Source organism: Microchirus variegatus, assembly GCF_963457635.1.
Source record: "Microchirus variegatus genome assembly, chromosome: 23".
Taxonomy (NCBI): domain Eukaryota; kingdom Metazoa; phylum Chordata; class Actinopteri; order Pleuronectiformes; family Soleidae; genus Microchirus; species Microchirus variegatus.
Window position 1 is genome coordinate 3,200,685 of NC_139824.1, and position 144,179 is coordinate 3,344,863.

Below are 144,179 nucleotides of genomic sequence, written 5' to 3' on the forward strand. Positions count from 1 at the left end.
CAGAAAAGGAATTTTCTCACAGCTGCATGTGCTGTAACAAGACAGTCAAGCAATCCTGCCTGCGTTGACAAATACACCCAATGTTTTTTTTTTCATTTGAAGAGAAACCAATGATCATCTAAAGGACCGTCAGAAACTTCTCCTCAAGCAGTTTACAGTGTTTACACTTTTCTTACTGCAAATGGCTTCATTTTGATCGCTATTCTTCACAACCTTGAAGCAATAACAACTCACCTTACCTGAGAGCACAGATGTGAGTATGACTGACACTGATTTGTCACTTTCTCCGGCTTTGAGTTATTTCATATATATTTGCATTACATGTAAATATCCTGTTTTATTTCAAAGTGTGTGTGCATGTGTGTTTGTACTTGTATTTTCTGGCATAAACACTGATCTTGTCATAACCAGTGGTCCTCATATGGAGACCAAAACCAGGTCCTAATGAGACAGAACCTAATTTAGAGCTATGTGGTTATGGTTTATGTTTGTTTAGGCTTTCCAAAATTAAGGGAAGTCCATGCAAATCCCTTAAGAGGATAGCTGCAGGAACCTGTGTGTGTGTGTGTGTGTGTGTGTGTGTGTGCGTGTGTGTGTGTGTGTGTGTGTGTGTGTGTGTGTGTGTGTGTGTGTGTGTGTGTGTGTGTGTGTGTGTGTGTGTGCAGCAGAAACCACCACAGACGTAGTTGTTGAGACTCGGACAGGTGTTTATAGAAATACTTGGTGACAGCTTTTGTCAGTACAAGTTTGGGCTGTGGGCTGTGGCCTAGTGGTTAGGGCTTCGAGCTTGCAACAGCAAGGTAGCCGGTTCAATCCCCGACCAGTCCGCGGCTGAAGTGCCCCTGACTCTCCCTGAGCAAGGCACCTAACTCCCTCACTGCTCCCCGAGCGCCGCTGAATGCAGGCAGCTGTGTGCTGTCTGTGTGTTCACTAATTCACGGTTGCAGTAATTGGAATTTCCCCACTGCGGGACTAATAAGAGAATCTTAATCAATTAGTTAATCAAAATACAAACTAACACCTAACAGCTGAGATCAAAATGAAGGCTGATATTTCAAAATTTTGTGTGTGGTCCAAGCCATGACAACTCACAACACATCACGTAAATGTTGATATACATGCAGCAACAGTTAAAGAAGTAATCGTATATATTTAATAATTACAAGTACTCAGGCCTCAGTAAAGTAAGGCCCGTCTCTTTGTCAATAATGTCAAAGCAGTGGTGATACTGTCACTGCCACTGTGAGGGAAAAATAATAATACATACACATACACAAAAAATACCATGAGTTACCAGACCAGGGGTCCGTTTCACAAAGCAGGTTCAACAAACTCTGAGTCTAACCCTGAACTCTGAGTTGATCTACTCTGAGAAAGGAAACTGAGTTTTCAGTTCCACAACAGCTGATTTGAGTTAGTTTGTTCAACTCAGAGAAGTTTCACCTCGAGTTAAGCGCGTGCACCACAAGTATAAAAAGACAGCATGAATGGAGCCCCGTTTCGACGAGTCACCATGACAACGGGGAAGCGGAGGGTGACGTTCTGAACCCACTGGATTTGAAAATATTAATGCGCTCATACGGTGAGTTTGAGCATGTTTTAGAAGTAAGTGTAACACCGCTGTAAAAGAGAGGGAGACGGTGTCGGAGAACATTGCTGCTCGGGTCAATGCGGAAGTTTAAATGTCGTCCTTTGCACAATCACAATAATATTACAGGGGGAAACTGCTTGAGTTGTAGACTATTAATTTATTTATTTAGGTGTAATCCCGCGGGGGAGAAGCGCACTTGGCAGCAGTTTAAGATGAAACATAAAAACATTGTTCAAACAGGTAAAACCTCGGTATAATCTCATGGGATTAACCTCATTTTGATCATGTTTTACATAAAGTAAATATGAAGTGGCTGTTTGACTGTACAGTTGTTTTATCCCCAACATAATGATGTTTTCACACATAAATGACTTCTCATTCTTTATATCACGTTCAAGTGCTCTGCATCTATGACGTTGTATAAAAGAAAAATGTGTAAATTTGTAAATAAAGAAAATAATTTAAAAAAAAACGCATCGCAACACACAGTTTCTGCTGTGATGTGAGAGCGTGACTCCGGTTGTTAATGTTGAAATGTAAGGACGGATTAGGTTGTGAATGTAAATGATGAACTGTGACGTGAAACAGTTCCGCTCTAAAAGAGAAGAGTCTGGAAATATAACAACATCTATGAGGTCTGATAATCATCTCCCAACGAATATTTAATTCTCTGCACAGTAATGCTGCACCTTCATCCACGGGATCACTGTCAAAAGGACATAGTAGTGAAAATAGTCTCCACCTAATATAACTTCTAATGTAGATGCAGAACAGACTTCAAAACTCTGCTGACTGAATGAATGAGGAAATCAAACACCGTGTGTGTCTGAAAGAGGGCGGAGACAGAGAGAAACTCAAGGTTTGTTGAGAAAAACCATTAGGTTCATAGAGCATGTTACCATGGTAACTGACCGAGAGGTTAAGTTACCTCTCTCTGTGAAACAGGCTAGAGTTACTCCTCTTTCTCTGGTTTGACTTACCTCCCTTTGTGAAACGGAAAACTCAGAGTTTCCCTCATTTCAGGGTTAACAGACTCAGAGTTTTCACTAAACCTGCTTTGTGAAACAGGCCCCAGCAGAACAATAACCTACAAAAACCTACTTTATGAGTGTTTATTAATGAAAATGATAGTCAACTCCACTTTTTATTTGCAAAAACATATTTCACAATTTCTATCAATGTGCATTTTTGTGTAGTTATATGGGAATACCTGCACGTAGACTACACAAGGCTTATACAAAGGCTACGAAAAACAAACCATTTATTTTAAAGCCATTATACACCTATACAAACATAAATGTGGGTAATATTATATTTACTTCTGCCAATAAACTTTAGTAAATCCTTGACACTGGTCCTCAAAATTCTATGTAGTGGAATAAAAGTAAGAATAAAGTAGAAAATAAAGTTATTCTTCCTCTGTTTTTGCAAAATAAAGCTTTCCTTGTTTAGAACACATGTATTATATCATCATACACTGTAATACATTGCTGTAATCAATACTACTCATCTGAATGAAATCATCATCTCTGAAGTCACATAACTTCATACATTTAGAAGTTAACAGATGAATGAATTAAGTCTACATAGAAAGCCGAAGAAGACGATGACGCTGTCAGCACCAAAGTAGTTTGAGAATTGCCACCTGCCGCTTTTTTTCCTTAAACATGCAGTGATTCATCTTGCAACTACTGAACAAGGTAATTTTAATCAAACTTACTCAGTTATTAAGTTTGCATGTCATTTATATTATAGTCTTGTTTTTTTTTTGTTGTTTTTTTTACCAAAACGACATGAGCCTAAAAGAGTACAAAGTAGATTACTTAATGTTTCATGTTGTTTGCCACATGTTTTCGGCTAACGGTAACATAGTTCACTTTAGCTGCTAAAAGGACAACATTTTCAAGTCTGTTATTACTTTTGCTGTGAAGGCCTGGAAACTATGTTAAGATGATAACTTGCAACATATCTACTAAGAATTTAAGCAAACATTTGCATAACTGTTACTAGAAATGATTCAGCCTTCAGGTCACACATTTGTCTCAAACTCTGTGTTTTAGCGTTTGAAAGGCACTTTGTTGGTCTTAACTGTGACAGGGGAAGGTGGTATCCAAGAAAAAGGGGGGAAACTGATCCAGAAAAAGACAGCAGCAAGCTGTTCATGTTGTTTTAAGGTAATAAGTCTTGTCGTGTTCTAGTTGCTGTGAGTGTGATGGGTTGATTGTCTCTGTATGTGGCCCTGAGATTGACTGACCACCTGTACAGGGCCTGTCTTTCACCCTGAATCAGCTGGGATTGTTGCAGTTGAGAATGAATGAATGTATGTAGCCACTGTGTGCAGGCTACAGCCATTTGCCATAGTTTGGAGGAGTACATAGGACAACAACACATTTTGTGTTTTATATGTACACATATGTAATATATTGACTTTAATAAAATCATTCCTTTGTGAAGCCATATTTTGTCTAAGCCTTATCAACGCTAGCTAGCAGTTGGAACATTAAATAACAGTATGATGGAAGCTAAATTGCTCAAAGTATTATTCTGTAAAGTTTATATTCTGTTCAGCACAATACTGTAATATTGTTTACAGTAATAAACTGTTGCTTGTGATTAAAGTAGTGACACTTAAGAAAAACAGCAAAATGCTGGCAACTGTAGCTACCAGCATTTAACTGTAATTTAAATGAGGATTTTTTTTTTTTCGGTGTACATGTATATGCCTGAGAGTACAGTTCGTTTCATAGATGATGCTCCAAAGAAAATCTGTGACGTGTGACGTTAATTCTCCTCCGAGCATCTGTCAGCTATAAGTACGGAAGCAGTGCATTAAACCCCTTCAAAGCAATATGCACCAGTCCTCCTCCTCTCCACCCATCTACTCTCTCTATCTCTTTCATTCTTTACTTATCTCTCATCTGTTCAAACTGTTTTTCGCAGTGCTTTATATAATCTCTCCGGCTAATGTTGTCAGCTGATCTCCTGCTGTCATCTTATGTGGTCCTTTGTTCTGTGGTGGGGCATCTATGACCTCTAACCTCAAACCATCTTTGGAGAGGTGTTTCTGAATTATAGCATGACATATGAAGAACACCCTCACATGTTTTCCTTAATGTGTTGTGATATTTGCCTGACCTCTCAGGACCACTGTAGGGAACCAGACAGTTGTGGCAACCACAATGAGGCAGTCAATCAAAATGGGTACGAGATGTGATCAAATCCAATCACTCGGAAAGGTGGTCAGACACTCAGCTGTTCAGATTTAAAGAGCTCCTGGATTACAGGACCTGAAAAGCATAATCCTACCATACAATTTAATGTGTAATGATTCAGTTAGAGCCACACTGCTCTCTGGTGGCTGGGATGTGTATAGCATGAAGTTGTACTCCCCTGTCAAAATTGTGCAATTAGATGTACATTAATTATGATGTTTCATTTGAAATCAATTCAGGGACCTAAAATGTTCATCACTTCCCTCCTCCAAGCATTAAGGAAACTATGATGGCCTTCATATTCCAGAAAGGATGTGTACACTTTTTCTGAGCTGCCTTGGCGGAGGTCTGTGCTCTCCGAGTGCTTTTCTAGTTATTATTTTTATTTTAAAGCAATTATACATTCATACAAACATCATATGTTTGTAATATTATTGACTTATAAATTATATAACTGAATACGACTCTTAAGTATATTATACTTAAGAGTCGTATTCAGTTATATAATTATTTACTCTCATATTATATGTATGTCCTATATTTTAACTTTACACCATAATGATGTATGACCCTACAGTGACAATAAAGGAATTCAAAACACATAAACAAATAAAAAAGCACAAAAATAATTAAAAAAAACATTATGTTGCACTGGCCCTTTAAACCTACACAGAAAAACATTTACTATTATGTAATAATCGCTCACTATCAAGCATAGTTTAGTGCAGCATCTGCAGCCATCTTGAAAGGAAATGTATTTAACTTATTTTGTATAAAGCTTTCCAAATCATTCAAGTGAAGCCATAAGTGTTACCACGGTCTGTAGAATTCAACTCTCAGCAACACAGATGACTTGATATAATAATGTCAGTCCATCTGGACCAGAGTGGTGGACCAACCCAACCACTGTGATCACTATGGAGCCATGCCATGTCATGATAAAAGATACATTATGAATTCTACATCTGCAGTGTCTCAGCTCTGCTCCACCTCAATTATTGAGTCTTGCTCTGTGCTCTGCATGTGTCTTCAGTGCCTTCACAGACCAAAGGCAGGGGGAAGTGTTGTTGGATATCATGTGATTTACGGGGTGACTTTGGGACGTTCACTTCTCGACTACTTTTCCATTGGATATGAGCTCTTAAACTTTTCCCTGGCACCGTTAGGAACCCCAATTCTTCTTCTACCAGTCCGTCAAACACTGCTCCCAGACTCTGTCGTATTCTCACACAGAAGTGTGGGCAGCTGAAGGCATACAGGACGGGGTTCAACACGGGATTCAGGAATGCAATGGTTGTAGCGAGGGGGAGCCCCACCTCCACTAACTTGAGAATGTTCCGCTGGTAATGAGCTGCCACTTCGATCACGCAGAAGATATGATAGGGAGCCCAGCATAATGCAAATGCTGTGATCACAAATGTCACCATTCTGATGAAGCTCTGGGAGAACATGCCTTGACTGGTGTGATTAGAGGTTGCAAGTGACATGATAGTTGGTGTCACGGTTTGAGAAGGTCTGGAGGACTTTAGGAAGATATTAGCAGGCATGTTTGTGGTTCTAGCTGTTCTGTCTTTGTTTGATGTGATCAGAGCATCACTCAGCCTGGTGGTGCTCTGCTTCCTCCTCTGGCTTCTGTTCTTAAGCAAGAGACCTATTTGGATATAGCTCCCTGCAATCACTACCAAGGGAAAAAGGAATGCCAATAGCAACTTGGAGATGGCTGTCGCTGCTTGTCTGACTTCACAGTCTTTCTCCAGTGATGTTTGAGACGATAAAATTAAAGCAAAGTTGTGATAACACAAATTCCCCCCATCTTGTTTCTTAGTGACTGAGCGGAACACAGTGTAAGGTATTGTATTAATCGCAGCCCACAGCCAACCCAGAGCACACACCTTCCATGCGCCTGCCACTGACCGATGATTCTGACTCCACACTGGCTTCTCCACCAGAAGCAGGCGGTCGAGTGAAATGGCTGCAAGCAGGAAGGCCGACATAAACATGTTGATGAAGAAGATAGAAGCCTGTGTCTTGCAGAGGGGGTTGCCAAGCTCCCAGCTGTGAGAGTGGTAAAGGTAGGACGTGAAGAAGGGGAGTGTCAGTGTGGCTAGGAAGTCAGACATGGCCAGGTTGAGCACCCACACAGAGGATACGGTGCGGCGCTGTAGGCGGAATCCAACCACCCAGAGGATAAGGGCGTTTTCCAAAATCCCCAGGCAGGAAACCAAACCGTGGATGACAACCACAACCAAATTAACCTCTTTGTTATTGTTGACGTTGTGCCCTTGCATGTCCTGCAGTATGGGGCAGAGAAGCACTCCTTTGGTTGCGTTTGACATCAGGGTTCTAAAAGAAAGAAAAAAAGACAAAACGTGTCAAAGAGACTGAACTGATAACAATCTGAGGCTCCAGTGTTTGCAAGCCTCTTCACGCTTTACCTCTTTTATCTCCTGCAGTAAATCTTTATTTCATGTTGGCAAAGTTTGACGTCAACAGACTGCTGGCCACTGATTAGTCAGAGAGTGTTGTCAGTGCATGTCCAAGTAAAGGTGCCTTTTATCACATGAGAGGAGACGACAATAATGTTAACAACAGTTCAATATCCACAAACAGCAGGGGGAGACAGAGAGCACTGGCTAACCTGGACTTAAAGGGACACTGTGTAGTATTTGTGGGTTTATATAACCCAGAATCCACTTTTTTAAACATATTATGTGCTCCTGCATTGTCTAATCGCTGTATAATAGGTTTTGTTTCATTTTCGTAGTGTTTCAAAAAGTCATGTTTTTACATGGTCGCGGGCCGCTACTGCATAGCCACTGTTAGCTGCGAGACGCCATGTTTCTACGGGAGCCTGTAAGGACAAACGCGAGAGAACAAATCAAGCGTCGCTTTACTTGTAGCGGAAGTCCCGCCTCCTCTCTCTCCGCTTCGTCTGCTACGGCCGCGGTAGCTCGCCCTCTCCCTCGCCTCACGAACCTCATCTGCTGACACGGAGAAAGACGACGAGGACGACATTTGACCAGCTGAGGATACCGTAGCGCTCAGGGAAGGGAGGGGGTGAGCAGAGGAGCAGGTCTTTGTTGTAAATGTCAGCCTCTCCTCTAGATGGCACTATAAACTACTTACTTCCCCTTTAACTAAACTGTTTTGCTTCCATGAGCAGGAGAAAATGAGAAAACTACACAGGCATCTGTCGTCTTCTTCCTCTCTGCTTTCAAACATCTATTTCTTAATGTATCTACGCTGCAGACCCTTGACTTTTTTCTCTCTGGTCGAGTTTTTTTGAGAGGTGTAATGCAGTGACGTGCGGTGAGCTGTAGGGTATGCAGGCAGTTACAGACCCAAGACGTACACACACTAAATTAGTATCTCATACGTTGCAGATAGTGCACCATGCAATCTGAGAATATCAAGATTGTAGTACTGTATTATAACAGAAAATTAAACGGTGTGTGTGTGTGTGTTAAAGAGAGGGAGTGCACTTGCTTTAGTGATGGGATCGGCAGTTCATTTGAGTGTACTGAATCACACTCATTAAAATGATTTGTTCAAAAGATTTGTTCACCGAATCATTCAGTGCTTCGCAGGAGCCCAGTGCCCTGCTACGTGACTCACGTCCTCCCTGAGTGCAGTACGTTTGTGCCGCGGGTCATAGAGTGAGTGACAGTGCGAACGAGATTCATGTCCTCAGCCACAGTTCACCAGCTCTCTGTGTGTCAGTTCGTTCTCGAATCATGACTGAGTCGGTGACTGACAGCCCAAACGAATCACAGCAACACGGCAGACACAGTTCTTCTTATAGTCACTCCCTCCCCGCTCGGCGCACGTTGGCTGGCGTCGTTTGCCGAAGATTCACGAGTAAGTGACGGCGTTGGCGAACGACTTCACGAGTGATTCACAGAACGTGGCAGTTCCAATCCCGGCCGCCACGATCGCTGCTGAGCTCAACTGAACTAAGAAAGGAACAAATCAGTTCATGTAGTGATCCCAGTCAGTTCGTTCACTCAAATGATTCATACTTTCGAACGAATCATTCATGACCGACACAACACTAACTTGCTCATTTGAAGATGAAGTCCATGCGCCGTTCCTTCTTCACAAAGTTGTCGATGACAGTGTTATAAAAGTCTCTTGACTTGGCCTGCAGTCTACAGAGTTTACAGTTGCTCTGTCCTTTTTCTTATACCACTCCTTTTGAAAAGTACGTATAATTTTCTGTCCCTTCCTTTGGCGAAGGTCCTGTAGCTCAGGTGTGGGTCTCCCGCTAATAAAAGCAATGGGAACGTAAATGCAGCACAAACATAGTACAGTAACGTCAATAGGCAGCGTAGCTTTTTGACGTACATCTAAACTATACGGGAAACTGACTGCGCATTCGCAAACAGTCACATACACGCTGATGAGACAGAAAGGCAGAGGAGGTCTGTGTCTTTGCTCTGTAATAGAACGCTATGGCGAACGGTTGTGCAGCCGCTGCCTGACCGGACATCACTGGTGTAATGAGACTTTTACATTTGGTAACGCTCAGTATTTACAACACATAGTCGCTGTGATTGAGTAACCCGCTGTGGCACAACAAACTAAAACAACAGACTAAGACATGAACAGGTTTTGTGGCCATAAATGAACATTTTAATTGTGAGTGAGTTGGTTACACCATCAGTTTTCTTAATCTCTGATGACTGATACATCATTTATTATACATTTTTAATGACATTTTGAAGCCCAACTGTAGTACCCTTGCTGCTGCTTAGAATTTGGAAATCCATCCATCCATTTTCTACCACTTTATGCTCCACAGGAGGGTCGCTGTGCAAATCTCAGCTGATGTAGGTGGGGTACACCCTGGACAGTTTGCCAGTCTAGAGAGACAAACAACCGTTCACGCTCACACCTACGGTCGATTAAGAGTGACTAATTTACCTAATGCCCATAGTGCACGTTTTTGTGGGAGGACGCCAGAGAACCTGGAGAAAATCCACACACACACACCATCTCCATGCAGAAAGGCCCTGGTTCCTACTGGGAACCTGGGTCTTCTTGCTGCAAAGGCAAGAACGCTAACCACTACACCAACTGTGTGGCTGTTTGGAAATCATTAATCATAATTAGTGATTAGTGATGATATAACCGCCTGATACATCATCACCACTTCCTCTCTTCAAAGCATGTCTAAAAGGAATAAGCCCCGTAATGACAGATCAACTTTGTTGCCAAGGAGACTGTAAACAAAACTTGATTTGATCCCTTTATGTGATAATCTTGTGAATAAGCACAGTGAGTGGATTATACGTGATGAAAGCTTTTGAATAGTTCTATTATTAGCAGTGGATTCTTTTTTTCTGCTCATATCATATTGATCACAGTAATCACTTTTGTTGTCATGTTGTCACTTTTGTCATGTTGCATAATGTGACGTCAACATGACTCTTCAATGCACTGGAGGATTTTGACAATAAACTGAGGCACAGTGTCTGGCTTTCAAAACTAACTCAGGGTTTATATTTTTTCTTTCTTTTCTTTATTTTGTTATTTTCTCAAAAAATGTCATAACATTTAAGACTAACGCGTCAAAGCTTGCTGCTTACCACATACCAGCATATTGAGCAATGACACATCCTTAGTTAAGCAATACAGTCTTGGAATGCATGGCTTACAAACCAGCATGGCATTTCAGTTTTTATCTATGGTAAGTTTTTTTTGTTTTTTTGATCGATCAATCTTTTTATTTCACTGAGATAACATTCAGTAAAATCCACGTCATACCAGGATATTCTTTCATGTGACAACTGCCTTTTGTAGTTTCTATCATATGCAGTCAATGATTTTGTGAAATAAGTGACAATACTGCATTTCAAAAAGTCTTGTGTTCTAATGGCAGTTAAAGAAGTTTGCTTTAGTGTATGAGTTAGAATCAGGCATGAGACGCATGTCTTTTCAACAATTATCTCTAAAATGATTCTTCCATACAGCTCTGGACACTTACTTAGTCACATCATATTACACAGAGTGTGTAGGTGATGTAAACACAGCATCATGTATGCACACGAATGCAGACATGAGTAAATATATCCATGATGACACAACATTGACATGACTGCTTCTGTCTCACTGGACAGTTTTGATTACGACATAAGAGAGCGGCGAAAAGCTGCCTTTAAATTACTAAGATATTGAATAATCATAATAAAGTAAGGAGTAATTCTCTATTTTCCTCACTATTTTCTTTTTAGGATTCATTTGTGCTGACTTTATATAGCCAAATGCACATGTTTACATCTGTGGCAGTGCAGAATGTTATATAACATTGATTTTGCCCAGTGTTCTTAATTGACAACTGAGTTCAAACACAATGAAAATATGATGTAAAATCTGCTTTCTCACATAACTTTCTGCCAGAATCCCTTATGTTGAAAGCAAAATACTAATGTACGGTATCATGGAAGCCAGTAACAGCAATACTTGTCCATGCCATGTGTGTCTACATTAAACACAAACTAACAAAATTGTACCTGGTACCTCCTTGAATTTTTGAATGAGGGTTAGGGTTAAATGAAACAGAGTTAAATCCAATAATGATAAACATACCTGTGAGAGAATTAGGGTAAAAAGCAAGCATTCTCAATATTATAATTTGTTTATGATGTGTTAGTAACAACCTTCACAGTTCATGCTATAGTCATATTGAGTTTGCTTAATATAGTATTAATTAATATAGTATAAAGGTCAATAACTAGATTCTACTGAATTTGCTTTGGAAAAAACTTAGATTTAATGAGATCCAGCTGTTATGATGATGTCACTTCACCAGTTCACATTTACCTGAATAGAAATATATGAATATGAATATCATTTACATTTTTGTGGCATGGATGCAAAACACTGCTATAGTGTGATCATAAGTTGTCAAAGCTGAGAAGATCAAAACAGTCAGTCAGGAAGATCCTGGAAAAGCGGATTAACATTAACAAGTTTAGGTCGGACTCACCTCAATGTTAGTTCACAGTCACAGAGAGAAAAGTAAATCTTTGAAATGTTGAAATGTTTTAGCTGCTGTTCTGTCTTATCGCTGCAGACACTCATCCCTTCTCTCTCTCTCTCACTCTCTCACTCTCTCTCCTCTTATGGAAACACCCACCAAATATTCCTGCCACACCCACATATAGAAATGCTTGCATACAAACATATTGTACCTCCTTTTACTCCATCCTATATAAATGCATATATATATACAACTACATAATCAAATCACACATGTCGAGGAAATAGAGATACAGAGGGAAATATGTCCTGAAAAACAGTCACAGAGACTCATATGATCTGTTGGATGATCGACTTTATCCTACATCCACATGCCAGAGACTGGACTTGTGTGAACTTGTCGTTCCTCTAACACTTCAGACTGTGCTGTAATTTCCATGATGACGCAGTTCATCAACAGAGTGGATACAGACACACATGCTCAGTGTCAGTAACAAGTAATGACCTTTCACCCATGTTAATATAACATTTTAACCACTTCTTCCCTGACCCTCTTTTTGGAGTCCCTGCTCGAAAATGACATGCCCAAACTAAATAGAGTAAATCTCTGCAGTTACGAGCTCTATGTGGATTATCTTGGTATTAAATTGAGGAGATAACACTTGTGAGATTCCACCAGAGGTGTAAGTTTCACTGTAGATGCCACTGTGTCAGAGTAAATGTACATGGAACACAGCATAACTGAAGGATTTTTTTCTCTCGCCTAAACAATTATTGCATTTTAAAGCATATATCACCTTTAAAATATACAGTAGGAGCTTAAAAACACATGGAGGTCATGTAACAACATGTGGACATGAGCTGTGCAAAGTCTGATGCTGATGAAATGAAGCAGAGTGAAATTACAGAGGTTTTATTAAAGTGGTGTCTGGGCGTTCTCACTATTGGCACAGTTTGGCACCATCTGTGCCATTTGAGACACGTGTTTTTTTGTTTACATAATCACGCTGTCGCTCCGGTGCCGCTTATCAATGAGTGCGCTGTGACGGTTTGCAAAGTGGTATGCAAAAATAAATCATTGGTTGTTTGAATAAGAAATTTCAGTTAAATATATCATATAGGAGACAAACACAGTGATAGTTGAGAAGTGAAATAAAGTGTATATGATTTACAGAAAGTGGGCAAGAATTATTTAAACAAAATGAGATATGTGCATAAGTTTAGGCACCACAAAAGAAAAATGTTGTGCATCCTAAACTCCATAAAACAGGAAACAAGGAAAACCAGAAACAAATAGAAAATAGAAAGGAACAATAAAATGTCCAAACAAAATAAATGTCCAAATAAAAGTGTGGAATAATCCAGGGCTCATGACATAAGAAAAGCATAGCAGTAATAACATACTGTGTGTTTAACCAATATAATTAATTTGACTTTTTCTCCCTTGTAGATTGATCATGACTTCAGTGCTGGGGTTTGCCCTGATGGCTTTGGCTCTGATAGCAGGGCCTTGTGTGGCCTTTATCTCCAACGGAGGTGGATCTTCCAGTCATGTCAGCATCACAGCAACAGCCCTGCTGAAGAAAGTGAAGGAGATGTGTCAGGAAGTGGCTGATGAAGGCGGTTATGAGTTCAAACTCACGGTAAGATGTAAAACAACAACTACAAAAGTTAAAAAACATAAAATAAAACTCAGAACACTTGAACTCTTGAATGTTTTTTACACATCACCTGGGCAGAACTTTTTTCTTGTTTGGTGTCTGACACCTATTGTGTGATTGGCCAGAAATTTGAAGTGGGCGTGGTTAATGCAGAAATGTTGTCATTTCCTATGAGTACTTCCCAAGAGTTCTGCACTTCAGTTTCTCATGAAGTATGCAGTGTCATGGTTATAACTAACTGTGTTCTTGTTCTTGCCACCTTTGGAAAAAACATTACAGGCCTTTAGTCTCCACGGTTACCTCCCTTACTTTATTCATTTCTGTCTGCAGGGTTCTTCTCCTGAGGAACTGGTCCAGGGCTGCCTCGGCTCCACAGCAACAGGACTCGTCTCAGGCGCCAAATTTCACACAGCTCTTCAAGAAATCTACGCACAGAATGGACTGTTAGATCGAGACTTTGCCAACAGGTGGGAGAAAAAAATCAAACACATTTTTTTTTTTTTTTTTGAACAAAAAGCAAAATATGGTTTGCTTGTCGAATTATTGTCACATTAAGTGCATTTGTTTGATTTATTCATTTAAGCTTCAAGTGCCTTATAGATGAAAATAAATACAGACTAAATATTTTTTTTAATAATAAATAATAAACAAATTAAAATGAGGAAGTGATAAGCAGGTCAAGCTGGAGGGTGGGGGTGTGGCCTTGACTGGCTTGCAGCTATTAAGAACATCAATTAGATTATTTCTTTATTTTCTTTACTGTCAATAGAGAATTGGAAGGGTTTGATGGAGTACTACCTGTGTATCGAAGGACCAGTGTCAGAGGACAAAAATAAAAAATAAACAATTTTATAGCCAATGGAGCCAAATTTATAATGCCCTCTAGAGCATGTCCTTAGAACCCTTTCTTTTTTTCTTCTTTTTTTTTGTTGTGTGTGTGGGCCCATGTGTGCGTGTCCGGTCTTGAATGCGGACTAGCATTGAGATAGAGGAGTCTTGTGCACTAGGTGTTTTCAGTTCTATCCGGTGTGGTTATTAGTATTGAGGGAACTATTGAATAAAAAAGATCACGAGCCAAATTACCTGGGCAGGCACAGCAGAAAAGGGGAGGTAATCTTTCCCCTTATGATGACATAAAGGGAAAGATTCCAGATTGGTCCATTGGAGCTTTCATTTTCTCAGAGGTGGAGGATGATACCCAGCACTTGCTTTACAAATATCGCCATTTCTAGCTACTTTGGGATCAAGAGAGGGGAACTCATCTCAATGTTAAAAAACTTCTGAAAGTGAAATGTACATGCCATGGGACCTTTAAAGGCGCCATCTGTAACAATGTGGCCAAAAACGGTTACTACACTCAAAATCAAAACAGTGCGGCGAGTCGTGCCTGCCTCCCACTCCCCCCCTCCCCTCCAAAGTCGAGGTTGCCAGAGCAGCGTGTCCTTTGCCTCGAACTTTATCTTGAGATTTCTGCGATTCATACCGAGATCTTTTCGGTTTCGTTGCCTCCGCCATTGTAGCTCAGACGTAACTGGCAACCCGGGGTTGCTTGGCAGCTCAGGCTCTACTAACTTCAATGATTGGTAGACGGCAGTAGGTGGCGCCTCATACCAAAACATAATTTCAAAACATAAACAAACTTTCCGGTGCGGAATTTTTTTTTTAATGCAAATTTTTTTTTTTACTAGTTTTGTTGGTGAGTTCCGTTTGTTATATGAACATTATTCCTGGTCTTCAGTGACATATTAGGAGGATTTTATGGCCAGTTGCTCTAAATGTATTACATAATGCACCTTTAAGAACAAAATTAAGAGCAAATCGAGCTCTAATGAGCTGAGACATTTGGACAATGTAAATAAAATAATGTGCAAATATATGAGAAAAAAATCCTTTGATAATGATTCAAAATCATTAAAGTGAGACCAAAATTTGGAAATAAATAAATATTTTGGATTATTCATGGATAACAATACAATGTGTTTAAAAGAATTATGAAAAGTGACACAAAAATACAATAAAATGGTGCAGTGGAGACAGCTTATAGATTTACTTACATGTGAAGAATTATTTCAGTGCTCCGCACCATTTCAACTCAGAGACTTTCAATGAGGGCCGTGGCCTAATCCTGGAGGGCATGGGAGCCATTAAGACTAACATTCGCTCGGAGAACTTCAAGGCTGCCAGAGAAGCACTGGGCAGAGTCCTTCATACACTCCAGGTGAGGGAGCAACTCAAAGTTCATTAATGTGTACATTTTTGTATAAATGCAGCGATGCTTTAAAGTAAAAATGGTTAAGTTTTCAAAGTTTATACAGTGGTAGCTTTACAATGGCCACCAGAAAGAAAACATTAATTTTTGAATGAAACATGAATTCACTTTTGCATCAGCACTGACAATTAAAGGTGCCAGTGTCCACACGTGTTCTGATGAGTGTTTCTATGTATTTTCAGGACTTTTATAGCCACAGTAACTGGGTGGAGCTGCAAAACACAGATCCATATATCAACCTCTTACGCCCAGATCTGCCACTGGACAACCTGGCAGGTTTGTCACAATCAAAATCTCAAAACATAAATCATAAGATGGAACATTTTTGTTTTGTTATTTGGATTTTGCACATATTTTATAAATATAATGACAAGGTGGAAACAAATCAAGGAAAAATAAACAAGGAAATTAATCAATGGTGATGTTCCTCAGTTTGGACTTAATTCAATTTAATTCAATTTTATTTGTGTAGTGTCAAATCATAACATGCATCATCTGTCTAGATGTGAACACTCCCACCTGCAGTGACTGCGAAAGTGGATTCTGCCCCAATTCCATCCTTCCCAACATCCTGAATGAAAATAAGCTTACATCAGGCTACATGGGAATCTACTATTCTTCCAAGCCCAAAGGTAACAGGAGTATGGTTTGCATGAAAACTGTGCTGTACATTTGAACCAAATTCTCAAAGATAATGCAAAAGAAACTGCTGTAAAGTAAAATTAGGAGTTGGACACAAACATCTGCATCACCACAGAAACCTACCTTTATCAATATGCCAATTGTTCTACTCCCCTAAAGTGTAAACATTTTAACGCTATCATTTTTTCAAGTCATTTAAATATTTTTTGTGAATCTATTCAGGTATTTTTTATCCACAAATGTGATGGCTGATGGAAACACACCTAGTAACAAACCACATGACCACAGATGCACAATCCAATCCAATCCAAATGTATTTGTAAAGCACATTTAAAAAGAACAAAGTTGACCAAAGTGCTGTACAGTTAGACATAAAAGCAACACAAGAAAACACTGAGAAAACCGTAAAAAACCAACAGGACATTAAAATAATAAAAAGCGTTAAGACCAATAAGAAAGGAACAATGGATGAAAATAGGCAACGTGCATGCTGAGCCAAAAGCCAAGGAATAAAAATGCATTTTGAGGTTTGATTTAAAAACAGGCAGTGTGGGGGACAGCCGAACATGTGGCGGCAGAGTGTTCCAAAGTGTTTGCGATTCATTTATTATGATCTGTAATGAATCTAATTAATCTAATTTTTAATCTTATCTAAAATTGCAGAGAAAAGCCCTCAACGTAAGGTATTTTCATTTAAATTCATTATTACATTATTGTGGCAGATCAAAAGATTGATATATAACAAAATAGTGGCTTTATAAAGTAATTAATTGGTTTGACAAAACCATTTATATTCTGCTGTGTTATTGTCACACTCTAAATTATTCCTCAAAAATCCCTCATTATTTACTGGCTTTTAAAGATCCAGTATTTAGCTCCAATATTAGCTTTGCTAATTTGTTTTTTTTTCAACTTTACCACAGTTTTGAATTTGGCGATTTTCATTGTCTAATAAAAGCGACTCAACAGCGCTGTTTTCTGGTCAAGCAGCCGCTGCACAAACCATTCATTGTGTTCTATTACAGAGCAAAGGCACAGACCTCCTCTGCCTTTCTGTCCCATCGGCGTGAATGGCTATTGACGTTACTGTACTATGTTTGTGCTGCATTTACGTTCACATCGCTTTCGTGAATTGTCAACACACCGTCACACCCTCTCGCTGTTTTACGTCCAGCAATTTAACGCACACACACGCACGTACACACACTGTTTAATTTTCTGTTATAGTACAGTACTACAATCTCGATATTCTCAGATTGCATGGTGCACTGTCTGCGACTTTGTCCAGGAAACTTTGGAGCTGTGTTGTGAAAGGACTTGAATTGATCTCTGTTGGCAGAGAATGCATTTTCAATCACGGATAGTTACAAATTGAATTAAAGAAGTTCTACCAAGCTCTTCAGTCTACCCATAAAAGCACACTTGAGTGTAGGACAGACACAAGTCCACTGCTCTGACCCGTCCCTTCTGCACCAGGTAAATGTAGCCATGGAGGTGAAGGTGACTTGACAAGCACAATTGTTCCTCGTGGTGGCATCAGCAAAGACGAGCGTCGCTTTGACAACATAGCTGCCCACAATGCTGCTGTGAATTTAGCCACAAGTGCAAGTTCCCAGCTCCTGGAGGACATCATCTTGGCTGTCGGGAACAAGGAATTTCTGAAGTATGTTGGTCACATATGAAGGACATCTACTTGTGTGTAATGGAAAATTGATATACTTTTTTTTCTCACACAGAATGATGGGGATTGCCCGCTCAGCAGTTGTGTGTTTTGTCATTGACACCACTGGCAGTATGTCTGATGACATCGCTGAAGCAAGGAAAGTTGTTTATGAAATGATTGACAGCAAAAAAGGAACACAGGACGAACCCTCTGAGTACATCTTGGTGCCCTTCAATGACCCGAGTATGAACCCTGAATATCTACTGGCCGTGTTTAGTAATCCTTTAGTCCTGGCCAGTGTTGGCCAAGTTATTCAGGAACTGGCTTATCTTACTCAAATGTTAATCAAAAAGTAATCATAATCATTAAGATATATTACTCTTGTAAATAATCATAAACTGACAGGACAAGAGATGACAGTGTAGTAACACTAACTTAGCATTACAGAGTAATTGTAATATTCTTGCTGTTTTGTAAATTGTAATTCTCTCTCTAATTCTTCATTCTTCTGTGTAGAATTTGGACCCATGTTCAGAACACAAGACCCTGATAAGATGAAGAAAGCCATCTCAGATCTCAAACCCAGAGGGGGAGGTGACATCCCTGAGATGTGTCTGTCGGCACTTCAGGTACTTAAGCGATGATACTGTTGTGCGGTACCTAAGATTGGCATTGAATCGAGATACAATTTACTGTCAGCGATGATTCAAAAATGCGCTGAATAGGTTAATTATTTTGTTCCTCCAGTTGGCTCTTACTGGTGCCCCATCCTCTTCTCACATCTATGTTTTCACTGATGCTGCAGCAAAAGACATCGAACTCAAGGACACGATTTTTGCTCTGATCAGAACCAGCAAGTCCACGGTAAATACTGAAGCCATTGGTGGCCACTGGTAACTCTGTGTTTTTATGCTTTCTGAGCGTGAACCACTGGCTGTGTGATATTTTCTTGAACTTATCTACACAGGTGACATTCTTCATGACTAGCCGTGGTAAGAAGCGGCGTCGCAGGGCTGCAGGTAGTGCCTTTGACACCTACAAGCAACTGGCTCTGGCCTCTGGAGGCCAGGCCATTGAAGTGTCCAAGAAAGAGCTGCCTCAGGCCACAGGCATCATCCGTGATACCTCAACCTCAGCTCTGGTAGGACTCAGCTGTTCCACTGATAAATAAGATAGTATAACAACATCACACACGCAGCTCACATTATGCATACAGTGATATTGCACAGGACAGTTATTATGATGTCTTCCGGCTGTGCTTCAGTACAGTATTCAATGTGCTGAAAATGTTTATCGGTCAAAATAATCTAAACTTCATAGGGTTGGTTGTGCCTCAAGAACTTTGCTTGGCCAGGGTGCTCAAAGCTTTAGGTATTTTTTTTCTCACTCAAATAATTCTCATCTTTGTTTAGTCATGATATGACACTTTGTATTTTTAGAGAGTGTTTTAACTCCTACATTTACTGCTCTGTTACCCAAGCGTGTCAGGGGATTACGGTGGTCTTTGCACATGAGAAAATATACGTTAAAGCGGAACTAGACCGGAAGTTCCTATTATCGCTGTTTTTTTTGGTGTGTATCTGCGTCATTACCTTGTTTATGAAGCCTGACGGTTCGAAACAAACAGTTCAGCCATTGCTGAGAACGTTGTGTTTTATTGTAATCTCGGGGCTCAACGAGATCACTAAAAATCCCGTACTAGTTACGTAAGCAGCGGTTCTCCTGAACAACCGATCGTCCTGCTCCGGGCGGTAGTCCGGGCACATCCGGTTGGGTACATTGAACCGCAGAAGAAGAATAACGTCCGTTGTGGAGGTGTTTCACGAGCAACAGTGTCTTCTGACTCTGGGTCTGACTCCGGTTTGAAGTCATAAAGGGACTGCGGCGGGGAGTCGTGAAGAAGCTATTTTTAAACACTGTTAAAACAATGTTTTGATAATGAGTAGCAATGCATCCACCGCTCCAGAGAGGGAGCTGCGCTTCTGAGAGCTGACGTGATAGATTACGTCACTTCCAGATACCTGGCCAATCACAACACAGGTGGGAAGGCTCTACGCTGGCTGGCCAATCACAACACACTCTGTCTTCTCGGGCGAGATTTATGGCTGAAATAGCGCGACTGACAAGCGCTTCGAAAAGGACAGATTTCAATCGGCTCGTTTACATCAACTAGGAGGATTTTGACCATAAAAACAACTTAATATATGCAAGTAGACCTCCATAACTCCCATATATGTGCAACAGGACCACTCTATGTGACCTTTAAAGGATGTGAAATCTGTGTCTATGAAGATTCTCAGACATCCAGGTCAGAGGTCACTGTATCTTCAGGAGTTAGCTAAAGGCCTTCAATTCATCCATTATCTACCACTTTATCCTCAGCTGACATAGGGAGATAGGCGGGGTACACTCTGGACATTTGGGAGCTGGTTCCACAGGCGAGGAGCCTGTTAACTGAAGGCTCTGCCTCCCATTCTGCTCTTACAGACTCTGGGAACCACAAGTAAGCCTGAATTTAGGGACCTAAGTGATCTTTTAGGGTGATAAGGTAAAACTAGGTCTTTCAGGTATGAAGGGGCCTGACCACCCTCCCTTTAAATTGAATTATAAACTGTACAGGGAGCCAGTGTAGAGAAGCTAGCACTGGAGTTCTATAGTCTCTTTTTCTAGTTCCTGTCAGAACTCGTGCTGCAGCATTTTGAATTAACTGAAGGGTTCTGACAGACTTCTTAGAACATCCTGATAATAAGGCATTAAAGTAATCTAATCTAGATGTATCAAAGGCATCGACTCGTTTTTCAGTGTCCTTAAAGGACAGGATGTTTCTAATTTTCATAATGTTCCGCAGGTAGAAGAAGGCTGTTCTGGAAATTAGTTTTGTGTGTGAATCAAAAGACATGTCCTGGTCAAAGATAACTCCAAGGTTGTGCGCCGTGGAACTGGAAGCCATGGTGATGTCAATGGTGTCAATAGCAGCACTAAGATCTAACAGGACAAGTAAAGAGACGAGACCATTATCTGAAGAAGAAGATAAGAAGGTCTTTGCTAACTTTAACTAGTGCTGTTTCTGTGCTATGATGTAATATAAGCCTGACTGGAAATCTTCAAACAGGCCATTAATGCACATATATTCACATAATTGATTGGCTACTGCCTTGCTTTTATTAGGTTGGAATCTCACTAAAGCAAGTCCGTTGCCTATAGCTAACTCCTGAAGATATAAAAGTTATTACTGGCAAAAACAGCCAAACCACTTTTTATTTTAAGAGATTATACACTTTTAAAACATGTGGTTTTTCAGTTTTACCAATGTTTCAACCAGTTACTAGAATCGGAATTTCTCCCCTCCTGCTTTCCTTCCTGTTGTAGGTGACGGTTCTTCAGCGATTGGTGAACCCCGGGAAGCAGGAGACCTTTACCTTTATGTTGGATGAATCTCTTCAAAACATCACGCTCTACATCACAGGACAAGTCACTTTCACAATGACTGACCCTGCAGGTAGCTTTCCACTCTCAAGGCACTGTTTTACCAGTTTAATTCAAATGCTTTTTAGTACATTGTACGGTAATTAATGGCCAACAAATCCAGGTGTGACCCAGAGCAACACCGAGGCCAGTGGCAAACTGGGGACTGTTCAGACAGTGGGGAACCTGGCCAGAATTCAGCTGAAGGATGACAAGGAGAAAGGAAAATGGAAAATCAGCATCAACTCCAAACAGCCTTATACAGTCAAAGTAACAGGTCAGATGCTGCACGTTGTTTTGGACAAAAGCAGTGTTGAGATTGGGCCATTTTTGTCACACATTTGTACTCCCAGTGCTTTCACTCCAAGCAGAGTTTGAAGTCTGATGCCCCTTCCAGAGTCTGAATTCCATAGTAGTTAAGTTCACAGTTCCTGGTATGTCTGTATTTACTGTGTATACATGTTTTTCCAGGCCAGAGTATTATCACGTTTATCTACAATTTTGTGGAAGGCTTCAAGGGACCTCACCCAGGTTATGCTGTACTCAGTGGGCGTCCACTAGCAGGTAATGTGCAATATTTTTACAATTTCATATCAGCATTACCTTTGTACACCCTGAACATTTTTTTTCAGCATAGATATGATCAGATATGTTTATAATGTAAATAGTGAAATAGCTGTTAACCCATTCACTACCAGCCATTAGACTTGCTAAGCACTGAACGATTCGGTGAACAAATCTTTTGAACGAATCATTTTAATGAACGGATTCTAGGGATTCAGTACACTCAAATGAACGAGCCGATCCCATCACTAACGTCCACGACACATGCTCTGTTCGAGTGTGAGCTGCCTCAGCCTCTCCCTCTTCTCTTTCACCATTTCTCCCTCCTCAGTCCTCGTCTCTGGTCTTCTTCTCATGATCTATAATGATCGCTCATCCAAAAAGAGCAGTGCTGCCACCTACATGGTGGTCAATTTCGGCATTACACTTTACAGTTTACAGGTTTGATATTAAAGCTCCCATAGAGTGGTCCTATAGCACATACATGTTAGTTATGTAGGTCTACTTACATACATTAACTTGTTTTTATGGTCAAAAACCTTCTAGTTGCTGTAAATGAGCCCATAGAAATCTCTCCTCACTGATGCTCTCTGGGGGCGTACGAACAAAATACTCAACCTGTGCTGCCGGTAAATGTCCACTGCCTAGCAACAGTAGTAAACAACAACTTTTGGCATATCGCTTACATTGGTCTGAGAATTATTGTCCATCTCTTGGTGTTTCACGTATTGGGGCAAACATCCCAGCTCCACCAGAATCACCAGGAGGGCTTTTCCCCCTGGGTCCCCACTCTTTCTATGGGCTTGTCTTTCGCCCTAGCGCCGCGCCACCTTTTGGAGCTCACGTACCCGGTGCGACACAGGATATGACGTCACTTTTGGCGCGCACACTACAGCGAGTAGGAACAAGGCTTAACTCTGTCGGCTGCGGCACGCGCCAACTCTTCATTTTCACAAGCACAAGTTGAACATGTTGATCGTACGCCCCCTGCTGTTGTGGCGAATACTGCTACGGACAACATTGTGAGTATGAACGCCTCCGTGCTGTGCGCGTTATGCAGCGCAACGACAGGAGCAGCGTGGCGCACACCAATGAGGCAGACGGGCACAAATTAACGCCAGGCAAAACAGCAGAGGGGCAACTTATCACAGCCCTATGTCACAAAGAAAACTAAATTAATAAAAACACATGGTTAGTGGCAAAGAGGAGGCAGCAGCCAACATACCATCGGGCAGTGTTTGTTACACCAGGGGGGAATACGGAGCTCTTCTTACTGATCCCATTACCTGCAAACCATGAGGATAAATAGTAATATATTTAACGCATGCCACTTATTCACAGTTTGACAAGGCAGGCACCGTTCACATACCTGCTGCAGGTTGAGTCAATCCCCTGGAAGTGAGTATATGTATAGTTTAGCAGCTAAACATCCGGATATTTAAGGTCCACTCTTAACGTCAAAGTGGCACTTGGACTGCTGGACTGGATGTGTGGACTGTGCCACATAGCTAAAAAGGTGTGAATTAGTATTGTGTTTACAGCCCACTCATCACTAACCAAAAACATGTTAAATACATCACCACACCACAGTTAAACAGTGAGTAAATCAATGAGGCTAAAAGCTGGGGTAAAAAAGAGAATCAAGGGGCTTGGTCACTCATGTAGGCAACACTTTCTAAGTTGTGACAGTCAAGGTTTCCTTCAGCCACCCATAATAAAAAGCTATCTAATATTAACTTTAAAGAGATAAATGTGCAAAAAAAATATATATATTATTGATCTCCCTAACTGGTTTCTCTGCCTCTCTCCTCTGGAAACACTAGGTCAACCAACCAAACTGATGCTCTCAACAATTGGAAAGAAAGGTCCGTCCTCAATGAGTGTGGGAGACATTGGCCTGCTAACTGTATCTGGTCCTGAGAGCATGAGCAATGGCACAGTAACTGACTTGGGCAATGGAGACATCTTGGTCACTGTTGACTCAGTCCCTGACGGTGAGTTTTTGGTCATCATGAGAGGAACAGACAAAGAGACAAACAGTGAATTCCAGAGGCAGTCTACCACCATGATGTCCGTCTCCAAAGTGAACATCCAGGTCTGTCTTAACATCACCATTGTAACCCATGCGTCTTTTCTTATTTATCAAAAGGAACATGTGATACAAATATATGTGATTATAAATGGTGTCTCAATTCAGGGACTGTCTTCTTTAAATGCGGCATTTGATTAAGACACACCACCCTCCCTAACTTGGCTCTCCCAATTGCAAAGCTACTATAAATGCAACAGACACAGTCACTCTGGTGCAATGAAGGATTCCATAGGTGTATTCTTGCCAGCCCAAACCTACCCCAGGATTCATTCATTCATGTCTGTGACAGCACAACTCAAAAAAACACACTTTTAGTGATTTCTGCCACATTCAGCCACAGCTTTTGGAAAAATGGTAACGTGAGAGGGAAATCCCTCTCTCATTTCAGTTCACTCTCCATGGTCTACTGCCATGTGGCAAGACCCTGAATTCAGACACATCTGTAGTATTCCATTGGGAAGAATATTAAAATATTTGAATGCAGTTCAAAAATATGAGAATGGAATTGCTTAATGTTTATTTTGTTGTTTGTTCCCTCCTGTTCCACTCTAGGCTGTAGTAGCAAGTAGTGTGGAGCCAGGAGACACATTAGAACTCCCATTTGGTGTAACTACCCAGGGCCCTGGTGGCCCTTATACTATCACGGCCAGAAATGACAGAGACTTCCCCATGGCTTTCCCAAAAAGGTGAGGAGAAGTTACTAAAATAGTTTTAAATTGTTTGGTAACGCTTTCTTTTACAGTCCCCTAATTACCTGGTATTTAGCTGGTAAATTCATGGTAACACTAAAGTGTTGCTAGGTAATTACCAAGGGTAATAAGATAAGTAAATACAGTGAAACCGTTGCCAAAATACTGGGTAATGCACGGTAATGTACTCGGTAAGTAAAGTAAAACTGTACTGTAAAAGAAAGCCAAGCTTGTTTCCATGTAATTACACACATTTTTAGGGTTAGGTTTGTTAGATTACCCCTTGGGTAAATAGCTAGTAATTAGGGGACTGTAGGTACCTGCTTATTACCAGTTTATAACCCAATAATACACTTACATTTACCATAGTTTTGCCATAGTTTAGCTGTACATACCTTCTTATTAACAGCAGTAATAACACGCTATAATTAACTATATAGTTACCAGGTAAATGCCCAGTATTTTGGCAACAGTTTCACTGTATTTACTTTCTTATTACCATTGGTAATTACCTAGTAACACTTTGGTGTTACCATGAATTTACCAGGTAAATACCTGGTAATTAGGGGACTGTAAAAGAAAGCGTTACCAATTGTTTTAACTAAACTATCTAAAAAGTTTTTTATACATATCTTCTCCTGACAGCCTCACGTTGACAACTGGAAAATATGCAAATGACACGTTGACCATCACACCACCAGCCACCACACCATCGGGCACTTATGTTACCCTGACCATGGAAGCCAGATCAAAGGATGGCACAGACTCCAATTATGCTGTTCTGACGCTGTCTGTTATGACCAAGGTAATCTGACACATCTTGGATTTCAGTATATCTGTCTATAGCCTGGTATGAAGTGCACCAATGGTTGGCCTGACTGCAAAACATGATGCTCAATCAGCTGACCTCGCACATCAGCTGATGAGCATCCAGCATGTACATTCTTAGCTTGCATAAAAAGAAACTACAGTACATTCCTTGGTAGTATACTAATAGTCTGCATTTGTCTTTGAAAAAAGAAAACGGTGGACTATCCAACAGTGAGCAATGCATATTCAGCATTTGTTGTTCTATTTGCTTGCCTTGTCATTTCCATGTCTCTTCTCATCTCCTGATTGACTGGAGTTTAACAGCCAATCAATGTCTCATTGACAATAAACATGCTAACAGTAAATCTGTCAAAAATAATGCCACAGACTGTATTAAAGAATTGGACGTAGTGCTAAACCTTTTCCTCAAGACAGTCTTTATTACTAATTTTGTGTTCTTCAAGATAACGTTATCAGTCATGCAAATCATGCTCTCATTTTGAGGAAAATAGACAATAACAGGGCAATCGGAGATGGCAGACTTCATGCAACAAGCCTCTGGCGGCCTCTGTTGGTCATATTGACAAATGTAAGTGTGGAAGCACAAACAGGCAGTCAGACACACAGAGCCACTAAAAACTGGGGTGAAGTAATTAAGTCCAACATGCTAGTGTTTGCCAGTGTGATGGTGATCAAAATGCAAATTTCAAGGCCTCACAAGATGCACACACCACCCTGGATGGCTGTCAGGCAATGTGTCCCAATTTTAGGGCTTAAAAGTTAAGTTTTGGAAGAGTTTACTCCCCTTTCTTCCACTTTGCTGTGACTCATGCACTGATTTCCCACCTTTTTTCTGTCCAGATCACAGATTTTGTTCAGCCTGTGTGTAAACTGCTCAACGTGCAGACTGATGACTGTCCTCGAGATGTCTCTCAGTGTGGACATCACCAGTGGGAATTGTCGGCCAACATTACTGATGGAAACGGCACCGGGATCGAGACCATCTTCCTGAGAAAGGGAAATGGAACCCTCTCATACACCTCTCTGAGAGCTCCCTTCGTCTCGGTGAAATACAACTCCTCCTGCTGCTCACAGATCGTTGAGTTCGTAGCTGTGGATGAAGCTGGTAATGTGGGAAAGTGCTATAAATCCATATCTAACTCAGGCGGCCCTCCTACTTTAACGTTGTCACTGCTCCTGTGGTTGTGTCTGCTGGTGTCCACCTTTGTTGTTGAGCCTTGAAGAGCCAAGGTTACTCATTTTCTTATGATTGTATGCTGCATCAGGTATTAGATAGACGGTATGTAATAATGTAACACTAAATTAGCCTCTGCTACAGAGGTCAACTTCAAATTTTCTTTGGTGATGGTCATGTTAATTTTGGTATCATTCTTAAATAAAATGTGAGCACTGATGATGTAATGGTTTTTACAATAACACTTTTTTCTGCCTGCCAGAATGCATGTGTCCTTATACAGTTCGTGCACTCCTATGGACACATCTGACATTTTATGTAATAAAATCGCACAGGATATTTTGTGTACATGGTCTGCAGTGGTGAGTTTTGTTTACGTTACATCCAATACAATTTTTCTTGGGAACACAGCAAGGTTTGACAAAATGGATGCAACAATCAGATAAAACACAAAACAATGTTTTTAAGCAGATCTATCAGACCTAATCGACTCTTCACATCATTTAGTTTACACAGAAATAAAACAGTCAAACTTAGCTCTGTTGAAAAAATGTGACTACTCATTTAAGACTATTGTTTTATTGTTGGTAAGGCATTACCCTAACTCAACCTCACTGTTTTAGGTGCAGGAAAATGCACTAATCGAAGATTTAAACGTTTGATAAAATCAAATCACACTAAATGTCTGAGTGAGATCAAATCTAAATGATTAAAACCAAGAGCAAATGTTTAATAAAACGGTAAAGAAACCAAATATAAAGATTTTTTTTTTTTTTACAAACCATTCAATGCCAAGTCAACATTTTCTTAAATTGGGTTTAGAGTTACAAAAGCAGTTCAACAGTACATCACAATGCAGAGAGAATTTATGGCTTTTTACTTCATATTTAAGACCAAAACAATATCCTTACACCTAAACTGTCTTAACTAAAAAAAAGATACATTTTGTTCTAATTTAAACTCCCATAGACCAGAAGTTCCAATTAACGCTGTGTTTGGCGTGTATCTGCGCCATTACCTCATTTATGAAGCCCTAAATTTTCAAAACAAACAGTTCAGCCACTGCTGAGAACGCTGGGTTTTATTGTATTCTTGGGCTCTGCAAGCGGTCTGAAAAAGCCTGGAATCGTTATGTGAGGACCACTTCTCCTGAACAGCGGATCCGCCTGCTCCGGTTGTGTACATTGAACCGCAGAAAAAGAAGAATGTCCGTTGTGGAGGTGTTTTACTTGCGACCGTGTCTTCTGACTCTGTGTCCAACTCTGGGTCAAACGCGTAAAAGGGACAGCGGTGGGGAGACGTGACAAAGCAATGTTTTGATAATGAGTAGCAGTAAATCCACCGCTCTCATTGGCTGGCCAATCACAACACAGTTCTGTCTTCTCGGGTGAGATTTCGGTTTGAAACAGCGCAGCTGACGAGGGCTTCAGTGAGGAGAGATTTCGATCGGCTGGTTTGCAGTAACTAGGAGGTTTTTGACCATAAAAACAAGTTAATGTATGTAAGTAGACCTCCATAACTCCATAACATATGTGCAATATGACCACTCTATGGGAACTTTAATTCAGATTTTGAATGAAATCCACGTCATCCACTTTTTATTAAATGTAAAGCCTTTGTTCAAGGCAATGTGAAGTGAGTTCCACACGGGACAACAATAAAACAGCAAAACAATGCACAATTTTTATGCTTTTCACTGGATGTGAGAGGGTTACTCTGAAACCAGAACATGACGGAGAAAATATATGTCATCTATATGTGCAGTCATCAGTCAAACAGGAGCACAGGGACCGTCTCCAACACCCCTTATCAACGTTGCTATGATTCAAAATATGTCTTCAATGTGTTCCAAAAATGCTATGGATCGCAGAAGTTCAAATCTGTGAATATCTTTCTAACTTTACTTAACAACTTTCAGGTCATGTAACTTTGGTTTTTAATTTTTCACTTTATTTTTTTTTTTTAATGGGACACAGATTCTTAAACTTTACACAAGCCAGTCATACTGTATACTATGTTTTACCAAGTCTTGTAAAGATTTTGTAACTCTCCAAAACAGAAATGTTAGATTTTGAAACTGAAAAAAAATCAGTTTAACCCTTCAACGCCAACATATTTTGAATGAATCAGCAATTAAAAAAAAATGGTTGCATTGTCAAACCAGTCATCATTATGCTCCAAGGAAACCATTTTCAAAGAATATTGTGACATTTAGGGAAAGAGGGTTTTCTTGCAAAGTGGCTATTCCAATCTCTAAAATTTAGTAATGATGGGGCATGGTGAGCTTCTCCCATGTCTCCACTCGTAATGCCTAATAATTACAATAAAAATCCCATAAAAGTCAGTCACCTCATCGTCTGGGCTTCCTATGCACAAACATTACAATAACAGTGATTTTACAGAAGTCTCGGCACGAAACTTTGAACAGGAAACAAGAAAAAAAATTCTCCTTGGAACAGTCAGCAATTATAAAAATACAATATTTTCATATGAAGTACAAAAATCAATCCGTATCCACAACAGGTATTCTCATCCTTATAAAAACTCTTGTCCCCCTCAAAGGACTTTATGTACATTTTTTACATGCTTTTTCAGGTGAGCTGACTGTGTGAATTTTTTGTGACAGTGTGGACAGGAATGTGGTTTCTCCCCAGTGTGGATGTATTTGTGTCTTTTCAGGTTGTTGAGATCTAAAAATCCTTTTCCACAGAATGAGCACCAGTGTCTCTTCTCGCCATTATGCCACCTCAGATGTACATTTAGTTCAACTCTGCGTGTGAATTTCCTTTCACAGAGGTTACACTGGAAGGGTTTTTCTCCAGTGTGTGTTCGTATGTGGGACTCAACATCTCGCCTTGTGAAAAATGATTTGCGGCAGATCTGGCAGACAAAAGGTTTAATCTTCCTGTGCACCATCTGGAGGTGTTTGGAGAGGCTGAAACGGTAGACAAAGCCCTTCCCGCACTCGTGGCAGATATGGATCTTTCCATTGCGGTGCACTCGGCCGTGCCTTTTAAGACTCTTCGAGTCAGGGAAACCTTTCCCACAGAGAGTGCACGAAAAAGGTCGGCATCCTGTATGAAGACTGACATGGCTCTCTAGGGCAGCATTGCTGCTGAGAATGCGTCCACACTCTCCACACTGATTCTTTAACAGACGCCCACCAATGACTGACAAGGGCTCTAATGGTGATACAACAGGTGGTGCTTTGATCGGTATGGGGTTGAGAGGAACACTAGGGAGGTAAACTAGGGAACCTATTTCTTTCTTTACTGGTAACGGCGCTAATGTTCCATCTTTTGTCTGTGTTATGTTGGGAGGAATCCACACAGCTTTAGACTGACATATTTTCATAGTCTCACCACTTGTCTTAGCTCCATTCTGCAGTTTGGCTTGATTAGATTTTTTTAATTTAGCTATCATTTTAGCTGTAGCCATCTTCTTAGCATTCAAGGCTCTTAAATTCTGTTTGGAACTGGCAACACCTTGAATCATTCTGGGTTTCTTGGCAGGAGTGGCTTCGTTAGTCTTTTTTGGACAATCACCATCATCCATTTCAGTTTTAACACTTAGAGATAGATTTTCACTACCTGTGGGTATCCTTATAGGACTCAAACAATCAGATTCTGTTTTAATCGGTCTACAGACTTGGGTCGAAGTAGACCTTGTGTGGCTCACAGAAATCAAATTACTTGATGAAACTTGAAAGCACACACTGGTTTCACTTAAACTACATGCTCCAGGACTAGGAGAGATTTCAGGTTTTTTAATTTTACTAGGCCTTTTAGGACCGACAGCAGTGGATTTAGTCCACTTGGGGCTAGCATCACCTCTAGTCAAACTAATCATCCTTGGGCAAACAGAGGTGGATTTTGCAATTTTATAGCCACTAACACCGCATTTAGTCTTTTTAGGGAAAAGATCGTTTGTTGCACTAAACCTTTGAGGACTAACAGAACTGGGTTCCATCTTTTGGGGGCCTAAACAATCTTGACCTGAACATGATGTCCTTGGACTCTTAGAAGTGGCTTTACTGGTCGATGTTGTACTCCTAGTCGGTTCACTAGGAAGATGTCTCAAGGCATCTTCACTTTGTTTGCTTCTCTGTGGATTTTTGGTGATGGGTTCTTCAGCAGTCTTATTTGGTGGTGCAACATCTTCCTCTACACCTGACTTTTCACTAGTTGTCATCTCTATGTTCTCTAATTTAGGTATCTTAGGACTCACAGTAGTCATATCTGTTTCTGTGCATGGATCTGAGTTTGTTTCATTTTTTCTAGCATGCAAGCGAACTTTGAAGTGACTTCGAAGTCGGGACATCAGGGAGCTTCTCTTGCCACTAGTGCTGGTATCTGCACTAGAATCCTTCTCAGAGGAAGCCTGTGAAGAAGTAAAGAAAAATACATTTAGCAATAAAACAATCTTAAGCAAATTATTTATTCTGCAAGAAAAAAAGAATAATACAGTAACACATAATACAATCAATGTAATTTTTGCTAAAAAAACACTGCTCAATCACTGTTTTTGACATTACATGTTCCTCATTTTTGAATCTTTTTAATTTTGAACAAAATCTGAAAAATGAATAGTTTACTACTGTAGTGGCAAATGACCACCCAAAAAAGGACCTTCCTTGCCACTGTTGCAGGACGTGACATTTCTGACTCATTAAATCCAAGGAAAGGGTGTACAATTGGCATCCAAACATTTATTCCAAAAAGCCTTCAGTTACAAAAAATAAAAAAAGCTCCCATCACATTCACCAGCCTATTAACAAAAAACTAGTCACACCCTACTCATAACTATAATGTCTTCAGACTCACATAGTTTTGAGTAGAATGTGATATTGTTTTTGTTCATATTATGCAGAATGGTAAGTGTGAAACCATTGGTCAATAATGCCAAAGGAAATTGCTTGCGCTAGTTTACCCCAACAATCAGCAACCGTTTTGGTCATTAAAGAAAAATGGAAAAGTAATAGCATGGTAGATAATGGCACAATAAATAAGGGTCAATGACATGACATGCATATTTTTGTGTCCGAGTCCATTATTAAAAAAAAGAAAATATAATAAAATAATTTTAAAGCCGCTAAAATAACTGCAAAACTTTTTACATTTACATTTCCTAAATATCAGGGGGGTGCAACCATAAACATTGGACTTTATTTTGAAGTCAAGAGACAATAGCTGAAAACTGAATGTTGCATCAGCCAGAGACCCTTGGGACTAAGCTAAAATGTTTGTAGATCTACTTTCAACTATATGTAGGATGGTATACTTTCCATGTCAGGTGTAAAACTAGAAAAATGTTATGTTATCATAATCTTTTTTTTTTTTTTTTTAAAGTGGTCTGTTTGAACTGCATGACAAGGGTAGAAAAATAATGCTTGCATCCAAACAGAAGCTGTTTAAATTGAGTTTAGTTGCAATTGTCAGGTGGCACAACCATTAATCAGGTGGCACAACTGCAAGAAATGTCACTATATAATGCTATTCAAAGCTTTAAGTTTATCCTTGACACTTCTAGAATGTTTATTAGTTTTGAATTTAAAGATATTGCACACTTTAAATAATTTTGCATGATAATGTGTAAATTTTAGATGCCACTATCACTATCAAAATTAGCACAGGGCGAGCATTAACAATGATCCAGCTGCAAGGGAAGCATATCTTGCAAAAAGAAAAGAGAGGTAATACATCTAGACGCAAAACAACAGTGAATTTTACGGTTGAAGAACTTTCCAGCAGGTGAAACTGTATGTATTAGATGTTGCATTAGATTTAAATTATTTTAATAACTGTGACAATCAATAGCATATACATTACCTTTTGGGGGGCTTTAATAGCTGGTGTCACTGCCAGCTGTGCCAGGAATTGGGTTTTCGTCATTTGTAAATGAGGGTCCGATGTGTCCATGGATGGAATGGAAGTTAGCATTATGAGGCCAGTTGATCTTTTCTCTTGCGGTGGGGTATTAGATAGTGTACAGTCTTGTGCTACATTTCTGAATAATTCCTCCTCTAAATTAGAGGTAGCTTCACCAGCTGAGGGCATGGTCCTTCTGGGGGTCACTGTAGATATGTCCAAGCCTGCTGAAGATACCGTCGATGATAAAGATGTCTGCATACTCCTGCTGACACATGCCTCTGCCACATTTATGGATGTTTCAGACGATAGCAACATTACCGCTTGAATATTACTTTTATCTTCAGATGTCTGAGGGGTATTAACAGACAGAAAAACAGTTGTTTCTTTTAAATGTGTTACCACTGGCATCTCAGATGGCTTTGTTACTGTGACCACAGAAGATTTGTCTAGTGTGGCTCTGTCTTTCAAAGTGGCCCTGGATTTAGGACATCCATTTCGAAGCATGTCTGAGACAGACACCGTGTCTTTGGTTGATACTGAAACTGGTAGTCTGGTTAATCTGACCACAGGAAAGAGTTTGTTTTCCACTGGAGACAGACGGGATGACCCGGGATACCCAGTTGGAAGCAACATTTTTGAACTGCAACAGGTTTCTTTGGCTGCATTTGTGTCAGAAACAGTTTGTTTGGGTGATCCACAGGTATAACTCACATTATTAATTTGAGATGAAATTGGAGAATTTTCAGCAGTTTGTGCATCCACATGAACAGATAAGTTTTGTGATGAAGAACTCAACTTGGTCGATGACAGTGTCACAGTATCAGCTGGTTCTATTAACTCGTGATTTGTTGTAGGAGCAATAGTTTTTGACTGATGCGAGATGGACTTTGACTGATGTTTCTCAGATGCCACAACTGACAACTCATTTGGGACTACTATCAATTTCCGGCTATGTAGAAAATCTGGCTGCTGGCTTTTTAAGGTGGTGGTCAAACGTGGCGGTATAATAGAAAGCATTTTCTGAGACGTAACATATCTAACTTTCTGAGCAGGAGAGGAAAGTAACGGTGTTCCAACACGCAAACTTGCAGCTGCTGAAGCCGACTGTAAACTTGCAGTAACCACAGTTGATGCAAAACTTAAATGCTGTTTTTTCTGAGGCATGAGTGAGAATCTTGGCACAACACTTATTTTATTAGGTAAGGTGTCGCTGGATTTACTTGGAGTTAAAAGTTTTATCACAGGGCACATCAAACCTTTTGAAGCTACCGATGCTGCTGTCTGTGCTGCAGTGATATTGGATGAAGAAAGAATGAGTACTTCTTGTATGGCAGCCTTAATTTGAATCTGAGCTTCAGTGGTATTGGATGCAGTAACCATGGGCAGTTCTGGTATGGCAGCCTTAATTTGGGTCTGAGCTTCTGTGATATTGGATGCAGTAACCATGGGCAGTTCTGGTATGGCAGCCTTAATTTGGGTCTGAGCTTCAGTGGTATTGGATGCAGTAACCATGGGCAGTTCTGGTATGGCAGCCTTAATTTGGGTCTGAGCTTCAGTGATATTGGATGGAGTAAATATGTGCTGTTCTGGTGTGACATCCTTAATTTGGGTCTGAGCTTCAGTGATACTGGACGCAGTAACCATGGGCAGTTCTGGTATGGCAGCCTTAATTTGGGTCTGAGCATCAGTGATATTGGATGGAGTAACTATGTGCTGTTCCGGTGTGACATCCTTCATTTGGGTCTGAGCTTCAGTGATACTGGATGCAGTAACCATGGGCAGTTCTGTTACGGCAGCATTAATTTGGGTCCGAGCTTCAGTGAAATTGGCTGGAGTTACCATGGGCAGTTCTGGTGTGACATCCTTAATTTGGGGCTGAGCTTCAGTGATACTGAATGGAGTATCCACGGGCAGTTCTGGTGTGACATCCTTAATTTGGGTCTGAGCTTCAGTGATATTGTATTGAGTAACCATGGGTACTTTTTGTATGGCAGCCCTAATTTGGGTCTGAGCTTCAGTGAAACTGAATGGAGTATCCACAGGCAGTTCTGGTATATCAGCCTTAGTTTGGGTTGGAGTTTCAGTGATAATGGATGGAGAAAACATGAGCAGTTCTGGTATGGCAGCCTTAATTTGGGTCTGAGCTTCAGTGGTGTGAGTGGAAAACTGAGGAGTAGGACTTGGTGTCTGCACTGGTGATTGATTTGTGGATGTCTCTGTTATGGGTAGACTGCTTGTAGCCATGGGCATGTCAGTAGGAATTGGCAGTGTTTGTGGCTCAGCTGGTATGCTATCAACAGTTTGTGGGGTATCCAATTGGGGAGCATACTGGGTATATGGTGATGGGGCCAGTCTTTGATTCATGGCTTCAACCATTAGCATTGCATCTTGAAGAGTTACGGAAGAGCAACGTTCTCTGTGCTTAACTGGTGGTAGTTGTGATGTTTCAGGTAGGGGGTTTAATGTTTTACTTGCAGATGAAACCTCTGTGAATAAAGCTTCCTCTTCCATGAATTGTTGAGATCCAGATAGTTTTTCTTTTTCAAAGGAAAATCCATCTGTCAAAGATGACACTGAAGAAGGCAGAGAACCAACCAAAATGTTCCCCATACCTTTAGAAAAAGTGTCAGGTCTTTCCTCTACTGACGGAGCAATACTGGTTAGGCAATACTGGTAAGTCTTCTTAAGCATAACTGGGGATTCTTGTGGACTCCGAAGTATTGTGGTATTTGTTGTATTCACAAAAGACGGGACTTCAACCTCTTCCAATCTTACTGAATCGGTAGATGGTAAGTTCTGTTTTTGCTTTACTGGCCGGCGTACAAGTTTTGCTTTCTTTGGCGGCCTTCCTCGCTTACGGTGAACTGGCTGAGAACTACCGTCACCTTCTGCCATGACTTTTTTTACTTCTTCAAATGTAATCCGTTTATTTTGCGTTGCGTGTCCTTTTATCTGTTCTCTTATGCAATGTGCTCCACATACTTGTTGAGGAACCGTTTGATCATTTATTGACATTTCTTCACACTGTCTGGGGACTGCTATTTGTTGCTCTTTTTCAAGTTCAACCACTGACTGCTGCTCAGCAGTCATCAACGGCTGTTCTTCTGATGTCTTGTAATCTGAAGCATAATTTGCTGTGATGACTGGAGGATGATCTGGTTCAGATGACTCGTTCTGGGATCTTTGAAGATCACTATCCAATGATAGGTCCAAGGTCACATTGTTCTCATCTTTTTCAGGCATCTCTCCAGCTGAAAACACTTGGTTAATGCGAGGCCCTTCATTTTCAGTTCCACCTGAGTACAGTGGTGAAGATAACATGTGGGATAAAAGAATGGAACAAATGAGTTAAGAATTGTAGGATTTTTTAACCTTTTTCAGATGATCAAACTACACTTGGAAAACCAAATTCAGTTTCTCACCTTCAACAGTGGGCTCAACACCCTCCTCCTTTATGGGAGACTCCAAAGAATAATCCTCAGATGGTTCCTGTAGAAAAGTAAAAATATCTTTTAATGTCAAAATGACAACTAGGCATTTTTAACCAAATACATTTGACATGTTTCAACAGAAAAAGTGCAGGTGTTAGTGATAACATTGTTGAATCAGTGATGGCAGAGTTTGATTGTTAATTTACTTTTGTGCTTTTTCCTCATGTGACCCACCAAAAAGGCTGCTGTGAAAAAGGCCCACAAAATAAAACAGACTGCTATAATACCCACATACCTCCTCTTTGAGAGGCGTGAATGCCAGATGAGAATTTTCCTCCCTGTGGCCGTCATAGGTGTGGTCATGCAAACTGTAATTAATCATCTCATTACTGCATTGTTGCTGTACATTTTGCTGTGATGAATATGCCAATGGTTGACTCTGTTCCACCAGCAGGGTGCAGAAAGAAACAAGGTCTGTAAACAAGAAAGAAAAAAGAAAAAAGACATGAGATTTATTTTAACCCTATTCCAATGTTCAAAATAGTGTTATAATACAAACAGCACATTAGGGTTGTCACAATACTACAATTTCAAACTCAATACCGATACCCAGGAAAATACTGGATACCATTTTCAATACCGGAGGAAAAATGACAAAAGACTAAAAGGCAAAACTTTTTAAAATAACATTAAAAGAAAAGAAACATAAAAAACAACACCAACCAGCAACAATTACAACAATATTATCAAGTCGTCTGAGGTAGTGCAAAAATATTAAATACAAATACAAACCAGCAACAATATTATCAAGTTGTTTGAGGTAGTGCAAAAAATAATATCATATAATATATGAATAAAATATATATTATAAGGTAGTGGCAGTGCAAAAAATAATATCATAATATATGAATAAAATATATAATATAAAATAAATATAAAAATTAGAATCCCAATTGTCGTTACAATGAAGGGACCAGTGTGTGCGTGAGAGAGGCACCGTCTACAGTCTGATAGCTGTAGGAGTGCCTGAACCGCCCCGCTCTGCACCTGGGGAGTGAGCCTCTGGCTGAAGGTGCTCTAATTAGCAATAGCTGCAAGCTGCTAATGTTGGCTTATTTAACTTAATTAGTATTTTTTTCCTCTCTCCGTCTATTTATGTGTACATAGAAATATCTATCTGTATTAGGTATGGAGCCAATCCGATCCAGATGGTTCCCATACAGATGGATCGGAAATGTGAAAAATGGGTTAGCTTAGCGTTTTCAAACGATATGCCATGTTTGTAGTAGCGCTGTGAAAAGCAAACTGTTGCTTGCAAAGTTTGCATTCCACTTTTTTACCGTCATCTACTTTTGAAAATGCTGCCACACTGCTGATGTCTTTGACATGCGACAGGAGGACTGACTGTAGCCTCAAATGAAAAGCTAAAAATTCACGTCTAATTAATGGCAAACACTAATCTGTCTGTCGCTCGTGAGCCACAGAGCGACAACAACCCACTGGGCTGGACTAAACCAAAATAGTGGAAAACAAGGGGGGTGTTCTCTGAATACACGCTGTTACCTGTGAAACATGGGTGCTCTAAAACACCCCTATTAGCACTTGGTACTTTACTCCTAAAGAAATTCACCATAAAAAAATAATAATTAAAAAAAAATATATGTATTCGACCAATCACAATTTTGGTCGAGCCAGAGCGTGTCAACCAATTAGTCGACCAGTCAACTTTGACTTTGCGAATCGGCCAATGCTGATACACCTATAAAAACGCAAATGTGAGCCCGATACATCTACTGGTAATATTTTAACCTCTTCTTCACGGTTGCCCCGGTACCAGCAGCAACAAAAGCATCATAAAACCATGTCTAACTTTAACAGACACAGACATGCTGCATACCCACAGAAAGGTCAGAAACTCAGCTAAAAGGTCATATAAACCATTCTTATGTTCACGAAACACAGTTAAAACACTGACGGATCAAACCAGCAGGAGCGGAAAAAAAACGTTACAGCGCACACATTAAAGAGTGTCAGCGTGATTATGTAAACAAAGAAAGCATGCGTCGACTGGACAGCGGAGAACCCACAGATTCCAGCAGTACCATTTTTATCACTCTACGACCAAGATTTACGGATCCAGCCCAAAAATAAGAGCAAAACAACTGACTTTCAAGAAATACAAGCAGAAATGTTGTCTTACCTTTGCCGTTTATCAAAACAAGTTATTTCCACCGGAACAAAATCACTTCTAATGAAGAACTACACTTTACAGCATGCTTCAGGAACAAATCCCAGCCTGATTGATCATTACAGAGCGAAATTAGATTGATCTGATTAGAGAAAGGCGAATGTCCGCACTCGCTAATGAAGTGATTCACACGCATTTGGAGACCAGGGTCCGATTCTACCGGTTTAGAGGTTTAAAACAAGCTGTCACCCTAATTGACCAAGGTAAGCCAGAGCTATGGCGCTGCGTAACTGAAGACGCTGCAGAGTCACAGAGTTGTTATTACGCACCGCACAGGGAGCATCGATTTACAGCGAGTTATCATAGTTTTTTTTTTTTCAAAACAAGTTCTTTTTAGACCTGTAGTGACATATAAATAAAATTAAATGGGTTTTTAATAATTTGATACCTAAGAAATCTATAATGGCACAGATGGTGCCAAAAGAGAGAACGTCTAGACATCTCTTTACTAAAACCTCTGTAATTTCACTCTGCTTCATTTCAGCAGCATCAGACTTTGCACAGCTCATGTCCACGTTACTTGACCTCCATGTGTTTTTAAGCTCCTACTGCATATTTTAAAGGTGATATTTGCTTTAAAATGCAATATTTTTTTAGGCAAGAGAAAAAAATCCTTCAGTTATGCAATGTTCCATGTACATGACTCTGACACATTGGCATCTACAGTGAAACTACCACCAGCTAACACCTCTGTTATCTGTCATTTGATACCAAGATAATTTACATAGAGCTTCTAACTGCAGAGATTTACTCTATTTAGTTTGGGCATGTCATTTTCGAACATGGACTCCAAAAAGAGGGTCAGGGAAGAAGTGGTTAATAGATCTTTTTGGTGAGAAATAATAGACTTTGAGAGATTTTATGTGGTGAGTGCTGTGTGTCCAGACAAACAATGTTTTAAGTGCACAGGAGTAGGGGTTTCATGGCTGGGGGTCAAATATCTAATGGGGTACAGGACTGTGAAAAGTTTGGGAACCGCTGGGCTAGAGGAACAGCTGTGGAGAAGACCCACTTTAGGACTGACGAAAAAAGACGACCTTCATGCTTGGGCAGCTAAATATTCCATCTCATTGTTCCCCTGTTCAATAGCACTAGCTTATAGAGAGATACAGTGCCAAACAAAAAGTAGGGACTGACTGAAAAACATCTATACATATTTGGTTGACAGCTAACTGGTCAATCGTCAGTTAAAGGCTGAAAATATATTATGCTAATTTATTTTGGTGATCCAAAAACTGCAATGACTGATCGAAAGAATACATTTAATAAAATGTATTTTCATCAAGGATTCACTGAAGTGTTCTCTTTGAGTAATCTTGTTGACAAACATAGAAAACGACAACAGTTTACTGGCTATAACGTTAAGGTCACACCCTTAACACCATCATTGGAACACACTGCCACACTTCCGTTAGCATAGTAGCTTAGTATGGTTTCCCTTCTATTGTCGACCACACGCTCTACGGTTAGGATTTGCCAGTGAGATCTACAGACTGCTGTATACATATAATATGACACAAATACACTGTACATGTAAATCACCACGTATAATTATCACATGAACAAATTACATGAATTATTTCAGACATCAACACTCACCACACTGAACAGCAGTGTCCCTTTTCTCTGAGCGGCGGTTGAGAACGAGAGCAGGCTCGCTTATTATTCTTGTGTAAACAGGCGTTTGGTTTTTCCAATTCTCATACTGGCTACATCTTGTTTTCAGGTCGTCGTTCTCCTTCTTCATTTTGGATAGTTCTGCCTTCAGTTCGTTGACCATAGTTTCGAAAAGTTTGGTGGTCTCTGCCACTGCGGTCTTCAGCATACTCTCCATGACGGAGGCATACTTGCTCTGGAAATCGTCTGCGGACATTTCTGCGCTTTACTACACCGTTCGGCCGAGCTTCGTTTTCGCTGTGAGTTCACGCCGGACGGTGGAATTAATCAAGTGTTATTGAAAACACTGCTTCAACAAGGCCTCTTCCAGTGAACACTCGCGCTCTCTCTGTGTGACGCACGTCGGCTCAGCTGAAGAAGGGAGTTGAGCATCACATCCGGTGAGCCGTTTGTAAACAAATGTGTTGTTTTATAGTTTCAACTGCGAAGAAAACATCACAATAAATAAATCAATAATTTATTCCCGTTCATGTTGTCAAAATGATGCACCTGTTCATGAGGTATATCAACAGACTGGCGCTATTTAATGTGCGCCCAATGTAGTACGGCAATACCACACGGACAAACCTCTTTATTAGGGTCAATGCTTCTTCTTCTTCGATGTTTTAAGGCGGTTGGCAGACAACGATTTGATGCATTACCGCCACCACCTGGTATGGAGTGTTGGATCACGCGCATAGAGCTACGAAGGAAGAATATAAAAGTAAGTTAATGTGCTAATAAATACCACAATCATCTCCCCACGGAGCTCCACTTTCAACCTTTTACACATCAAACACACTATTTAGATTAATATTAACTGTTTTACATTAGTTTCACTTTCCTATTTTCTTCATTTTCACAAATTTCCGTGCCCCACACCCTGGAGCTCCACAGCAGGGACAACGGCCACCACCTACCCGCCTCCCTGGAGCCCCAGAGCGGACAACAAGCACCACACACACACCCACCCCCTGGAGCGCCGCTGTAATACTTTTTTCAACGACGCTGAAGTTGGCGCCACATTCGCCTCCGGTTCTCTTTAATTTTCCGTTCCACCTTAAAAAGTGCAAGTTTCGGCCACTGGGTGGCAAGCTATTCTGCAGAGCAGTGCTGTTCACACAGCTGTTGATGTGGGTGTGTTTTGTTAAAAAAAAACTTGCCAGCACATACAGGTGCATATACATACAATAGATAAAAATATGCTGGTGCATACTTGTATTTATTAAACAACAAAAAAATTAAAAACTTTAGAAGAACAGCATTCAATAATATTTAGTCATTTTAATATTTAATCATTACTAATTTTGATATATTTTTAGTTCTGTGAGGGGGAGATTGTTCATATAAATTGTATTAATGTGTCTGATATAACACATAAATATGTCCATATTTACTGTGGAGTTTTGGAGAAAAATCAACATTTTGACGTTTTTATTGCAACAGTTGCTGACTTTGCATTTAAATAAAGTTAAAAATAAAATAAAAATATCTCACGCCAGGGTGTTGGTCTCCGGGGCTGCAACTGGGTACTATTGGACCTACTTGCAAATCGCGAGTAGGATTGTCCCACTTCTCGCGCCGTACCTGTAAAACCCGGAAGTGTGGTTGTTTACGGAATGCAGCAGTAGCTCACCAGAAAACCACGGTTACGGCGAAACCTTAAAGTCGCGCGTGCCACAAAGCCCATTCTGCTGCTGACATAAAATATATGCAAGTAAAATGTGGCAGTGTTACGTCTCCGGTCGTTCCTCATCAAATGGTCGTTTTAAGTGTAAGCAAAAGTGTAGCAGGCTTGTTGGCTAATACTGGCGTTATAACGACGCTATAGTTTGTTTAACATAAGGTTCATGGTGATGGATACAACCGCTCTGTCATTCTTAATCGATAGTCCATAAAACTGGGAGCTGTTTTTTTGACACATCCACACTCAGCGACGTTCTTGTTAAACGCCGGTCCAAAACTGTTACCTATTGTGCTTCCTGTGAACTGTCTACACTTGTCACGACATCATTGCCATAATGGCCGATACTGTGGTGACATTTCAGTCGCAACTCTCCGGAGTGATGGAGACGGTCTTCAAGGCTGCCATGTACGAGATCACCCGGCTGGTGGAGGAAAGTTTTTTGGAAGAGGTGACGCGGTGCAGGGAGCAGGTCGAGGCTCTGAAGAGGCGACTGAGGTGGGCAGAGTGTCGACGCAAGGAGAGAGAGGGAGACAGGAGGCCGGGGCTGAGGTGCTCTGACTGCGGGAGAGTCGGGGTTTCTGATGAGAAGAGATCCAGAGCTACGGGTGAGTCTTTCTCCTGCTCATTTTGATCATTATCACGCCGTCATTCGTTTTGACACATGACGAAATATTCGATTGTGGGCGGAATTGGGAAATGTCATGATAATGGTTTATGAAAAATGGATAGATAACTACTTTAAATTATAGGCAAAACAGGTTCACACACTCACTGTGAAATGCCACTCTGCACTGAATATGATATTGACCCTGACCAGGCAGTCAGGGCTGGGCAATAATTCACCAACAATGTATATAACAGTATAATATTCTTCAGTACATATCAATATCATGTTTTCACACTGCAAAACACTCTAAGGGACATGTACAGTGGTATGCAAAAGTTTGGGCACCCCTGTAAATGTTCAGGATTTCCTTTATAAACCATTGTTTGTTTGGATAAGACATTTCAGTTACATATATCATATAGGAGACAAACACAGTGATATTTGAGAAGTGAAATACAGTTTATTTGATTTACAGAAAGTCTGCAATAATTATTTAAACAAAATTAGGCATGTGCATAAATTTAGGCACCCTTGTCATTTTATTGATTTCAATACCTTGAGCACTAATTATTGGAACTCAAAATTGGTTTGGTAACCTCAGTGACCCTTGACCTTCATACACAGGTGAATCCAATCACGAGAAAGGGTATTTAAGGAGGCCAATTGTAAAGCCCAATTTATACTCCTGCGTAAAGTGCTCTACGTAGGTTACACAGAGCCCTCTGCGCTGATGGCGCTGTTGAAGTAGTTTTATAACTCCAGATTCTTTCACGCAACCTGTTTATATTCAACTATAATTCGCGTGTTCGTCACATTTAACAGTAACTTCATGAACCGATAGTGACGATAAGACAAACATCCTCCCCGGGAATCAGTGGTGAAATAACCGCAGATCTCAGTGCATCACACGGTCACAGCTCCACAGTCCACACCGTCATCAGTGTCACGATGTCCGGGACTGAACACAGTGATAAAGTGCAGCATGTCAGTCTCCTCTCCTCAATAAATCCACACAGCAGCAGCAGTTAATACATCGATAAAACGTTTGAAAATAAATATTAATGAGCGCAGAATAAATCACTAAAACCTGCTTTGTCATAATATTATAAAAATGTAAACGAAACCCCCTCATTGTCTTCATTTATTCACATTTCTCATAAAGTTTTCATGTTGTACGGTTCACTGACAGTAGCGCCGTTCCCAAGACGCCACATGACCGCGCTTTGCTGTGCTCGTACACAGCTGTGAGGTCATTCTGGGAAATAAGATTTGTCTGGGCTTTTTATGGCCTTTAGGAATGTTTTTCAAACATGAAACTCCATGAATTAAAAATATAGAATATAAAGATTTGTAAAAGCCCGTGTCCATGTCTCGAGGTGTCCTGTGGACTCTTTTACAGGCGTCTCTTTTACTATTGCGGTCAATGGGAAAATTGCTTTTTGGGAGTATGAAGGCTCGAGGGGTGTCGGTGGTTATGCAGTTGGATAACGCATTACGCAGTTGTAGAAGTATAATGTGGCCTTAAGTGTTTCTCCTTTTTTGCATCTTCTCTTAAGAGTGGCAACATGGGAGCCTCAAAACAACTCTCAAATGACCTGAAAACAATGATTGTTCAACATCATGGTTTAGGGGAAGGATACAGAAAGCTATCTCAGAGATTTAAGCTCTTAGTTTCAACTGTGAGGAACATTGTGAGGAATTGGAAGACCACAGGCACAGTTCTAGTTAAGGCCCGAAGTGGCAGACCAAGAAAAATCTCAGATAAGCAGAGGTGAAGGATGGTGAGAACAGTCACATTCAACCCACAGACCAGCTCCAAAGACCTACAACATCATCTTGCTGCTGACGGTGTCACTGTGCATCGTTGAACTATTCAGCACACTTTACACAAGGAGATGCTGTATGGAAGAGTAATGCAGAAAAAGCCTTTTCTCTGCTACGCCACAAACAGAGTCGCTTGAGGTATGCTAAAGCACATTTGGACAAGCCAGCTTAATTTTGGAATAAGGTGCTGTGGACTGGTTATTTGGACAAAACAAGGGGCAGCATCAAACACAGCATTCCAAGAAAAACACTTGCTACCTACAGTAAAATTTGGTGGCGGTTCCATCATGCTTGTGAGGCTGTGTGGCCAGTAGTCACATGGATTCCACTCAATATCAGCAGATTCTGGAGAACAATGTCCAGGAATCAGTGACAAAGTCTTAAAGGCCAGGCTAAAAATACACTGGGGGAAACCCTGGCTCTGCAGCGAGCGAAGCGAACAGAATGTTGCAGCAGACAAAGTAATTTAATTTTTTTAAATTCCGATTATTAACTTATCCTCATCGATTCGGAATCGTTCTAGAGAGAATCACGATGCGTCGAAGAATCTATTATTTTTCCCACCCCTATCGCACATATGTGAGTTAAGGAGGTCTACTTACATACATTAACTTGTTTTTATGGTCAAAAACCTCCTAATTTCTGGAAACGAGCCAATAGAAATCTCTCCTCACTGAAGCTCTCGTCAGTCGCGCTGTTTCAAAATGATATCTCACACCCAGAATACAGACTGTGTTGTGATTGGCCAGCTAACAACAGCTTTCCCTACTGTCTTTTGATTGGCCAATACCTGGAAGTGACATAATCAGCACACCAGCTCTCAGAAGCGCAGCTCCCCCTCTGGAACGGTGGATGCACTGCTACTCATTATCAAAACATTGTTTTAACAGTGTTGGATTTGTCACGACTCCCTGCCGCAGTCCCTTTGACGATCTTTGACCCAGAGTCAGAAGACATTTTCGCAAGCGAAACACCTCCACAATGGAAGTTCTTCTTCTTCTGCGGTACAATGTACACAACCCGATGTGCCGACTAGTGCCCGGAGGAGGAGGATCCGCTGTTCAGGAGAAATGGAGCCCAAGATTACAATACAACACAGCATTCTCAGCAGTGGCTGAACTGTTTGTTTTGAACCTTCAGGGCTTCATAAATGAGGTCATGGCGCAGATACACACCAAAAAAACAGCGTTTATTGGAACTTCCGTTCTAGGTCCGCTTTAGATGGGTTCATTCAGGAAACTGTTGACCTCACCGAGGAAGTGGACTTGGAGATCAGTAAAGAATCACAAAAGCATAAGACAAAATAACTGAACAACAATCTTTTTGACCTCTACCGAGGAGGTATATGTTTTTGCCAGAGTTTGTCATCCTGTTAGCAACATAACTCGAAAAGTCTTGGATCCGAAAGGATTTGGATGAAATTTTCAGGAAATGTCCGCAATGAGACCAGGAACAAATGATTACATTTTGGGTGTGATCCGTTGGGTGGCTGAGCTGCCTTGACGGAGGTCTGCGCTCTCCGAGTGCTTTTCTAGTTATTAAAAATATCACAAAATTTGTCCATGATCTACTTTGCAACTTCCAACATGTCGTCCAGAAGACATACTGCTCGAGGTGGTCCTCCACGATGGTGATCAGACGCTGCTGGCCTTGTGTTTTCCTCCTTCAGATACATAGTCACTGATCACTACTTCAGGAAAAGAGGTCGCCCACACAGTTGGGGTGGTTAGCACTCTTGCCTTTGCAGCAAGAAGACCCAGGTTCGAGCCCCGGTTGAAACAAGGATCTTTCTGCGTGGAGTTTGCATGTTCTCCTGTGTGTGTGGGGGTTTTGCAAAAAAGACATAGTCTTAAGATGGTAGATCACAAGTATGCTTTTGTTTTGTTTTTGCCATAACCACAGGGATTCACACAGGAGAACCCACCCTGGATTCTGCAGCCATTTCTGTACGATTTAAAATGACATCACTTTTCCATTCATTGGGGGGTTGTCATCTACAATTCAGTATTCTCTAATTCCAGTTTCAGATGTATACAAGTTCACTGTGACTTTTTTTTTTTTTTTTATTAATTTGAAAGATAAATGTGTTATTTGATCATCAAACAATAGGGGAAGTTGGAATTGGAAAAAAAAGAAGAAAACTGACTAAAAGTTACAAAAATAAAAGCCCTGCACTGTTCTTCACTGTGTTTCTGTCAATTATAAAAAGTTTTATGAGTAAAAGATCAGGAAAAACACTAAATTGATAAAAAAATATTCCAACTCGGCAATAGAATGTGATTTATTTATTTATTTATTTATTATTATTTTTTAAATGGTTTACTGATATTTTAAACTTTTGCAGTTTTGCACTATTTGCTATTCATTGTATGTTCTGTATTATTATTATTCTATTTTTTTTCCATTCCATTACCGTTTGGTTAAAAAACACAATTATTAACAAAACCAGACGCAATCTTTTATTTTGAAAATTGTTTTACTTGGGGCTGTGGATTCACAACATGAGAGGTGAGGGCATAAGAGGAGAGGCTCCGGTCTGCGGCCGACACCCTTGGAACTACTGGCAAGAAGGTCACTGAGGGGATACAGGCACATTTTTGAACAAGTTAATGTTGTTGTGATTTATCTTAATTGCGTTTAGGCCTACTGCAATATGCAAAATATCGATTAATCGCAGGATAAATAAAAATGAACTTGATAATTTTTTTGGCCACAATCATTTCCATTTGCATGTTTGTTTGTTTTCCTCATCTCTCTGTCTCTACCAACGAGACTGGATGACCACTCCGTCATCGGTGACCCCCCTTGGTTCCTTAATAGCTTGACCGCAATGGTCAAAGGGGAAGTGATTAGCACCATGGACAGCGCTTGGTCAGAATGCAGAGAGGTTTAAACGGTGTGAGCTCGATAAGAGGAACAGCAGCATGCAAAAACGGATCCAATAGGCAATCTGCATAAACCACATCTTTGGAACATACTGTGTGAGCTGTGGGATGGAATCTTTTGATTTCTTTTTACACCAAAAGGAAAATCTCTTTACAATGGTATAATAGGTCTGTCATATTTTTTTAAATCACTGAAACTTTCTCTTTTTTTGTTCCAGAGAGAAGCCTGAAACAAGAGAGTGTGCTGCATGAAGGAATAAGTGGCTCTCAGGGCACTGAAAAAGAGACAGCTGATCATGAAGTGGATGAGGTAAAACCCGAGGACCACTGCATTAGCACAACTCAGGTATGGACTATTTATTACAGTAGATGGGCTTCTTAAATTTAGGCCAAATTTAAATTAAAATATTACGAACACAGAGCCCCTCAAACTTCCTGTATTAATGCTGTCATTCTGCTTATCTACCAGTCTCCTGGTGTACAAGGTGAACATCTGGATAGACTGTTAAAGGAGGAAGCCCTTCACATCCTACCAGAAACCATTGAGTCTCAAGAGAGATGGGGAATTCATTTGGATGGTCAGTCTGTATGCAGATACCGAAAGTTTCTAAAAAGCAAAAAAATAGTAGTTTGGAGAGAGAAGAGAAAATATTTTGGTCCGAAAATGCATTACTGAATAAATGATGTGTTTTCACCATGCTGATTTAAAGTGATTTCACATCAAGTAAAAATAAAGCACAACATTTAAAGCTGAAGTGCATAACTACTGATGAGTGTCGTTGATGTTGTTATTATTGTGCATCTGTGTGATTTTCGTGAACAGAACTTATGCAACATTACTTGTATACTATCTATCAGACCTGAGGCATAATTTGTGAGTATACAGTAGCAGAGCAAAGGTCGGCGGGGGCAAGAAGCAGTTGTCACATCTACTGCTGACCAACTGTTTATTAGCATTAGAATTCACTTATTTTACTTTTTGTGGGCCTCTCTTTGTGTTTCATACTCCAACTTACAAGTGCAATGTTGCTGTTGCCTCCGCCTGCCTTCACATACAACAAATCACTTCCTGTGTGTAGAACAGGAATGCCACCTGGCGTTAGTTATGCACTACAGGTTTGAATTAAAAATAGTAGGCTTGTCTGAGAAAAAAGGCTATACAGTTTGTAAAATAGAACTGTTTTTAATGTCAAATCTTAAACTTTGTATTTTAATTTTTTGAATATTATATATATAATATTATGGAATATTCCCTATGTACAATCTATGTAGGAAAGTTTTCTAGTTTAATTGTAACTCAGAAAAACAATAGAGTGCTTGCACTGGTCAGTGCTCAAACCCAAAATACAAAAATTTACATTTTTCCTATTCCACACAGTTAGTTAAATTGTCCTGCTCATAATTTAACATCAACACTTTTTCATAAGAACAGAGACAGGTTACATAGGACAAGATGGTGAATATCCCTTGAAGGTTGTTCAATCTAGATCAAATATAGGTTGCCAACCACCAGCAGAAGGTTTTGTTTTTTTTCAACACTGGCATTGTCATTATTATTTCTGTTCACATGATGTGACATTGAATTCCCTGTTCCCATGTTTTCTTTTTGTTCTTTCATTGGACAGAAACAGATACAGCAGGTGTACCGGGGCCCAGTAAACGTTACAGTGACCAAAAGATCCCAAAGTGCCAAGTGAACTGGGAAGCCGGCTTTGAGCAGAAAGCTCAATCAGAGCAACAAGGACACTCAGGTGACCCATCTGAACCTCTTTTCCAGAACCGATACAGCATGGAAGGCTTGGGCGGCATTAACAAGACTGGCTATGATGATGCCAACATGATAGAAATGGGTAATTTAGATCAGTTACAAGGATCACCATCCCACCTTGGTGAGGAACTGAATTACATGGGGCATTATGAGGGGGATGTAGAGGCACCTGAAGGAACTGAGCATCAAATGTACCAGATCGGTGCCCCACGAAGTGGAAGTTCACCTGTTGGCTCACCCTCAAAGACTAACATTGATGTAGGTGGAGAATTCAGCTGTTTATTGATTAATGAGGAAGGATATCTACAAGATCCAAGTATACTGTACTCTGAACATGTATCTGGTGATACAGGAGGCAGATTTCAGGGCCAGGGCTTTCAAAATGACCAGTCTTTAGACCGCACCAAGGATATCTATGGGGTCTCGGATGCATACAGTGATACCTTAAACCTCGAAGAGAGGTTACAGAATCAGGCAGCTGGGAGAGGTGGTAGGAGACACACATGTCATCAGTGCTGCTTGTCGTTCCCAGATTCCTCCTCTCTTAAGGCTCATAAACAGATGCACAAAGGCCCCGGACAAGGGCCACCATACTCCTGCACTCAATGTGGAAACACGTTTACCCAAGCCTGTAACCTTAAAGTCCACCAGAGGATTCACTCTGGTCAGGGGCTCCACCTTTGCAGCCATTGCGGTAAAAGTTTCCCCTGCTTCTCTGATCTTAAGATGCATAAATGTGGTCGGGCAGTTGACAAACCATACTGCTGCACTGTTTGTGGGAACAAGTTCAGCCGTCTCTGGAATCTGAAGCTCCATCGCAGGATTCACACGCAGGAAAAACCTCATCGCTGCACAATGTGCGATAAGAGCTTCACACGGGCAGACATATTGAAGGTTCACCAGCGCACCCACACAGGGGAAAGACCGTACTGCTGCGCTGTCTGTGGTCTCAGCTTCAAACGACTAGATCATCTGAAATCACACCAGCGAAAACACATGTCAGCCCTTTAAAACTAGTTTTAGGGCTGGCATGCATTTTAAAGTTATTTTAAATGAATGTTTGTATTTGAGTCATAGTTGTTTCTCATCAATATTGCTACAACCCAAAGTGGTACCTTGTGGTCTGATTATTTTCTTTTCTCTGGTTGTAATTCACAAACCTAAAGTCAAAAACAACAACCATCTATTTGTTCAAAAATAAAACTGAAAACACTGAAGAGCATCATCCATGTTACTACAGTTTCAGAAAGAAAGTAAAAGTATGTGAATGAATATGTAAATGTAACTTAAACATGGTCTCCAAGTGTCTACACAACACTAAGCAGTGGTTTAGTTTTAAAATGTTAAGTATGTCTCCCCTGTGTATAAAGCCTTAAAATAAAATTATATCAAGTGTGGCCCATGTGACAAAGGGCCAAGTAATGATTCTTCCAAAAATACTACAGAAACCTGGCAAAGTAACTCATAAGTACAGCAGAAACTAATGATATATGAACTGTATATTTTATTGTATTTGGCTTCAGTACCTAAGCAGACTAAAGAGATATGATGCATATTGTTATTTTGACCAGCAAATCAGAAAAGATGTTGGGGGAGCATCAACCTAAAATAAGAGGGACACATTTTCTTGTGCCCTGGTAGGAGTAACAGTGGAGAAACGACAACCACTGACAAAAATAATGGAATCACCAGTCTTGGAGGATTCATTCAGTTGTTTAATTTTGTAAAGAAAAAGCAGATCACAGACATGACACTAAAGTCATTTCAAATGGCAACTTTCTGGCTTTAAGAAACACTAAAAGAAATCAAGAAAAAAAATGTGGTAGTCAGTAACAGTTTTTTAGACCATGCAGAGGAAACATTTTTGGAATCACCCTGTAAATTTTCTTTCCCAAAATTAGATCTGCACGTTAGTGTGCAGTTAACAAAGGAGTGATCACACCATGGAGAGCTGTTGCACCAAGTGGATTGACATGAATCATGGCTCCAACACAAGATATGTCAATTGAAAAAAGGAGAGGATTATCAAACTCCTTAAAGAGGGTAAATCATCATGCAATGTTGCAAAAGATGTTGGTTGTTCACAGTTAGCTGTGTCTAAAATCTGGACCAAGTACAAACAACATGGGAAGGTTGTTCAAAGCAAGCATACTGGTAGACCAAGGAAGACATCAAAGATCCTTTCAATTGATGGAATACGAAAAGTGTCCAAAATGTCAATGTAAACTTGTGCATTTATTGAAGATGTAATGACATCCATCTTCCCAGTGCCTTCACCTGACATGGAGGCCCATATCATCAATGACTGTGGAAATTTGCATGTTTTCTTCAGGCACTCGTCTTCATAAATCTCATTCAAATGGCACCAAACAAAAGTTCCAGCATCATCACCATGCCCAATGCAGATTTGCGATTCATCACTGAATATGACTTTCATCCAGTCATCCACAGTCCATGATTGCTTTTCCGTAGCCCATTGTAACCTTGTTTTTTTCTGTTTAGGTGTTAATGATGGCTTTCGTTTAGCTTTTTTTTTCAATTGACATATCTCGTGTTTCCATGATTCATGATTCATGTCAATCCACTTGGTGCAACAGCTCCTTTATAGTATCTTCACAATCTGACCAATCTGGACATCAGAGGCAGAGTTTAAAATAAATATTTGAGAACAAGTGGAAGAAAGTGAAGACTCACACCTGGAAGAAAAATGGACATAGTGGAGGAGATAAAAATAATTAAATAAACTACTGAAAGCACTCAGAGCATAACCCTACATCAGAGTCCATCATAGTTTCCCACTGACGATACACTTTCCTAAATCACAACGTTAACACATTTTTTTTTTTTTTTTTATAAACAATCCTGAATCAATCGTTATTAGTAGGGACACACTGTATGTTAATCTCCAGAGTTTGAATTACACAACAAAGGCCTTACTGGTGAAATGTACCTTCTGAATACAATATGGAGAGGATGTTAGACATAAACTCGGCCACATCTGTATAAAATGTAGCCCCTGGTCCAGCCTTAGAAGAAGAGGAAAAAAATCCTATTATCCAGATCAACATTTCTGTGCAAGAGGCGAGAGACATTAAACTATATAAAAAGTAATGGGACTACATTTTATGCTGCATTATTTAGCACAATGACAGAAAACTGGCGAGTTTGGTACTTTTTATTTTATCTTGTCTGCTGACTATAATGTTATATGAGTGGTTATTAAAAAATAATAAAACTGATCAGTAAAACGTTATGACATTTTATGCAAACTTAGCCAGCGGACTATAACTTCCTTGGTGTAATTGGTAGTTCTACATTTCCTACTTGGCGCAGCAAACGCTCCCAGGCAAGGCCACCGTACTGCGTCATTCATGACGCCACGGCAAAAACAAGATTGTCTCATGTCTACCTCACATTAAATGTCAAGCAAGTATACATTAACTCGCTCTGATACACAGTCGTTATCGTGGAAACCAAATAGAGCGACAGGGTTAGGTTCGGCTTATGCTTTTATAGCCCGTGGTTGTGCACGAGTGGTTGACTCTTCAATGCTGTTTACATTTGTTAGCATACGGATGCTAGCGTATAGCTAGCTAGCCGATAGCTGGAGCTGACATGGAGGTAATTGATATCAGGAACATCACGCTGGGTTCTGTTAAGTTGACATTTTAACGTTTAGAATCGAGTGAATGTCAGTTTATTCGTTTTATAAAACAGCCTCAACAGTAACATGTATAGCTGGATAAACGCTGCCTTACGACAGTGGCCTAACCCACACAATATGTGGTAAGAGTTTTCCATGAGGACATCTGTGTCTGTCCTACTTGGTTTTCCTACAAACACGCGGAGTTCTGTTTGCTTTTGTGTCTTTTTGATCGAGCACTGGAAGAGTCTACCATGTCGCAACTGGACACTCTGTTAGTGACCTTTCAGACCCAGCTCTCGGATGTGATGGAGACGGTGGTGAAGACAGCCATGTACGAGGTGACGAGGCTGGTGGAGGAAGGCTTTTTGGAGGAGGTGAAGCGCAGGGGACAGGAGGTGGAGTCTCTGATGATGCGGCTTCAGTGGACTGAAAAGAAATTAAGTGATCATGAGGCTAAATATGGAGAAAAGACTGGAAGGTGCGCGGACTGTACCAAGAGGCATGTGAAACTGTGCACCGCCTCTGCAGGGGAAAAATCTAATGACCGACAAGGTTGGTAAAATCAGAAAAACATGAGTGCTGCTGACATAACTCTGGTAACATCTTTTGTATTCAAAGTTCTTTACTTAATTTTTAGACGTGTTAAGGGGCTGTGATGTGAAGAAAGACAACAGTATTGAGAGATGGACAAGAAGTCACAGACAAGAAGTCTTATCGGTGTCAGAACCACAGCCACAGGAGGATGATGATCCTTCACATACTCCCAGCCCTGAGAGGCAAACACAGGTGGGAACATGGCTAAGTTAAAGATGTTTGCATCTTTATTAATAATTTTGATCACAATTGTTACCTTAATTAAACACTAATTTGTGCTCCTGAGTTAAAGTTGAAGAAACAAGTTGATACTGCAAACTGTATTCAAATTCACACAAAGTGTGAGTGCAAAGTCCGTGCAGTAAATTAACTGTACAGGTGTTTTTTGTTTTTTTTACTACTGGCAGGGAACATTAGATCTGCTGGAGCCACCATATTGCTACTGTGGCTGGGCTGTATGTCCAAAAATATTATCACGACAAAATATTTTCACATCAGTGTAATTACTTTGATAAATGTATGATTATTATAAGATTGGTTTTGCTCCCGAGTGAAAATTTAAACTAGTAAGCTGTGATTTTTAAATGCTTAATGGACAGGAAATGACAGGAAATTTGAGGTAAAACTTTCAAAGCAATCGTGTGTTGTTTGCAAAATTTACAAATATCTATCTATCTATCTATCTATCTATCTATCTATCTATCTATCTATCTATCTATCTATCTATCTATTTTGAACCTTTGTTAATTGCATTTGAAGAATAGTAGAATAGAATACATAGAATAGTAATTCTAAATTGAAATATGTTGTACTCCTCTGTTCTACAGGTATGTCCTCTTCAGGCAGCAGGAGAAAAAGACGATGTGGTACCTGCTGTGGATGTGAAGAAAGAGGTTGTTAATGAGCCATCTTGTTCATCTGTGCATATGGGAGGGTGGAGCAGTACTCTTGATGGTGAGTGTTGTGTCATTTCGGTCCATTTCACGCCACATCACACATTACCGTAATTTGACTATTAGGGATGCAATGGTACAGTATGCATCACGGTTTTTGGGCCACGGTATTGGTATGGATTCGATATCTTAAAATAAAACTACTCAGACCAGCAAAGGCAATATTGCATTGTAAAAATAAAAAAACCACAAACTTTATTTTCACAATAGTGCACTATCAAATCAAATGAAACAGCAAACATAAAACCACACAAATTAAAATATATAAAGTTTAGTGCGTTCCAATAAAAAATAAACAACATTTTAACCCACTCACAGAAACTACAACTACAAATACACCATGCTGCTCCAAGTGAAAGAGACGGAAAGAGACTTGCTCTGGGTGGCGCTGTTGAATATCCAACTTCAAACCAACTTCACTGCGCTGCATAACAGATGCTTGCACACTGTGGTTTGTTTGTGTGGTGTTTGTTCATTTTCTAATTCTCATCGTAGTCTTAGCTGAATCCTAAATGATCTCACACAGCGGACTTATATGAAGACGGTGCTGCTTAAAACCTTTTTCAGAGTCTCGTTCACTTCCTCTGATTGACGATGAAGGCAGCATGAGCAGAGTGCTCATGTCTCTGCTCCTGAGTGATCTAATCACGCAGCAATGTGTATTTTAATACATTTTGATGGACTGAAATGTACCGAAATACCATTGTTTGCCGTTGCGTATTGAACAGGGTGTACGGAACGGTTTCGGTAAAATACAGAATACCGTTGCATCCCTATGGACTATTGAGCGCACCTGAATATAAGCCGCACCAACTAAATTTAGAAAGAAAAACAAATGTGCACATAAGCCAGCCTTTGCTCTGGGCACTAGTCCGGGCACATCCGGTTGAGTACAGTGAACTGCAGAAGAAGAAGAATGTCCGTTGCGGAGGTGTTTCACTTGCGACAGTGTCTTCTGACTCTGGGTCCGACTCTGGGTCAAAGGCGTAAAGTCGTGACAAAGCTAGGGAGTCGTGACAAAGATATTTTTAAACATTGTTAAAACAATGTTTTGATAATGAGTAGCAGTGCATCCACAGGGGGAGCTGCGCTTCTGAGAGCTGATGTGCTAACTACGTCACTTCCAGGTACCTGGTCACAGACAGTTGGGAAAGCTCTCGTTGGCTGGCCAATCACAACACTTCTGTCTTCTGGGGGTGAGATTTCGGTCTGAAGCAGCGCGGCTGACTAGTGCTTCAAGAGAGATTTTGATCGGCTCGTTTGCAGCAACTCGGAGGTTTTTGACCATAAAAACAAGTTAAAGGTGCCATATGTAAGAATGTGGCCAAAAACGGTTACTACATTCAAATTCAAAATACCGAGGTCTTTTAGGTTTCGTTTTCTGACCCGTGGTTGCTCAGCAGCTGAGACTACTGACTCAAATGATTGGTAGACGGTGGTAGGTGGCACCACATGCCAAAACATGATTTCAAAACATAAACATGATTTGCAGTCAGCAAAATATTTTTTTCAATGAAAATATTTTAGCTGTTCTGTTGTTGTTGGTGAGTTCAGTTTGTTATATGAACATTATTCCTAAGTCTCTGTGACATATTAAGAGGATTTTATGGCCAGTTGCTTTAGATTTATTACATAATGCACCTTTAATGTATGCAAGTAGACCTCCATAACTCATATATATGTGCGATAGGACCACTCTATGGGAGCTTTAAATGTAACTTGTTTCCTTAATCTCTGATGACATGTCATTGGTCATTTTATGACCTAAGTATTTAATTAAATTTCTTCAGTAACCCTAAGCTAGCTAATTGCATACACATAACAACAGTGGAAAACATGTACAATCACACAGTCCTGGAATTCTTGCTGTTGGTCCACGAGGGGCATCTAGAGAAGGAAGGGACGCAAGCAGAAAGAGGACAGAACAGTGTGAGGTTGGCTTAACCTGTGGCATGTGTATAGAAAGGTTAATATCTTCTCATGCAAGCAATCTCAAATGTATGTTGCACCAATACACTTAGCTTCTGCAATACACAGAATTAGATCATCAATCCTCTTATATAGTGAAGGCTTATTTAGTTGAAAACAATTTCAGTAGATGGAGTATTATGTATTTAAATGTTTATTATTTATTATTACTGAGCTCACTTACACCAACCAAGTTGATTTTTCTGTTAATGGTTTACATTTTACATAAGGCAATTTATTTCATAAAAATAATCCTTGTTTCTGCTCATTTTCCAGGCAAAGTAGGAATCGAATCCCAAAGCACACCAGAGCTTACAGACCCACAACCGAAACCGAGTCAAGAAAGCAGTGAGGAAGTATTGAAAAATATGATGAAGCAAAGCCCACAGATATCACCTGACTTCGGCTTTCCTGAAGAACTGGAGGACACTCACATGCCTGCAGAATCATCACATTTCTCATCTTTGGAAATGGACACTGGATGGTCTGGGCTTCTGCAGAATCACAGACTTGGGCCTGAGAATGATCACGATTCAGGGAATACAAGAGGTTCTTTGAAAGGTACAGAACACGAGCTGTCTGAGTCTGTACTCTCACACGTTCATGCTCAGGTTACTCCAGACAAAGTTCAGAATTCAACTTCAGGAACGTCAAACGTAAGACTGCAAAACAGTACATCTTTGGGTGTGACAATAAAACAGGAGGTAACTACTGATTCTGACGGGTTTGAGGAAGGTGAGTGTATGAAAAAGAAGGAAATGCCAAAGTCTGGCATCTCATGCTCAGTAAAACGGCACAGGCCCAACTCAGCAGCACACAAACATAACCACATTTCCCATAAAGCCACAGTGCAGGAGGCCATGAAGCTGCATCCCAAAGCAACTGCAGGTCTCAAATTGCAAGCTGCTATACAGCACCTCCACCGACCAATGAGAAAAAACTCTCAGACACTCTCGAACAATACCATAGTAGCGTTATCTAGAGCTCATTCTCAAGTTGTCAACCCAAATCCTCTTAACAGATGTCCCTCCACACCCAAAACCTCTCTGCCTCCTCCACTCTCAGCACAGCGGGTTCACCTGAGTGACAAACAAGCTGCAGCACACAACAGAACTGCTGCCCCCTGGGTCAGCATCAGATCCCAGCATCAGTCTGCCAACTCCCAACATGTCGACCACATACTCCATCCAGACTCTCATGCTGGCCCCAGGCACATCCTGCGCTGTAGCCAGTGCGGAAAGTGCTTTCCTCACCCCAGCAACCTGAAGGCTCACCTGCAGACTCATACCGGGGAGCGGCCTTTCTGCTGCTCCCTCTGTGGTCGCAGCTTCACCAAGCTGAGCAATCTCAAAGCTCACCGGCGGGTCCACACCGGGGAGAGGCCGTATTGCTGCTTGGCGTGTGGCAAACGCTTCACACAGAAATGTAACCTGAAACGTCATCAGAGGATCCACCTGGATGTATGATGGTGAACAACCACAGACAAAAAAAGACATAAAAATCACTGTGTTTCTCTGAAAAGAGGATTCAACACTATTTCCTGTGCATTGTAATACAGTCACTCTGATACATTTTGAAAATTCTTCTTGTGTACTTGTCTTTTGAAGTGATTTCTGTGCATTCCGGAAAGTTGCATCTAGAAACAAACTGCTGAAGGTGTTTTAATGTAATGTAAGGACAAAAAAGGTCACGTGCTGTGAAATATTGTATTGTGCACAATGATAGTGCAACTCTCACTTTTTGTCAATAAAAAGTTATTTATTCTGTGAACGCTAATAATATTTGATTATGTTGATTCCAACTTGCCAATGCACACAGAAGCCAAGGATCAAGACCCATGCTCATTCAAATGAGTATGTTGTTTATGATGAGTAAAAGAGTAGTGTGTAACAAACAGGACTGGACCCAGATGCAGTATGGTGGTAACAGTCTTTATTAAGAACACAAAATTACAAAGCTGGCAGGCAGACAGGAACGAAGATCCTCAAATAGCGTATTAACGCAGGCGCAGGATAATAGTGTCACTCCTGACTGGAACAAAAAAGTATTCGTGTTGTGGTGTTTTTATTTGGCCTGACACCGTAGATATCACACTGCACAATGAAATTCTTAATTTGCACGTCTCCCTAGTCACAAAAAAAGTAAAGAAAATCTAATAAAAATATATATAACAGAAAATATAATTTTAAGAAAACTAGAATAAAATGTAAGTTAAATGTAGAGATTAAAAATATAAACTTGGCAAACATTTGACTGAAGTATAAAAATGGAATCTTGGAACAGATCCATGTCAAGGCAAGTGGACAATATTGCACAATTGATTCTCGGTGAACAGAGAGTTGCAGCACCGTTTGTAATGTTAATCAGTTCAGGGATGTGGGCGGGGTCTTGATGAGGGAGCCTGATGGCCTGTGGGTAAAAACTGTTAGTCATCCTTGTGGTTCTGGATCTCAGACTCTGGTAATGTCTGCCTGATGGCAGCAGCGTGAAGAGTCTGCTGTGGGTGTGTACCGTCTTTGATGATGATGTTGAGGACTCTTGACCCTGGTGGAGAAAATATCCTGAAGTGAGTGGAAGTCTGCTCCAGAGATGTACTGTGCAGTTTTGACCACCCACTGGAGAGCCTTCCTGTCTTGGGCAGTGCAGTAACCATACCAGACTGTGATGGAGCTGGTGAGGATGCTCTCGACCGTACACCTGTAGAAGTTGCTGAGGATTTTGGATGACATGCCAAATTTTCTCAGTTTTCTGAGGAAGTACAGTCACTGCTGGGCTTTTTTAATCCTCTGCTGTGCGTTGTGAGACCAGGTGAAGTCTCGCCTATGCACAGCGGCATGTGCTGCACTCTCTTCCTCCTTGGGCCAATGATCATCATCTTCTTGTTCTTTTCTGCATTCAAGGAGAGATTATTGTCCTGACACCAGGCCACAAGTTCTACCACCTCTCTCCTATACGCCGTCTCTGACCCACCAGTGATCAGGCCGATACATTTCTTATTTGAGATGTACAGTTCCTAACTCTGACTGACTGGGGTCTGTCTCTGAGGAAGCTCAGCACAGTGTTTTTACACCATTTTACACCTTTTATAGTCTCACAAAAAGACACACTCTTGAAATTAAATAAATTATATACATTTTTTTCACTTAAGTTAAATACTAATTAAGTAATTGGCCAGTGAATCTTAAAACAAGCCATGCAATGGTCACATTTAAAAGTAAAATAATCAACATAAATTAAAAATTGGTAGTGTCCCCTCATCTGCCTCATCTGGTGCAGCCAAACGGCCCTTTTATTTCTGCGCAACGCCCCTGCGCTGTTCTCTTCTCCCTCTCCTGCGCCGCTCGTCGCTCTGTGCTTCTGCGTCTCCAAGCGGTCTCTTTCAATTTTCAATCGGCTCGTTTACAGCAAGTAGGAGGTTTTTGACCATAAAAACAAGTTAATATATGTTAGTAGACCTCCATAACTAACATTTATGTGCAACAGGACCACTCTGTGTGACCTTTAAGAGAAACGATACTAGAGTGCCTAAAAGATGTTAAAGGGACACTGTGTAGTATTTATGGGTTTATATAACCCAAAATCCACTTTTTTATACATATTATGTGCTCCTGCATTGTCTAGTCGCTGTATAATAGTTTTTGTTTCATTTTCGTAGTGTTACAAAAAGTCATGTAAAATAACATGGTCGCGGGCCGCGGTCGCATAGCCACTGTTAGCAGCGAGACGCCATGTTTCTACCGGAGCCTGTAAGGACAAACGCGAGAGAACAAATCAAGCGTCTCTTTACTTGTAGCAGAAGTCCCGCCTCCACTCTCTCCGCTTCGTCTGCTACGGCCGCGGTAGCTCGCCCTCTCCCTCGCCTCACGAACCTCATCTGCTGACACGGAGAAAGACGACGAGGACGACATTTGACCAGCTGCGGATACCGTAGCGCTCAGGGAAGGGAGGGGGTGAGAAGAGGAGCAGTTCTTTGTTGTAAATTTCAGCCTCTCCTCTAGATGGCACTATAAACTACTTACTTCACCTTTAAGGCATGGATGGGATTTAATTTTTTTTCAACTTAAATGGAGAAAAAACTGAGGTCATGATGTTTGGTCCCAGTCGAGCCTGTGGGGTCTCTTCTATAGACCAGGGGCCTCATGTACAAAGGTTGCTTACGCACAAAAACGTGGCGTACGTCCTTTTCCACGCTCACGTTCAGATGTATGAAACGACATGACCGTGAAAATGTGCGGTGCCCACGCCAACTTAATGGCATGGCGTACGCACGTATCTCCAGCTATTGTTCCTTTGGCGACACTTAGTGGTGATGCTGGGAAACTGTTAATAATGTGAAAACATGTAGTCAACAGAGTGATGTGTACATCAGAGACACACTTATGAACAATTAACACCTTGCAAATGGTGCAATCCGATGTGAGCGAGTATTTAGGAAACGCAAGGATTTATTTGCAAACGATGATAATTGGCTCATAAGCCGATTGCGGTCAGGAGTGTGTCAACCCTGAGCCGAGCCACGCCAACTGTGTGGGACGGAATCATCCGAATGTCATCCAGGTTCTTCACATTCCCATACAATGCTGTTAAACAGGCCAACATTAAATGTTGATGGATGGCTTCTGGGTGAGTAAATAGTTTATTCTTTTAATTGTCCCGTATGTAAACGCGCAATGCACATTTGGGCATATGCAAATTGATTTGCATATGTAAATGGAATCGTGGACAGGGAGGAGTTTGGCACCTCTGCATGTGCGCTCAATTTCACGTTGATTTAAGATGGACAAAGGGAGCGTGTTTGGATCCATGCGTACGCACACTTTGATACATCTGAATTTATTTGTGCATATGACCGTTTCTGGGTTTTGGCGTACGCCAAGTTTCAGTAGGAAATCCACGCACGTCTTTGTACATGAGGCCCCTGGGCTCTCTGCAGTCATATGTAAAACCTAGTCACAAACCATGGTGTAAAAATGGACAGTGATTTTAAACTTGATGAACAGATAAACTCAATAGTTAAAATCAGTTGTTATCATTTGAGGCTTTTATCTAAAATTAAATCTGTTGTATCTTTTAATGGTTTTGAGTGCTTGATTCATGCTTTTATCTCGACCCAGTTGGACTACTGCAGGCATGCCCAAAGTCCGGCCCGGGGACCAATTGTGGCCCATGTTCAAATTTTCACCGGCCTGCACCCTCTGTTATAAAATCAATGATATGTGGCCCACCTGTGTGACGTCTTCGCATTAAAACCACTGTTTTTGAGCCAGAACTGGACTACATACTGCAGTCAAGATCTCAGTATCACACTTCACATTAGTGCAGACATGATTTGTGAATAAATTCTAAAATCTTAATGAATTGATTTTCTGTGATGATCAAAACTACCGTTTTGAATGATGAAGTTTACAGTGAGCATTTAATAGTGAATAATATGTAATGTTTCAAATGAACTGAGATATGTTTAATATTCTCTAAAGTGTTTCTTTCCAGACAGACTTTTTCTTCATTTTATGTGGTCTTGAAATACGAAAGGCAGAGGGATTTTGGTAAAAACTTGAAAATAAAAAGAAATGAAGGATGTCATTAGCAATAAAAATGTCATAAAGTAGATAATTTGTATTTAATGTTATTGGTTCAAAGAATGTCAGGCTGAATGGTCGGCCCCCACATGTTTCACCTTACCAAATCTGGCCCTCTTTGCAAAAAGTTTGGAGACCCCTGGACTACTTTAATGCACTTTACACTGGCATTAACCAGGCCTCCCTCGCTCGCTTGCAGTTAGTCCAAAACGCGGCTGACAGAAACTCGTAAGCATGACCACATTAACACCATTCTCGCCTCCCTCCACTGGCTCCCTGTCCATTTTAGAATACATTTTAAAATGTTATTGTTCAGAAACCGAACAGGCTTTTCAGCTTTGACATAGAGTTGGTGTTGCAACAATCTCTCCAGTACCTGACGGACATGATTGGTGTGGGTGACATGATCTGGGGAAAAAAATCAGGATATCTTCTAGGTAGACAAACATGAAGACGTAGTATATCGTGGAGGACGTCATTAACGAAGGCCTGAAAGACAGCCAGGGCATTGGTGAGTCGGAACGGCATCACCAGATATTCGTCACCACTCCATTCGTCCCCCGCCCTGACCCGGACCAGCTCACTGAACAGATACCTCTACGCCATGGCATTAAAACGGGTTATCCATGGAGCGCAGTGAACTTTATCCTTGCAATTAACCAATGGTTGGAATGGAAACCATCTGCCCGAACGCTGATGATGTGCAAAAGTAGTCACGTCAGGAAAACACCATTCATGACATTCTTAACAAAACTGATGCCTTCCTCGAGTGGTTGGGTCTGCAGGTGAAATAATCAAAATGTGCTGTGCTCTGTGAAAAGGAGGAGCGGTGGAAACCGGTACATCACGTCTGACACTGTGGTCAGCAACATCGGAGCTCCGCAGGAGACTGTGCTGTCCCCCATCCTCTTCACCCTGTACACTGTGGACTTCTGCTACAACTCTGAAATGTGTCACATTCAGAAGTTCGCAGACGGCACGGTCTTCATGGGGTGTATCAGAGACAACGAAGAGGAGGAATATAGGAGCCCGGTGAGGAACTTTGTGGTCTGGTTCCACAATAACAGCCTGCAGCTCAACACCTAAAAAATCAAGGAACTGGTCATCGACTTTGGGATGGACACACCCAGTTCTTATAGGAGCAGAGAAGGTGGAGGTCATACAGACCTACAAATACCTTGGGCTGTGGCTGGACAACAAGCTGGACTGGACAAGCAACACGAGGCAGCTGTACAAGAGGCTGTGATTTATATTTTATGGTCTTCCCTGTGTCCTGTAAACAGTTTTAATTTAACAGTGCTGTCTGTGAATGCTGGAAATGTTAATTTCCCAGAGGGAACCTCCCAAAGAGATTAATAAAGTCGTCTGTCTATTTCAGCGCTCGCAGTGCACATTATACACTTGTGCGGGAACCAGCTTCCACTTGCTCGTGGAGTGCTTCTATGCGCGCAGGGAAAGATTTTGACAGAAATTTTAGAATAACAAGATTTATTATTCCAAGTTTCCGTGGTGCTGAGTTTCAATGCTGAAGCACCCCTAAAAACGGTCTAGCCTTGCCCATGTTCTACTGTATTTACTCAAGAGTGACTTGTTTCAGCAAATAGTTCTGGACTAAAATTCCTGAAGTGTCTCCAGTTGAAAAACTGAAAGTACTTAGATGATAATGTTTATGATAATACAGCTCTTTAAAGCAAAGGAAGAAAAACACAATATGTTTTCCACCAATATTGCAGTATCCCAACTGACCACTTGGTGTCAGCCTTCCACCTGATTTTGTCCAAATATCCTCAGAAGTGATTTTCAGATGTTTTCTTGTCTTCTAATGCATTAATTGAACAGACCTCTTATAAACTAAGCATCACCATTAGAGTAATAATTACATTGTGTGCCTATAGATGCTGTCTTAAGTTGATCCGTTTGCTGGAGCCTGTGTGTGTTAGTTATATTACACCTCACGTTCAGCAATAAGTATGATGTTCTTGTATCTGTTGAGTCAGAGCAGGTCAGTGCAGGTGGAACAGCTGATAACATTTTAATCTCATTTCCAAGGTGAGAAAAAGAGCTTGCAAAGACACACTCACACACACACACACACACACACACACACACACACACACACACACACACACACACACACACACACACACACACACACACACACACACACACAGATATTTAAGCAGCACTTCTGTTCTAGATGATATATCTTATTCTTCATGTTTGAATCCAATAACAAGAGAAGTTGAAGAGCGAATGAGAAATACCTTTACTGAGCTGAATTTACAGTGAGCATTACAGATAATGGTGGCTGTGTGAGGGGAATATTGGATTGCAATTGCAAGAAGTGTGCTTTTAATGAGCTACAAAACAGGAGTTATAATATATAGTATATGAAACTCCTGTGTTTCCTCTAATTGGATCACATTTTTCTTTTGATGATGTGTAATTACTGAAAAACCTCTACCAGCAGAGTACTTCTATTTCCCCACTGCTTCGTGGTAGCATTCTGTGTGCACGCACCCTCTCTTGCCCTTCAGAGAATGGTCACCCTGAGGCATCAGTATTGTGATGAACAAGAGGCTGTGTTTCTGTGTGAAGCGTTGCTCTGTTTGTCTCTGCTGCTGGCCACGTATATAAAAGCTATGCACTGAGCTGCTGTTAAATTAGATTTGCTTAGAAAAAAAGGCGACATACTGGTATGGAAAAGGTTATACAAAGAAAGGGAGTCGATGGATCTGGGCGCTGATGGGGCACATATGATATTGTTACAAGTTTTGTATAAATTGGCAACTCTTACGGATGTATCACTGAGCGAGATAGCCAGCTTCCAGTGCTTTGTTGTATGTTTCACCAACTAAGACCTGTAGGAAAGTCACTGGGATTAAGAAGGGTGTAGAATGTGATATACTGTGTTACGAAAATAAGTGAAACATCCCACAGCGTCTCAAAATCATGTGTGTTCTTCTTTTGGCTTCTCCCTTTAAGGGTCACCACAACAGATCCTCTGCCTCCATATTGGTGTATACATGAAAAAGAAAATTGGTAAACGCAGATGTAAGTTTCAAAAAAAATATACAACCAAAAAAAAATAATGGCTAATAACCATAATCTTTTCCTAAACCTAAAAACCAGACCCTGATCACCACAGGGCCTCACACCTGATTCCAATGGTCAACTCATAATCTGCCCCTGCTGAAGCCTGATAATGATTCAGGCATGCTGGACAAAGGAAACCTTTAAAACATGCAGAGCAGTGGGACCCTTGGACCAGGGTTGAGAAATACTGGCATAGAACATATACAAACATGTAACAAAAAGGAAAATAAAAAGAATAAAAAACAACAGTGCTTTGCAGGGATTACGTTAAAGTGTTAAAATAAGAGACAATCATGAGACGATTATGAGAATTGGATATGGTTTGTATGTAGTGTTCAATGTCTTTTACAAAAACAAGACCCCAAATATTGCCAAATTTGTAAATGTGTTTCACTTATGTATGAAACATTTTGCCAAAAATCAATAGATTTATAATCAAGAAGCAAAGCTATGATAGGTTTTGAAGCAAAGCTACAATTAGTGTCAGCAAGAGTTTTTCTTTTCTTTTTTTTAACCTGTCTTGTCCAGTACCTTAGGCATGAACTATGGTTGACTGCATGTCTGTGTCGAACAGATTTTGCTGTTTGCAGGACGAGTAATTACAGGACTGTTATACCCGTCTTGCTATTTATGTATGTTTTTTATTGATTTGTATATTTATTAGGTGGTGTGGGAGGACCGGGCTGGACAGGGGGGTGGGGGTGGGTAGACAGACAAGGGAGGTGTGAGAGAGATGGGGGAAAGTGAGAGAGCGAGGGAGAGAGAAAGAGAGACACTAGATAGAAGTTAGTAGCATAACACAATAAGGCAATAATCATAACATTATAACATTAAAGCGGACCTAGACCGGAAGTTCCAATTAACACTGTTTTTTAGTGTGTATCTGCGTCATTACCTTGTTTACGAAGCCCTGAAGTTTCGAAACAAACAGTTCAGCCACTGCTGAGAACGCTGTGTTTTATTGTAATCTCGGGCTCAGCGAGATGCGTACATTGAATCGCAGAAGAAGAATAACGTCTGTTGTGGAGGTGTTTCACGAGCGACAGTGTCTTCTGACTCTGGGTCAAAGTCATAAAAGGGACTGCGGCGGGGAGTCGTGACAAAGCTATTTTTAAACATTGTTAAAACAATGTTTTAATAATGAGTAGCAGTGCACCCACCGTTCCAGAGGGGGGAGCTGCACTTCTGAGAGCGGGTGTGCTGAATATGTCACTTCCGGGTATTGGCCAATCACAAGACAGTTGGGAAGGCTCTACGCTGACTGGCCAATCACAACACACTCTGTGAGATTTATGTCTGAAATATCGTGGCTCAGCACAGCGTCAGAAAAGAATGTACGTATTTAAGTAGACCTCCATAACTAACATGTGCAACAGGACCACTCTATGTGAGCTTTAACATCACTGATGTGTTTGAATAAGTGCCGTACCATTAGTATTTGTTAACAACCACATATAGAAAAGGGGAGCTAGTTTACAACGGCTGTATCACTTTATATTGGTTCTATCATCAACCAGAATGTGTATCTGTATGTCTGTGTATTCACGCATCCATGTATATGTATGTGCGGGGGTTGTCACTTGGCCTGGTCGGGAATCCGTGGTGAAAACCGTGTCGCCGCCATTCAGCCCCCCGGGAGAAAGCCGCCAGTAACCCAGGCACTTGGAGCGTCCACCGGCCACCCGGGCCAGGAGAAACACGCAGCCGCCAGACCCAGGGCCAGCTGCAAGTCCACCCCGCACGAGATCAGGGCGGGGAGCTGCAAGGTAGGAGCCCCCCCTCCCGCGCCCCCCAGGAGGCGTGGGCACAGACCAATCCACCACATGCCCAGGCAGGTCCTGAGGCCACCCAGGCCCCCAGGGCAATCCAGCCCACCACCAGAGACAGTGGAGCCTCCCCCAGACCGCCCCCCAGGAGGCAGGCCGGAGCCCGCTACAGCTACCACCAACGCCTACCTCGGAGCCAACCACACGACTTCTCCCCCAGAGGGAAGCAGGCAGAGGCTCACGTAGGGATCCCACCACCCCTCCTAGGAGTCATGGCAAGCTACCGCCAGGTCCCCTGGGGCTCCCTCCGACAGACCGACAGCCTCCACCCACCCCCACCCCCCCCCCCCCCCCCCCCGCAGCCGCCAGCGCCCCGAGGCTCCACAGCCACCCCCCAGTCCAAACCGCCAACCCCAGCTCAGCCGAGAGGCGGGTGGGACTCATGGACCTGGGAGGTCCGGGAGGTCGCCCCCCCCCACGTCCATCCGTTTCACTGAAAATACCAAATCACATGGCAACACCGGTTTCCTCAGTCACTCACACACACAAACACCCGCACATCAAAAGTAATCACACACACTGAGGGAGGGAGAGAGATCTACAAGTGAACACATATGACCAAGGATCATAACAATTTCCAAACATTAACCAAGGTGCACAAGAAAAGGAAGCAGATGAAATGCCTCGAAGAACACAGCTGTTTGTGTGCAGACGCAGAACTAAATTTAACAGTTTTAATCTCAAATGCACATCACAGGTTTGACACTCCATACCTCATGATTTTTAAATTTACGAGCTAATTTGTAATATGAGCAGTGCCTGACTGCACTTGGAAAATAATGCCTCCTGCCATTTGAATTAATAGCTATTCTTTTTAAAAGACGTGTAGTTTCTCTCCTCTGTATCAAATCTTTCCATTATTAAATTCAGAGATTAACAGGCTATGGAGTGCATCATGGAAAATTTATGCCGAGTGTTGCAAGGGTAGTGTGCCTTATTCAGAACACCTTCATATTTCATAAAAGCAGCTCAGGCAGAAGAAATTGAAGTTTGATGTGTTCTTCATTGTAACTCTTATTACTGTTTCCTGTATGTCCACCAGATCCATCAGTTTTAAGTCCTTGAGCTTCACCTTCTTTTTTTATTGTGTATCAAAGAATAAGCATAGCTGTGAAAATGCAGCACTTTCCTTGTCTCTTTTAAGATATTATGAACAGAGTCTGTTTTTTTTTTGTTTTTTTTTGTTAACCCTTTAAGAGAGCTCTTCAATTTGGCTTGGTGCTCAGTGAAACTGATGTGATGGACTTGATGCTATTACTAAATTCAGTCTTGTCCTTTGGAGTTTGTTATTTGTCAATCCAGAAATAAAACATGTGCCCATTTGTTTAATGTTTCAGCGATAACATAGATACTGATATTGACAATGGATTAAGATGTTTATTTTTGTTTATTTTTATCATATCATATAAGATTGATTCTCATCTTCTTATTATATTGTATCTTATCTCGCCTTATTGTATTGTGCCTTGTCTTTAGAGGTGGGAATCGCAGGGTACCTCGCGATACGATGCGTGATACATGATCCACAATATTATCACGATATAACGATTTTGTCATAATCAATATATCGCAATATCTGTAGAAATATATCTGAAGAAAACAATACGTCCATCAAAACTTAAAAGTGCAGGATTTCTCTATTTAATCATTTAATGTAGTTTTCTCTACCATTATCCCACGGTGAACTCCCTCTTATTCAGCCAGGTAACTTCTGCCCAAGTTTTCCTCATTCATTTGAGCAGCCCCACCATTAGGAGACATGAAGTAACGATGCCAGGCAAGTGGAACTAGCATGGACTGTTTACTTTATAGCACCTTAATTTATTAATTAAAATATCAGTTTTTGCCGGGGCATATTGATTATTGCATTGCATGAGGAAGGACGGTGATATATCACCAAATGGATATTTTGATCCACTCCTACTTGTTGTGTTGTGTCATGTCTTACCATGCAGAACTCTACGTATTGTATCTCCACAGCCACCCCCCAGTCCATTGTATCTTATTCCTACCTTACTTCAATACCTAACTCAGCTTACCTTGCCAAGACAATGGTAACAACACAGGTACTTTCACTTTTCTTTTTCTTCTTTGTTGTTTTGCAACATTTGGATCCTTAATGTTGTATGACTGCCTTCTTCTCTCTCCATTCTGTCTTCTCATGGGCAAACAGAATAATGCAGTTGCTCTGTGCAGGAAAATGGAATCATCATTTTTCCCAGTTGTGAGAAGAATAACACGGTGAAATCAAGGCTTATATGGGACCAATCCAAACACAGATAGCATTGTTTTTCTATCACCATCACACAATGTAATCAGTTTGAACATGACACACTTACTTTTCTGTAAAATACAAGCACATGCCACTTTATTAGGAACACTTCTTGTTGTAACGAGTGGTTATTTTAATTACTGTTGCCTCTCTTTCATTTCAAAACCACTGTGGTTATTCTCCTCTGACTTCTTGCATAAACAAAGCATTTTTGCCCACAGTACTGGACATGTTCTCCTTTTTGGACCATTCTCTGCAAACTGTACTAATAAATGTGAGTGATTAGAGTTTAGATTCTCTGCCCAAGGCCGACCTGGACCCTGCCCGACCCGGCCCCGCCAATATCCTCGCCCTTGATCAAGCATTTGTGTTTTTTCTCCTTTGTCGTGTTCGTGTGGTATGTAATAGCACATCGTATTGCGTGAAGGTAAAAACCTGCGGCCGTGAACGCATCATTTCAAAACCAGGAAGCGTATCGTCATTAGCAACATATGCGTTCATGGAAGCGGAGCTCAGTGGCTCTGTTATTGACGTGGACATGTGTGTACATTTACGGCTCAAGTATTAAAAAATTAATCGGGCACAGGCTCGTAATTACAGTTAAGGTGTTGGGCCGGGAGGGGCTCGGATACAACATGCTCAGGTAGGGTCGGGCTTGATTTTTGGGCCCGATCTAAGGTCTACAGTAGATGAGCAGTTCTTGAAATGGTCAATAGCTGAATCACTTTTCTCCATTCTGATGCTCTGATGCCCATATGACTGACTGACATTTGCATCAACAAGCAGTTGAGTATGTGTACCCAATTAAGGGGCCTCAAATAGTCTTGATTTTGCGTTACTGTTGTGTCAAAGTTACAAACAGTCCCTTCCCTTTGCACCACAAAGACCAACCAGGTACTGAAGACTAAAAAAGCTTCCTTGAACAACAGGTGACCTTTTTTGTGAGGTTTCTGACTAAAGGAGCAAGGTCAACTGCATGGTTCTTTTAAGCGTAGAGATCTCTTCATTCTTTGTTAAACATTGCTCTCAGCAGCCTTTTTTTTTGCTGAGTTTCAAGAGCAAACTCTTAGCAGAGAACATTAAGTGCCATCGGGAAGCCTCCTGGTGGAAAGATAAAATACACTGTGAATATTGTCCCTGAACACAAATAAGCACGACTGTACCCAGTCTCAGAGACTGACAGTACTCACTTGACAATTGGACATGTGTATGAAAAGGACAATTATTTGTATTAATCTCTCTTTGCACATAAGTGTACACATAACATAACACATAACAGCTGTGAAATAGAGTCAGGCATACTGGTGTGTTTGTTCAGTAATAGCTCTGACTCTTTCCACTGCCAGTCGCACAGTTTGACACTTGTTTGTTCCTCCACTTTAGTAGAAGCTTCTGAAAACACACAAAAGCTTGTCTTACTGTGTGTGTAAGTAAGTGCACTTAGCAGTGAATGAAAGAGAAAAACCACGTTTCAATTCTTATCACATTATTATTTATCAAACAAAGCATCTGCTGGCTCTAGGTTGACTAACCCAAGGTCTGCGCTTTCAGAGGGCATGTCTCAATCCTTAAATACTCCCACTCTGCTCACACACTTGGAGGCTATTTTATTGATTCACTCACGATACGCGAACGTACTGACACAGAACTCACGTAGCTAGCGCTGTCACTGACTCATCATGATTCGCGAACACAGAACTGTCACAGATTCACGTCCTCAGCGAAACAGTCGCGGCGGCGGCGCGCTGCTGTGTGTCTATAGTAGAAGACTTCTACAGAAACGGATGACAAGTTGGCGTCCTTTTCTCCAAGCTAGCGGCTAATGTTGAGTCAAGCGAAGCCACTTGAAAACAAGCACACACACACACACACACACAGGAGGTGAATCCCGTTCGCGCTGTCACTCACTCACTGACCCGCGAACGTACTGCACTCAGGGAGGAGGTGAGTCACGTAGCAGGGCACTGGGCTCATGCTAAGCACTGAACGATTCGGTGAACAAATCTTTTGAACAAATCATTTTGATGAACTGATTCAGTACACTCAAATGAACTGCCTGTCCCATCACTAATATGCACATGCTTTTGTTGCCTCAGATTCAGTCTCCCTCTTAAATTATAATCTCCTAGTCTGTCATTCAACCATGTTTGAAGTGGGTTGTTTCTTGCTTTATATATCATTTGTAAAGTTTTAAAAATCTTCTAAAAGTCCATAAACTTTAAAGTTTTTAACTTGAGAAAAATGGTTAGTGTGATCATACTACATCATTAACTTTTTTGATGGTTGAAGCTTTTATAGACACTGAGTTGCAGAACAGGTGCGACCCTATGCACTGTTATGCTGTGGTGCAACATTTTCAGCATAGCACAGCACTGGTCATTTTGCACTGCACTGTGAGCACCCAGAATCCTGGAAAGTGCCATTTCAACTTATTTCCCCTCATTAAGCTGTAGGCATGTGCCCACACACACGGCCAACGCGCAGTGACTACTGTCATCACTGTCATTGGGCAACAGTTTTATTATGATGTTTAAGTACTTATTCTATGTCCTTGACAGGAAGCAGAAATGTTGCTGCTGTGCCAGCATTTACATAACAGTGACAAAGTATATGACACTCACACATTTGGTTTGTCTTGTTCCGTCTGTGCTTTACTCCAGCACTAATTAAGTGTGCATAATTAAGCATAATTACAAGCTTCCAAGTGAGATACCAATTTATAGTAAAAGTGAACTTTCAACATGCTGCATGAAAGTTTCACTTTTCATTGCATTTTCATTGAAAATGTAATATTTTTTTTTTGTCTTGTCTCACTGACAAGTTACAACTCACAACAAACTCCATATCACAACATACAACCAAGGCTGATGGAGATTTTTTCAGATGTTTGGTTACAAACTAGGGATGACTTTTTCATGTCCGACACTGATCAAACTCAAGTATCTAATGTTACTGTTTTTCAGTCTGTGCATAGTGAACATGTGTCACGTCCTCTGCTTCCTCTGGGTGGCGTAGTTCTCCCTGTTTGTATTTTCTTTTGGCTGCTCTTGTTCTCTGCCTCTCCCTAATGTGTTTCAGGTGTGGATCATAATCATGGGGTGGAGCCACCGTCTATAAGAGCAGATCTCCCTGCAGTGTTCGGTCTCTCTCTCATCTGAGGTGTGTCTCCACACCAACTGAAGCGCCTGCCATTTTCCTGTTTTTGTTATGTTTTCACATTCCTGATTTGAATTAAATTCCCTGTTTAAAAATAATTTTTGTAAATAAATTCCTCTAGACACATGCTCCTTTTGACTTTGGACATTATCTGATCAAACTCAAAAACAAAATGTTTCCTTGAGGGTAATTTTACTGCATTGACTTGAATCTTAGGGCTAGTACACACAAGAATGAGTTTAGGAGGTGTTTTGTATCATTTTGCTTTTTTATCCAGTGCGCCGAGCGGGGAGGGAGTGACTAGTAAGAGTAGTAAGAGGAACTGTGTCTGCCGTGTTGCTGTGATTCGTTCGCGTGGTCAGTCACTGATTCAGTCATGATTCGAGAACGAACTGACACACAGAGCTGGTGAACTGTGGCTGAGGACATGAATCTCGTCCGCGCTGTCACTCACTCTATGACCCGCGGCGCGAACGTACTGCAGTCAGGGAGGAGGTGAGTCACGTAGCAGGACACTGGGCTCCTGCTTAGCACTGAACGATTCGGTGAACAAATCTTTTGCACGAATCATTTTAATGAACTGATTCAAGTATTTCAGTACACTCAAATGAACTGCCGATCACATCACTAGCCGGAACCGGTGTAGTGTGGAAATTTAAGATAGTGTTCCTGACCCTTGTCGTTCTTCCACCATATTGGATTGAATAGAAAGCAAAACTAAACTTTCACAGGTCACAAGTTTTGTCCGATCATCGCAAAACTTGACATACATGATCCTTGGACCAAGCCTCACAAAAGTTACCAGGAGGAATTTTGATTTTCAGAAGAATTTGCCTGTCACAGCCAGACGAAATCAGCGGCATAGCCGCCAAACAGGAAGGAAGGAAGGAAGGGAGGGAGAGAGAGAGAGATATTTTGGAATTTAAAAAAATATTTTGTTATTTTTAGGCAGTGTTTTTTCAACTGTACACATTGTAAAATTAAGTACCTAATTAAATTATTTAAAAATATTCAGACATCACAACATAAAGATAAAACATTTACATGAGATAGTCTACATCAGGGGTCACCAACCTTTTTGAGACAGAGAGCTACCTTAAGGGTAAAAAATAATATGGAGGGCTACCACATTAACATTTTTTTTTTTTGTTTACCATTTAAATGATTAATATTATGCATTTAACTGCATACACATTCATTCCAGTGCTTACTCCTAACGATTACCAGTTTTTATAAACAATATCAAAGATATTTTACTGAGCGATCATACAGATACATGCAAGTGAGGTGAAGTGAAGTGAGCCCGCGGGCACCGTATTGGCTGCCTGCGGGCTACCAGGTGCCCGCGGGCACCACGTTGGTGACCCCTGGTCTACATAAACAGTTTCTCCGGCTGAACATAGAATATTTTTAAAACACCACAGATCTTCTAGACTGGTCCTCTAGACCGTCAGGCAGCCTGAGTCCATCACCCAGCTTCTCCCTGACCATCAGAGCCGTCCAACCCCGGAGCTCTGTCATTATGCACGCTGTTTAAATCATGGAGAAGCTCCAGGAGGGTCATCTCTACTGCCAGCTGGGAGTTTTGGTCAATACTCACCTGAGGGAGACCCTTGAAGAAGCTGCTGTACAATAGGCACTCTTTAAACAAACATTTTCGATAAAAACGGAGCAGGAGACAAGACAGTGATCAGTAAAACCCATAGGCTGAATAAAACACCTTTTAAAAATATTAAAATGATGATTAAAACAATAAAAAATGGTCCAGTCTGGAGTGTGTGACAGATGTGTGAAAAAATGCTGCATATTTACAGTGGAAGTGCTGTATACATGTGTGTTTGAAGACGTGATTGGGTGAATGGCAAAACTGAAGTGCCAATAGCTTTGACTAGTCAAGGTTACATATACTGACAATTGACGTCAAAATCCCACTATTGTCCCACTCTGTTTTGTTGTTGTGTTGTGTTTTATTATTTATTATTTAACTCTCTTTAAACATTGTCTTGCTAATTTTAAACTGCCAAATTCAAGATGAGACAAGCTGATAAAAATAATATTCATCACCTTTATTAATTAGTGTTAATTAGATCAATTTTTAGATTTTCCCTCCTCAAGCTGTATTTTTCATTTTTTTTACTGAAAGTTGTTGGAGCCTTATGCGGCCCAGGAAGAGGACTAAAGAAAAATATATAGACACCCTAATTTAGTCATACATTTTTTTTCCACCTAAATTAAAAAAAAGAATGGTAATAGAAACAAAAAAATATAAAACCATCTCTGTATTAACAAAATTTAAGGTCTTTAAGCAAATCTCTTTCTCTCTCTCGCTCACTCTCTCTCTCACACACACACACACACACACACACACACACACACACACACACACACACACACACACACACACACACACACACACACACACACACACACACACACACACACACACAGAGAGGTTCAATAGCGGTTCAATCAGCTGCTGAGTCCCCAGACTGCCATTTGAAAATGTCGTCGCTGCTCCTTGAGCACAGCGCGAGAAATACATTGACTCACGATCCTGAGCAATCATTACTTTTGAAGAGAGTGGGAACGGAGGTCATTAAAAGTTTATGCTGCTAAAACCAAACATGATAAACATGGCCTTTTAACAGCTTTGAAACACAAACGGAGAGTTGGACAAAAGTGAAAAGACAGGAGAGTTCAGGAGTTCAGGAGCGATCGTCAAAGACAATGATTCATATTCTCTCTAATTGTGCGTTAAAACCTGCTCTGTTCATGTGGAGACACTAATGTACATTACAGCAGTTGTGATAATGGCAGGTTGTTCCGATAAAAGGTAAAAAAAAAAGACAAGATTTTTGTGTTTTTCTAAAATTTGTCTTTATTTCTTGAGACATTTGAGGCTTTGTTCTTCAAACACCTATTATTCCTGGAGTCTGAGCTTTCACAGGCTTGGTATGAAATGCTGTGATGAGGAGCATCGCACTCGTACCGACTCAGTGAGTTTAATAAATGGCTACATTCAGTAGGGGTCAGTGTTGCTCCGTGGAAATCCTGGAGACCATCATTTATTTTTATGGACGGCATGATTGACTGTGTGTCTGTGCATGAGTGTGTGTGTGTGTGTGGTCTAGGTCAGGTGTGGGCTTAAACTCAAATTGAAGGTGAAAACGTGTTGTAAGTATGAGTTCATTCTCTGGCTTCAAACTCTGCAACTATAAAGCAGAGGATGATTTTTGGCTTCTTCTCTTCTCCTCGCTTGCTCTTTTCCAACTTATTGGTCTCCTGCTTTGTGAAGTGTTCTATACCCTTTGGCAACACACCCACCCACATGCGCACACACACACACACACTTCCCTGTGAGCTTTTCTCTAGTGTGTATTGGAAGCCGATTTGGAAAAACCCGTGATTTTTTTCCACTCAATTTTGCAGCGTATGTGTTTGTGTACTGGCAATGTGTAGGAAACACAAGTATGATGAACTACTGTCTGTGTCTAGACCGCTTCAGCTACTCTCTGTTCATCAGCTTGAAAACCTTAGCCAAGGCCACGTTTCCCTTGCCTGGCTAAGCCTGCTACCACTATCTGGGTAAAACTATTGACAGTTTGTGAGCCAGCAGATGCATGGCTGTCTCTCGCTTTGCTGAGAGAGTGTGATGGAGGGAAGCAAGACAGGGGCTGGAGATGGAGAGAGAGCGACAGATCGGATTAGCTGCAGTTGAACCACAGTTATTCCATTACCTTTCAGTGTCACAAAAACACACACACACATAATAGTGTGTGGAAAAGCAGCAGATTTTCCATTGTGAAAAGGGAAAGAAGAGGAGGACAAAGTGAAATGGTGAAAAGCAGTGACTGAGATGTCTTTTATTTAATTGCAATCAGAAGGCTTTTTTTCCCCTGGAAAATCTGATTAGTGTGAGCACTGAAATTAAAAGTATCCTGTGATGTTCTCTGTCAATTCTCTTTTTTGAGTAGCTTCGCAGCACAATATTTAATAACTCCTGAGTAAACACTGGGCGGAATTGCTCGATAAATAATTGAAGGGGAATTTATAAATAATTTTCCCTCTTAATCTACTCCACTGCTCTGCCGCCAGGTCCCTGAAGTGACGCTCATCCCCCTGGACAGTTGGCAGTTCCGGCTTATCACCTCATGGGGGTGCTCTTGTTATACCACAGAGAGCACCACCTTATAGGACAAAAATGGGAAAAATAAATAAATAAATGGGTTATTCACACACACAAAATAGTGCTTCAAAGAAACAGGCTCTAACCCTCTATTAAAATCCTGTTTTTGAGTACGCTACTTTCGTTATCACTGCTGTCTCAGATTTCTGGGCATTTTTCAGGAAATGAGAAATATTTTGTTCACCCCAAGCAGCTACAGAGCTCCACAACCTGCTCCTGGGTCTATACAAAATGTCAGGCAGTAAATTGAGGCAGGCCTGTTTCACTGTGGTCATGGACCGAAGCGTCTTTCATGTGTGTGTGCTAATCCTTAAATCACAATTAAGTAGTTATGTTGAGCCCATTGTGCCTCTCCTTCCTCCAGTCCCTCACAGTTCTTTGCTTGATCTTTCTGTCTAATATTCCTTCCTGTCTTCTTTCCCCTCACTCCCTCCTTTCTTGAGCTGGTGAGAGCCCTGTATACAATTAACAACTGTTTGCTAATGAGAGAGCAGGGGCTCATTATTCATTACATCATTAACATTTAATTGCTCCATGCTAATTCTAATAACCATCTCACATGGTTTAATCGGTTGTCACTTTCTGGTCAGTGCTGTTTGCCATCACATGTGGTCAGTGTTAGACTCGCTCATGGTGAAGGTTATTGGGCTGTGATTGTGTCATTAGAGGACGTTAACTTGGATCATGGGTGGAAGTTGTTTTGTTGTCAGACCTAACAAGCTGTCTGTCCTGAGCCTCTTGCACTTAAATGTTCAGTATACTTGGGATTTTTGAACCTGGGTGAAACCACTAAAAATGTGAATTGTCAGTGGTTGGTCTCTTGAGTGTGTTTTTTACACTCCTGCACTTCAAATGTGTGAGAAAACATGTTGGGAAAGAGCCATTTGAGCTACAAATGTAACTCAACTTCACCATTTAATTGGACGACTGTAACCCCGGATTTCCACTGGACGCGTTACAGTTCTGCTTCGTCCTCTGCCCGGCGTCAATCCCCACCGGGCGCGTTACGGCAGCGGCGCGGAGCCTTGGGAGCCAGCGGTATTCACGGAAGATCGCGCGATTATCTTGAACTGACGCGAGTTCGCGAGATCCCACGATAGACTGTGTGTATAAAGGAAACAACAACAACACAGCTTCTTTTCATTCTCCGACGTGGAAGAACTCTTCGCTCCGCAGCGCGTCTAGTGGAAATGCTCTCATTGATTAGAATGGAAGTGATTTGCAACGGCGACCGCGCCGCTGACGAAATGTTAATGTAGCTTTCACGTTGCGCCACCACGAGGGGACATGAAGTAGCGACACCATTTCCTGATCAACCTATACACCTTCACAGACAACTTCTTTAAGCCAATAGCATAAATTGAGTCTCCTTGTCGGTTCAGTGTTTTTCTCACTACTGGCTTCTTCTTATACCTCTTTGTCAAAGCCCAGTGGTGGGAACTGGGTAGCATATGCAATTTGAGATCTAAGGTTCACAAAAACATGGCAACAGCTATGCTAATAGCTGAACAATGAATATGTGTGTAAGTGTTGCTTTGGAAATGACACCAAAATTTGCATCACTGCCAAAAGACATTGACAAAATTAAAATCCTAGATCTTTCGTTCCCAATATTGCCAAGCCAAAGTCAACAAAAACCCACGTGCATTGCAGAGTCATTTGACTTGGGAGTGACCATTGCTCACAAACCTGTTTAAACCCAGGATTAAACTGGATTTTGAATAGTGGTAATGGGTTATTTGTCTAATCGTGTGTCTTTAGTTTTCCATTGTGTCCTCTCTTTTCCATGACACAACATGTCTGTGTTTCTTTCTCTTCCTCATATTTCACTGTGGTCCCATCCAGCACTAAACAGTTTATACGCGGTCCATACAGTGGATGATATGGGAGCTGCTGACACTATGAGTGGCAGGGAGGATGAGCATATCCTCCCTCCATTACTCATCAACGGAGAAAAGAAGGGGGAGGTTTGGGCAGGGATATGTTGGAAAGAAGGGGGAAGAGAGCAAGAGGGAGCGAATGAGAGAGAGTGCATAGAAGGAAAAAGAACGGGAGTGAGCAGCCACCCAACACAGTCATCAACTCCCTTCCATCCATCATCCGTCTCAGCCTAAAGGCGGCCACTGCTTCATCAGCATCACCTCTGCCTGCAGACACACACACACACACGGACCTTATTTACATTTGTTTGTAAAAGTGCGTGCAAGATTGATTGTATTGATTGATTGATTGAATGTGTACATGTTCATTTTCAGGTCATCGCAGATTGTATTATATTCTGAAAATACTAAAGGCCTTATAACCTCAATGCAATACATATTGTTAAGAGATTAAATGCAACTTCATTTGCATTGACATCTTCTGGTTCCTGAATTTTAATCAGTCTTTGCAAAACTCAATTTTGGAGGCAAGTTTTGCAATTTGACTGAGGATGGCAGTTTTTTTCAACTGGCACCAGTTATCAGGTTGATACTAGCTGTCAGTCACACTCATATGATGTGCTTTATTGTCTATTTCGTAATTTAATGGGAACTTTCAGAATTGACATCATGCTCTATTAAAGGAGAGCTAACACGAGTGATTGAGAACTCTTCAGGAAAATGTTTACTGATGTTATGAATCAAGTGAGAAGTAGGTTAATTTTCCCATGAAAATTCCCTTAACACAAAAGTAATTTTACAATTACAGAGTTGCTCCCTGGTGGGTGACTGGTATTTCTCTCTCACTTCATCTCTACTTTTCAAACCAGAAGACTATTTCCACTTTTACAATTACAAAAGAGTTAAGACTTTTAACTTATTTTTTGGCACTATTTTACATAGAGATCAAGAGAAGAGTTACAGCACTAACCTAAGTGCGCATATGCACTTAGGCACAGAAGTGGAGCCTCTTCCAGAACGTACCTGATTTTCCACAAGTCCATTCAACGTGAAGCTGGGTAGAAATAAAATAGGAACCAGCTGCTTCTCAAAATAGGAGAGGGAGCTGCTGCAGCTCGGCAGTGTTATCAACAGTTGTCATCACACACTGTCGAGTATGTTTTATTAAAGACAGGTCATACTGACACAGACAGTGTTTCCACAAAACAAAGAACCAAGAGCATCTGAGTAAAAACAAAAACCAGAGACCCCCCCACCCCCCAGTAATCTGACCTTTTATTAAGTACTCGCAAAATTTTAAATATACATGTAAGATGTGCACAGTGTCCTAATTAATGACTGAACAACTCACTGTGCCTTTATTTTTAGATTATGTTAGAATTCCTTTAGTGTTTATCGTGTAGGAGCCAATATGGGCCCAATAATTCTATCTGTTAAGACTAGAGATGTTGTGATACCATTTTTTCTCTCCTGATACCGATTCCGATACTTGTGCTGTGAGTATTGGCCGATACCGAGTACCGATACCAATGTGTTATAGTTTTCATTTTTTTCTTTAAAAAAAAAAATCATACACCTGCATGACTGTAATATGATTATCATTGTGGTGAGGCCTGGCTGGGGTTAAACCTTTTAAAAACATGAATGAATACAGCAAATGGAAGACATTTATATTTAAAATTATTTTTAAATTGAACAGTATAAAACAGGAGGGCAACAGCAACTTAACTAAATAAATCTAGAACTAAATTCCTTTGATAAAACTTAAGTGCTGCTGCTAAAGTAGACATATTACAGCCTATTTCTCCAAGTTCCTTGGTGTCCTTATGAACATGTCTGTGACATGCTTTGGTCAAAATACATAAAGGATGAAGGATGAATGTTTGATTAAGTTGCTGGTGTTAAAATTTGCAGCACTCATGCCACCCCTCGAAATTGCTTCTTTGCATTATGTTGCATGTCGCAGTCTTACTGGTGGGAACATCCAGGTTGAAATACCGCCAAACCGCCGACATGATGCACGAACGTTAGCTCCTTAGCTAACGTCAGCTGATCAATTATTTTTCGTGCCGGTGGCAGCACAGTTCAACTGTTTTAAGAGCGACAAAGAAGAACTGTGTCAGAGCTAATGGAGCTAACCAGTAAACGGATTCCTATTTCTAATAAGTTACGTGGTATCGGCAGTATTTTCGGCAGTATTGGAGGCCTTTCCGATACTGGTATCGGAGTCAGAACAACTCTAGTTAAGACACAGTGAAGCAGTACCAGACACAAGAAATCAGCAGGGGCAGTGAACATCTTGGTTGAGCTGCTGCTTTAATGTTAGCAAGGTGTTTTTTTAAAGATTCCAAGGGCTCTTCATTTCCCATACATACATATTAAACCAGTAAAAATATTAAGTAAAGCACATTTATGTTTAAAGAATGAAAGTAAAAACGTCTGTGTTTCTCAGACATTCTTAATTAAACGCAAAGTCATCTCATGACTAACTGTGGTTAAATGTTATAATTAAGAGCTTTAAAAAGTGACAGTGATGTGATAAGTACATCAGCTGACAGCAGGCTCTCATGGAAACTCTGGACGCAATTAGTTTCATGTCCTTAAAATATCCACTGTTGGAGGAAACCAGATGTCTGGAATAAAAACCGTAGTAACTATTCCAGAAAAGACCATCACCCAGTCCCTGTGTTGCTCATTATGTTTTCATGTTTTTTCCAACTCCTCAAAAACATACCTTTACAAACACCTCCAGTTTTATTTTGTTTAACCATGTTTGCATTAATCTGTTTGATTTCATCAAATACTAGATTAAAACAGTAGATATTGGCATCCTCCAATTTCATTCATACTTCACATTAGTGAAGTTACTTATCATAGCTTATGTCCAGCGTCATACTACACTGGAAGTAACTCTTAGAGTCCCCACCAAATATAGATATGATCAGATTCATGGGTCACATCCTTCAGAGGATGCTCTCTGCACCACAAAGGCGGAACTGAAATGTTCTATGGAGGATTTTCCTGTTGCATCACAAGCAAAAATTGAAGCCAACTGAAAGCATTAACTGAAGCCTGAATCTTCAAGTTAAAAGTTTGGTCAGGTGTATTTTCTAGTCACCAAATATTTGCCACCTCAACCTGCATTTTTAGGTAATGTTACTGTATTACATTAGAATGCATATATCAATACTATGGTTCCTTGTGGTCCAGCCCTGAATTCTAAACACATCGATGTGACCCCAAAGGTTACACATGGAAGTATGCATTTGAAGTTGCTTTGAAAATGGAACAACCTCTTCCTGGATCTGTTATTTATCGTCCAGTCTGAAAAAGTACAGAATATGAGATTTTGGCAAATTGCTTCCTACCTGTCATATCAGCATTTCTAAATGGAGCATTGTTCTTAAATAGTCTCAACATAGAATAATGGACAAGCAGCAGAGTTTGAGACAAATGGATTTTTAAAAGGTGTTTTTAAGGAACACATGTTGCGACTATAAGGAACAATCCTGACCTTTCCCCAGCCTTTAGCTCTTATCACGTGCTATCGGATGTCGTTATCAACCTGTTAGTTTCCTCATTTTTGCTAAAAGAGACAGAAGCGGTCAAAACCACCACGTTTATGGGCACATACACTTATTCCATGTTTCATGTAGATTTTGGGCTAAAGTCCCAAGTACATGCAACTGATAAACATATATCTGACAATTCATACATAAAAACTGGTGATGATAAAATAAGAAAATCATGGTAAAACAACAAACATCTAAACTACTCAAGGGGTTCACATACTTTCAATCAGCCCTGTATGTAGTGTAAGTAGCATAGCCTGGGTTTAAAAATAGTGACACACATACAGCATTTGTGGTTTGCAGCATTTTGCAATGACAACATATGGTCATGGGTTGGTCCTCTGAAACATGCAGCATAAAATAGATGATATGCATGTGACGGCGACTCGTCACTAAGACACACACACATGCCTGCTGATAGAGCGCACAGACACACACGCTGCTGCAGTTACCACACACACACGCCTGTTAACATTGATTGGGTTCAAAACTTACCTTACTCTTCATCCTCAGTTATTGTCGACAGCATTTCAAACATTGTTTACGTCAGCGGTGCACTTATATTATTAAAGGTGGGGACAACAATTATTATGGGATTGTTAATTTAGGACATGTTTTGGTTTTATGTTCATTTTGGTTGTTTGATGGGATTTTGGGGGATAATTTGTGTTTGGATGGGAGTGGCAGAGGACCTATATAAAGAGAGGTCTACCTCGAGGGCAGTATGTGTCAGTTTACAGAGGAGGTAACACTGGTTTGCTCACATTGGATTTTTAATTGTCTTGATTTGGACGTGGACTTGTTTTGAAACCCTGTGCTGAGTTGCTATTATATATATTTTTGGTAAACAGCATTTTTGGACATTTTCCATATTTTTGTTTTCCACTTGTAAATATTTTTCTCACTGTGTGCACCTTGGTCGACTAAATAAAAGGGCAACATCACATCAGTCCATGGACTACGCCATCATTTTTCCTGTTTAAATTAAAGAGTTGCAGCAGAACCCCGTGACAATGCAGAATGCATCTTGACACAGGAGTGTCTTCTTCAATTCTTTAAGAAAATCTTCTCTGAGAAAATGTATTGGTTAAAGAAAATTTAAATTTGATCTGGAATCGTATTTTAATTAAGATGTTGTAAAACATCTAATTTTAAAGAATGGCCGACATGATTTGCAAAGCAATGACCACCTAAGCACAATTACACAACTAAAACTATCACATATAGAAGTGACTAAAATGTGACTAAAACTAATAAGCATTTTCGTCCAAAAGACTAAGACAAAGACTAAATCTAAGATGGTTGTCAAAAACAACACTGATCCGCATAAAGGCTAGCGGAATCAAACCCACAACATTCAAGTTGAAAGACGACTCGCTCTGTCACTGAGCTACCACTGAAACCCTTTATACCTTTAAATAAACATGTCAATGAAATTGTAGTAAATAGAGTTTCTCAAAGTTGGACTCACACAGTTGGATAATGCAGTTTGGAGTTTGAGTAGTAATCAGACCAAAAGTGATGTTTACATGTGGAAAATGTCTTCATTCTGAAAAGGTTTGTTCCGTTTCGTTCACATGGATGCCGTATCGTTTATGGATGCAAAATGAAACAATCTGATTGTGGTTTGTGTACACATCAAGTGCTCAGTCTGTGTTGACCATTTTGACATTAGGTTGAAGCAGAAGAAGCTTCACTTCCACTTCTGTAATAAAAATCACTGCCCGTCCCCTTGCTGTCCACTATCCATCTCATTTTCCTCCTCTTCCGTGTCTGCCATTATTGTTTGCAATAGAAAAATAGCAGTAATATGATGGAAATAAGTCACATTGTTGTGAATCAAACATGACTGACTGTTTATAAGAACACTGCTCTGAATGGTGCAGGACATATAGCAGTCCTCTTCTTCGGAATGAAATTTGTTTCGGAATGGGCTGTATTGGATTGGAATGTTTACGTGACATATTTTTATTCTGATCAGGCTTTTGTTCGATTACTTGTGTCCAGGTTAACATAACTTATGAGAAAACCATGGCCAAATCCGTCGCGGTGCATTTGTGGTAGCTCTGTCAGCTTTAAGAATTCAAATATTTTGAGTTAGTGGATGGTAGAAAGATCCACAGTGACGCTTAACATGCTACATCCTAGCCGTTAGCTAAAGCTGTGATGTAATAGGTCAACTAGAAAATACCTAATACCAACTAGGTGAAAGGGAAAATATTGCTACCTTACATGGTGGAGGTAGACACACTTCACCTTATTCAATAAATGCATTGTATTTGCATACTGCGACAAGAACATTAGTCCAATTAAATGGTGTTAATTATGGTCATGGAAACATAGTGAGATTTTTCTTACATTTTCCTGAAGTTGATATATATATATGCCTTTTTGTCATTCTTCTCTAACTCCATTATTTTCTGCCTGTTCCAACCTTTCCTTCATCCTTTTAAGACCGTCAACACAGCCACATAGACAGAACCTCCCAAAGAGTCTCGCCAGTCCATTTTGTCCCTCCTCCCTCCTTTGAAGAAAATGGCAAATGAATGATGCTCACTGTGTTGACACAAAACTTTTGTCTCCGTATCCTCCCTCTTTGCTAATGAGCAATGCTCTATTGACCTACTTGTGGACTTAAAGGAAATCCAATCACAAATGCCTCAGGTCGCTTTCTTCCCACTTCGGGAGATTAAAGAATTCAATTCTGCCTGCCTATCCACAGTCATCATCATCATTTCTCCTTCTTCTTCTCCTTTTGACTGTCTGCTCTGTCGTCTGCTCCTCCCCTAAAATCCAATGTCCACCGTCACCTGACCTGCTCTCTCTCTTTCCTCCTCCTCCTTAATCACTATCTAAGTTTTCAGGCTCTTTTACAAACTTGTTCCTTGTCTTTCTGAATCAGATGCAGCGTAGGGTAGAGCAGCCATGCAGATAATTATCTGCGGGACGCAAGGGTGTTATTGGGACTCAGTGGAGCTGGCGAACAGGGTATGATGTCGTCAGCTGCAAATGGGGCATTAAATCATTGGGCACAGAAATGAACAGAAACACACATACCTTCATGGGTAACATCACAAATACTTACAAAGTCAATATTATCCACAATTCTGCTCACCTGTGATACACAACAACACGTAGGCTGCATTTCTCAGCATCAAGTGACCAGAGAAATTGTCTGCCAACCTCTATTATCCCAGTCCCTCCAAACAAATACAGAGCACAGACCCATACTGTGCCTTAAATGACAGCAGGATGCTGTGCTACTGTTAGCTTTGCCCATTATCATGGTGTTTGTGTGGCCTCATGCATACTGTGCAGTAATAGAACACAGTGACCCAGACTCCAGAGGAGGTCTGCTAACAAAACCACCACCATCTCAATGTGAGATTCAGTTGTTTACCACACTGATAAGGGGAACAAACAGGGATGCAACATTCCCTTTAATGACAGCAGTCACTGCACGTCTCTCTTGAATTCAGAGCCTGTCCTATGAGATTTTGTGCTGCCTGTCTTACAGTAAGGAATCTTGTTGCTGTCTGACCGGACACAATCAGCTTATCATCCTGCGCCATATAAGAAAAGTAAAAAAAAAATATTCAAAACATACTGTAAAGTAAAGAGGTTTCATTCTTCCTTCTTCAAATCAGTGATTCATCACACTGATTTGAAAGCTGTAAATAATGAAGCAATTTGTTTTAAGTAACCTGATGGTGCCTCCTTATAGAAAACTCTTTATCTTAAAACAGAAAATCCCAAAGTATTTTTACTTTTTTTTGACAAGGTAGAAGGAGCGCATGCTCTATGGGCCGCATAATCCGGAAATAAACGCGGAAGTCAAAAACTTTTTTGACTAGGAATAAACGGAAGCAAAGAGGCAGTGCTCTCCTCCCTTTTCAGTTGCTGTAGGCTGGTGGTGCTGGTGACCTGGTGGTGGCATCCTCCCATCTTGTCTTGCTGGGTGTGGGTTTTCTTCACTGAGAGAGTGAAACATGTGCCCAGTGATTTTGTTGTTTTCCTTTAGTGGATCCTCCCCTGCACTAGCCTTCGTCCAGCCACTTTGGCCTCAGCCCTGATTTTTTATTATTATTATTTTTTTTGTGTGAATGAGTTTGAGTTGATATTTTAGAACTGATGAATATTGAATAAAAGTAAAGTGTATTTTAACTTGAAACCACGTCTCTTGAGTAACCAACCTGTGTGTGTGAGAGTAATTCCCAGGGTGAATTTGTTGAACTTACGGGTTCAAAAAGCATTCAGTAATGGTAAATTAATGCTTATGAGGCACTTATTAAGGGTTGGGTCAGGTTATGTTTAGTAATACCTTACTTAAGGTTAGGTTGGGGCTACCAGATGAAATACACAGTATTAGTAAATGATTAATTAAGAAGTTTATTTATGCTCATCCAGGTAACATGTACACAATATAGTGAATGATTAGACAATACATTCGTTAGCTGTTAATTAATGCTTATTCACTCCAAATAATGTGTTAATGTGGAGTCATGCATACCTAATAATTCATTACAATATTAAACTTTTATTAATGCTTAATTATCGATTAACTAATTTTGACTACACATTAACTGCTTATTAATGCACTATGTTTACTCATGCTAAGTAATGCATAATGATTGTTAATATATTATTAAACAGTTATTGAATGCTTAATAATGTACTAACTATGTTAATTATGGGACCCTTATAACTGTTACCAAATAATTAATATAACAATTATAAAATCTTGGTCTCTTGCCAATAAACACTCACATGGCTGAAAAGACACACACATACAATGTTATTTTCACCTCATGTAACCCGATCAATCTTCTCAGACTTGGGCACTGGGCCCACTTATTTTTGTTGCTGGACTCGAAAAGAGAATACCATCAATTGCCTGTGTCAGAGCGAGAGCTCCATGTCTCACCCTTTTGACAAGGATCCTTCCTTTGGCAAATTAGTGACAGGAGACAGCAAAATAAATTACCTTTATGTGAAACATCTCGCCATGACTCTGCTGCTCTTCCTCAGCAAATGGAAAAAAAATAACAACTAAGACGCTCCTCCCCTGTTCTCTCTTTTAAATCATCCAGCGTTTTTTTCTGCTAGACTAAGTGCATGTGTGCCCTCATCAAAATGCCTGTTCTCAACTTTTGTGCCCTTCTGGTCCCTTTTCCCTTATCCTTCCATACATTATGTGTTTTTTATCATCAAAATAATCCCTGTACATTCAAATCCATTAAATGGACACTGTGTAGTATTTATGGGTTTATATAACCCAAAATCCACTCTTTTATACATATTATGTGCTCCTGCATTGTCTAGTCACTGTATAATATTTTTTTGTTTCATTTTCGTAGTGTTTCAAAAAGTCATGTAAAATAACATGGTCGCAGGCCGCGGTTGCATAGCCACTGTTAGCAGCGAGACGCCATGTTTCTACCGGAGCCTGTAAGGACAAACGCGAGAGAACAAATCAAGCGTCGCTTTACTTGTAGCAGAAGTCCCGCCTCCTCTCTCTCCGCTTCGTCTGCTACGGCCGTGGTAGCTCGCCCTCTCCCTCGCCTCACGAACCTCATCTGCTGACACGGAGAAAGACGACGAGGACGACATTTGACCAGCTGCTGATACCGTAGCGCTCAGGGAAGGGAGGGGGTGAGCAGAGGAGCAGTTCTTTGTTGTAAATTTCAGCCTCTCCTCTAGATGGCACTATAAACTACTTACTTCACCTTTAACTAGAGCATATGCTATAGCTTTATTTGTGTATGCGTTTGTCTCTGTACTTTTTTTTTTAAATAAAAGAAGTAAAGTAGGTGTGCACTTGTATTGCAAGGAACTTGTAAGGAATTGTAATTCAATTTTCAGAAAGTGCCTTGAATGCATTCCAAATGGCCTCTTTGTTTTTTTTGGATGCATTTGAAGGTGATCATTGAAGGATTGTTCAACTTGAACATGCATGCTCAACAGAACCATCAAGGTAACTGTAGCACAACATCTTCCCCCCTCTGCAATAGTCTGAAATCTTAAAGTAAAAGCTGCTGGCAACAGTTGGGCCAGCCACACATTTCTTCTCATTTTGATGGCTTCAAACATGCAGCCAGCATCCCGTTATAACTCATCACCAAAATCACATACATTTGATTAAACCTTCACAACTACATGAGCAAAATTAATTGACCAACAATTTACTAGAACCATTTCCAGATGATTTGTGAGTCAGGACACATTATTCTGTCGGTACTTTTTCCTGTAACCACGGTGTGCCCAATTACTTTCATTTTCTTGCACTTAGTGAGAGAACCCAGGATGATTTGCTCATGCTCTTAGCTGGTCCAACTGAAAATCTCTGCTTTTTCGTGGTTTCTGGGATTTTCAAGGGCAGCGTCTCAAATTGCCATCCTTTTGTACACAGTCTCTAGTCTGGCAGCTTTCACAATTCCACCTCTGTTCTTTGCTGATGATGTACCCATTTCTAAATGTGACCTCCACTCTACACTACAGAGGTTTGACTCATTTGGCATAGTTAGTGGCGTTAATTATGGTAATCGTGAAATGTCACAAATGTGCACCCATTTAAACAGCAAGTACACACGGTCAAGAGAGTTTGGTGCATCACTCAGAAACACAGAAAAATTCAGGACAGGGCCTGGCTAATGTTATTAATGAAATACAATTCAGTTTTTTTGGTGTCCAGAAAAAGGAAACTGGCATCCCACATCACTCTGTTCACACTGGTTTGTGAGAGTCATCATCTTGCATTTATTGAGCAATGTGAAACGGACATTTATTCAATCTTAAACGAAATAAATAGATGGGGTTAATACATATTTTGAGCTCTGTAGTCTGTATAAAGTCTGTATTTTTGGTCTCCGTCAACTGCAAAAACTTTGGTGCTGGAAAATAAGGCTCAGATTCAAAGCTCCACTAACACAACAAACTAAGTAAAATCGGAAAAAGGTTGGTTATTATGCACTCAAATCTGGCCAAAGGGGCCTAACTGAGGAGGCAAAAAATATGAACTTGGACAGACAAGGATCTAAAACACGTGTCAAACTCAATGCCTGGGGGCCAAATGTGGCTCACCACATCATTTTATGTGGCCCGCAAGGTCTATGCTGCTTAAGGCGTGTGTTGACCATAAATTACATTTCCCACAATGCATGGCAATTGTGTTACCGTGAAGCCACGGCATCCCGCCACTAGATTACAGTGTATCATTGTATATGCATCATGCGACGAATGAAATTGAGATTGAAATATCCACAAATGATCCCAAAGTATCGAGGAAGAGAAAGATTGATGCAGATGGAACGCAGTTTCAAGAAAGATGGGAAGGAGAAAACATACACAGATGATTGTGCTTCAAGAAGAAAAACTGGTATATCTTTTGTGTTATGAGGCGGTGATGGTGCACGCGTCACCGCCTCGTTCTCTCGAGTGGCTGTGCGCGTCCAAGCGTGTGTGTGTGTGTGTGTGCGTGCAGTGCGAACGAGGTTGTGCTTAAGTTTAGGATGGGGGTGGGGGACATAACACAAGCGCTACACAAATGAAGACAGCATTTCACCTCTTCAGGATCACTGTACTTCACTCTGGTGGACGCCTAACGAGCGCAGGTTCAAAAACCTGAGCCGTATGGTGAGTGGCGACACACGCGTTCCAGCGGAGAGTCTGCTTTTTTCCTTTTTTTGCCCCTCATTTTTATTATCGCTGTTCTGCCAATAATGGACATTACAGCCATGTTTTTGAGCCTAAAATGAAGTAGTACGGTGTAGAATAGTTTACACCCCCGCATTGCTGCTGCTGATGCTGCTGTAAAAAAAAAAAAAAAAAAATCGACAAAAAATTCGACACGTGGACCTCGACAAGCGACTCTAAAAAAATTTGAAATTCCCATCCCTATCAAAGACTACAATCTACATCGGCATTTTGACACCAAACAAGGAGTCTGCCAAAGTATAGCCTTCAAGAAAAACAACAAATTGTCAAAGAATTAAAAGGCAAACTGCGATCGCAGCAGAATGTGTTCACAAAAGCCATAACCAAAAAAGATGCAGCGTTGAAAGCTAGCTTTATTGTGGCTGAAGAAAACACTCGTTCTTCAGAGTCTTTTTCTGAGAGTGCGTTTACATATAGTTACATTTATTCTGTCTTACAGTTACGTCTGGCCCTGGTCTGAGTGCAACCATTATGCTGATGTGGCCCTCAGTGAAAATGAGTTTGACACCCCTGATCTAAAATGTATGTGTAGATTCCCATTCCCCCTGAATATTGTTATCCAAAACACACCGAGTCATTAGCCATTGTACTTGGTTTTCTTAAAGGCATTTCACCTCTCATCCAAGAGGCTTTTTCACTTCTGGAACTTTGAAGAAGCCTCTTGGTGAAACTTCTTAACCCATTGACGCCGGGAAAGCATTTCCGCATTTATACTATTGAAGCCGGGAGTGCGGCTATGTAATTCTACCATAGACGGCGGTAAAGCGGATACGTAAATTTTCGGGGGTATAAGGGTTCTTCTTGACATTGCTTTGAAATTTCTTCGAGCAAACATGTAGGACTTTGACAGCGAAGAGATTTCTGAAGGCAGAGATTTTGAGGAGTTTCTCAGCTTCGATGACGTCATTGCTGATAACTTCGAACGTGCTGAACCAGTGGACCAGGATTTATGGTTAAGACATAATTATGTTTGAAGGCGACGAGGTCGGTGATAACGACGATGAGTTTGAAGGTTTTGAAAGTGAAGGAAGACGGAGAATTACCAATGTTGACGGAGTGTTTACAACCGCACACCAGGGGTGAAAGTGAATTTACCTGCAGATGCCACACTGCTGTAAGCACTATCAGCGTCACGTGAAGCGGATTGTTACAGTTAATACATGATGTTCTTGTTCTTCACACTCCATCAGGACGAAATCAAGACACTGACACAAGTTGATATAACTGTTTTTTAATTGAAAATAATTATTCACTTTAATTTTTTTGTGATGATATATCTAAATAAACTGAATTTCTCAGGAAAGCTACAGGTGTTCTCAAATACTTTTTGAATTGTGTTCTGCTACAAAGGCTGAGAAATCAGTCATTTAGGAGGCATTGAACCTCAGGTTTTAGAGGTCCTTTCTGAAATCCCCCATAGGTTTGACAGGCATTTTTTTCCAGGTGTTTCGGGCCTTAATGGGTTAAAGAAAAACTTCAAGTCCAATGACTCAATGTGTTTTGGAACATTACAAATGGCCACTAACGTGTTTGTACAAGATGTTGGCACGACTGGGTTTCAAGATCTGGTGAGACAGGCTGGTCTCATAATGGATGTGTGTTCATCATGGAACATCTCACTTTTCATTTAAATGCTAGCATTCACACTGCCTGTCTAAGAAGTTCATCTCAGTTGTGTCTCACACGAGTGAGCTGTGCAAAAATATGCAGTGAAAAATAACTTTCTTCACAGTTTCAGCATCTATCCATTTTGCTTATGTCACAAACACAACATGTCCTGTTCCTTGTTTAAAGTAAAGGCACTAGAGCATTTTAGTTCTCTGAATGCATTCTGCTTTTTCAACACAGCTTTATTGTGAAATATGTGCAGGAGCAACAGATGTGTGGCTTCCTACTGAAGAGTTCAGGTGTGAAGTTGAGGAGAATTTGTTTATGATTTTAAAAGGCAAACTCTATGTTAAACAACACATGCAGCAGCAAACTGGATCACTGTGTGACTTAGAAACCCATGTGAGACGCAACCGCAACAACAATATACAATAGCCTTTTCAGTTTTGGCTCCACAGTTGTGGAATGTCCGACCAGAGAAGATCAGGAAACCAGACACATTGAGCCTGATTTACTAAAGCTTTGCGCCGGCAAAAACGTGCGCAAACTGGATTGCACACTCAAATTTGCATTGATGCTGATCTACTAACAGGGTGCAGCGAGGATTGCGTCTCTCAGACAGGCAAAATAGCACTCGTCATCCATTTAGTGGCCTTGACTTAATGCATAGGCAATGTGTGGTGTTTACATGCCATTTTGCATGTGCTGGGAGGAGAAAATGTAAATATATAATTTTAGCACGGGCAAAGTGATTTATGAAACCTGAAACAAAGGCTTTAGGCACGCGTAATGGAAACTCGGCCTGACTGAATGAACACAGATGAAACCAGGGACGGACTGGGACTAAAAAGCAGCCACGGCTGTTGTTGTGATGATCCGCTTTATTTATTTATTTACTTATTGGCAAAAAGGAAGCAAATTTGTGCCGTTATCCAAATTAAAATGCATTAACAGAAATGCTTTTTCATTTTCTAAATGTAGCTGCATTTTTTGACTCATAAATAAAATTAATAATCAATATTCCAAACTGCATTTTCATTTTCAACTTCTATACTGCTTATTATGTGCCTTAATTAAAAGACAAAGCAAACAGAGAAATGCTTTTTCGTTTTCATGTTTGCCGCAAAAAGTGTCTCATAATTCAAATGAGTTCGCAATACGGAGCGGCGCAGGATAGTGACGTCACTGACCACTCCCCTTGTTCTTCCAATCGTGGTGAGCAAGTATAGATGTTCTACGGCGGAGTGTCCAACGACAGTTTAGGCCAGCAGCTCAGACGACACATCTACCCTTTATATATCTATGGTGCTGAGGTGTTATGCATGATCACCAGACTGCCGACGACTGATAGACCAGAGTGCCGTTACAGGAAGAAAAGTCGGTAACGCTTTCTTTTACAGTCCCCTAATTACCTGGTATTTAGCTGGTAAATTCATGGTAACACTAAAGTGTTGCTAGGTAATTACCAAGGGTAATAAGATAAGTAAATACAGTGAAACTGTTGCCAAAATACTGGGTAATGCACGGTAATGTACTCGGTAAGTACAGTAAAACTGTACTGTAAAAGAAAGCCAAGCTTGTTTCCATGTAATTACACACATTTTTAGGGTTAGGTTTGTTAGATTACCCCTTGGGTAAATAGCTAGTAATTAGGGGACTGTAGGTACCTGCTTATTACCAGTTTATAACCCAATAATACACTTACATTTACCATAGTTTTGCCATAGTTTAGCTGTACATACCTTCTTATTAACAGCAGTAATAACACGCTATAATTAACTATATAGTTACCAGGTAAATGCCCAGTATTTTGGCAACAGTTTCACTGTATTTACTTTCTTATTACCATTGGTAATTACCTAGTAACACTTTGGTGTTACCATGAATTTACCAGGTAAATACCTGGTAATTAGGGGACTGTAAAAGAAAGCGTTACCGAAAAGTCTTACACAACTGTAGATCAGTTAAAACTAACGTTACAATCCCAAAAACGTGGGTTAATCTCCAACAATTACCGGGTAAACATCTAAAATCTCACTAAGGAGTCTGGTGTGTTTAGGGACAGCAACGCTGATTGTGACCGGCTGCATAGACGCTGCATCTTAACCACTTCTGAACCTGTAGTCAATTGCGGCGGCAATCTAAGTAGGTCACCCGCAAAACGCAAACCAGAGGAGGCGCAATCTTTAAGCTCACGCATACAATTTAGCGCTCTCTATTAGGGATCTTAGTAAATCAGGCCCTAAGACTCCTTTTAAGTCACTTTTAAAAACTAACTCTTCCAGACTACCGAGTATCTTATCATTTTATTATTTAAATTTTTGTCTAGTCAATTTTGTTATTATTTTTTTGCAGTTCCACACCCTGTGGAAGTATGTCTCTGAATTTAGCTATTTCCGTTATTACTGTATTTAAAAAAATAAGAAAAAAAGAAATGCAGACAATAGTGCTTCTCTTTTGATGGTCAGTGTCTTTTTGCATTAGCTGCTCAACTTAATGTTTCTGCAGCTTCATCAAATGCACCATCTTTCTCAATACAGTCTCGACTAACTTCACAGGGACAGCGTCAGTATTATAAGCTGCTGTGTGCCCTGTCCCTCAGTCTCATGCATGCATGTCTGTCCAAAACCTGCTGCCTGCCATTATTTTAATTGCCTCCCATGTGATGAGGTTTAACTGAACTAAAAATGAAGAGGAAATAGACTGGAATGAACATTTACTCCATGACTGAGCTTTCCTACAATAAATGGAGAACTGTGGAACTCAAAAATGCCTTAAAGTGTGATTATCATTATCCAAATGTAGTCATTGATTTATAATTGCAGCATGGTCTCCAGTTCTGAGGCTGAGCCTCTACAGACTTTTTAAATTGTAATATTTCTGTGGGCTGAACATTGTTTTTACCCTCAGTCTGATATATTGAACTGTAGAAACATTCCTTGAACAATATTATTTAAAACAGAGGGTTATGAATACTTAAATAAAACTGAACGGGATTGGCTTTTTCTCACTGGCTTAAAAGTGATTATAACTTTATATGAGGAATAAAGGAAACCAGTTCCAAGCTTAGTGTTGCCTCCAGGAAGTGGTGTTTGTCTGTTGGCTGGCCCACTGTTTTGATCTGGGCCAACATTTCTCAACATTGGATGGCTTGTCATAACATTTTATAGATATTCATGGTGACTTGAGTCATTATTTATTAGAGTTCACACAACTTCTTCTGGTGGATTTTTATTTTTTTATTTTTCATATCCTATCACATATGTAGTATCCTTAGTAGCACTTTAATTGGACTTCAGAACTGGATCCTACAGGACAGGGAATGGGACCATGATTGGTCAAGCTAACAAAGTTGCAATAGCCAATAAACAAGTCATGATTAATTTCTTGTGGGTTATTGTGACAGAGGCTGTGCCTGTGATGGTAAATGAACTGCTTTATATCTTATATCTTGAGTAAAGAAAAAGTTAAAATGGTTGATTCACTTTCTGCAGGTTCATCCAAGAACAGCTATGTAGGCTGGGTGCTGTAATTGCAACAGTGTGGCTTTGATCACACTGTGGTCGTAACATTTCATTTTATTCCCAGCTGTAGAAAGCTGTCAGTGACATTTCGAACATTGCTTCTTAAACCAACTCAATCACTGGTTATTGTGAGAGAAAAATCCGCTTTGCGGTGGTGAAATCACCAGCCCATGCGTGACACAACCATTCAGTCTGATGAGAAGCTTTGAATAAAAACCAGCAGGTGATGACAGAAGACATTACCCACCCTATAATATCCTCTGATGCTGAATTTTGCTTGGAACCGCTCAGGTGTATGTCAGGAAATGTTTCAAAATCAGAAAGGTGACTGTTGAAGAGAATAGTTTCAGTGCAGAGAGAAAGAGATGGAGACGAAAAGAAAAGAAAGAGGGAGGGAGACAATGAAAGAATAGGGGGATTCCCAGGTGAAGGTGTAATTATAGCAGAAAGAGGACAGTCTCTCTATCTCTCCCTCTTACACACATAAATACTAGAGGCTATCCTAGTCCTGCTTTAAAATAATGCAATTGCTTTGAGGTCTGAGGGAAACCTATTACAGTATATTAAGCTTGTGTGTGAATGTGCTAAACGGGAAACATACACATGTGCATGTGACATTGAACGACATAAACTCTGTATCTCCTGCTGCAACAGTCTAGACTATGGGTGAATTCCAATTCCTTGCTTAACCCTCAATCTTAACCCTCAATCTCAAAAATGCGCGCTCCCTCTAGTGCAAGTGCTGTCCAGATTCTCAGAAAAATTAAGTTGAGGGGCGAGTTCAAGGGCTGTATCGCCCTCAATATTGAGATTTTCCGACACCACCCTTGGGAACAAGGGCTACCCAGAATGCATTGCGTGTTTTCACATAAGAAAGATGGCGTCGAAAGCAGCGAAGCGAGTGTGATACAAATTAAGTATTTTCTTTGTTAATAGAGATATAAAAATTATGAAAACCATTGTATTATCTTAGTTTAGGCCCATATTATGGATTACTGACGTCATTGTTGCATAACATTTATTTTTATTTTACAATCTTTGGTCAATAGTCGGCCAGTGCGGTACACGCGATCGTTTGCTATCGTTTACCCTTCAATAAGCCGTGGTGTGTGGTAACTGTCAGCTGAATATGTCCGTGGTTGTGGTATTTGTATGAGTATCATCTTATAACTAACTGACAACCTAATAACGACTGAAATAAAATAATAAATAAATAATCGCGATGTAAATGTGTTCTTCTTCTTCTTTTTTGGAGTTGACAGACTGGACACATCGTTATTCTGCCCCCCGCAGTCTGAACACGTATCTGCATTTAAGGGGTGTCCCATTTCTAAGTGACAAAATAGCACTCAACACTTGGTTTTGAGGGCCATGTTAAGATAAGGGTTGAGATTGAGGGTTGATAGGAATTGGAATTGGTCCTATGTTTATCAGAATAAGTGTGTTTGTGTGTGATTTTTATAGTAAAGACTTGTGGAGGGAGGACATTTTGGGAATGTTGTGTAAGTTGCAAGTTTATGGCTACATTCACACGACTTATTTCCATTACAATATCCAAAATTGTCATGCCATCCACATTACCCAAACGTTTGAGGGCTTGGGTCCGGTGGCCAGTTAAAGGTCATGTAATAAATCTAAAGCAACTGGCCGTAAAATCCTCCTAATATGTCACAGAGACTCAGGAATAATGTTCATATAACAAACTGAACTCACCAATGTTAATGTTTTGAAATCATGTTTTGGCATGTGGCGCCACCTACTGCCGTCTACCAATCACTGCAATAGAGCCTCAGCTGCCGAGCAACCACGGGTTGCCAGTTACGTCAGAAAACTAAACCTAAAAGACCTCGGTATTTTGAATTTGAATGTAGAAACTGTTTTTGGCCAGATTCTTACATATGGCACGTTTAAGTGAAATAAAGTTTTAACAGTTCCATTAAAACTATACTTTTAATTTCACTTACACCAAAGTCAGTTAACAGAAATACAGAAATCCCTTTGTCCATGGCATAATGTGCATATAACATAAATATATAATTATTTCCTTTAATTTACGAAAAAGTAATGGCTATACATCCAGTTCAAGAAGGCTGCTTTAGGATTAACCAGGCTCGCCATTCAACACTCTGCCTTTGATTGGCTTACAAATACATTTTACGCTACCTCAGCCAATCATCATCACTTATGCAGTTGTTTCATGCAGTAGAAGAGTAGAGAAAAACTTTGCCTCTCAGTTTAGAGATCTAGTTGGTCTGATGAAAACAGCTTCAAATGAGCGAATAATTAAAGTGGACCAAGACCGGAAGTTCAAATTAACACTGTTTTTTTAGTGTGTATCTGCGTCATTATCTTGTTTAAGAAGCCCTGAAGGTTCTAAACAAACAGTTCAGCCACTGCTGAGAACGCTGTGTTTTATTGTAATCTCGGGCTCAGCGAGATCTCTGAAAAAACCTGGTCCGGTTACGTAAACACCGGTTCTCCTGAACAGCAGATCCTCCTGCTCCGGGCACTAATCCGGGTACATCCGGTCGCGTATATTGAACCGCAGAAGAAGAATAACGTCTGTTGTGGAGGTGTTTCACGAGCAACAGTGTCTCCTGACTCTGGGTCTGACTCTGGGTCAAAGTCATAAAAGGGACTGCGGCGGGGAGTCGTGAAGAAGCTATTTTTAAACACTGTTAAAACAATGTTTTGATAATGAGTAGCAGTGCTACTTTTTTTACCATACAAACAAGTGAATGTATGTAAGTAGACCTCCATAACTAACATTTATGTGCAACAGGACCACTCTAGGTCCACTTTAAAGTAACGTGCCACATTTTTGGTCAGTAACAGTAACGGTGTTATCATGATTGAAACGGTAATTGATTCGATTACACGTTACTGAGTATGTAACGCTGTTAGTAACACGGTTACTCCCATCACTGGTTAGTATGGATGCAGTTTACTTTTGATACTTAGAACACACATCCCTTTCACCTGAAAAAAACAAAACAATTTTCAAATGAAAAAATGTTGTAGGGCTAAAGCATATGACTCCCTCCTCTCTTTTCCTGCTCTGCATTTGTGTGTTTGCAGTTGTGTGTAATTATGTGTGCCCTTTAATGTGCTTCCTCAATGTTTTTATATTAGAAAAAGGTTTTTGAAGTGTTCCAGCTCCAAACTTGCAAGGCCTCTTGTGCCCAATTAGGCAGCTTGTTGGAGCCGCTGTCATCACATGGTACACTCTCCAGGCATCTCTCTTTTCCTTCATCCCTATATCCCACCATCTCTTCATCTGTCCACCCTGCAGTCTGAGAATCGGGAATAAAAATAAATGAGTGTCACTCTTGCGGTGTCACAGACGATAAATGTTTTGATTCCACTGATGACTTCCCTCTTGTTACAGGCATACAAACTGTTGGACTTTAGGTGCCTTATTGCCCTGATTGCTTGTAAAGAAAATACTTTTTCACTCCTGTTTCGTTTTGTTGTTACATTTTAGAGAGTGACAGAAGGACAAGATGGTCGACTGATGAAGACAAGAAGACAGAAAGACAGGAGGAAGAGGAAGAGAGGCAGAGTCAGAGTCTCAGCCTTACCTTCTTAACTAATCACTGGATCTGTGTCCAGGAGAATGGGTGACACCGATAGCAAGCTGGGTCCTTGCCAGCTGGCGGACACACACGCACACACACACGCACACACACATAATCAGGGATGCTCTTTCTCCCAGGGTGCACTGAGACATTCTGTGACCTTGGTCGGGGCAACACACTGTATAACTCTGACAAGAACATGCACACACGTACACACATGGTTAAGCCACCTGCTCTCATCTAAATGCGACTCCATGTTGTCGTGGTCTTGTTAAGAATTCAGCAGGTTGGTTTGTGTTTGAGAGTGAATGTGTGAAAGGGCAAAAATGGACAACTGTCGGTTCCGCTTTACTTTTTCACTGCAGATAAATGGAACAAGTACTGTATGTGTGTGGGTGTGCTTTTTTTTGTTACCTCTTCAGGATAATTTCTGGTATAAACGCAGACCCTGCCAGGACCAGCTGTCCTCATGGGGACCAAAGTCTGGTACTAATGAGGCAGAGCTTCAGTTCTGAAATTCAATTTCAGGTTAGAGGTAACGTGAAAAGAGGGCATTTTAAGGTTAGGGTTAGAAATTAACTGGATATGGTTAGTTAGAAATGAGGTTTTGTTTAGGTTGTGCAGAATACGTGTGCTAATCTGTTGAAATGCTAATTACTGCTGGTAGATGAAGCAGAATGTCTGCAAAAGACATTTCTGTGATTACAGATATTTTGGCTGGATTTCATCTTTCAGGTGCATGACATTTACACCTTTCACTGATTCACACACACACACACACACACACACACACACACACACACACACACACACACACACACACACACACACACACACACACACACACACACACACACACACACACACACACACACACACACAGTTGATTGGGTGTCAGACTGTGTCAGCCTGTTTTCTGCCAAACAGATGTTCATCAGCATTTCAGAGTGTTCCTGTTCAGCCATTAGTACGGTGGCCCTGAGGTGCAAAACACCAACGCAAATCACAAAACTCAAATGCAAATCAAAAACACAAACGCAAATCACAAAACACAAATGTAAATCACAAAACAACACTTTGTAGAGCTGCTGTCCCATGTTCAGGCTACAGTCAAATCCCGCATTGAGCAGAAAACACAAAAACATTAATTCTCAACGGAAACGTAAATCAAAAATGGAAATGCAAAAAAAAAGAAATACAAAAGCAGAAAACACAAAAATATAAACACATAAGCAGAAGATGCAAATCAAAACATTTTGATCTACATTCTACAAAGTGAGCTAAATGCTGGCCCTTGCGTTTGTGTTTTGTGATTTGTGTTTTTTTGTTTTATATTTGTGTTTTGTGATTTGCACTTGTGTCTTGCACCTCAGGGCCACAGTACATTAGACTACATTACCAAGAACACAGTAATTATTGTTAGTGTATTGAGACGCAGACCACACATTTATTTTTTACAGAATTATTTTTTTGCATTCCCATTAGGAATTGTACCAAAATCAAGACAGTCAGCTGGTTGGGCAGGGAAAAAAGAGCTGCTCAACCATGTGTGGTTGTCTGTTTTGTCGTGTTCATTGTTGTTTGCACCGGTACAACATCATGCTACATGGTCATCAGGCACAGCCCACACCCCGCCTACCCAGTAAAGCTACTTCTCAGTCAAAACACAAGCCTTATCCAGGGTTTTACCATTCCAAACCATGCCATATTGTACCAAACCGAACTGTACCATGATCTAAACAAAGCAGCTACAGAAAGGTGGAAACTGTGATTCAGGGGTAGGTCTTCTCATTGGAGGATCAAGGTTCAAATCATGACTCTTCTGATTTGAATCTTCAGCAGTGACGGATCTAGAAAATTCTACACGTGGTAGCAAGAGTTTCTTGGCAGGGTGGCATGAGAGGATGGTACGCAAGAATCCCCAAATGTAAATGGATTTAACATAACAAACATAACAATACTTTAAAACTAATTACTGTTTTATCATGAACTTAAGGAACAAGCCCTGTGCATCTCTTAAAAAGTAAAAGTATTAATAGCTAAATTAAAATAAAAAATAAAAAGTGCAATAATGAAAAATAATAAAAAACATAAAAGGCAGAGGACCCTCTTCCTCCCTGTCACTTTCGGAATCTTCAGCAGCCTCTGTGGTCTTCTTCTGCTTTGAGCCTCCTGGTCTCTCCAGTTCACTACCTTCTCCTTCATTTCCCTCCATCTCTTTCTGCTGTGCACTTTTCTTACTAAAAACCCTTTCAATATCCACACTACTCCAGCTACTCTTGTCTGCAATAGTCAAGACATGAGAAGCTCTGGTTATCCTTGTATCACTACACTGTAGGGCCATGTAGCTAATACATATAACAGATCTAAAATCAGAAGATATTTATTACACAGACAGTTATGTTTAGACTAGAGAATGAAAACTCACATTTTCACTTTGAACTCTTCACAGACATTCCTCCCCCTTCTTTTGTATGATCCACTCGATTCCCTCCACTGCCATGTATGCTGTTATTGATGACTACATAAATACATACATTAAATAATCACGATTAGGATAGTGGAAGATATAATAGTCCACATCATATTCGAATTAAAACTATAGTTTGGGCAAACTGGAGTAGTGCTGAGAGCTACTAGTCTGCTGCTACACTGACTAGATGTGTACTGTCACTTTAACATAAACCTGTAATATTGAAGACTGTACATTATTATATCATTACCAACTACTGTCAATGAAAAGTAATTAAAGTCAGTCTGAAAAGACACAAGATAATACTAAACATGTCCTGTCTTTAGAGACAGCTAAGACCATCTCTCTTTTTTTGTTAGTAAGTGTGATACCTTAGTTTCATGCCTTAGCTCGAGATAAAGTTCGGCACTTTTAACTTTAAGGTTTTGTTTTCTTCAGTAAGACAAGTATGTATCATGGATCATATATTCTTGTAGCCTGACGAGCCAGACCCACATCAAGATGTAGGGTCTGGGAACTCTCCATAGGCAGGGCTCAATCGGAGGGGTGGGATAAACGCTTGTCTTTCAAATTCCCTCTCCACGCAATAGGATAGCGCTACAACCAATCAGAGCAACGGAAATGAGGTGTGGGAGTGCTCTGTGTTTATGTGCTGTTGTGAAGTTTGGTGAAGACATGCCGTAATCAAATGTTGTAATGGAGACATCTTTCAAAGACAGAAGAAAAAAGAAACTGTTGCCGAGAGATTACAACATGTTGGAGTGGCGATAGGTGACACACCGGCAAAGTCGAACACGACTTTGTCTGTGGTGTCTCACCCTTTTGTAGAGACTAGAGCGTGACTTGCCGGTGTACTGGAAATGGGTGGAGGACAAAAAGGATGGGAAGCCTACGCAGCAGAAGGTCGTGCAGATAAAAGAGACCGTGAGTGATATTTCCTGTTCTTTTCGCAAAGAAAAGTTCATCTTCAAATCGTCCAGAGTTGCGCTCAAAGCCGACTCGAAAGAAACTTTTTCGCTAGCGGCAGCCATCTTCCTTGTTTTCGAGTAGCAGAATGCGGAATTCAGTCGCTACTTATGGTCGTCATAACGTTAAGCCCGCCTACCGCGATGTGATTGGGCCGTCCGTTTCTCGATTTCTCAGCTCCTAAGCTCAATGGAGCGTAGCTAGACTGCCCCGCCAGCCAAATTACATTTGCTGCCGCTAGGGGCGTCTAGATTTCTAGGCTAATATTCTTGAAGATTTCCACCCCTAGTTGGAGGTGAAAATTATGTGTAGGACTATTTATAATTTTTTTTGCCTCATTTTGCTGTTTAACCTCCGTACACTTGTTACTTAATGATGAAAGATATAATCATGTTGTTCCCCACTGGAAAGAGCAGCAATAGGAGATATAACAATTTTGGGGTTGTTTGGGTGTTAAACTTTGAATTGATCTGAAAAGGACAATGTGAATGGACACACAAACAGGTTTTCACAGCTATTCTTAGAAAACTGCATAAAAACTTCCATTCATTTAAACAGCCTGAACATGTTGTCCCTGAACTTAACCATAACCAGTTAATGCCTGAACGTAACATAACCACAATTCAAATCTTAGCCCTAAACCTAACCAGTTCATTAGAAATGAGGTGCACCAGAAAATCTCAAAAGAATTAAGCTCACATAGTGGTCCTGCTGCACATATATGTTAGTTATGGAGTTCTACTAACAAACATTAACTTGTTTTTATGGTCAAAAACCTCCTAGTTGCTTTAAACGAGCCGATAGAAATCCTTCTTTTCTGACGCTGTGCTGAGCCGCGATATTTCAGACATAAATCTCACACCCAGAAGACAGAGTGTGTTGTGATTGGCCAGCCAGCGTAGAGCCTTCCCAACTGTTTTGTGATTGGCCAATACTTGGAAGTGACATATGCTACATACACTGCTACTCATTATCAAAACATTGTTTTAACAATGTTTAAAAATAGCTTCGTCACGACTCACCGCCGCAGTCCCTTTATGACTTTGACCCAGAGGCAGAAGACTTAGACTTAGAAGACACTGACGCTCCTGAAACACCTCCACAACGGACATTCTTCTTCTTCTGCGGTTCAATGTACGCAACCGATGTACCCGGACTAGTGCCCATGCAGAGCAGGAGGATCTGCTGTTCAGGAGAAATGCTGTTTACGTAACCGGACCGCGTTTTTTCAGAGATCTCGCTGAGCCCGAGACTACAATAAAACACAGCGTTCTCAGCAGTGGCATAACTGTTTGTTTTAAAACTTCAGGGCTTCGTAAACAAGGTAATGACGCAGATACACAATAAAAAACTGCGTTAATTGGAACTTCCGGTCTAAGTCCGCTGTTTAAGAAGCCCTGACTCTGAATTAAAACAAACTGCCTCATTTTGTACTTGGTGAAAGAACAATGAGAACAGATTTAGGACACATATAATGTCTCTGGTCCTGTTCTGTCTAGTCGACTGTTGTGCAGTCTAGATTTTATGTGGCCTTTGACTTAAAGGTCACATAGAGTGGTCCTGTTGCACATATAGTTATGGAGGTCTACTTACATATATTAACTTGTTTTTATGGTCAAAAACCTCCTAGTTGCTGTAAACTAGCCGATAGAAATCCTCTTTTCTGACAGTGTCTTTCTGCTGCAAGATTTCAGAGTGAACTTTCACCCCCAGAAGACAGAGTCTTGTGATTGGCCAGTACTATCCAGCACATCCGTTCTCAGAAGCGCAGCGCCCTCCTCTGGAACGGCGGATGCACTGCTCCTCATTATCAAAACATTGTTTTAACAGTGTTTAAAAATAGCTTCGTCACGACTCCCCGCCGCAGTCCCTTTTATGACTTTAAACCGGAGTCAGACCCAGAGTCAGAAGACACTGTTGCTCGTGAAACACCTCCACAACGGACGTTATTCTTCTTCTGCGGTTCAATGTACGTAACCGGATGTGCCCGGACTAGTGCCCGGAGCAGGACGATCGGTTGTTCAGGAGAACCGCTGCTTACGTAACTAGTACGGGATTTTCAGTGATCTCGTTGAGCCCCGAGATTACAATAAAACACAAAGTTCTCAGCAATGGCTGAACTGTTTGTTTCGAACCGTCAGGCTTCATAAACAAGGTAATGACGCAGATACACACCAAAAAAAACAGCGATAATAGGAACTTCCGGTCTAGTTCCGCTTTAAAAAAAAAAAAAAAAAATATAGGCCCACGTTCCCCCAAAAATGGCCATTAACCGAGTGGAATGAAATCAAGAGTGACAAAAAGAGTGCAGAGGTCTGCTGTCCCCGTCCGTGATCAGACTGATCACAGAGAGCAGACAGTTGTGGATCCCTTCACCTAACTACTTTCCACTAACCTCCTCTGTTTCTGCTGCTTTTCCCCATTTTCCTCATCCCTTTCTCCAGCTTCCCTGTCAAAATCTCTTGTTGCTCCTTTCTTTCTTCCTCTCGTGAGCACAAACACACACGCACACCCACACGCACACACACACACACACACACACACACACACACACACACACACACACACACACACACACACACACACACACACACACACACACACACACACACACACACACACACAGTGTGCTCACCCCCTCCCTTTCTCCTCTCTCTTTACTCCCTGCCTCGATCACCCAGCATCTGTCTAATTCAGTGGTTGGGCCTGTGGTTAGCAGCAGTATGTTTTTTATGATCACCCTCTGAGTGCACAGTGACCTTGAACATTATTCACACACAATGGATGGAGCTGTCCACACTGCAAGTGCTGTGGGCCGTTACGAATGTGTGCGGAGTGTGGAAGTGAGTGCAAGAGCGAGAGAGAGTGGGAGGATGGGAGAAAGAGTGATTATTTAAAATGTGAGTAAAGGAGCGAGAGAATATTAACTGGATAGTGTGAAGTTCCAACTGTTGTGTGTGTGTGTGTGTCTGTTATGGTTCTTGAATGTGGTCTGACAATAAGTTAGAGTATAGATCTTCGATATATATCAAATAAATCAAATAAACCCTTTTTATTGATTGTTTTAATCTTAAACTACGTCATTGTACTTTTCAGCTTACTGTATTCACTTCACTATCGTTGTTTTTGCATTAATTTAATTACAAATCCATAGTTTAAAGCCGAAGTTGACGTGAAGTCGGTATTCATGAAATCCTCTACCGCACATCATAAGCATACTCCCATCATGCCTTTCGCTGTTCATGTACGTGGACGGCTCGTTCACATAGCCAAGAGGCATTATGGTAGTGACACTACTGCGCATGCTCTATGGGCCCCATAACCCGGAAATAAATGAGGAAGTCAAACACTTTTTTGGCATATGCGCTGGGTGAGCAGCTTCATAGGAACTAACGGAGCCAAAGGGGCGGTGCTATTGAGCCAGGATGTGTCGACCAATTGGTCGACCAGTTGACTTTGACTTTACAGCCCTACACTTCAGAATTAAAGCTACTTTGTTTACTGCTTACAACTGCATAATTTTTATGGTGTAAATCTAACTTGTGTAGTATAGTAGTATAACAAAATCAGTAACTATTCAGCCTCCTTATACAAGTCTTTACAGTTGAACTATGTACAAATGCATTCAGGGTAAGAAAAAAAACTAAAAAACACAAAAATGTATTATTCACAAAGGGAAATGTTTTACCATCATATTCAAGAGTACACATTAAAAAAAAACAACGAGCCAAATCTAAAAGCATGTCTAACACAATAAGCAAACAAAAAATAAATAATGAAACATGTTGGAGGAGTCACAGTGGTGAAGAGGAGCAGAGCTGGATGGTGTGAAGGTTTTTCTCCAAGACTTGATTAAGCCATGCTTCAACTGTAAAAGACAAGGGATACAATTACACATAAAATATGATATGAATATGAATTTTACTTTTTTCCAGGAAAACAAACCTTTCAGCAAAATATACCAACTGTGATACTGAAGGCAGCGCTGCAAGACTATCCAGAAGTGAACGCAGTGCATTCTGGGAGTTTATCGTTTGTGTACATGAGCGACCAAGAAGGCACTTTCTTCAAAAATTATTTCACATTTCTACTCCATAGATGACCAATTTTTAATAGACATTCATCTTCCTAGTGGTGAAATATCTCCTTAAATAAGCATATGGCTCTCTAAAACGTAAGAGAAACACACCAAGCTGTCACAGCTTGCGAGTCGCGTGCTTCTCTGGCAGAGCAGTGTTGCCAACGTGGCGACTTTGTCGCTAAATCTGCTGACTTTTTGTGGTGTTTGGAGACTCTCACGTACATATCACTCTGCAGTTACTGAGCTCAACAAGCAGCATGTGTTGCCGGGATCCCCTCCCAAAGCATGGTAGCCTCTGCAGTCCCAGGCTACAGTCAGAGCAGAGAAGAGAACCTCAGAACTCGGCGTCCATGCTGCTAATGAATCGCGAATGCGCATGGCCGCCACCGTTCCCGCTCTGGAGGTTGGGACTTTGAGGGAGGCGGAGTTGTTCATGTTCAAATTTTTACTAAGTGCTGTGAGACATGCAAGAAAGGTACTGCAAGTATACCTTTGATTAAATTTGTTTGTAAATGTTGTATTTTCTGTTTCAGGTTTTCAACATTTCGCAGTGACTTTTGATAACTTGCTCAAATGACATTTGACTAGTGATGTGTCTTACTAGTAATGCTTTTTTCCACTACTGCTACATTTGGCCGACTAGTGCACAGTCAAACCATACTAGTAAACTACTGTGCTGTACTAGTAACACTACTAAGCCCTAGTAGTAGGCATGTCACACACTAGTAGCCTCCTCGACCATAATAGTAGCGGCAAAATGCCCAATAGTAGTACTAGTAAGGTATTTTTGACCTCACTAGTACTACTAGTAAGTACCAAAATGCCCACTAGTTTTACTAGTAAGGTATGTCTTACCTTACTAATACTACTAGTAAATACCAAAATGCCCACTAGTAGTACTAGTAAGAGCCAAAATATCCACTAGTAGCACTGGTTTTTGACCTTACTAATTCTACTAGTGAGGCATCAAAATGTCTAGTACTAGTACTAAATGTACTAGTAATACTAGTGAACATTTGGACCCTTACTAGTGCTACTAGTAGGCCAAAAACACCTTATTAGTACAAGGGCCAAATTGTCTACTAGTACCACTACTAAGAACCAGAGCAACCACTAGTTGGGATATTTTTAGAGTGACCATCTTTACCGCTTTACGTTGTACTGTACAATTTTACCCTTGTCCTGCATCACGCAAATTGAGCGTCTGTCCCATTGTAATCGAAGATAAACGATTAATGCGCCACACAGCGTGGCGTGTAAGTAAATTCCTATGCTAGAAAAACACCTTGAATGCACCTGTGTTACGTGCAGCTGGAGCAAGCGTGTGACGTGTGTGTATCAATAATATGAGGAGAGAGTGATTGAAATCATGGCAGAAAGGCAGCCTTTGGTTGAGAAGAAATGTAGGACAATATCAGTTATCTGGAAACATTTTGGCTTCAATATGACAGACTTAAACAAAAGGAAATTGTTTGCAATGTATCTCATGCTGTCGTGTCTGTTCCTCAAGGCAAGACGAGCAACTTATTCAATCACTTAAAGTTGAGTTATAAAGTTGTCTATGACCAGGCGATAAAGCTCGTCAGTCAGCGCCAACACAACACAGTCTTCTATTAATGACACTCATTACAATGCCGTCCCATATCCCACCACGTCCACAGACATCAAGAGATAACGGGGCTGTGACATGGTAGCGAAGGACATGTAAGCATCAGTACCGTAAGCATCCCAGAATGACACGTTAAGAGTTTGGACAAGTGTTACGTGTTGCCATCACAAAAACATTTCCAGCCCTGTATGATAAATGTTGCACAAAAGAGGGAGTATAGCACTGTATTTTGTTGGATTTTGCGTGTGTTTTTTTGCATGTTGTACATTTTGCAAGTTGTGCAGCAAGTGAAAGTATATTGGTTATTTACTTTTACTTTCATTTACTTTCTATAATTATATTTTATTGCATACATTTAATCATGTATTGTACATAGTACTTTCTAGTATACTTAGTGAAGTATTTCTGCTTCTTCAGGTGTCCTACGATGATGACTGGAGTCTGTCCGGTGATGAAGACAACTCACCGTCAGCCTTTTCTCTCTTTCACTCGTACGTTTCATTCACGATGTTCCAGCTGTTCCAGATGCTTCGGAAAAAAACAATCCCATCACGGCTACGTCTTAGCACGAGGAGAATAATTCTAAAGTTTGAGGATTATTTTGTAGATGTTTTTGGCCGTCATTGTCTTCTCCTCTGTGAGAGTGAACTCACCAAGGTCGTTAAACTCAGAGAGTGGTGACGCCGGGGGGCAATAGTGTCAAATAACAGCAGGTTTGAAGTGAAAATTGATATACGTCATTGTTTGTTTCCATAGTTACCTCAGACAATCAATCTTGGATATGAACAATTTCCTGTGAAGATGTTATTCTTTTGATCATCTCTCAGAATGCAGTATTTTGATTTCATGGATAGATTCCTACTTTAATTTTTTTATAAACAGTGGAGATGCTGGGGATTGAACCCAGGACTTCATACATGCGAAGCACACGCTCTACCACTGAGCTACATCCCCTCTTCCCTAGCATGAAAACACGCTGTTTTTTGTTTAGAATGTACACAATTAGCTGCCAAAGAGAAGATTCCTAACTTAATAGAAATAGTGGAGATGCTGGGGATTGAACCCAGGACTTCATACATGCAAAGCATGCGCTCTACCACTGAGCTACATCCCCTCTACTTTAAGCAAAAAAACATTCAGGTTTTGTGTGCAGAATGTACATAATCAGCTGTTTAACATTGACAGTTTGATGAAAGGTTGTATCTCGATTTGAATATGTGCTTATGATTACTATAGATTATATGTGGAGATGCTGGGGTTTGAACCCAGGACATCATACATGCGAAGCACACGCTCTACCACTGAGCTACATCCCCTTTTCTATAAGCAAAAAACATGCAATATTTTTTGCAGAATGTACATAATTAGCTGTTAAACAGAAGATTCCTACCTTAATCGAAATAATGGAGATACTGGGGATTGAACTCAGGACTTCATACATGCGAAGCATGCGATCTACCACTGAGCTACATCCCCTCTTCTATAAGCAGAAATCATGCATTTTTCTGTGCAGAATGTACATAATCAGCTGTTAAACTGACAGTTTGATGAAAGGTTAAATTTCTAATTGAATATGTTCTTAGAATTACTATAGATTATAAGTGGAGATGCTGGGGATTGAACCCAGGACCTCATACATGCGAAGCATGCGCTCTACCACTGAGCTACATCCCCTCTACTGTAAGCAAAAAAACATTCAGGTTTTGTGTGCAGAATGTACATAATCAGCTGTTTAACATTGACAGTTTGATGAAAGGTTGTATCTCGATTTGAATATGTGCTTATGATTACTATAGATTATATGTGGAGATGCTGGGGTTTGAACCCAGGACATCATACATGCGAAGCACACGCTCTACCACTGAGCTACATCCCCTTTTCTATAAGCAAAAAACATGCAATTTTCTTTGCAGAATGTACATAATTAGCTGCCAAACAGAAGATTCCTAACTTAATAGAAATAGTGGAGATGCTGGGGATTGAACCCAGGACTTCATACATGAAAAGCATGCGCTCTACCACTGAGCTACATCCCCTCTTCTATAAGCAGAAATCATGCATTTTTCTGTGCAGAATGTACATAATCAGCTGTTAAACTGACAGTTTGATGAAAGGTTAAATTTCTAATTGAATATGTTCTTAGGATTACTATAGATTATAAGTGGAGATGCTGGGGATTGAACCCAGGACCTCATACATGCAAAGCATGCGCTCTACCACTGAGCTACATCCCCTCTTTTCTAGATAAAAAAACATGCATTTTTTTGTGCAGAATGAACATAATCAGCTGTAAAACAGTGACAGTTTGATGAAAGGTTAAATCTATAACTGGATATGTGCTAAGGATTACTATGGATTATATGTGGAGATGCTGGGGATTGAACCCAGGATCTCATACATGCGAAGCATGTACTCTACCACTGAGCTACATCTCTCTTTTCGAGATTAAAAACATTAATTTTTTTTTAGAATGTACATAATTAGCTGCCAAACAGAAGATTCCTAACTTAATAGAAATAGTGGAGCTGCTGGGGATTGAACCCAGAACTTCATACATGCAAAGCATGCGCTCTACCACTGAGCTACATCCCCTCTTCCGTAGTAAGAAAACCAATGTTTTTTGTGCAGAATGAACATAATCAGCTGTTAAACAGTGACAGTTTGATGAAAGGTTAGATCTATAACTGGATATGTGCTAAGGATTACTATGGATTATAAGTGGAGATGCTGGGGATCGAACCCAGGACCTCATACATGCTAAGCATGCGCTCTACCACTGAGCTACATCCCCTCGTTATAACATAAAAAATATGCAGTTTTCTGTGCAGAATGTACATAATAATCTGTTAAACAGTGACAGTTTGATGAAATGTTAAATCTCTAATTGAATATGTTCTTAGGATTACTATGGATTATAAGTGGAGATGCTGGGGATTGAACCCAGGACCTCATAAATGCAAAGCACACGCTCTACCACTGAGCACTTACTTACTTTCGCACTTTGTTTCTATTGCTATCATTATATACATTTTTTTTTTTTTACTTGTTGTTTCAATATCAATCAAAATAATCACCATTATTATTTTTTCATTAAATATTTGGATTGTATGTTGTTCGTGCTCAAGAAAAACGGTATGTGGATCCAAAGATGGACAGGACACATCCAAACATGTACTGAATATTGCATTTTACGTCGACATTGGATGTTGCACAAGATATTAAAACACTTTTATTTGTCGCCTTGATCTCTAAAGCTACAAGGAGCCACTGCAGAGTGGCTGAAGAGCCACATGTGGCTCTAGAGCCGCAGGTTGCAGACCCCTGCACTAGTGGATTCATGGTGCAGCTTACGTGTTAACTAGTAAGAACCAAACTGTCTACTAGTACTACTAGCAACAGCCAAAATGTCTACTAGTAGCACTAGTAAAGGCCAAAATGTGTACTAGTAGCACTAGTAAGTGGCAGAATATCTACTAGTAGCTCTAGTTGGGGACTTTTGAACCTTACTAGTAGTACTAGTAACATCAAAAATGCTGGTAGGTAGACGACCACACCGTAGCACAGTGGTACAGTAAGTAGTCTTTCAATTTGAAGGTTGTGGATTCGATTCTCGGCTCCGCGAGTCTACATGCCGATGTGTCCTTGGACAAGACACCCACGTTGCTCCTGACAGCTGTGCGTGAATGGGTATGAAAGATGAGTGATAGAAAAATGTGCTGCATATAGATGCACTGCATGAAAGTGTGAATTAATGGGTGAATGGCAAATCTGTAGTGTAATGTAGCTTTGAGTGGCCATCAAGACGAGAAATGTGCTATATACCATTTACCATTTAGCTGCCAATGATCCAACCGCCCCTGATGTATATTGACCATGTATCACCCTAAAAACACATATCCATGCATCTTGCAGACCATAGATAGGTAGGCATACGCACAATAACCTGTGGTGTTATATCTAACCCAATGCTTGTGCTTTCTTTGCATTAACTGTTGTAGTTACATGAATAGAAGTAAACTATGAGTGACCTTTGGTTAAATGATGCTGTGAAATATTTTTTTAATTAAAGGGATAAGAATTTGATGCATTAAGTGATGTTTTTAACTTTAAAAAAATTGTATTACACTGTTTCACTACTGATACCTGGTCCCTGACTTACCTGTTTAACAGAGTAAATGTTCTGTTTGTTTTATCCTGTCGGTATCTGCCATTATGACCCACTTTACTCTTTATGTCATTTCAAGAACACATTTGGTTGGGGAGGTTATTTCCTTATCGACAAAATCGACCTACCATGATGGACCGGGAATACCGCTGCTTTGTGGAATTCTATTGGTAACCCTTACCCTAACCCCTAACCCTTGCTAACCCTAACCCTATAATAAGTGCACACTATTAGTTAAGAATTAATAAATATTGAATTCATCATTTATAACACATGAATACTCATGAGTATGTTGTTTATAAACACAGTTATTAATGTTTTACTCATCCCATCAACTGAGGAATGGTGTCCAAATAACTGCTGTACTCAAGCAGCCAATCAGCATCCACCTCCAACAAACAAGCTCTTTGGGAGTTAGAAGTTACAAGGGACTGCTCTCTCTCTGAGTTTCCGGCAGTTGCTCAGTCCATGCCAACACTTCAGCATATGAGTAAAACATTTAAAACTGAGTTTATAATCTACATACTAATCAATCAATCAATCAATCAATCTTTATTTGTATAGCCCACAGTTTACAAAACATAGTTCGTCTCACGGGACTTCACAGGGTTGGTAACATCCTCTGTCCTTAGACCTTCGACCAGGGTAAGGAAAAACTACCAGGGAAAAAACCCTTGTAACGACGGACGGACAGACGTGCAGTAGATGTTACTCAAAACATACAATACATAATGACAAAGAATAAAATGAGTATTCATGTGTTATAAATTATTATTTCTATATGTATTAATCCTTAACTAATGCTAATAGTGTGTACTTTTATATTATTATTATTATTATAATAATAAAGTGTTACCGTTCTATTGACTAATGTTGTGGGATACTGATAAAGGTTTGCCAAGGTTTTTCTTTCAGACCCATGAAACTGAAAGAATATCAATGATCAGTGATAGCAGTCAAGTATATCAATATGATATTCTTGAGTCACAATACATCACATTGATGCCCTATAATTGTGTTGCAGGTTAACATGATGAATTTGTAACTGCTTTAAAAGGCCCAGTAGGTGAATTAGTGACATCTAATGTTAAGATTACAGATTGAAACGACTCACCCACTCCTCTCTCCCTTTTCAAAGCACATCAGGGAACTACTGTGACCTTTGCAAACCAGAAACAATGTCTTTGTTTGCAAAGTAAGCTTTTCTACTTTAAAATTCCAAACATCTGCTCTGTCTGGTTTGCTGCTGTAGAATTAAAAGCTCATTCTAAGGCATAAGATTTGTATTTTATATTAAGGCCGTTATACCCTTATACAAACATATAAGGGCATACTTGCTTTAAAATAAAAATGTTATAATCTAATTTAACTTTAGAGCGGGAAAGGGTCATATAATATCTAACAATTGTATTGTATTTTTATGTTTTTCCATCAGCTGTGAACATAGGCCTTAACTCTGTTGACATTGTGTTATCCTTTGCTGGCTGCTGGCAATGTGTGTCTCATTAGAAAAGAAAATGCAGGGCAAACGGTGTAAAAATGTGTCAAGTGTTCAGTGACCTTGCTGCCCAATTAGAAGTGAAGAACAAGAAGTCAACAACGAGTTCCGGTTGTACAAAAGCAGGATATGTTATGACATAAGTTACCATGGAGATGTATCCTGTGGAGTTAGCCTGCTCTAGACCAGGCTAAATTCCAGGATTTATAAACTCATCCCTCATCTCAGCCAGCAGTCACCACAAATGGATACCAATAGTTATTCCACTGTCCAATACACAATGTTTTCACATTTAACTATACCCACTGTCATTATCTAAACATTTGTGATAATTGATTACAATAATTTCACATAAATGTTATATATTTTTACACACCATATAAATATAAAAACACATTAAAGAGTAACATGGTGTTGCTTTATTCAAAAGTACAATAAAAAAAGAAGAAACAAATCACCAATACAAGGATGTTGTTGTATTTAATTTTGACTTGCTGCCATGTCCGCTTTGGCCCAGTCATGTTTAATCTCCACACACGCACACACACAATAAATATATCTGATGAAGTGACATTTACACTTTTTCACTTACAATTTCAACTAATTCATTATCAGGGTACAACTACGTTTTTGGAGATGTTAATTCATGGATTCTTGGATTGTAAATGTGATGTTTTCGGCTGAGGAATTAATGTGTATTTCCGCACTACTTACACATTCAGGCGGTTGGCAATGCGTTGCAGCGCTTTTTGTTATTGGTTCATTATTGTGGCCATGTTTCCTTTCTTTTGATTTGGTCTTTCACCTCCTTGTACGCCTCCATGAGGATTTCAGCCTCCGAGGAGGAAAAGAGCGCAGCTCTTGTTGTCATGGTGAATCTGAGAATCTGGGATCGACAGCAAGGTCTATTTGAGGAAGTCGTGTGCGTGCACTTATCCAGGATTGCTTTCACCTGGCTTGATGAATCCGAGTCTGCTCATCCTGGCTTGGTCTTCATGCAACCAATTGAGCCTGGACACCCTTGTTTTGGATTTGTTGAACCGAGCTCAGTCATTTATTCTGGATATCTGAATCCTGTACCATTTTGTGCAACATGCCCCAGGACACCTTGCTGGAGCAAAACACATTGCTTTTCAAAGGCATTGTCTTAACTGTTGGGTCAAGAGCTATGAAGGGAATGAAAAGACAGACGCGGCCCCCCATGGAGGCTTTTGTGAAATGGAAACAAAGACATTTTCTTTGTCTTCCATCACTTGCCTGTTAAATGGTAAGGTGATAGACAGTTTGTTGAACCCTTTGGGTTTACAACACTTTACAATCAGGAATAGAAACTGCAGGAATTTTGACCACACACAGATGTAGGTTCAGGTATGTATTTATTTTGCAGGGTGTAGGGGTTACAGTGTAAATGATGTTTACACAGTATACTGACTAGCAGCACACTCTGTTATAACAGGGCACAATACTGCTACCCCCCTGTAACCATAAAGATGGATTGGTGAAGAAAGTCAAATGGAAAAAAAATGTTGCAGTTGTTCAAACCTAAAACATTTTACCACCTGAAGCCCAGTGAAGTTTTTCTCATTTCTCATTTTGGCTGAAGAGGAAACACTTTTCATTCTTTCTGTTCAGTTTTTTTTAACTTGTGATGTTGGCTGAGATTTCAGCTTTCAGTCGACCATTTCATCCCTAGATTTAAAGTTCACTCAACAAATCCTGATAATGTGCCCAAAAAATGCACAAAGTAACCTGCTTACAACAAAAATAAATGTTAATCTATGTGATTGTCTCTTGTCTTATAGGCGTTTATAAAGGCAAATCTGTTAAATCAGTCTTTCTTCAGATGCATCAATTGTGTGTGGTGGGCAGTTGCAGAAAGATAAAACCGTGGCAACTTTTGGAGGTGTTGCACATAACACAGGCTGTCGTTTTGGTGTGCACACCTTCATGCTGGATGTGGTACAGTGATTATAAACCAGGCTTCAAAGTGTGGATGCTGTCCCCATGGTAACCACAAGTGGTGCTAATTTTACCCTAGTTTACAATTTGAGATAATCATGTGCAGTGAAATGAGATGAGATGAGGATGGAAAGAGTGACATTTATAGAAATAAATTTCACTCTCAGTTATATGCTGGTGAATCTTCATAATAATTCACAGTGTATCTGCCTGTTACATAAAATTATATTTAGAAAAATAATTTAACAAGTGGACCCTTTTCTTTCCAGATATGTGTACATAATGAAGCCACAGGTGTCATTGAAAAACCCCATTGTGAATAACAAGCCTTTGCTTCATTTATCCATCACAACATCTGCTCCATGTATTCCACTCCAGCTTATCTATCTCCTCCTTCTTTGTAAACAGCGTTGCCTGTTTTCTCTTTCATTCTTGTGTCTTTTATCATATTCATTTATTCACTGGGATCCATCATCCATGGCAAGCTCCGAGGAGCTCAGCTGGGGAGCAGCGGCAGCCATTTTCTCCAGCAAGTCATCACTATGCCAACGGTGAAGTAATTTAGCCCGTCTTTGTGGGTGCAGCAGATACTGCTCCTCCTGGACAAAGTCAGTGTGTGCGTGTGCGTGCGGGCGTCTGTTGTGTGTGTGTCTGTAAATTATTAATTCCTGCAAGGGATGATTGCAATTTGACAAATATTAGCATCTGCTCATAAACAGAGGCCAGGTCACACCAACCTACGCACTTTGTTTGTTTGTGTGTGTGTGTGTCCTTATATTTGGCTTTAGAAATATGAGGAAGACAGCAGACGTGGTCGGTCTATGTGGGACGATGTGATTATACAATGAGATATGAATTCACTGCATCCATCCCTTACATGAACAGATTAACTGCTGTGTAGCTGCCTCTAGTCACCTGTAGAGACAAGCCCCCCAGCCCTGAACTCTCTTCCTTTGTTTTTCGATATTGCGGTTTTTCTTTTTCCTGGAGGTAATTTCACCCTTCATTCACAGCCATATATACAAAATCAGAAAGCACCCTGAACATAATGTTGTCAGACACACTCAAGGCTTCAGAAAAGGACAAAGGAAATATCAATTATTTAATGTTTTTTATGCACTGGAATGAAGCTGCCATGTGTGTTTTTGTGTCCAACATATTATACTACAATAATAAGAAATAGACAATGTATGATCATTTTAGTATATAAATAATTGTCTGCATGTAATGTAATGTCTAAATTCAACGATTTAGCTCAAGTCTGTCACAGAATATGTCTAATGCATGGACTGCCAATGTTGGTGGTGCATTTTTCAATTTTGTCCAGTCAAAAGCTGCAGCTCTATTTCCTATTTTGATTGAAAGTCCAGGAAATGACTGCATAAAAAGTGCAAAAGTTCATGAAAACCCAACTTGTAAACATTTCAATTTTAATATAGACTAAACCCATGGTGAACCCAACAGGCATTTAGGTTGTTGTATACAAAGCTGAATGGAACCCAAAACAGTCACCTCCTCCAGGAACTTACATTCTAAAAAGTCAGAGCTGAAACAGCTGATACATAACTATCAAAAACAGAATATACAGTAAATATATATATATATTTTAGTATTATTATTTATTTATATATATATATATATATTTTTTTTTTAACTCAGAGAACCATATCAAGGAGGCCAACCCAGCCAAAATGACCAAACTTGATGCACATCTGAAATAACATGTAATATGTCTATAGCAAACCTACTCATATATGACATGCGAGAAGTCACAATTAGTATAATGTAATCAGCATGTGTTGCATTTGTGCCTCCTAGATTTCATCATCCATCTCACTATCACTTTTAAAAAAAAGTTATTATATATTTTGTAAATTATATATTTAATTATTAATTTCAGGGTCAAATATATATTTGGCACATACATCATTTCTGAATTATCTGTCTGTTGTGGCCTCAAAATAGAGTCTGCTAATGATGGCTATGATGAGGAGCCTGCAGGCTTTACTTTGCTCATTCATTTCACTACACGGGATTATCTCAAATAGTTAAGCTTACTAGAGTTCACTCTCTTCAAATTCATTAATCTTTGTATGTTTATGTGTGTACTTGTATTTGTTACCTCTTTAGGACCACTTCTGGCATTAACGGTGACCTTGTTAGGACTAGTAGTCCTCATGGAGACCAAAACCTTGTCCTAATGAGGCAGAACATCATTTCTAAGGGGTTTAGTTTTGAATTGAGTTTAGATCCCAGTTATGTTTTAATGGTTATGGGTAAAGTTAGGGATAATGATTTATTTAGGCTGTACAAATGAATGGGATTCAACTCAGTGTCCTGTACTATGTGTGTATAGTGTAGTATATGTGTAATCTTGACTGTATAACAGCAGCCAACAGCCAAACCCCATCAGTCCCCACTGTGTTGTCAGAAATATCAGCCACACAATGACTGAACTATGTTTGAAACCCAATAGAGATGCAGTTAAGGCATGTTCCTGTTTTGAACTCTGTCTTCTGCATGCAGCATAGGTCGTACCTCAATGCTGACCCCTTTGATTCCCTATAGTTCCCTTACAGAGGGAAACAAAGCTCTTGTTTCACTTGTGCACTAAATAATGTTTGACATTCCCATGTAAGCCAAACAAACCCTGTTTGTTCTACGAACCCTTGGAGATCAAACTGCCCAGCTCTCTCATTCTCTCCCACCCTTGTTCATTCTGTTTGCCCAATTGATTCAAAAAGTTGTTGTCCACACAGAAGCAATTTCTGCTGATGTCGACACACTGACACATGCCAGACAAGACACATTCCTTGTATCATTAATCTATAGCTGTGAATGTGGTCAACCCGAAAAAAAAAAAAAAACAGCAATATAGAGAATTTCAAGACTTATCTGTGTGCTCTACTGGTTTACAGTCCTTAATTGGCCAGCAGTCAGTACTGGTAAACCAAGGTGCCAGACAGGCACCAAATCAAACACACAAGGATGTTCAAAGCAGTTGAGCAGCCAGTTGAGCAGGAACAAAGGCCAGAGCAGGAAAGAGACACAGACAAAGTGGTGAACTCTACTGTAATGATGGATTAAAAAGCAGTAAAGAAAGAAGGTGTCACATGTCAGGTGGTCATTAGCAGTGGAAAAATACAACTCAAACATATTAGATGTGTGAAAGAAGAAAAAGAGATGTTGAATGAACACACACTGAGACAAACATGCAGGTGAGCTGGAACAAATCTCCTCATTTCTGCGTGGCTTTGAGCATCCGTACTGAAATGATAGTGTACAGCAGGAAAGATAACCCTAACCCAGCCAAGTAAATAAAGGCCCTCTTCTACATACACTAAAGCTAGCTGCTGTTGGGTGAGGGAAAAGAGTGTCCAGGTGATTGAAGAGGAGGGCAAGTGAATACACATGGAAATGTGTATTCAATGCTGCAAAACAGAAACCATGTTGGCCAAATTAAAGGTCAAAATGAACAAGGGATCTAGCTTGTAAAACATGACTTTGAAGGATGGGTTGAGGGTTGACAGACAAGGTGTCAGGTGTCCTTGGTGTCTACGTTACAAACATAAGTAGCCATAGCTAAAGTAGAGGAGACCAGTGAAGTTACTGCACTGTATTTTAGCTATCGTACAAGCCATAGTATATTCCATCATTATTTTGGACGGCCAAGGACAAAAGTTGACTTCTTGGATGTCCCTTTTGTTCTCTTACTCACATACCTAAACTCATATTCTAACATCACATTTGAACTGTGGGAGGAACATGGCTGGTGGAGGAAACTTTGCGGTTCAACCATATACTCTGTGTTTGAACCAGAGTCCGACCCTGAAGAAGAGGAAGCTACAGAAGAAGTTGTAGTATGTAGACTGCAACAGGACGTGTCAGAGTGGTCAGTTATGAGCTCTATTTGACCTTTTCTTAAAAATGTTTGTGTTTGTACGTCGGTTAAATACGGTCGCGGACTAAATATGGCGACCAATGGCCGCTGCTTGTGTAACTCACTGCTTATAAAACTCTAGATTTGTTTCAGTATCTAGCATGCTACTCTCTAACAGCACCCTTTTTTATTCTAAGCTACGCCGTAATAAGGTTACATCATTGTTATGTCCTACATCTAACTTCCACATCCATACTGTAGCCACTTTTCACGCATAGTCATGCACCGTCGCTGCAACCCTCGCTCCAGGGGGGACTGCCTGCCAGCTCCGTAAAGTCAGTTTACCCGTTGTTACTGCGTTTCAGCGTAATGAACTACTTTCAATTCGTAAAATTACATCATGGCATAACCTGACCTGAAGTTATTGATAACAACATATAAAAAAATATATATGTATAATTGATATGTTTTCACTTTTTTTCCCCACAGGTTTAGGTGTACTTGTGGCAATTGCACAGCAATGCCTACAGCCCCCCTAAATCTCTGCTGCAGGGAAATAACAAAGGTACGTGTGCTTGTTACATGGATGCTTGTTGAATGAAAACATAACTATTCATACTACGTTTACACTATCACGGGTATTTTTAAAAATGGACACTTTTCCCATTGTCTCTGCTTCAAAGCAGTGTGTCTCAGCACATTCAAGCTCTCTCTGATCTCTGTTGTATTTCCTATGTTTCAAAATAAAAGTCACAGCCAGCTTTAATGCCTTAAGTGCCATAACTTGAGAACTACTATGTATTCGATAGTATAATTTTGTTCTGCATCGTATTGTATCGTATCGTATCGTATCGTATCACACTGCATCGCATTGTGTTAAATTTAAATCGTACTGTATCGCACTGTATCGTAATAGGTTGGAGAATCGTATCGTATCGTATCGCTGGTAAATTTCATGAATCGTTAATGTATCGAATCGTTGGCAGTGTATTGAGATGCGTATCCTATGGCTTCGATGATTAAGATTCCTAAGAAAAACAACAGTTATAGGCAATCTACGCTTATGGAAGCTGTTGTCGATGAGGATTCTAATTGGCTTGTTTGGGTTTTTCCTTCTTCCTACACTGACGCCTACAGGCTTGGCGTAGTTATGATGGCTCTCGACAGCATATTTATGTTGGTTAATATAAACATCTGTTAAATATAAATACATCAATAATAAAAATATTTGTTCATCAAAATATCCAGCTCATGTAAATGTAGTATCTGTCATTATCTGACATCAAACATCACTTACGCTTTCACATTTACAACCTCTAAGAAGTCTGAACCAGCTGCAGAACCCACCTTCCTGCATGGCTGACCACCCTGGCCTTGAACCAGTGTGTTTGAATGTTTTCTCTCTCTCTGCAGAATGCATTGAACATTTACAGAGCAGACTATGGGCCTTTAAGCCTCAGGGGAATCGAACAGTTAGTTCTTTTTGTATTTGTATTTTCTTTTGTTCTTGTAGTAAAAGTACAAGTTACTTTTCTTTTTGACTATTGTTAAAATGTTACATATCAAACACTAGAAATATACATTTCTGCACAAAATCTAATTCGTACACAACACACTTTATTAAAGGTGACATAGAGTGGTCCTGTTGCACATATATGTTAGTTATGGAGGTCTACTTACATACATTACCTTTTATTTATGGTCTAAAACCTCCTAGTTGCTGTAAACGAGCCGATTGAAATCCTCTTTTCTGACGCTGTTCGTCAACCGCGATGTGTCAGAGTGAACTTTCACCCCCAGAAGACAGAGTCTTGTGATTGGCCAGTACTATTCAGCACATCTGCTCTCAGAAGTGCAGCTCCCCCCTCTGGAATGGTGGTTGCACTGCTACTCATTATCAAAACATTGTTTTTACAATGTTTAAAAATAGCTTCTTCACGACTCCCCGCCGCAGTCCCTTTTATGACTTTGACCCGGAGTCAGACCCAGAGTCAGAAGACACTGTCGCTCGTGAAACACCTCCACAACGGACGTTATTCTTCTTCTGCGGTTCAATGTACGCAACCGGATGTGCCCGGACTAGTGCCCGGAGCAGGACGATCTGCTGTTCAGGAGAACCGCTGTTTACGTAACTATTACGGGATTTTCAGAGATCTCCCTGAGCCCCGAGATTACAATAAACACAGCGTTCTCAGCAGTGGCTGAACTGTTTGTTTAGAACCTTCAGGGCTTCATAAACAAGGTAATGACACAGATACACACTAAAAAAACAGCGTTAATTGGAACTTCCGGTCTAGGTCCGCTTTAACAATGTTTACATATGTGAAAAAAAAAAAAAACAGTATAAATAAAAGCACAGCAAACAACTATTCACATACATATTTAAAAAAAAAATAGGTAAAAAATGTAAATGTATAACTAAACATGTATATATAGACTCTGTTCAGCCGTTATAGATACTTGGCATTCAGGAGCTTTGTGAGCTGGTGTTGGGGTTTTCTGGGACGAAGACTCTGACTCACCTGGCTGCTCCACCATATTTCCTGTCACCATTGCCACAGTAACTGCATGGATCAGGGGGACAGCAGCTGTCACGTAATTGAAAAGAGAGTTACACCTCTGTGTGTGTGTGTGTGTGTGTGTACAGTGCGAGTTTGTGAAAGCACCACCAAGCAAATCTTTTCTGATTTTAAAGCCACTTTCCCTGCCTCCCTCCTCTGTTCTCCTTCTCCATCTTTCATCCCTCCATCAGTCATATCTATAGTATCTCCTCTCTTCCCACATTTCTAAACTCACTCCAATACTTTCTCAACCAATCACTATTAGCTTCCCCACCCCCATCTGTTAAGCCCTGGTCTTGCTCTGTTGCTAATTTCTCTTGGTTTATCTGACCTCCATTTCTGAATCCCTGTTCTTCCTTTACAGGATCTTTATTCCTCCCTTTTTGTGTCCTCCTGTGCCCTTCTACTTCCTACTTCTACCTTCCTCCTCTCTCATCCATTCTTATATTAGAGTTACTCCTACATTACACCCTCCCTCCTTCCCTTGTGCCCTTCCTCCCTTCCTTGCTGCTGTGATATGATAACCGCTTTGTCATGGACTCCCAGTTTCTCTGTCATCTGGCATGACAGATAGCACCTTTAGCCTTGGGCTGGGGGCCTTCTGACAGATGGACTAAGCTCACCAGCTATAGCCAATCCCTGCTGTCAAAACACACACATTGACACAGACAGGCACATCCACACACATGAGGGTGGTTTATAGTGGTGTAGTATATATCACCTTTGCCTTACTCCTATCCTCTCCCACCTTCCAGCTGTGCCCACAGTGCCAATTTGGATGATTTAATTGCCAGATTTAGTGTCCCTATCAAGGTGAAAGGCTGTCTGCGAAACAATTTAAAGGCCCGTCAGAAAAGAGTGATGTGAGGGTGGAGGAGAGCAGGCTGGAGTTTTCATAATGACAATTACTTCTGCCTTCATTTAGATCTGAGAGGCAACTGTGCAAAGGAAAGTGGTGGGGGAGATGGAAACCTGGAGGACAATGGAGGAAAACACGGTTAAATTTGCAGCAAGAAAAATAAGCATGCAGACAAACAATCAACAAGAACGACAAAATGGAAAAAAAGAACATCAGATTTGTATTATCTCATCCTGCCTCCCTTTCTCTTCATCTCTGATGCTTTGCCTTTTTAGCAGCAGCCAAATAAAATCAGACACTAGCCCCATCTGACAGGCAAGAAACTCGATAAGGGACAGAGCGCAATGCAGACGAGATTACATACCAAAACTGAGGGATTTTTGCACGAAACAACTTGTCAATCGCTTTAAAGTCACAATATTGACTTGCACAGAGGCCGCATGAGAAACAACAGCCTTCCAGCTTCCAACAATCAAAAAAAAGAAAATTACAATTGCTGCCCTTAAAATGTCTATATGACAATTGAAACAAGGAAGTTTGGTGAGGTTCAGCATTTAAACGTAGATTTTGTAGTAATTCTGGGGCTCCATTAGCAAAGATCGAATGAACTCTCCATAAAATGGTCACCTGTGTTGTATAATCGCTGTATAATAATTATGGTATGATTTTCGTAACGTTAGAAATATGCAATATTTATAGTATTTCTTGAATCTACGTCACCATAGAAAAGGAAATCGTGATAACCTACATGTCAAATGCCAGACACTCTGACTGGGAGCTGCTGCTGAAACATATCAGTGTAGGGGGCACCATTCATAAAGCCTAAAGTACATGTAACCGGGTGGTAAATACACCCAGATGTTATTGTGCACCGTAAATGTAAGGTTTTAATGAGTTCTTTGCTTGTTTGTTCTCTTTTTCTATGTAATCTTTTAGTAAGACACAGAAATGTAAACAGACACGTTTTGGTCACAGGGTGGCAGCACTGAGCCCTATTGTGTTTTGCCGCAAATTGCATTCTGGGTTGTTGTTGATCTTCCTTCTGCTGGATGTGGGATTGAGAGTTGAAAAGCGTGTAACGGACACTCTGTTGTTGAGTCAAAAGGTAAAAAAAACGCGCGCACACATGGTGGAAAATATTGTACACTGGAACTTCCTGCTTGTGAAGCCACCAAACATGGTCATTTATAATTATAATATTGGAAATACGTTTCAGGATATAAAAACGCTCGTCGTCAACCACGGTTAGCTGCTAACTCCTGTGCTAAGTGAGGAAAACTCAAACACGTTGAACGACGATTGGTGAAGTGAGTGTCTGTTTTTGTATACTGTACATTTCAAATTGTGTTTGTGAATGGTTACAGTACTGACTTTGTGTTGTTCTGAGTAATTAGTTCCTCGGCCACTGCCATATTGTGTGTTTTTTTTTTTTTTTGTATTTTGTTTTCATATTTCTGATCAAGGATCAAAACTGAGAACAGCCCTGAGATTTTTGGGTTATTGATTTAAGCTGACTGACCTATTGCAAAGCTATAAAACCCCAGTTATTGTGTCCTGTGTGTGTATATCTAATTCCCACGGGCAACATACACATAAAAGGATTTTTCTAAGGCTGTGAAAAAACAATTTTATTTGAAAGCAATTACACACCATAGAAGCATATTTATGGGTGATATATTCCGTTTCTGCCAATACACTCTCCTGGACCTTTTAAAATGATTTTTTATTCATAAATACGAAGAGAAAGATGGAAAATTCCCACATACAGTTTTGTCATCTTGTTTATGCTACAGTCATATTTCAGTTCTACTATACTGCTGTTTGATATTAAAACAATTAATTACAAGTGCACACACCATCAATTGGTGTCAAAGATTCACAGCCTCTGTGAAAACACGTAGATGATGCTACAAAAGGACACATCAGAGCAAATACCTCAGACATTCTGTATACACAGAGGACTTACACTGTGCAGCTTACAGCTCTGAAGTCCAGCCTTTCAAAAGCTTATCTTTGCTTCATCTCTCTGAAACTTCAATTTTACACTCCCCACTTCTGTGAAAGAGGCTTTATTTAGACTGCAAATAAATCGGATTACTTTCTCTATCACACTTTTAGAACAACAGGTGATCCACTCAGATATGTGAAGGCACTACAGTAGTTACTTACTGTATGTCACACTGTATTGAAAGTTACCTTTGTCAGTGACTCAAATTATTCAAATGTGATTTGATCAGCCACTGCATCTGAAATGAGATGCATTAGCATATTTCAAATGATACCCAAAGGGTTTATATCCAATATGCAAAATGTTGTCTTCCAGATCTAAATATCTTAATCTGTATATACACTTATCAGTCTCAACATTTAACATTTTAAGTTATGTGTTGCTTGAGTTGTCCTCCATATGTTTTTGGCTTGACTAAATGTCTGTACATACGCCGCAAGAACAAAGAAATGTGTTTTCTCATGGTCTGCTCGCCAGCAGCGCCACCTGACAGCCATCTCCGTGTTCACGACAGACATTCAGCATGCGGCTGGTTAAGCCTGGTCACCTGGATATCCATGCAATAAGTCTGCCAGTACCACTCTCAAATTGGAGTAGGCGGTGGTGCAAGAAGGAGGTCCCACCCTTGTTCGCGATGGCTCCACAGGCCGCCTCGCCCGGTCGTGCTGGTTGCTCTGCGCTGTCAAGTTTTCAATTTGGTTGTTCTAGCTTGTTCTAGACACATCATCTGGGCAGAACATGTCCAACAACTATTGTATGATTGGCCAGAAAACTGAAGTGGAATAATTATTGTGGAGTATGTACATGCTTTAAGTCAACAATACATGGATTTGCCACAACAGTAAACCCAGTAACAGGTCTTAATGTTGTAGCTCACTGGTGTAATCTGAACATGCCAAAAAGATGGATTTGGGCTGGTGGTGTGAACAAAGCTTTATTACCCCACGTCCCTGTTTTTTTGTCTTGAGTTTTCATTCTCATTTGCTTTTCCCACCTGCATATTGTTTCACCTCCACTACACTTCTGCTTTCTCATGCACCTCCTTTCTGTTCTCTGTACAGATCCATTCACTGAGTTTCTCCTAAGCTGCATCCCAAAGACAAGTGGCTGTTTATCAAATACCCTGGCAAAACTATGGAATTAATCTTAGCTCCTTATCATTCTTGCCAAGAGAAAGAGAGAGAGAGGAGAGAGGGGGAGGGTTATGAGAGAGAGGAAGTGAAACATCCTACAGGTTTTAATTTTATGAATTGGATTAATGCAGAGCTGTGTGGGAGGCAGCATATGTGCATGTACCTATGTGAAAATGTACACCACGTGTTTGAACATGACTGCGTTATGTTAGACGAGCCCCTGTTTAATATCAAAAGTCCATCCTAACTTCCTTGTCCTCTTCCAGCTTCACCTCCTCCTCCTCTTCCTCCTTCACTTCATCTCTCAACAAGTACTTGGCCTGTTTTCAAACGGCTGCAGGCCTCGAGGAAATTAGACAGAGTGCAGTGTAATGAAGAGCATGCCAGGGAGAGCTATGATATTAAATGTCACACAAACACAAACACACACACACACACACACACACACACACACACACACACACACACACACACACACACACACACACACACACACACACAGTCAGTCACCACACCCACAAAGAGCTACATAATAACAACAGGCCTCATGAAAGTTTTTGAAGGATGACGAGAGCTTGTTTGTGCGTACATCATGTTCCCCAAATGGAAACACGCTGATGGTACAAGCGAGTGCTGTGCTCCTGAACACATGCTCCATTAAACAGATTGACAATGAGAATCCAGGTGAAAGCCCCAGTCCAGTATTGATTCCCCTACTTAGAAATCCATATAAAACCCAAATCACTAGTTAAATTAAAGTCAAAGTTGACCAAGATGAATGGGGTACAGGTTTCAGTGAATTCAGTGAACAGAAACAAAAGTTGGTCAATATCAGAAACACGTCTGAATTTGAGAAAATTTCAAACATGAATATGGTGGCAGGATACAGGTCTGATTCCCAGGATGCAAAACAACAAGGGCTGTAAAAGGGAGGGGAAAGGAAAACTAAGCTGACAGACAAAGGAGAAAGAAGTAATAAGATTCAAAGCAACATGGTGAAAAAGTGTAGACGGTGTTCAGTGAGGGAGATGCTCGGAGGCGGAAGCAAGCTTGGGTAAAGATAAATGGAGTGGACAGTGAAGCAAGCAGGCTGACACGCAGAAGGAAATTTTAGGTAGATGGAGAAGATTGGGAGTGAAAGCAGAAGGGAGAGATGTGGGGAAGATGGATAGAGAGTGCAGCGCTCAAAGGCAGAGGTTGGCTCAAAGGTCAGAGCAAAAGAGACGAGTAAGACCATAAAAGAGAGAGGTGGAGAAAGATGACAGAGGGAGCGGGGGAGGAAAGCGGTGAGGTGGTTTGGTGGAATAAGAAAGAGAGATGGAGAGAGGGAGAAGGAGGGAATGATGGATGAACAGACGGTGGCAAAATGGAGAGGTGGGCTTAGTTGTGATGAATGAAGGCACAGTGTGCACACGCTCTGTGTCTCGTTGGTCCCTTTGGATCCTTGTGTGTGTGTTTGTGCCTGTGTGTATTTGTTAACTCTTTAAGATCTGTTCTGGAATAAACACTGACCTTGTCAGTGGTTAGGGTGGATTAGGATTAGGCAGTGACGTGCAGCCTAGGGTCGGCAGGGTGTCTACCCTAGACTTGAGGGGAAAATTAAGGTTGAGTTCATGTAAGGTTTGATTATTTTTTTTAATTTGTATTTTTCAATTTCAGATAACGACAACTTTGTGAAGAAGGAACGGCGCATGGACTTCATCTTCAAACGAACTAAACAAGTTTTAACACACATGCACGCAAACACACACACACACACACACACTCCGTTTAAGTTTCTGTTATAGTACAGTACTACAATCATGATACTCTCAGATTGCATGGTGCACAGTCAAATCATTATTTAAACAAATCAAGGCCTTGACAAGATCAGTGGTGGAGTCCTTAAGTCTCGTACTGGTCAGTTAAGTGAGATCTTTAACGTGATCTTCACTCAATCACTCCAGACACAAACAGTGCCAAAGGAAACACTCTACTATCATTCCTGTGGCTAAGTTTAAGAACCCCATGGTCTTAAATGACATTCAACATGTAGTTCTCACCTCATTGGTGATGAAGACCTTCGAGAAGTTGGTTAAGCAGGAGTTACTGAAGCTGGTAGAGGAACAGTTAGATCCTCTTCAGTTTGCTTATAGGGCTAGCAGAGGCGTTGAGGATGCAAAGCTTACATATAGTACTTACATAACACTCCCTTTTACAACATCTGTAAACCTCAGCTCCTTTTCATTGATTTCTCTTCAGTGTTCAATACTATTCAACCCTACCTATTGGCACAGAAACTTCAGGCTCTCTCTAAACTAAACCCTAACTTAATTGGCTGGATACTGGATTTTCTGTCGAAGAGGTCACAGTGTATTAGGGTTAATGGTGTCTTATCCTCAAAAGCTTTCTTCCACAGGCTCTCAACAGTGCTGTGTTCTTTCACAATAATTGTGTTTTATTTTATACGCAAATGACTGTAGAAGTAAGTATGACAATAGGCACTGTGTGAAATGTGCAGATAACACTGTTATAGTGAGCCTTTTGAATAATGATGGCATGGTCCTGTAGTTGATGATTTCATTGCTTGGTGTGAAAACTTTTATCTGTCTATCAATGTTTCCAAGACATTAATAGATGTGTTTTAGATATCCTGCTGCACACTAAATTACATTTTCTAAGGATAAATAAAGTGAAACTTGAACTTGAACTGGTTATGGCTAAAGTTGGTGATATTGCTTTGTTTATGCTGTCCAAATGAAAGTCATTGAAGTGTCTAGAATAGCTACACAAACATGTGTGTGTCTGTTTGTGTCTAATTGCATGTGTACTGGATAATGTATAGTATCGTAGATTTATACATGTAGTAACTTGTCTGGTGATTTACAGAAACAAAATATGTGTGTGATGCATTTAAAAACAATTGACAGCAAAACCTGACAACATGAACATATGCACGTAACAGATATGCACACTTAATACTTAAACTACCTAAACGTGTTAAATACTAAATTAGCACCTACCACAAAACATATTGCATTATTTCATTATAGTGCCACATTTTTCCTGAATTCAAATGAACAAAACAACTAAAATAGGAATGGTATCCTGTCCTAACATAATGTTAGCATAGCTTCCGCAGCTAGCTGCCATTTAAGGGCTTGATTTCTTTCCTGCTCACACCAAACTGACTAAAATGTTCTCAATGTGTCAAACAAGTTACAAAGTCATATACAGCAATGGCACCAATGTAGAATCCTCCACCGCAAATTCACAACACTGTTTTTTGGATTTTGTTTTGTTTTCTTTTTAAAGCTTTTTTTAATTAGAAGAAAGTGGTTGTGGTGTACATCTGTCCTCATCATTCTACCTCCCTCTTGTGTTCTCCTCACACCTGCTCGCCAATCAGAACAATCAATCAAGAACACCCAATCATCTCACATTGCACCTGATGCCAGGACCTGCTGCCCTTGCTGTAGAACACATGGTAGCTTTCTGTGCAACTTTAGCTTACTGTAACAGCCACAGTTTGCCAGAAGGTTCCTTACTTGTCTTCCAAAAAAAAACCACACTCTATACTGTACTGTACTCAAGATTCCCCTGCCTTACCTGTCTGTCTGCCAGGAAATCAAATGTCAACTGAAGTAAACTCCTCAGTTTAAAACTTTATAATTAACCATTATCTGTTTCATCTTATCATTAAACAGACTTGAATTAATTAACTACATGTGGTGTTTTGCCTTGATCGTGACAGAATAATTATATCATCTGCATATACTGAAACATTGTACTTTTAGTTAAAATCATTTAAAGAAAAATGTGCCTGTATTTTGCACATGTTCCACTGACAATGAATCCTACATCACAGATATAAAGAGAGAGAAATAAAGAGAGAGACCCTGTTTCAAACCTTTGGACACTTTAAAATAGGCCATTCAGTGTGTTCCACCAACAAGGACATTGACTTTGTCCTTATTAAGTACTTAAATTCTTAATTCAAAATGATTAAAACATTTTTATTTCTTCAGAAATACACATCCATGCCTGGCAGGGCTGTTAAAATGTCTTCACATCAATGGTGTCTCCAAACTGGCATAGATTTTAGCACACTGTTCATTTACATACAGTATATCTCTAGATTCTCTGAGTCATAGATCACTGAACATGAATGGACCAGTTTGACCCACATTTCTTCGCAAATCCAAATAAATAATAGAAATTGGATGGTGAGGCACAAGGGGAGTGGAACACCAATATCCCGGGACAGTAAGTAGATTTCTTTTACAATTTCAATATGATCTTGTTATACAACGTCAATCTCCAGATCTTCCATAGAAATATTCCTTGTCTTTCACTGACAGAGCTTTATTTGCACTGGAACAAAATCCTGCCGCCACTCTCTCTCAGAGATTTGAAATCTGGTTTCCTGCTCTTGAAAACTCTCCATAAACCAAGACATTAATTTGCATAAAAGAGCTGTGCTGAAATTAATGGTTCTTTTGAGTTTGTAATGGTGATTAAAAAAATACAAAATAGCATTTCACATTTTCACATTTAAAACAAAAAAATGGTCTAACCTAGCCAGGGTTATTGCATTTTCTCACAATCCCATGTACTGTAAATTGTCTCAATTCATTCAGTGTTTCCAGAAGCTGTAATGGTTAAGGCAACAAAGTCAAAAGTGCAAATTGGTTTTGGTAAAGCAAAAACAAACACAAGCCATTTCAAGAGTAGAAAACAGGTTACAAGTAGGATGAGCATTTTACATCTGAAGCCAAAGCACATGTGGGAGATAACCAGGGACATGACAGATGGAAATACAGGTGGGATACAAAAAGTTGGCCAGTTGTGTAAGGGCAGGGTGAGAGGTGATGATCAGGGGTGACTGCAGGGTCAGTGGATATGGGTGTCAGGTGATTGGACAGCTGGTCAGGGAAGCATCTGGTGGATGAATAGAACATGAAAATAATTGAGAATCTTCACTGAAATGTTGAGTCTTTGTGATGTTCACAATTATCAACCACACTATTTTTTCACACATCATTTTTTAAGGGTTATGGAACAATTTGATTGTATGCAATATTATTTGACTGTTAAACATGATTAATTTTGAACAGAGATAGATTAATTGTTGTCTGACATGTATGTTGGTGTTGAACAGATTTTGCTGTTTGCAGGGCGAGTAATTACAGAACTGTAATGCCCGTCCTGCTATTTATGTATTTTTTTATTGATATATATATTTATTAGGTGGTGTGGGAGGACCGGGCCGGACAGGGGGGTGGGGGTGAGGGCTTGAAGACAGACAAGGGAGGTGTGAGAGAGATGGGGGAAACAGAGAGAGAGAGGGAGAGGGAGAGGGAGAGGGAGAGAGAGAGACACTTGAAAGAAGTTAGTAGCATAACACTCTAAGGCAATAATGATAACATTACAACATTAACACTGATATGCATTTGTATAAGTACAGTACCATTAGAATTGGTTAACAACAACATTTAGAAAAGGTGATCTTATAACGGCTGTATCAGTTTATATTGGTTCTATCATGAACCAGAGTGTTTCTGTGTGTGTATCTGTATGTCCATTTATATGTATGTCAGAGACAGCGGAGCCTCCCCCAGACCGCCCCCCAGGAGGCCGGCCGGAGCCCGCCACAGCTATCCCCGATGCCTACCCCGGAGCCAACCACACGACTTCTCCCCCAGAGGGGAGCAGGCAGAGGCTCACGTAGGGATCCCAGCCAGGGGTCCCCAAGGAACAGGAGACAGCAGGATCCGTGATCCGCCCCGAGCAAGCCCCCCGGCACAGGGACCCACTGTTCACCCAGGGCATCACCCTTCCCAGGAGTCATGGCAAGCCACGGCTAGGTCCCCTGGGGCTCCAAAGGGGTCCTTTGAGATGAGTGATTTGTTCGCCAGGGATTTGGCGTTTACCAGGCCGAACCTGGCAGGAGCTGGCGGGTCAGGACAAACGGCTGACAGGGAGGCCCAACACAGAGTCCGCAGATTCCCCAGATTCACTCCGCGCTAGCGGAGACAGGGAGAGCAGGGGCCGGAACATCCCATCCGAGCCCGCCACCGGTACCAACCAGACAGCGACAGGGTCCAGCGAATGCCGAGAGATACAAAGGCGAGGCCCCGCTCCATATCCTCCTCGATCAGAAAGAACCAACCCGGCCCTCAGCCTCACCACACAGCCACTACGTTTACCCCGATGGCGTTTTCGCCGAGGAGGTGGTGCTGGAATGCGGCAGAGGTAGGACGGGAAGTAGGAGAGGAAAGGAGGCCAAGTTTTTATTAGGAGCAATTTAAGTTCACAAAAGAAAAGTGTAAAAATGCAGGAAAAGTAAGTATAGCTTTACACGTAACGGACGTTACGTTATATTTTAAAATCATGCACTTCAGCTTTAACATAATCATTAATTGACCAAGTTTTCTTTTTTGCGTGGTCACGACTGGGACCTGCTCCATCTCCCCCTGCGACTTTCAGAGGATAATTTATTTAAGGACCGCTGCCAACATTTGTGGCTAATTATTGTCTCTCTTGATAAATCAGACTATTTTTTAATTAAAATTTAAATTGATTGCTTTATTGTTTGGGCTATAAAACAACATAAATTAGTTGAAGATGCCAGGCTTTTATTAGGTGCAAGATGTTATCTTAAAGGGCACACAGGTGTCAAATTACTATCATATCTCATTATAAGAAAAAGTCAACACTTTATAAAGAAGCTGTAGCCATGTTGTTTGGCATTTGTGTTTTAAAAACTTAATGATCGGATTATCAGTTGTATAGCATCCCAAACTTTTCTGTACGCCTCCACAGTATTTCTTCTTGCCGCCTGTATACTTTTCAAGCGATCTTCTCTTCTGTGTGTGAACAAATGCCACAGACCGAGCAGCAGATCACATCCACGTCCTCCATTGTTTATGTGTGTGTGTGTATGTGTCACATATAAGACGTCACAGCAGTTTTGCGCAGCCGCGTTGTAACCGTGTTTTGATGACCACGCCCACGTTCAGTAGGTACTTTTTTGTAGTAGAAAAGCTCCCAAACCATGCTGTGCCGAGTAGAGCCGAGCAGAGCCGGTGGAAACGCGCCATAAGAGATGGTCCAGGTTTCCCTGAGCCCTTTGTATGTGAGGAGGAGTATTTTTAATTGAATTTGGGGAGCCAGTGTAGAGAAGATGGCACTGGAGTTATATGGTCTCTCTTTCTAGTTCCTGTCAGAACTCGTTTGAATGTAACGGACATTTGTTCATATTTAAAAGTAACCGAATGCAGCTTTAATGGCATTTCTATTTTGAACAATTATTTCAGCTTTAATGCAACCAACCACATTTGGATATATTGTATTTCTGATGCTTTCAGAGGAACAGGTAAACCTTCAGTAAAAATGTAGACCTCCCAAAGCCTTTATACTCAAAAATAAAGCTGCACTCAGAATGAATGCAGTGTTAGATGGAAGAAAATAACAGAGGTTACAGAAGCAGAGGGGTGGAATGAAAAGAAGAGAGGGAAAAGCTACAAATAGTAGAGTAAAATGAAGTAAAATTAGAGGGGTTATGGGTCGGTACTTCCATCAAGTGAATACTGTTGCATAGGTGGAGCAGGTGCTGAATTAAGGGGTCAGTTTGAAAGCTGCAAAGAGAGAAATTGACAAAAGATAGGGGAGACCGAAAACATTGAGGACAAAGCCACTAACCAAAGAGTGTAGCCTGCCTCTTGTCTACCTTACTCAGTGTGGACAGCTGATAGAGATTAATGTCTTCAGTGGGTGGGCAGAGGGGAGGGAGAGGTTTAGACTGGCAGCGTGTGAGTTGGATGCATGATTGATGGAGGAAGCTCTGGGCAAAGGGACAATGGAAGAGGGTGAGAGAAAAGGGTAGTTGGGGGCAAGAGGAAGGAGTTGAGAAGTTCAGCGTGATGGAGCGAGGCGGGAGAGACAGACACAAGCAAGGCGAAAAGGATCGGCCGGTGTAAATAGCACTGCACTCAAACTGAAATGCCGGGGCTTCACACGACAAATCCAGGTCTCCATTTTCATGCAGTGTGAGCAAACAACTCTCCTGCCAAGTGCATTTACACGTAGCTACAGCTTGGACACCACACCTACTTCATCAACTTCTTTCCACTCCTCTCATAATATGGTTGTGAAAATATAAATTTAGTGAGAATGTGTGTGCATGCGTTCACATACACACACACTGCCACTATGGAGATAAGCTGTAATGAGCTCTGCTAGCACCTTCTACACACCTTTCACAGTCCTGCAGCTGTGTATCGCTCCATTACCTCATTCTGTCCATTCTCTTATCTGTGGGCCTTTCACCTCGATTACTCTCTGCCACTTCGTATTTTCCGCCCCCCCCCTTTCCTTCATCATTGCTCCTTCCACCTTCCCATCAACTTTCTCCCTTCCTCTTACTCTTTATCTCCATTTCAGTCTTCATTGTCACTTTTAAATTTACAATTTTAATATACATTCCTTTAATCACATTGAACTCAAAGTGCAGGAGACATTTTGTATCACCCATCACCCAAATGTGCAAGAGACTAAGTTTTTGATGATCATGGGATCACATAAGAGAAGTAATGTGAATTAATCTAATGTGTTATAACTTGCTATATTGGACAACTAGATTGAAAATCTCCAGAGATTATATCTTTGTCTTGACACATATGACACAAATAATACCATCATTAGGATGTAAGTCAGGACTGCTAACAGATTGCATTGTTAATGGCTGCCTGAAGGTGAAATGAAAATGGGAATTTAAGGAAGCAACAGAGAATTAAGAGCAGCTGATGTGTTAAAACTTTATTAGAATTGCCTTTCTATTATAAACTGACATTTACTTAATTGTGCATATGATAATGATGATCATGGCCATTGTATAATTATTGGTTTTGGCCATAATAATACGTATTATATATGAACTTAATAGAACAAGTCAATTAATTGGGAAAGTATTTGACAGATTAATTAGCTATTACTATACATTTGATGACATTTATTCAGTTTGATATATATTGTGATTCAAGATTCAAAGTGGTTATTGTCATATGCACAGTAAAGAAACACGTTTCCCTGTACAATGAAATTCTTACTTTGCTGTCCACTCAAAAATACCAGCATAAAGTAGAAAGAAATGAAAAGAAAGAAAGAAAAATATTACCAAAAAACTAAAATAATATATATGCATGAAATAAGTATAAACATGTGCATGAGCAAGAAGAACTATACATAAAGTGCACACTGGTTGTGCAAGATGTTTTTTATAGTCCTGCTCAGCTGTTCAGGATTCTGATGGCAGTGGGGTAGAACGAGTTCTTTAGACGGGTTGCCCTGCATTTGGCACTCCTGTACCTCCGTCCTGAGGGCAGGAGTGTAAACAGTCCATGTTGTGGGTGGGTGCTGACCTTTATGATGGTGGCAGCTCTCCTGTGGACTCTGCTTTCTTGACCAGCTGTGTTGTGTTGGTGGTCCACGTGAAGTCCTCAGTGATGTGGACCCCGAGGTACTTAAAGCTGCTCACCCGCTCCACTTCAAGATCCCGGATAAACAGTGGTTGGTGAGGTCTCCTCTCCTTCCTCATGTCCACTATCATCTCCTTCGTCTTGTCTGTGTTTAGGGTGAGGTTGTTGTCCTCGCACCAAGAAACCAGACTGGCCACCTCCATCCTGTAGGCCGATTCGTCCGGTGAACACAAATGCGGAGCGTGAACATGAGCTGGTTATTGTGAACCTACTGTTTGGAATTCAACGTCTGGACTTCTACATGTCTGTGCCCCTGACATGAAGATCTGTTAGCCATCATATTAAGATTTAAATCATCACTTCCTGTATCTGCGTGGCTGCATTTGGGTCCTGTTTTCTACAAACCTCACATCATAGTGACTCTAGAGCTTATTTTAACATAATATCTGTTGTTGAATTAAAAATGTTACATTTTTGAGTCTTAGATGTAGCTTCATGTTTAACTCAAAGTGATCTGAGTGTTTCTTTGTGGAATTATTTAAAATATAGCCTTGACTTGGAGTTCAGGATGAGCTCATTTCAATTTGATAGACAAATTCAAGGTTGTTGTGACCTCACAAACCTTTTTGGATGAAAGAATTCTGTCAGATTTGGCACAAATATTCACTTGGATTTACAGATTAACTGCTCAGATTGGAATGACCACGTGTCAAAGGTCAAAGTGACCTCACAAACATGGTTTGCCACACAGTCAGTTTACTTTTTTTTTTTTTACCCTTTTATTTTGCAGGATTCTTTTTCAAAAAATGCAAATGCAAATGAACTTTAAATGAATTTTTAAAGAATGAATGATTGTTTTTTTACATTCTCATACATCAAAAGTTGTTGTCTTCTGCTGGGAAAAAAAGCATAGTGTTGCCTGCATCTTACACTCCAAAGACTCCACAATGGATGAACATCCAGTAAATGCTTCTGCTAAAAAAAAAAAAAAAAAAAAGCTGAAAAATGACAGAAGGAGCAGCTGGTTATTTTGCACACTGTGATTTGTTTGTAATTTATTACCCACTTGCATCTTTGCATGATCAATTCATATAAAGCAAAAGCAAAAGCAGCTGGTACAGCTCAGTAGTATAGTCCACAGACCTTGTTGAGGAGGGCTGGGGTTCAAATCCTGGTCGCGGCAGGTCAGGTAATATCCAGTGTTGGCCCTTTGATAAGGCCCTTAATGCTGCTTGCCTTTCTCAGGTGTGAGAATTGATCGTTTTTGCAGTTATACTGAACTCTGAATACAACACGAAATGTATGAGTTTTCCTGGCATTTTTGCACGTTAATGTTTGTCAACATTGGTGCCATAGATTGTGAGTGAAGTTTGTCGTTTGATTTGATACATTGGGTATTGGGGGAGAAGTGGAGTGAGTTAACGTGGTAAACAAATATTTGGATTTAGATGTGTTGTGATTTATTTGTAATACAATAAATTCACAGGCTGTAAACGTGGATGTATTCCTCAGGTTTGCTGGTTGGAACTACATGACATTATATTATGATACATTACATTTACTCACCCCAATCAGGTGGATTTATTTTGAGATGCTGGCATTATAAACATACCTTACCATGACAAAGCCTTGTAATATGAAGGTGATGTACCAAAATGTGTCAAAATACATTATTGTAAATGATCTTCCTTTGTGAAAGAAATCTAGAAAATGAGACCACACCTTGCTAAACAAGATAAAATAACTAATGGAAGTCACATACCACAACAACAGTATTTTGAAAAATGATGCTTGTACTGTTGAGTGAGATTGTGCCCAAATAATTCTCCATTTCTGTTTCTTCTTTTCTTTTCTATCATTGTTCTATCTATCTGCTTCTTCCACAAAGCCTCTTATCACACTCTCACCTCAACTGCGCTTTATGCTCTCATTAATCCTACTTACAATTGTGCTCTCGCTACACTTCAGCCATTTCTACATACATCCATATCCTTCGTTCATTTCCAGTGCTTCCTACTCTTTTTCTTTCTTCTGGCTCCTCATTTCTCTCCATTCCACTTCATCCTCTTTCTCTCTCTTTCTCTCGCTCTCCTCTCTCTCTCTATGTTTGCGGTAGCAGCCTGTATGTGGTTATTTTTCAGGCAGCAGCCCAGAAGATTGGACTGTCATAATCTATGGTCCTGAGTTATAAGTGTTTCTAACCTAAACCTGGGGACAGGAACATTTTTCCTCTCTTCCTCTTCTTCATCACCCCTTCTATCGCTCTTTCTCTTTCCCCCTGCCCCTTTTGTGCCACTTCTCACATCATCCCTCACTCTTCCTCCCGTTCCTTGTCACCACGTGCCACCATCCATTTTCTGCCGTGACCGCAATTCAAACTTGCTATTGATCACCACCCATGGGGACACGGCATCTCACCAAATTTGAAAACACTGCAGCATAAACAGAAGTTTATTTATTTATATGTCTTAAAGCTCCCATAGAACGGAACATCCGGTTGCATATATTGAACCGCAGAAGAAGAAGAACGTCCGTTGTGGAGGTGTTTCACGAGCGACAGCGTCTTCTGACTCAGGGTCCGACTCCGGGTCAAGGTTAAAACAATGTTTTGGTAATGAGTAGCAGTGCATCCACCACTCCAGAGGGGGAGCTGCGCTTCTGAGAGCTGGTGTGCTAATTACGTCACTTCCAGGTATTGGCCCATCACAAGACAGTTGGGAAGGCTCTGCGCTGGCTGGCCAATCACAACACAGTTCTGTCTTCTTGGGGTGAGATTTCAGTCTGACACAGCGCGACTGACGAGAGCTTCAGTGAGGAGAGATTTCGGCTCATTTACAGTAACTCGGAGGTTTTTGACCATAAAAACAAGTTAATGTATCTAAGTAGACCTCCATAACACACATACAGTGGTATGCAAAAGTTTGGGAACCCCTGTAAACTTACATGATTTTCCTTTATAAATCATTGCTTGTTTGGATAAGAAATGTCAGTTAAATATATCATATAGGAGACAAACACAGTGATAGTTGAGAAGTGAAATAAAGTTTATATGATTTACAGAAAGTCTGCAAGAATGATTTAAACAAAATTAGGCATCTGCATAAATTTAGGCACACTCGTCATCTTATTGATTTCAATACCTTTAGCACTAATTATTGGAACTCAAAATTGGTTTGGTAACCTCAGTGACCCTTGACCTCCATACACAGGTGAATCCAATCATGAGAAAGTGTAATTAAGGATGTCAATTGTAAGTGTTTCTTCTCTTTGCATCTTCTGTCAAGAGGGAAAACATCGGAGCCTCAAAACTACTCTCAAATGACCTGAAAACAATGATTGTTCAACATCATGGTTTAGGGCAGGGGTCACCAACGTGGTGCCCGCGGGCACCTGGTAGCCCGCAGGCAGCCAATACGGTGCCCGCGGGCTCACTTCACTTCACCTCACTTGCATGTATCCGTATGATCGCTCAGTAAAATATCTTTGATATTGTTTATAAAACTTGGTAATCGTTAGGAGTAAGCACTGGAATTAATGTGTATGCAGTTGAATGCATAATATTTATAATTTAAATGGTAAACAAACAAAAAAATATTATATGGTAGCCCTCCATATTATTTTTTACCCTTAAGGTAGCTCTCTGACTCAAAAAGGTTGGTGACCCCTGGTTTAGGGGAAGGATACAGAAAGCTATCTCAGAGATTTAAGCTCTCAGTTTCAACTGTGAGGAACATTGTAAGGAATGTGAAGACCACAGGCACAGTTCTAGTTAAGGCCCAAAGTGGCAGATCAAGAAAAATCTCAGATAAGCAGAGGTGAAGGATGGTGAGAACAGTCACAGTCAACCCACAGACCAGTTCTAAAGACCTACAACATCATCTTGCTGCAGATGGTGTCACTGAGCATCTTTCAACTATTCAGCGAACTTTACACAAGGAGATGCTGTATGGAAGAGTAATGCAGAAAAAGCCTTTTCTCTGCACCCGCCACAAACAGAGGTATGCTAAAGCACATTTGGACAAGCCAGCTACATTTTGGAATAAGGTGCTGTGGACTGATGAAACTAAAATAGAGTTATTTGGGCAAAACAAGGGGCATTATGCATGGTGGAAAAAGAACACAGCATTCCAAGAAAAACACTTGCTACCTACAGTAAAATTTGGTGGTGGTTCCTTCATGCTGTGGGGCTGTGTGGCCAGTGCAGGGACTGGGAATCTTGTTAAAGTTGAGGGTCGCATGAATTCCACTCAAGGTTCTGAGAACAATGTCCAGGAATCAGTGACAAGTTGTGCCGGGGATGGATCTTTCAACAAGACAATGACCCTATACACTGCTCAAAATCTACTATGGCATTCATGCAGAGGAACAAATACAACGTTCTGGAATGGCCATCTCAGTCCCCAGAAAGATGTACAGCCATCTATCTCAGCTGGTTGGGTTGAAAGGAAAATAATAGACAGATGAGAGGTGGGAACATAATTGTGGAGAGAAAAAAGAGACAATTAACATGGGGAGATGAGAGACAACAAATCAGCATCTCAATGTTACAAAAGAACACACTAGAACGGCACAGCAAAATTACAAATAATAGAATAATGACCCATACAAGCCTTTACCCAATAGCAGCCCAGTTGCAGGTGAACTCCATTCCCAAATGGAAGTAATTTACTTCCATTTGTGAAACATCAACATGATGGCATGTATGTGTATGTGTGTTTGTAAGAGAAGAGGGCATGTATGGGGTTTTAAAATTACCCAAACAGAGAGTAAGTGCATCTCTAAAAGTTCTTCAATTTGTGCAAGTAAGTCAAGGCCAAACACAGAAAGATGGGGTTAAAACAAATTGATGAAAATCGACACTTGTTGGTAACAGGGGTGAAGTAGAAGGGAGGAGAGTTTAAAAGCATACTCTACCCTTTTCTCTTTTAGTATGCTCTTCCATCGAGGGTCATTTCTTTATTTCCATTATTGAGTGTACCTTCTTACCCTCTTTATTATTATTTACATCACCTTGGGTTCCTTCTTGGCTTGAAGATACTGGTAAAGCAGCTTGAAAAGGGTGTTTTTCCAAAAAGCATGTGGCAAAACTGGAATAATCAGAACTTACATGACCCTGAGAGCACTATGACATAACCAGTCCCATTTTATTTTACTCAAAGTCTTTCTTTTTCATCTCTCATCTATCAAACCAAGCACTATAACAATATTGACATGGGAGACATCATAACCCCAAGGCAATTGGACATTTAAAGCCCCTGCCCCCTAACACTTTCAATGTGATGAGACACCAAATCCTGCAGAACACCACCAGCACCAAAAACACTTATCCTACACAAATCAGAGCACACACCTGACTGGATTCATTTGGATTATATTTCAGTGGATACTGACTTTTCCCTTCCTCTGAAAATCAGATGGATCCAAAGCAACTCTTTCATCTTTCACTAATCAAATGAGAAAACAGCAATAAGAGGGAGGAGCTGTGGAAATCTGCAACTGAGAAGTGAGTAAAGTCATTTTGTTTCACCCTCAAGGCCTTGTATACTCTTTAAGGTAAGCGTTAGAGATAATATCTACTAATCTCAGGCACTAATCCCCCCCCCACACCACCACCTTTATAACAAAATGCATTGTACTTGAAAAAATCCTTCCGGCTATGACTTATCTGGAGTATAAAGAAGCACCACAGATCCAAAGGTGAGGGGATGGGTCACAAAAACTGAAAACAAAGAATGAAAGGATAAAAAAGGAAAAAAAAACATGGATTTATGAAAGGTTAGGAGAGGTTTATGAGATTTGGGAGCCACATTTGTTGGGAGGGAGAATATGATTTGCTTTATCGGTGGCAAACAAGGTGTTATTTATGAAATAAGAGGATGTTTTGCTTTGTTATGAGGGCAAGGTGAAAGATACAGATGAGGACTTCTGCACTGGTCTGTGCTTCACTTTATTTTCCTCTGTTTTGATAGTGTTTGGGGAAAATGCAAGTCATGCTTTTAATATTTTACAAAAATTCTTTAAAAGCTTTTAGTGACTTTAGTTACTTATCACACATATATGTGAGTTATGGAGGTCTACTTACACACATTAACTTGTTTTTATGGTCATAAATCTCCTATTTGATGCAAACGAGCCAATCAAAATCTCTCCTCAATGACGCTCTCGTCAGTCTCGCTGTTTCAGACTGAAATCTCACCCCCAGAAGACAGACTGTGTTGTGATTGGCCAGCCAATGAGAGCTTTCCTAACTGTCTTGTGATTGGCCAGGTACCTGGCAGTGACATAATTAGCATGTCAGCTCTCAGAAGCACAGCTCCCCCTGTGGAACGGTGGCTGCACTGCTACTCATTATCAACAGGTTATCTCTCTTTATTAAGCATCAAATATAACTATCACAAACGCATAATGTGTATCTGTTTATCACATTTCAGTGTTATATTGTTCACTTTCACCTTTCCACAAACCAATCAAATCAATATTCTATAAAGTTTGTATTCATAAACAGTTCCGTAAATATATTACATTTTCTTCACAGTCTAAACTGGTTCAAACACTATTCCACATAGTGTAATTTCACAGTGTAAATCCTCAATATATAGACATATATATGCCTACCCTGCTCCCATGCAGTAAACAAATTCTGAAGATTTTGCATGTGCCAACTTATGACTAATTGTTTTTTTTTATATATATATATTACAAGTGAATGAAATGGCTTCGACTAGAAAATATTAATATTAAATAAGCCTGACATATTCTGCTACATCTGCGCTGAATAAACTATTGTTCCTAACAGGAATCTAGTCACGTTTCATAAAGCGTGCTTACCATGCTTACGTCTTGAGGTGCACGATACCCACGGTATCCACGTACACTGTGGTGCCAAATCGTAAAGATTCCTACGGTAATACCTATATATACCGGTGCCAGTTTCCGTTATGGCCGCGTCTACTTTTGCGGTGCAAAATGGTCCTAATTCAGTTGAAAAGACATAGACAAGTTACAAATTGTAGTTTTTTGTAACCCAGTGTTGTCAACACTGCCATGTTTAACACTTACTTGTTTAACACTCAAAAGTGTTGTTTGAACTCGATCTAGAGTGAACCAATATAGACACTTTGAATGCGTTGAATTCTCCCGAATCCAGCTCCTGCTGTACTCATCCAAGATTCCTGCCATCTTTTGCCTCAGCCTAAAAGTCTCTGAACCAACCTGTTTGACTTTATTACCACATTCAGTCTTACACATTTTTACAATAAACCTTTTGAACACTCTTTTGTTGCTGCTCCCTTAAGAGTCCACTCTTTAATTCTAACTCTAACAAGTGCTGAGGGTCTTCTTTTCCCCCCAAGGAAATGTTATTATTTCTCCTCACTCCTGAGCTCAGTGGTTTTACAAATGGGAGTGAACAGTTTAACGATGCAGCATACAGTGATATAGTATTTGACAGTTTGGGGAAGGACCTTTCCTGTTTTAGTTTGACAGAGTTCATCTGCTCAAAGCCAAGTCCATAAAAAAAAGTATTTATCTTGTTGGTGTTTAGTCCTAAACTCAGCCTTGTCCACCAGTAACAGAGCCAGGTGTTATCATGCCACATCAGAACTTAAGCTCACGCGTGCTAACCATCACAGCATAATGGTAAGTGAGCTGCTGTATCTTTACGTTATTGCAGATGTTTTTGCTCTGTGTTTTCCTGTTGAATTGTAGTCTTTGTTTAAAGGAACAGTGTGTAACGTTTAGGATTGTTTACTGGCAGAAATGTAATACATATACTTATGTTTGGATGAGTAAGCAGTAAGCATGTTGCATTTTGAACCAGAAGTTTTTTTGGGGTTTGGGAAAGGGAGGATAGTGGAGGAGTCCTTTGTTTGTTACAATCTGCAGTCTCCCCATTAGATGTCACTAATTATTACACACTGACTGTTACGGCCTCCCTTAAAGAATAAAAGCATGGCTCAATAGGAGACTGCACATAAAAGGACACCACAGAATTTACCCATTAACAATTTAGTTTTATTAAACAAACTTGTTATTTCAGACAAAGTGAACAAAAGTAAAGAGTTGGAGATCCCACCAAAAACAATAAAGAGGTGGGTAGGGTCTGGGCCAACCAGGAATGGGCTGTAGGACCCAGCGCGTCCCCCTCCCCCAAAAAAATAGTAACTAATAATGAAAAGACAACTGAGGAGAAAAATCAAAGGCAATTCTGCTGTAGCAAAATCATACGGAGGGAGGGCGGAAAAACAAAAAGATCCCCCAGCTGGCTGCCCATACTCGCTCTCTCTTTCCTCCTCCTTTTAAACTTCCCTGCCCATGATGACGCTTTCCTCCCTCTCCACTCACAGTGCAGGGATGCAATCACTGAAATGAAACACAGATGAGTGGAGAGGAAAGACAGAAGGGAGGGAGAGGTAGAGAGGGAGAGGAAAGAGAGAAGGGAGGGAGAGGAAAGAGAGAAGCTGCAAGCAGCCGCACATAACACTGACCTTCAAGACCTGACTGACAATAGATATAGCAAAAAATCTGAGGCTGCAAATGTGGAATTGGACCTTCATGTCCATATACGTAGGTCTGAACTATAGTTGTTCACATATAGGTGTGATGTTTGTCTGCATGCTTTATTTCAGACTTTTATGTGGAGCAAAAGAGAATATCTAAAAAGGTAGAATACTTTGTGTGGTGAGACCAATCCAGTCCAATCCACAAAGTGGATTGGACTGGATTGGGTTAGGGGAGCACAATTTTAAACAAACAAGGTTTCCAAAGTGCTGCACAGTATGGTAAAACAGATACAAATAAAATATAGAGATAAAAAATAAAATATAGAGATTAAATATAGTGATAAAAATAAAATATCAGCATGAAAATACAATCACATAAAAACACATAAAATCAACACTCAAAAGGTGGGTTTTAAGAAGAGTTTTAAAATGAGACAGAATAGAGGCCTGTATAATGTGCAGCGGCAGCCCATTCCAAAGTCTTGGAGCTGCAATTGCAAACACTCTGTCCCCTCTGAGCTTGAGCCTAGCTTTAGGCACTGCCAGGAGCAGCTGGTCAGCTGACCTGAGAGATCGGCTGGGCAAGTAGGGCTGCAGTAGCTCAGAGAGGGAAGGAGGGGCAAGTCCATTCAAGGCTTTAAAAGCAAATCAAATAATTTTAAAATGAATTCTAAAATGGACAGGCAGCCAGTGAAGTGAAGCTAAAATAGGTGAGATGTGCTCATACTTGCTTGTGCCAGGTAAAAGACGTGCATCAGCATTTTGCACCAGTTGAAGACACGCAATGGAGGACTCACTAACCCCCATATAAAGTGTATTACAGTAATCCAGCCTAGTGGTCACAAAGGCGTGGATTACTGTCTCAAATTGCGGTCTCTGAAGAACTGGAAGAAGCTGGACTTCACCACAACTTTAATCTGGCTGTCAAATTTAAGGTCTGAATCCACTTTTACACCCAGATTGTTCACAATTGGCTTATGATACTGTGCCAGAGAAAGCAAATCAACTTGGGGGAGGGTCGTAGAAGTGGCACCAAAGACCATGACTTCTGTCTTTTCTTCATTAAA

At 40.5% G+C, this 144,179-nt stretch overlaps 5 protein-coding genes across 5 annotated transcripts; 3 read left to right on the top strand and 2 right to left on the bottom strand.

Moving 5' to 3' along the window:
* Positions 1-224: 224 nt before the first annotated feature.
* vwa11 (von Willebrand factor A domain containing 11) lies at positions 225-27,157 on the top strand. The gene is made up of 18 exons (XM_083909175.1): positions 225-253; positions 13,235-13,427; positions 13,776-13,912; positions 15,519-15,663; positions 15,897-15,990; positions 16,218-16,346; positions 17,833-18,019; positions 18,093-18,262; positions 18,536-18,648; positions 18,767-18,883; positions 18,987-19,160; positions 21,389-21,518; positions 21,609-21,761; positions 21,956-22,048; positions 23,872-24,143; positions 24,693-24,826; positions 25,475-25,634; positions 26,501-27,157. The coding sequence occupies exons 2-18, from the start codon at positions 13,242-13,244 to the stop codon at positions 26,879-26,881; spliced, it is 2,775 nt and encodes a 924-aa protein (XP_083765301.1). The 5' UTR covers positions 225-253; positions 13,235-13,241; the 3' UTR covers positions 26,882-27,157.
* LOC310943671 (prostaglandin D2 receptor 2-like) lies at positions 5,799-7,139 on the bottom strand (the record flags this gene model as incomplete). The annotated part of the gene is made up of 1 exon (XM_083909307.1): positions 5,799-7,139. The coding sequence occupies one exon, from the start codon at positions 7,137-7,139 to the stop codon at positions 5,799-5,801; it is 1,341 nt and encodes a 446-aa protein (XP_083765433.1).
* Positions 27,158-28,863: 1,706 nt separating the features above from the next.
* LOC310943672 (uncharacterized protein) lies at positions 28,864-40,256 on the bottom strand (the record flags this gene model as incomplete). The annotated part of the gene is made up of 5 exons (XM_083909308.1): positions 28,864-30,362; positions 34,025-36,000; positions 36,127-36,193; positions 36,431-36,609; positions 39,983-40,256. The coding sequence occupies 5 exons, from the start codon at positions 40,254-40,256 to the stop codon at positions 29,391-29,393; spliced, it is 3,468 nt and encodes a 1,155-aa protein (XP_083765434.1). The 3' UTR covers positions 28,864-29,390.
* Positions 40,257-42,060: 1,804 nt separating this feature from the next.
* On the top strand, positions 42,061-49,821 carry LOC310943859 (uncharacterized protein; the record flags this gene model as incomplete). Its single annotated transcript, XM_083909533.1, has 4 exons — positions 42,061-42,331; positions 47,261-47,388; positions 47,512-47,620; positions 48,668-49,821. 4 exons carry the CDS (start codon positions 42,061-42,063, stop codon positions 49,819-49,821), a joined length of 1,662 nt encoding a protein of 553 aa, XP_083765659.1.
* A 2,384-nt stretch (positions 49,822-52,205) lies between these two features.
* LOC310943858 (uncharacterized protein) lies at positions 52,206-57,445 on the top strand. The gene is made up of 4 exons (XM_083909532.1): positions 52,206-53,008; positions 53,094-53,242; positions 53,878-54,004; positions 56,248-57,445. Exons 1-4 carry the CDS (start codon positions 52,708-52,710, stop codon positions 57,435-57,437), a joined length of 1,767 nt encoding a protein of 588 aa, XP_083765658.1. The 5' UTR covers positions 52,206-52,707; the 3' UTR covers positions 57,438-57,445.
* Positions 57,446-144,179: the final 86,734 nt, after the last annotated feature.

Coding starts and splice junctions, on each gene's coding strand:
- LOC310943858 (XM_083909532.1), top strand. CDS start 52,708: ATGTCGCAACTGGACACTCTGTTAGTGACCTTTCAGACCCAGCTCTCG. Junction 53,009..53,093: donor AAAATCTAATGACCGACAAG/GTTGGTAAAATC, acceptor CTTAATTTTTAG/ACGTGTTAAGGGGCTGTGAT. Junction 53,243..53,877: donor GCCCTGAGAGGCAAACACAG/GTGGGAACATGG, acceptor TCTGTTCTACAG/GTATGTCCTCTTCAGGCAGC.
- vwa11 (XM_083909175.1), top strand. CDS start 13,242: ATGACTTCAGTGCTGGGGTTTGCCCTGATGGCTTTGGCTCTGATAGCA. Junction 15,664..15,896: donor GAGTCCTTCATACACTCCAG/GTGAGGGAGCAA, acceptor ATGTATTTTCAG/GACTTTTATAGCCACAGTAA. Junction 16,347..17,832: donor CTATTCTTCCAAGCCCAAAG/GTAACAGGAGTA, acceptor CTTCTGCACCAG/GTAAATGTAGCCATGGAGGT.